We start from the raw sequence: 144,179 nt of genomic DNA, 5'->3' as shown, positions 1-144,179 counted from the left end.
AAACGAACTTTTGATGCGTTGAATACTTGTTAATGTTGTTAGTAAGTGTTTAGATGCAATGTATGCTTAATTACCTTCGAAACGGCATATCGTATGTGTAAATTGGATTCCCGAATCATAAAATACGTTTTACGAACTTGAAACTTTGAAAATGGACTTTTAATGATCACTTGATGAGTTTTCGGCTATTATAAATGATGTTTTTGTTTGGTGAAACATGTTTAGTTGTGTTCCTTGTCAAAAGAGCTTTCCAACGGTATAAGATACGTCTTCTAGTTGTTTACGGTTTGAGTTTTGCGTTTGTTTGAAAATTGACCAAGTCTTGAACAAGTGAAACAGGCCTGGGACCAGGCCACGGCCATTGTCGCGGCGCGACAGGCCTGGCCGCGGCGCGGCATAAGCCGTGCCCAGCTTCTGTCTCCAATGTCCGTTTCACGTGAAATGTTTGCCATGTTTTAGACTTCCAATTCGCATGCAACTTGTTCTAACATGCTTATATACGAATAACTAGCATAGAAAATTTGTCCGAGACCCGACCCGAACATGTTGACTTTTTCGTTGACTTTGACCCGACCAAGTTTGACTTTTTGTCAAACTTAATCAATTAATTATGCAATCTTCCTAACATGCTTTTATACTTGTATCTTGCATGAAACTTGACAATTTGCTTCACATGCTACATAATCGAGTCGTGTCGAGCCATAGGACTAATTGAACAACTTTGACCCTTCGTGACTACCGTTATTGATACAACCTATTTGTTTAGGTCGAGACTAGCGTTGTTCTTTACGCACGTTACTTGTTGAAGTACTTATTTACTCTTGCAATCAAAGGTGAGATCATAGTCCCACTTTTACTCTTTTTGAACTTATATTTGGGATGAGAAAACATAAACGATTCTTTTGAACTAAGTGAACACAAGAACGGGAAAACAAACATTCTACATACGAGTTTAGAACAAAAATCCTCAATTCGATTATCATTAGTTACACTTGCCGGGTGTAAGCGAGAACTTATGTTATATGGCCATATGGGTTGACAACCCTCATCCTTGACGGTTCGCTACCGTCTACGGATGAAATATATTTTCGAGAATCAGTGTTTGTTCTAGCACTAAGTGATGGGGTATACAATGGAAGGAATGTTAAGCTTTGATAATTGGGTGCTCGTGAAACAAACTTTTGGAATGTATTACTATTATTTCATTGATGCAAATCTTGTGGTTCACTTGTACTTACTTACTTAAACCTATGATTTCACCAACGTTTTCGTTGACAGATTTCTATGTTTTTCTCAGGTCTTGCACGATATGTGAAACATGCTTCCGCTTACTATTTGATACTTGCATCCGATGTCGAGTATACATGCATTTCATGGAGCGTCTTTTGACTTTACTTTAAACCGTGTCGCCTAGATTTCAATCGTATCTATAACGTTGTAACTTAACTTTTGGTTGAACAATTCTTGTAAACTTTGAAACAATCTTTATTTTGAAATGAAGGCTACATATTTTGGTCAAACGTTATCTTAAAGACTTATAATCAGGTAATGGGACCCACGTAGCCGACGCCGTCACTTGACGATTTGTCGGGGTCGCTACAGACTTGGCAGCCATCTAGTCTGCGTGGCGCTTGGCTAGGAGAAAACCAATTCCCTTCGCCTGCCGTTAATGTCTAGCCTTGTAACCAAACAGGCTTCTGCCGCACGGGGGCTAGAGGACACCCCTTAAGTAGGCAGGAACCGCATACAAAACGAAATAAACAATAAAAGTATGCGCGAGTAAATATTCAATTGGCATTAATAATGATTACAACCGCGACACATCCAAACGGACGGAAAATACATAGAAAAAATAATGTGCTAAAATAAATTGGAGTGATCAGGTCCATCCAGCTACATATAACATTTTTTCAGCAATGTTGCGTGCCAAGTGCGTTTCACAGGTTTTTCATCTAATGTCTCGAGATGGTATGCCCCGGTGTTGCTTGCTTTTGCTACCCTATACAGACCTTTCCAGCGGGGGCCCAATTTCCTAGTATCCTCCGTATAACTTGCGTCATTCTGACGCCAAACTAAGTCCCCGTACTTATAAGAGCGCGAACGCACACGTTGATTGTAATACTTTGCAATTTTCTGCTTGTTATTGGCTTCGTTTACCGTCGCAGAGAGTCTGCGTTCCTCAAGCAGATTAAGATTTTCCCGCAAAGCTTCTGAGTTATTTTGTTCGTCAAAATTCTGTATGCGGAACGTTGGTACCCCAACTTCTGCGAGCACAACAGCTTCTGATCCATAGACCAAACTGAACGGAGTCTCACCAGTGCTTGCTTTGGGCGTTGTTCTATGCGCCCACAAAACCTTTGGCAGTTCGTCCACCCAACCAACTCTACCATGGCCCAACCTAGCTTTGATTCCAGCCACTATGTCCCGGTTGGTGACTTCGCACTGGCCGTTCGCCTGCGGATGCGCAATGGATGTAAAAGTTTGCTTAATATTAAGCTCCGCGCACCAGCTGCGGAAAGGATCTCCCGCAAATTGCGTACCATTATCACTAACAATTTCGTTTGGTATACCGAATCGACAAACTATGTCTTCCCATACAAAATTACGCACCCTTTTTCCTGATATTGTCGCCAGCGGTCGTGCTTCAACCCATTTCGTGAAATAGTCGATTGCAACAATCAAGAATTTGATGTTTCCTGTGTGTGCAGAGTATGCGTAAGATACTGACGTAAATAGCATACGGTATAAAATAAAAATATTACCTCGGCCTTTTGGAAATGGTCCGACTATGTCAATTGCCCATTTGTAGAATGGCCACGGTGAGGAGACCGGTATCATAGGATGCGCAGGTGCCCTGCTGATGGGTGCATGTATTTGGCAAGATTCACATTGCTTAACTATTCGCGCGGTATCCGCGTACATAGTGGGACAATAATAACCTAGCAGCATAATTTTTGACACAATAGACCTGTGCCCCGAATGAAGAGTGCATGCACCTTCATGCACCTCGCGTATAACTTCCTCCGCCTCTTTCGGGCCAATACACCTTAAGTGCGGCCCTAAATAATTTTTCCGATATAGGACATCACCCTCAAGGGCATATAGTGGTGCCTTGGTGCGGACCTTCTTCGCATCAACGGAGTCCGCAGGTGATGTGCCGTCTCGCAGGAAAGCAATAATGGGTGTCATCCATGTTGAGCTGGATTCCTCGACAGGTGCTACCAAAGGCATCATAACGATGGATTTTGCATGCAGTTCTTCTATAAGAACTTTCTTCCCCAGATGATCAAAAGCCAAAGCGGCCAATTTGCTAAGCGCATCCGCTTTCTTATTTTGCCCCCGCATGTGACGATCGCTCCAAATCCATATGGACGAACACGTCATTCATCGATTTCATTGCGAGGTATTTGACCTCTATATGATACGTTTTGTAAACATTGCATTCTTTTAAAAAGGCACACCATAAATGAATATTTAAATCAAAGGTTTTCGACATCTGATGATTTCTACATATAGACAATCACCGTAAATAATAGTTTACAATAATACTTCCGTTGACAATGCAGTCAAAATAAGATCCATGGTGATGATTTGGTGAATGCAACGTTTCCTTGAAAAATATGTCATGTAAGATTCCATGCACATAGCTTGTCTAACACATAAGCAAACAGCGGAAGACTTTTAGGAAACCTGAGAATAAACATGCTAACAAGTGTCAACACAAAGGTTGGTGAGTTCATAGTTTTATAGTTTCATATAATCTGTATATAAAGGTGGATCACAAGATTTCAGTTGTTTCATCCAGAAACGTTTATCAAAATATTCTACAAGATTGAGCACCCTGGTAACTAAACTTAACGTATATATAATTTATACCCTTTGTATAATCATCTTAATAATACACGTAAACCAACGTGTACGCTTATCAAATAGCATACGTCCATTAAAAGGCTAGTGCTCTAGCTCGGACGGGGATATCAAGCCCTATGGATCCATATACTACTACTCGCGCCCACCAGTTCTTATAACTGGCAGTTACTAGTTACCAAAGCTAAGGGATTTTCGGTTCAAACTCAGTGTAGAATTTAGTATGTACTTGTATCCATTGCATTTAAAATAAAGCGCATGTATTCTCAGCCCAAAAATATATATTACAAAAGCAATTAAAAAAGGAGCAAATGAAACTCACCTTAGCAGCATATAAAGTCGTTCACCAAAATGTGATCGAAACTCGGATTACCAAATAACCGTAAATCTCAACCTAGAGAACATATGTTGGTCAATAAATGTCTAACAAGCTAATTCTGGTCATAGTGTATCACAATCCTAATGCTCGAGATCGACATACAAAAGTTATCCAAAGTCGTTTCAAAAAGTCAATTTTGACAATAGTTCAACAAAACGAGATGTACCTTATATAAGGATTCATTTACTCGGTTGGTAATATTCAAAAATCCAATTTATCAATCTTACAAACAAGTTGTTTAAATATTAATTGCAGATTCAAAAGCAATTCCAATTAACGTCAATCATAATTCAGTTGACCATATCTTTTAATTCGTTCATCGAAATTACGCGACTTCTAAATGAAAAGTTATTGATTTTTCGCCAGCTTTCCAAAAACATGTATATCATATACCTTTTACCAGTAATATATGTATTTAATTCGTGATTCATTATAAACTATTTAACGACGAAATTTAGCATACAAGCATGCATAAACATATATACTCGAGCACTAGACATGGATACATAATTAATATATAAAAGATAAGATATGAATGCTCACGTATCAATATTATGATTCAATATTGCAGAAAAGTACGTAGACGCAACAGAGATGATAAACACTAGGTTTGACTTGCGAATATTACCCATGAACATTACCCATAACCTCCATAGTTATAACCCATAATTTTCTTAGCTTTATCCCGCTCGAAAACCCATTTCAAAAGTGACCCGCTCATGGCTTCGTCGTAATATTTTATGTATATTCTAATAATAATAATAATATTAATAATAATAATATTAATCTTAATAATAATAATAATAATAATAATAATAATAATAATAATAATAATAATAATTTTTGTTACTAATAATATTAATAATAAAATAATTAATAATAATTACGGAGTAATGATAGATGGATATTGTAACGACCCTGGAATTTCCAACATTTATTTATTAATAATTACTATTATTAATACGCGTGTTTAAACGAATGTACGTTATTACATTTACATGTTGCCATGATTGCCCGTACTTGACTTTTAAGGGCCCGAAACGTCTTTGTGACACCCGGAACTTTCACGAATAATATTTTTAGATATTATTTACATTCATGATTAAATTTATTAATCATTTTAATTAACTAAGGCTATTAGTTAGTTACTTGGGCTTTAATTGGTTTAACTTCTGATTTATTTGAACTTGGGCTTTGTTAGTGTAATGGACTCATGTTATTGGACTTCCAAGCCCACCCTACACTACTAGTGGACTTAGTTAGCCCATGTCTTCAAGTGTAAGTATTACTTGAACCTTAACTAGTTAGTTTGGAAGACATGAAGAATCTAGTTACCATAATCCCCATGCATAACCATTCTTTATCCAACTTTTGAAGCTTTACTTGCAAGTGACCACAAAACTAATCCTTCCCCCCCATATTTCTGCTGTAAGACCGTGGCCCTTGGCCATGAGAGGGAGTTTAAATTTTTTTTTTTCATTCACTTATTACTTACACTCTTCACTAGTTCCATTTTACTTCACACACATTCATCAAACTTACTCTCTTTTCTCTCTTTTTCTCTAAAAGATAGTAAGTAACTTGAAGCTCTTTCTCTTCTTCTTTTCTTGTTAAAAACCAAACCAACAACCCTTAATCATCATCATCATTTGTTGTTCTTTGTTGTTAATGTTACTTGTCTTGTTAATTGTTATTATTTACTTACATGTTTCAAGAATCTAACTTTCTAGTTTGATTCATCTTTTATCTTGTTTTAACAAGAACAATCAAGAACTAAACTCTCTAGTTTAGGTTCTACATATAATGTTTCAAAGATTATAAAGTTCTTGTGTTGATTAAAGACATACTTGTAAGTCATGGAAGTAAACTTAAAGTTTACTTTGCTTAAAGATCAACTTTGGTTGAATCTTTAAAAGTATGAACAACCATGAATCTTTTCTTGTTTATTTAAGTTTAATTCCTCAATTTATGCACTTTAATTTCATGTAGTTAGTTTATATGGTCAAGTACTACAAGTTAGTCTTGATCTCATATCTCTTGAACAAATTAAGTTAACTTTGAAAGTTCAAGAACACACAAATAAGTTTTCTTTAAATATAACTTTGGATCTAGACTTTTGAGTCTTGGATCTTCAAGATCAAACTAAGAACTATGTTCTACTACTTATGATCTTGATTAGTTAGTTTACTTTTAAGTTTGTAACTTGTTATTAGCTTTAAAGTCCATGTATGTGTTAGATCTAAGACTTTGATGCAACTTTGGTTCATCAAACTTCATACAACTCTTAAGTGAGTTGTGCTTCATGTCTTAGACTTGCACATGGGTTATGATGGTAAAGACTTGGTTAAGATGATGTAGATACATCAATGAGTTGTACACTTGAAGTTATATGCATCAAGGATGAGAACCATGATGAACATCAAGCACCAAGACCACCGGAACCCTTTTTAAACTCACTGTTCTGTCCAAAACCTACTGACCTGATGCTTCTGGAACAGACCAGTAGACCTGGACTGTTCTAACCTTGATTTTTAGATAGAACTTTTCGAGTAGATAACTTTTCATATAGGACTCGTCTTAATCCGAGTTACGGTTTAGGATTTATGGCCCTCCGATCGTTACTATGTCCTTTAACGTTGTGCAGAAATTTCTGACCTACTCGCACTTAGACCGTCGCCACGGTCAAACCAAGACGAGTTTGCTTCTGTAAATTTTACCACACTTAAGGGACTCATAGACGGAGCCATGGCCACTGGTCTCACCTTAATTCAGTAAGGGTAGAGGCCGTGGTGACTGACTGAAGTCAGACTTTGTTAAAAACTACTTTCATAAACGAAACTTACTTTACGCCTTTTGTTTGGTGATAAATGATGATGACCCGTAAGACCTTAATTACATACTTTTAAACCTATTAAGACGATTTACTGACTTAGTACTATTTGACTTAGGTTGAGGACTTCGGACCATTTACTTGCACACCTTTCCCGACTACTACTTTACCGCTACATATCATTGTGAGTTATAGCATTCCCTTTTTACTTTAACTTATTTTGGGAACTGAGAATACATGCAGATTTTATGTTTTACATACTAGGCACGAGTACTTAAACTTTATATATGTGTGGGTTATATAACGGCAGAAACATTCCCTTTAGCTCGGTAACGTTTAATCATTGGTTTATGAACCGGTGAACGCGAATCTTAGATATGGATCCATAGGGTTTGACATCCCCACTCGGGCTAGTCGCGCTAGCAGTCAACGAGTGTTTAATACTTCGTAAACATACGCACTCGCCAAGTGTACTTTCAGGGGGTATTTTAAACGTTAAGTTAGTTACCAAGTGCCCACGGTTAACATATACTTTATCATACTGTTTTGAAACGCTCTTTGTAGCACTGAAATCTCGTGGCCTACCTTACATACTGTTATACTTAAACTATAGCTCACCAACCGTTGTATTGACGTTTTTAAGCATGTATTTCTCAGGTGCTTGAGGTTGCTTCCGTTGTGTACTAGTCGTGCTGTAGAACCCGCTGCTTAGAGTTATCCACGCATGAACTACTTTACTTTGCATTTAAACATTCGTACTTTTGAACTATGACATGTAACGACCATTGTGGTCACATACACTTATTATTTGCTTCTACTTAGTGAAGCATGCTTTTGAAATGTAAAAAATTTGATGTCGGTTATAACATCACCTTTTTATCATGAATGCAACTTCTTTAATTACAGCATATAGTACTTAACCTTGTAATGATCCTGTTGTTGATGATTCGTACACGATGGTTTTGTACGGGGCATCACATTTGGTATCAGAGCATTGGTTGTAGGGAATTAGGTTGCATTAGTGAGTCTAAGACCGACCCGAGTAGGATTCACTAATAGGACTAATCTACAACTTGCTAGTTTACTTGTTTTCGCTGAATTTACTGCATGCTACTGCTTACTTTTTCCGCTATATGCCGTATGCTACTACATGATTTCACCACTGCATGATGCTACTTGCTTTCGATTGCATGCTACCTTCATACGAATTACTGTTATTGCCATGCTAGTTACCGTTATACATGATTTAAACTGTTGGCCTATTATTTGCTTGCTTTATGACATACTGACATGGAAAATTTATTTTTCCTTGTTCAGATGTCGGATGTTCCACCTGCTGGCATTTCGGGCAGTACAGACTCAGACCCCGTCGCCATACCTACTGCTACACCTGCTGCTGCTACTGCCGATACACCGGCCCCGACACCCACTAGTGATCCCGGCGCTTCCACTTCCGGAGATGGTACTAGTGCACCTGCCCCAGTGTCCGCTCCCGGACCCTCGAGGTCACAGCCCCGCATTGGTGGTATTGAGATCCCCGCAGAGTTCGGGGAAGGGCCGTTTCGTAACCACATGCGCACGCCTTGCCGACGCACTCCCGACAGACGTTTAGTCGTGATTCCGCCAGGCAGACACAGACAGATGTTGGCCGCCTTCGGACGCTTCGGATTACCAGCTCAGCCACCAGTGTCACCACCACACGATTCAGATGACTCATCATCCGCCGATTCTTCATCATCAGACGACTCCAGCGATGATGAGGATCCTGCTGATAGACCTATTCAGGCACCCTCCACCCCGCCGAAGAAGCGGTACCATTTCGACGGCACCGTCATTCCAGGGGTGAATAGAGGTCGTGCTTTTACTGACGCTTTTGGCCATCGTCGTAGGGTTACTGCTCGTAAACGAGTTGTGCCATACCCTGCCGACCCACAGATACGTAAGGTTCCCCGTTACGTATTGACTATTCCTGGAACCGTACCACCTAGATTTAGATACGGACCGCTTACATCTAGAGACGTACCGTCTACATCCGGAGCCGGACCATCTACATCAGCACCATCGGCACCACCCGCACCACCCGCCCCACCTGCACCGCCTGCCCCACCAGCTCCCTCTAACGAGGAACTGATGAGGGAGATTGAGACTCTTCGAGCTCGAGTCACTGAGCTCGAGGAGCAGTTCACCCACCTTCACCGTAGGACTTTGTATTTAGATTTCATGATGTAATCTAGTTATAGTTTCATGTATTTCATATGTATTGTACGAACTTATTCAGATGTATGAAACTTATTATTATTAATGAATGAAACTTTGCGTTATTTAATTCTTGCACGATGTTCTATTTACATTGCTGTACGATGATTCTGTGGTATTTGTACCTAGATGCATTATTTAATAACATGTGATCTTTTGATTCCATGTTGGTCACTATATACTGTATTATTACTACTTGCATACTGGATTTTGACTTGAGTCAAAATTTTTGTTTAGAATACCATGGCTAACGGAAGAACCACACCTACCGCCGCCCAGATTGAGGACATGATCAGCGAACGGGTCGCTGCAGCCCTAGCAGAAAGAAATCTCCAAGCTCCACCACCACCACCACCAGTTATCCCACCCGTTCGAAATGGGTGTACATACAAGGAATTCCAGAGCTGCAAACCGCATAACTTCAGCGGCACCGAGGGACCAGTTGGTCTCACCAGATGGTTCGAAAAACTTGAATCAGTATTCCGAGTTAGCAACTGTTCGGAGGACAATAAGACGAAGTTTGCATCTTGCACGCTATCTGACGGCGCGCTAACGTGGTGGAACACGTTAGCTCAAGCGAAAGGTATCGATGAGGCGTATGCTACGCCATGGGAGGAATTCGCTATGATTGATGAGTATTGTCCAAGAACCGAAATTCAGAAGATGGAAATTGAATTCATGCAGTTGAAGGCCGTAGGGAACGACCTTAACAGTTATAATCGTAGGTTTTTGGAGTTAGCATTAATGTGTCCGACCATGGTCACCCCCGAATTCAAGCTCATGGAGAAATACTTCTCGGGACTTCCTAAGTCCATCAAAGGAAATGTCACCTCATCCAAACCACCGAATGTTCCCGAAGCAATGCGCATGGCGCATACTCTCATGAATCAGATCCTTATTGATGAGCCGGAGAAGGATAAGTTTGAAGCTGGTAGTAGCGAAAAGAGGAAATGGGATAACAACCACAACAACCACAACAACAATAACAACAACAGGGGTAGAAACTATGATCAAAACCCGGCGAAGCGACATGAAGGGTTCAGGCAAAACAACAACAACCCCAACCCCAACAACAACAACTCCAACCCGAACTACAAAGGCACGCTACCACAATGCAAGAGGTGCTACAAGCACCACACCGGGTATTGTAATGCTGTTTGTGAGAAGTGCAAGAAGAGCGGGCACATCGGTAGAGACTGCAAGACTACCACGATGACAGGGAGGCCGAACACCAACGGGCCGAAAAAGTGTTACGAATGCGGGCAGACGGGCCATTTCAGAAACGAGTGCCCGAACAAACGAAAGGATGGCGGACCACCGCGTGCTAGAGCTTTTAATGTTAATGCAAGGGATGCACGCAATAACCCTGACTTGGTGACAGGTATATTCAAAATCAACAATCTTTTAGCTTCTGTCTTGTTTGATACTGGTGCGGATAGAAGTTATGTATGTAGACATTTTTGCGATAAGATTAATTGGTCATTAGTCCCGTTAAAAGAAAGTATGCTTGTCGAGGTCGCCAATGGAAAACTTGAAAAGGTTGACCATATTAGTCGTGGAGCTATTATCAACATAGCTGGTGCAGATTTCGAAATTGATTTGATACCTATCAAACTGGGAAGTTTTGACGTGATCGTCGGTATGGATTGGTTGAGCAAGATAAAGGCCGATGTTATTTGTGGAGATAAAGCACTTCGCATACCACAAGGAGATGGCGAACCACTGGTTATCTATGGAGAGAGATGTACCTCGAAGTTGAACCTCATTAGTTGCGTGAAAGTGCAAAAGATTATGAAGAAGGGACGCTTTGCTGTCCTAGCACATGTGAAAGCGGTAGAAACTAAGGTGAAGAGCGTGAACGACGTTCGAATTGTGAACGAATTTCCCGATGTCTTCCTAGAGGAATTGCCTGGATTACCACCGCCGAGAGCCGTAGAATTTTAGATTGATTTAGTGCCAGGAGCTGCACCTGTAGCTCGCGCACCTTATAGACTCGCACCTTCCGAGATGCAAGAATTACAGAGTCAACTACAAGAGCTGTTAGATCGAGGGTTTATCCAACCAAGTTTCTCGCCTTGGGGCGCACCTGTTCTGTTTGTGAAGAAGAAGGATGGATCCTTTCGTATGTGTATCAACTACCGTGAGCTCAACAAATTGACAATCAAGAATCGGTATCCTCTTCCGCGAATTGATGATCTTTTTGATCAACTACAAGGATCGAGCGTTTATTCAAAGATCGATTTCCGATCCGGCTATCACCAGTTGAGGGTGAAGGAAAGTGACGTGATGAAGACTGCATTCAGAACCCGTTATGGTCATTATGAGTTCCTCGTGATGCCATTCGGTTTGACAAATGCACCTGCCGTGTTCATGGACCTCATGAATCGTGTCTGCAAGCCTTACTTGGACAAGTTTGTTATCGTCTTCATAGATGATATCCTCATCTACTCTAAGAGCGAAGAAGAACATGAGCAACACCTCCGATTAGTGCTTGAACTCTTAAGACAAGAGCAACTTTACGCCAAATTCTCCAAGTGTGAATTTTGGTTGAAGGAAGTACAATTTTTGGATCATGTTGTAAGCGACCAGGGTATCAAAGTTGATCCCGCCAAGATTGAAGCCATCAGCAAGTGGGAGACCCCCACTACTCCGACGCATATTCGCCAATTCCTAGGTCTCGCCGGTTACTATCGAAGATTCATCGAAGGATTTTCTCTGATTGCGCGTCCTTTGACCGCGCTGACTCACAAGGGCAAGAAGTTCATTTGGGAACCCGCACACGAATCAGCATTCCAAACTTTGAAGAAGAAGTTAACCACCGCACCTATCCTATCACTTCCTGAAGGCAGTGACGACTTTGTTGTTTATTATGATGCATCGAAGAGTGGTTTTGGTTGTGTACTGATGCAACGATCAAAGGTTATTGCCTATGCCTCCCGCCAATTGAAGATTCACGAGCGGAACTACACTACACATGATCTTGAACTTGGAGCCGTTGTCTTTGCACTCAAATTGTGGAGACATTATTTGTATGGAACTAAGAGCACTATCTTCACCGACCACTAGAGTCTCCAGCACATCTTTGATCAGAAGCAACTGAATATGAGACAGCGTCGATGGATCGAGACGCTCAACGACTACGATTGTGAACTCCGTTATCACCCTGGCAAGGCCAATGTTGTAGCTGACGCTTTAAGCCGAAAGGAGAGGACAGCACCTCTTCGTGTTAGGGCTCTGAACATCACCATCCATTCGAACCTCAACAGCCAGATCAGAGTAGCCCAAGTTGAGGCTCTCAAGGAGGAGAACATATCTCACGAACATTTGAACATACTTGTCTCTCGATTCGAGGTTAGGGAGTCTGGACTCCGATGTTATGCCGGAAGAATTTGGGTACCTCTTTATGGAGATCTACGGAACCTGATACTTGATGAAGCACACAAATCGAGATATTCGATTCACCCCGGTGCGGGTAAGATGTACCACGACCTTAAAGAACAGTATTGGTGGCCGAATCTTAAGAAGGACGTTGCGACTTATGTTGGTAAATGTTTGACTTGCTCGAAGGTTAAAGCCGAGCATCAGAGACCTTCTAGTTTACTTCAGCAACCGGAAATCCCACAATGGAAGTGGGAAAGGATCACAATGGATTTCATTACTAAGCTGCCGAAGACGGTGGGCGGATACGATACCATTTGGGTTATTGTTGACCGCCTCACCAAATCTGCACACTTCCTAGCGATGAAGGAAACTGATACAATGGAAAGACTTGCTCAGTTATACATCAAAGAGGTTGTATCTCGTCATGGTGTACCTTTATCGATCATCTCCGATCGCGATCCCCGTTTTGCTTCTAGATTTTGGCGTTCTTTGCAAGAAGCCATGGGAACTCGTCTCGACGTGAGTACTGCTTATCATCCTCAGACTGACGGGCAAAGCGAACGAACGATTCAGACCTTGGAGGACATGCTGCGTGCATGTGTCATTGATTTTGGAAAGGCCTGGGAAAGACATTTGCCACTCGCCGAATTCTCGTACAACAACAGTTATCAATCAAGCATTAATGCTGCACCTTTTGAAGCATTGTATGGCCGTAAGTGCCGATCTTCTATTTGTTGGGCCGAAGTAGGCGAAAAGCAAATCACCGGACCCGAGGTAGTCCACGAAACGACGGAGAAGATTGCTCAGATTCAAGCTAGACTTAAGACTGCCCGTGATCGCCAAAAGAGTTATGCCGATCTTAAACGTAAGGACTTTGAATTCAACGTTGGTGACCGTGTAATGTTGAAGGTTGCACCTTGGAAGAGTGTGATTCGCTTTGGAAAACTTGGAAAGTTAAACCCACGATACATTGGTCCTTTTGAGATCTTGGAACGTGTTGGACCCGTTGCTTACCGATTAGATCTACCAGCACAATTGAGCTCAGTTCATCCTACCTTCCATGTATCGAACTTGAAGAAGTGTCTTGCTGCACCTGAACTTATCATACCATTGGAAGAACTTACTATTGACGACAAACTCCACTTTGTGGAAGAACCAGTTGAGATTATGGATCGTGAGATCAAAACTTTGAAACGCAACAAGATTCCGATTGTACGGGTACGATGGAATGCCAAACGAGGACCTGAGTTTACTTGGGAACGAGAGGATCAAATGATGCGAAAGTATCCTCACCTTTTCCCAACTCCTCCATCTACCTCAGCTTAAATTTCGGGACAAAATTTTCTTTAACAGGTGGGTAATGTAATGACCCTGGAATTTCCAACATTTATTTATTAATAATTACTATTATTAATACGCGTGTTTAAACGAATGTACGTTATTACATTTACATGTTGCCAAGATTGCCCGTACTTGACTTTTAAGGGCCCGAAACGTCTTTGTGACACCCGGAACTTTCACGAATAATATTTTTAGATATTATTTACATTCATGATTAAATTTATTAATCATTTTAATTAACTAAGGCTATTAGTTAGTTACTTGGGCTTTAATTGGTTTAACTTGTGATTTATTTGAACTTGGGCTTTGTTAGTGTAATGGACTCATGTTATTGGACTTCCAAGCCCACCCTACACTACTAGTGGACTTAGTTAGCCCATGTCTTCAAGTGTAAGTATTACTTGAACCTTAACTAGTTAGTTTGGAAGACATGAAGAATCTAGTTACCATAATCCCCATGCATAACCATTCTTTATCCAACTTTTGAAGCTTTACTTGCAAGTGACCACAAAACTAATCTTTCCCCCCCATATTTCTGCTGTAAAACCGTGGCCCTTGGCCATGAGAGGGAGTTTAAATTTTTTTTTTTTCATTCACTTATTACTTACACTCTTCACTAGTTCCATTTTACTTCACACACATTCATCAAACTTACTCTCTTTTCTCTCTTTTTCTCTAAAAGATAGTAAGTAACTTGAAGCTCTTTCTCTTCTTCTTTTCTTGTTAAAAACCAAACCAACAACCCTTAATCATCATCATCATTTGTTGTTCTTTGTTGTTAATGTTACTTGTCTTGTTAATTGTTATTATTTACTTACATGTTTCAAGAATCTAACTTTCTAGTTTGATTCATCTTTTATCTTGTTTTAACAAGAACAATCAAGAACTAAACTCTCTAGTTTAGGTTCTACATATAATGTTTCAAAGATTATAAAGTTCTTGTGTTGATTAAAGACATACTTGTAAGTCATGGAAGTAAACTTAAAGTTTACTTTGCTTAAAGATCAACTTTGGTTGAATCTTTAAAAGTATGAACAACCATGAATCTTTTCTTGTTTATTTAAGTTTAATTCCTCAATTTATGCACTTTAATTTCATGTAGTTAGTTTATATGGTCAAGTACTACAAGTTAGTCTTGATCTCATATCTCTTGAACAAATTAAGTTAACTTTGAAAGTTCAAGAACACACAAATAAGTTTTCTTTAAATATAACTTTGGATCTAGACTTTTGAGTCTTGGATCTTCAAGATCAAACTAAGAACTATGTTCTACTACTTATGATCTTGATTAGTTAGTTTACTTTTAAGTTTGTAACTTGTTATTAGCTTTAAAGTCCATGTATGTGTTAGATCTAAGACTTTGATGCAACTTTGGTTCATCAAACTTCATACAACTCTTAAGTGAGTTGTGCTTCATGTCTTAGACTTGCACATGGGTTATGATGGTCAAGACTTGGTTAAGATGATGTAGATACATCAATGAGTTGTACACTTGAAGTTATATGCATCAAGGATGAGAACCATGATGAACATCAAGCACCAAGACCACCGGAACCCTTTTTAAACTCACTGTTCTGTCCAAAACCTACTGACCTGATGCTTCTGGAACAGAACAGTAGACCTGGGCTGTTCTAACCTTGATTTTTAGATAGAACTTTTCGAGTAGATAACTTTTCATATAGGACTCGTCTTAATCCGAGTTACGGTTTAGGATTTATGGCCCTCCGATCGTTACTATGTCCTTTTACGTTGTGCAGAAATTTCTGACCTACTCGCACTTAGACCGTCGCCACGGTCAAACCAAGACGAGTTTGCTTCTGTAAATTTTACCACACTTAAGGGACTCATATACGGAGCCATGGCCACTGGTCTCACCTTAATTCAGTAAGGGTAGAGGCCGTGGTGACTGACTGAAGTCAGACTTTGTTAAAAACTACTTTCATAAACGAAACTTACTTTACGCCTTTTGTTTGGTGATAAATGATGATGACCCTTAAGACCTTAATTACATACTTTTAAACCTATTAAGACGATTTACTGACTTAGTACTATTTGACTTAGGTTGAGGACTTCGGACCATTTACTTGCACACCTTTCCCGACTACTACTTTACCGCTACATATCATTGTGAGTTATAGCATTCCCTTTTTACTTTAACTTATTTTGGGAACTGAGAATACATGCGGATTTTATGTTTTACATACTAGGCACGAGTACTTAAACTTTATATATGTGTGGGTTATATAACGGCAGAAACATTCCCTTTAGCTCGGTAACGTTTAATCATTGGTTTATGAACCGGTGAACGCGAATCTTAGATATGGATCCATAGGGTTTGACATCCCCACTCGGGCTAGTCGCGCTAGCAGTCAACGAGTGTTTAATACTTCGTAAACATACGCACTCGCCAAGTGTACTTTCAGGGGGTATTTTAAACGTTAAGTTAGTTACCAAGTGCCCACGGTTAACATATACTTTATCATACTGTTTTGAAACGCTCTTTGTAGCACTGAAATCTCGTGGCCTACCTTACATACTGTTATACTTAAACTATAGCTCACCAACCATTGTATTGACGTTTTTAAGCATGTATTTCTCATGTGCTTGAGGTTGCTTCCGCTGTGTACTAGTCGTGCTGTAGAACCCGCTGCTTAGAGTTGTCCACGCATGAACTACTTTACTTTGCATTCAAACATTTGTACTTTTGAACTATGACTTGTAACGACCATTGTGGTCACATACACTTATTATTTGCTTCTACTTAGTGAAGCATGCTTTTGAAATGTAAAACATTTGATGTCGGTTATAACATCACCTTTTTATCATGAATGCAACTTCTTTAATTACAGCATATAGTACTTAACCTTGTAATGATCCTGTTGTTGATGATTCGTACACGATGGTTTTGTACGGGGCATCACAGATATGATATGTGTGTGTTTGAGTCCAGTCGATCGAGCTTTAAATAATGTGTCCTGATTTCTTACCCCATGCGATTGCATGGGGTTCCTTCTTTATTTTCATGCAATCGCATGAAGAAGTTCCCCAGCTGTTATCCATTTCCAATTCATGTCGACACATGATTAATATATATTAATTATAAATAATTATTTAATCTATATAATTAATTATATGTTATATTATATTTACGCTCATGGTACAAATATAATTTTTGTTCAAATGACTCGTACGTTGTCACTCGACTCATGTACCACTTTCAGTTTTTCGAGCGCACTTTCGTACGTTTAGAAAACTAGCCTTTTACGTTACGCGACGTGTACCCTTGTTAATAATTTGACTTAATCATCAATAATTTATCTTATAAAAATGTAACTTATATAATTTGAGTGTTATGGTCATTTGCTTCTATAAATCAGTGGCTTGTTGTTCGTCAAAATATATTATTTTAAATCAGGAAGTTTTATGACTAAGTTAATATTATATTTTTGTAAAATATATATATATATATATATATATATATATATATATATATATATATATATATATATATATATATATATATATATATATATACGTATATTTTCTAATCCAATTATAATGGTTCGTGAATCGTCAGGGTTTGGTCAAGGTTAAATGAATGTATGAATACAGTTTACACTTCTTGGGATTCAACTTAACAAACTTTGCTTATCGTGTCGGAATAATATAACGATAAAGTTTAAATTTGGTCAGAAATTTCCGGGTTGTCACACCGCATTACGTGGGAGATTTGAAAAGCTTCAAACTGGTCAGCGAGGTTATTAACAATCGATCAATATTGCTGCATGGCAATGTCGTGTGCTTCAAAGTCCCCGCTGACTTGACTACATACTAGGTTTGAATCCACATAAGCGTGCAGAATTTTAACATTCAATTTATGCGTAATACGCATACACGCTAACAGAGCCTCGTATTCTGCTTCGTTGTTCGTAACAACAAAATTAAACCGTAGCGCATATGTATGCTGTTCGCCATCTGGACCAGTTAAAATTACACCCGCACCCGCTCCAGCTGCGCTGCAGGCACCATCGGTGTATAACTCCCATGGTGACATAGCTGGTGCAGGCGTATATTGATGTTCTGCAGATGCCTCGACATCCGCAGGTAACTCTGCTAGGTAATCCGCAAGTATTTGACCCTTAACCGCGCTGCGTGAAGAAAAATTTATTTCATGTTCTCCTAACTCAACTGCCCATTTAGCCATTCGGCCAGAAATCTCAGGATTGTATAACACCTGAAAGAAAAATGATTGCGTTAGTCAATGCGGTAACCCCGGACATTGCCGCAAATTAGGCATGTACCAACCTGTTTGATCGGTTGATCAGTTAGAACCACTATTGGATGTGCTTGAAAGTACCGGCGCAAACGCCACGCCGTGTGGACTAGCGCATATACTAGCTTTTCTATTGGTGAATAGTTTACTTCGCTTGATGTCAGCGTCTTGCTTACGAAGTAGACCGGCATTTGCGTCTGAGAAAACCTCAGCGTTATATTTCTGCGCAATAAATAATGCATGTAAATAAAAGTGGATTACCTTTCCGCGATCCGCGATAAGGACCGAGCTGATAGCCTCTTTCGATGCCGCAAGATACAGCGTAAGCGTTTCTCCTGATACTGGCGCGGTGAGTGTTGTTAATTCAGCCAGCACCTTCTTCATCTCCTGAAAGGCTGATTCTGCTTCCTGAGTCCACACGAAGTCTTTTTTCTTTAAACAATTCTTCAAAGTATTGAAGAATGGCAATTGTCGCTCTGCGACCTTCGACAAAAACCGCGTGATTACCGCAAGCTTCCCAGTTAGACTCTGCACGTCTTTCTTTGTCTTTGGAGATGGTAAACTATCAATGGCTTCAATCTTTTTGGGATTTGCCTTGATTCCCCGCGCTGTCACCACATGACCTAGAAACTTGCCTTCCTCCTCCCCAAAACTACATTTGAGCGGGTTAAGCTTCGTGTTTATCCTGCGTAAAGACGCAAACATTTCTAGGATGTCCACGAGCATTTCTTCTTCAGTGTTACTCTTAATTACCAGGTCGTCAACGTACGCTTCAAGATTCCTACCAATTTGGTGTTTGAACGCCGCATCAATTACGCGCTGATAGGTTGCACCTGCGTTTTTTAATCCGAAGGGCATCTTCGTATAACAATAAATACCTTGCGGCGTATGGAAAGCAGTCTTGTCCTCATCTTCCGCAGCCATTAAGATTTAGTGATAACCCTTGTACGCGTCTAGAAAATACTTGTACCGGAACCCTGACAGTGATTCCACCTTCCAATCTATTTCCGGGAGAGGGTAGTTGTCCTTAGGACACGCTTTATTAATGTCTTTAAAATCAACACACATCCGCAAATTACCATCAGCCTTTTTGACTAACACGGGATTAGCAACCCATGTCTGATACCGCACCTCCCGCAGGATGTTTGCTTTAACAAGATTATCTACTTCTGCGCATAGCCAATCACTGCGCTCAAGAGCCATATGCCGCTTCTTTTGTCTAACGGGCGTGAGTGATGGGTTAATATTCAATTTATGTTCCGCAATGTCTCGCGGTACCCCGGTCATGTCTGATTCACGCCACGCAAAAACATCTGCGTTAGCGGTCAATATTCCGTGCAATTTGGCCTTTGTTTCGGCTGACAAGCCTACGCCGATTTTAATCCGCTTATCGGGATGTAAACGGTTTGCCGTGACCGTACTGCTTGCGAGTTGTTCTCCTACGCTGGGAATGTTTACAGGCACAACTGAACCACACAACTCGGTTGTTTGATGTGAAGCAATTGTGGCAACCCCTCCCTTCGTAGGAAACTTTATTAAACCATGCACCACCGACGGTATAATGTTAAAACGTCGTATGAAATTTCTCCCGAGCAACGCGTTGTATCGCGAAGTTGAACAAACCACGTAAAAGTCAACTAACTCGTGTCTAACCAATTACGGATTCTTGTCATCCGCGAGTTCTATTATTAGCTCTATCCGGCCTAGCGGCCATGAGCTTTCCCCGGAGAACCCAGATAACGTAATATCAGACTGGCGTAGCTGCGTTTTAACTTCTGCAGGGAGGAAACGATAGCAATGCTCTTACATAATGTCCACGCCACTCCCGGTGTCAATATGCATTCGTTTAACTTGTACTCTGCAAGTAGGGATGCGACACTTGATGATAATGGGCTCGTTAACTGTGTCGATTGATATTACAGGAGGAAACGTGATTGGGAGAAGTTCCCAGTCATGGTGATCATTGTACTTTCTCCGCTGACTAACTTTCTCTGCGTCGACCATATTAATGGTTAAGTCGGCGTTTTTTGTTTTATTGACTTTTTGCCATGCGAAAGTTTTTGCCTTCGACCCTTCTTCTGCGGATTTTCCCTTTTCCTTCTTAGGTGGTTTCAGGTGATCCAATTTACCTGCGCGTAGTGCCTCGAGCACTCGTTCCATCAAGTTTTTGCATCGATTAGTGTCATGCCCGTAATCGTCATGGAATTCACAATACTTTGTTTTATCCCGCTTACGAATTCTGTAAGCGGAGTTGGAACCGCAAAGGTTGCGCACACTGGTTCGGTTGCCAAAATTTCTTTTGGCGTTTTAGACAAACTTTTAAGCAGCGCATAGTTCTGATTATTGATGCCGCGCTGATTATTGTTTCGATAATTGCCACTTGATTTTCCTTTATCATTCCTGATAGGACCACCTCTAGGATACCTTCCGCGAGAGTTGTTGCCACGATTTTGATCACGCGAACGATCATCATCGTCTTTCCTCTCATTGCGTGAACTAGCTGTTGGAATATCATTATCTTCACCACTCCGCATATAGTCACGGCATTCATTAAGCGCTTCCGCATAAGTTGTTGGGACCGTATGGCGCAGACGCCTTACCAGTGTTGGATGACGTTCTGATTTTATACCATGTATGAGTCCGGAAATCTGTTGCTCTGGCTTGAGATCTGGTATGCGCAGACACTCATTAATATATCTTGTGAGAAATTCACCCAAAGATTCCTCGGATTTCTGCACAATGTCATGACATTCAATATGAGTGCGTTTGCGTGGCCTCTGATTCTGATATTGCAGCAAGAATTTCGTCCGCAGGTCCATAAACCCGGCTATACTACCCGCCGGCAGCTTATTAAACCATTCACGAGCAATATCCTGCAGTGTCATTGGAAATATCTGACACGCAACCGGATCCACCCAACCTTGAGTGCGCATTGCGCATTCAAAACGCTGTAAGAAGTCATCTGGATCAGTTAAGCCATTGTAAGTACCCAACGTATGAGGTATCTTTGGCGCAGTTGGAAACGGATATGCAGTTATATGCGGAGGAAACTTATCGAAAGTAGTTGGTAGCTCAAAAGGTGGTTTAACAGGGTTACCTTTGAGCCCTGCGAAGAAACTCCTCATCATATCCTGAACAAAATCAGGTTGTGAAAATAGGTGGATCATGTCAGGAGGTGCCACCTGCATAAATTGGCTTGCGAGGTTTACCTGCCCCTGAATATTTTGCCAAGGCTGTCCTGGCGTCTGCGGATACAACCAAGGCTGATTTGAAAAAGAAGGCAGGCTTGCCGACGCAGAGTATACGGGTATCTGAAAAGGTGTCGAAACCTGTGGCGCAGATGCCTGCGAGACCTGAGGATATGCCGCTATAAGCCCAACCGTATGCGCAGTGCTTTGCTGTTCTGCGGTTATCGGCATCCAATGAGAATTGGCATCCGGAATGACACCAAACCCCCAACTATTAAGTAATGCCTGCGCATCCGCAGGAGTCAAAAACTGCGAAATTGGACGCGGTGGTTGCCAAGGTTGCAACGGTGTAAACGATGAATTCTGCTGAACACTCTGCGTCTGCAGAGGGATTGAAACCGTGGTACTATAAATAGGTACCTGGCCGCAGCATACTATGTGCGGGCCTACTGTTTCACCGCTAGTGCCTACCAAGATGACCCTTGGATCCACTGCAGAAAAATCCAACCGCGTGGTGGTAACTGGCGAGTTTGCCCTTGGCGGTGTAATCCCATCTGGATATATCGGCTTATACCTCTGAAAAGGCTCGCCGGATACAGGTGGAAGATATGGCGCGTATCCCGCCCCCATAGTCATAGCCTGCGTATGCTGACTGCCTGATGGTGTGTTCTGATTATCCGTTTGAGTACGTTCCGACGAGTCCCCGGAAGTCATGATACTGTTAAAAGAAAAAATTCAAAAAATTTCGTGAACAATAAGCCTTATAATTCAAAACCTTTTAAAAGAGAAAGCAATTAAACAGTCTTGAACTAATTCGACTCTCAATGAAAGCACCACTTGATCATGCATATTTTACCACGGGGTTTAATATGCCTGCTCAACACGTTAGAAGGGTGGGGTTTAAGGATCTTAGAACGAGGCTCTCCGGTCCGGCTACCGTGAATAACCCTGGCCGACATGATGATGTCGGCGGGGTGGCCAAGTGATTACGTCCACCTTTTAATGACGATCGTCGATTAAAAGGCCCCAAATAAGGTCGTAGGTGCTAGTTAATCAAGAAACTAACCTGTTAACCTTGAGAAGATGCTAGATGATATTGTTACGTAAGACGTGTAGCGGATGATGGTTACGTAACGTGATGATGTTTAGAATGATAGTTAGGGTTTGTATATATAGGCAAACCCTAATTCTAGAACCATCCGAGATAATGGCAATCCTTTCCATAACAAACTCCCCCGAATCACGGATGTAATTATGGAAAAGATATTCACTTGATAGCCAAGTAATCGCTATTCCGGGAACAAAGGCATTAGATACGAATCCGCATACCGCATAACGCACATGAGCACACGCATACGCACCCTAGAGGGTGCCCGCATAGATATGGGGTGCGCATGCGGATTGCGGTATCATTAGGAAGTTTTTTTATTCAGATGTGTAATGAGTTAAAAAGGGCTGATCAAAGCAACAATTGAAAAGGCAATCAGAGTATATTTCTACGGGCCGACCTATGTAGGGGCAGAGGGGGCGTCCGCTCCCAGTAAATTTTCAATTTTTAGTGCAAATTTTTTTGGTTTTTTGATTTTGGCCCCAGTGGAATTCCCCCCCCCCCCACCCAAACACTTCATATTTTGCCCTAAGATATTCATATTTTGCTTCAAAACTTTCGTATTTTGTCCAGAAATTTTAAAATTTTGCTCAAAAAACTTTATATTTTGCCTCAAAATCTTCGTGCTTTGCCAAAAAAAAAATCCCTACATTTTAAAAAAAAATTTCGCCCCCGATGAAAAAGTTCTGGGTCCGTCACTGTTTCTACAGATATAAGATTTGGTGCTATTAAGGCTTGTAAATAGCTGCTAACGAAATTTGAAATAAATTTGATGAATGGATGTAAGCCCTCTTAAGTCTGAACATCAGAGAGAACTAGTTCGACGACAAAAGATGGAAGCAATGATAGCCGTAATGGTTTTTGGAGATTCACAAATAATCCTAAATGGGCTGAAATTAGCAATTTTACTTTAGTACCGTCTGGGCAATCGAAGCCCAAAGTATGAAATAAGGGTCTAAAGCCCAATACTTGGCCCTTTCTTGAGAATGGCCAGTCATTTTGAATACGAGGAATACAAGTAATCGGAAAATTTATCAAAATGCCCTCAAATCACAAGTGTTAAGCAAAATGTTTTTAAAAAAATTGTAGTTGCAAAAATACCCTATGATCACGCATCACACACCACGCATGATGCGTCTAACTTGGAGCGTGATATGTGTTTACGAGATAATGACCGAGACGTATTTTTGCTCGCAAACACGCACCACGGTACGTGGTGCATGGTGCTTCGTGCATGGTATTTGGTGCTTGTTGGGGAAAAACTTTGGATAACCGTATCTTTTGACCTTCAATTTTAATGTTTTCGTTGATTTTGACTCTTTAACATAATTTGACCGCTCATAAATTTCTATAGAACATTCTAATTTGTGATTCGTTAAATATATCACCAATCTTGACTAAAAAAGTACACGATAGCCCTCAAACAATTTGAGTAAATGTCACATTTCGCAAATCGAACATTTTGTAAGTTAATAAAAAAACGCAGGTACATATCATGTCTAATTTCAAAATTATTTTTGTCACTTTAGAAGCACTCCAACGGATAGAGACAGGTAATATGGTTTTTACTTAATGAGCCTGACACTGCTAACGTGTAATTCTCGAACCTTGGAAATTGGGCTTAAGCGTGTTAGAGCTAATGTTGGGCCTTACATGACATCTACATGACTTGTGTAGTTGTGTACACACTGTCGTGTGTGTGGTGCTTACGTGTTAGTACATACTTATATCTTTTTCTATATAGCGAGCACTGGTTAGCGATGTCAACAAGCTTTTTCTTTTGTGCGTGAAGATGTCTGAGTCCGCTCATATGTTATATTTTATAATGTATATCGTCTAAGATAAGCTTCATTAACCATTCTCGATTAACTTTAGGTCGATGATGCCTGAAAATTGTATGCATCATATACTTCACATTATTCAGTTTTTAAATGTATATTGTGTTGGAGATAAACGGCTAATGGATACATACCAAGGTTGAAAAAGACACGAGACGAGATTGAGACGGTGGGGACCTTAGAGGGTTGATACGGGCGTTGACTTTTAAATATATAACTATAAATATATATAAACATATATCTATGTACATATTTTTACAGTTAAAAACTTTCGTTGACTAATTTGTACCTATAATCGTTATATTGTTAATTTATTACAAGAAAATTAAACTAAAATACGACAATTTTGACTAATGACCGACTTTATGCAACTTTTGATCGATAGTCCCCAATTTGCACTTTTGTACTTTTGAAAGAGACAGTCGAGACGGAGTCGGGATGGGCTACTCACCAAACCACTGTAACGATGCCGAACGGGGTCATTTTGCAACCGTGGTGCAAGCCAAAGTCCCACATCGGATATGAGAAGAAACAAATGTAGGTTTATAAGCATAGGGGAACCTCCCTCTACTACAAATTAGTTTTTAACATGATTCTTGAATAATTGAGGTGCATACAAAATATTAGAAAGAAGTAAAGATTGTTTGGATATAAAATAGGAATGACATAAACCATTAATTGGCATACGATTACCATTACTGACAAATATAAATTTAGGATGGCTCGAATGAACATTAGACATGAGTTTACCTTGTGACCCTATCATGTGAGATGAAGCCCCAGTGTTCATGTATCAATTATTATCTTCAGAATGGTTCAAGCTCATAGCATACATAGCCGATTCTATGTCAGTAGGTGTCGTGTGTTGGGTTGGATATGCATACGATGGGTTTTGTGGTCTTGGGCCTAAGAGGCTAGGTTGTCCACTGTTGGAAAAATTCTTGGGCCATAACGATGTTGGGTAAGGACATGTGCCGAGGCCACTGATTCTACTGCCAGGTCCATGACCCATATGACCAATTATTATGTGGAGTGTACGGCCCATTTGTGCAACTGTGACCATTGTTGTTGTTCCCAGAAAATAGAATTACGACCTCTGCCTCTGCCATATCCACCACGACCCTTATAGTTACCACGATTAGAATTTTTGCCATGATTGTACTGTCCGGTGCCACGAGATGACGATTTTGATTGAAAGAAGGTTTCGAATTGCTTGAAGTATTAGCAGTCGAAACGAGTGTTGTATTAGAAACAGTGGCGGCAACTGCGGTTTGTTTATCTTTTTGAGTCTCTTCAAGCATAAGTTTGGATTGAACTTCATAAAAACTTGGAAGAGGCTCCATATGATTGATGTGGGAAGCGATGTGTTCGCATCATTCATTCAAACCTGTCACAAGTTGCAAGACCAAATGATCGTCTTCAACTTTAGGGCCAACATTAGACAATTAATCAGCAATGAGCTTTAGTTCTTGACAGTAGGCGGACATATTTGGGAAATCATCCAGTTTTATGTTAGTGAATTGGTGACGAGAATGAACAGCACGGGTGTGGCGGTTATCATGGTACATATTTTTTAACCGATTCCAAATAGCTATGTTTTTCTGCATGACAGTAGAAAGAAGCTCGCCTAAGATCGTGTCATCGATCCATTGTAGGACTATGGCATCAAGTCGATCCCAATTTTCTTGCGATGGAGGTGCTACAGAAGAAGTGACCGATGTATCAGACGAAGCGGCAGAAGGGTAGCAGGTACAATATGATCAATAACTAAGAACACACGCAATGAATCTTAAATAACTCGGCCCATGATTCTGTTAAATTTGATATAAAATAATTGATCTTTGTATTGATTTCAGAATTGATACAAATTGAATTGAATATTTTACATTTGCAAAGTGTGGTTTTATATATAAAACCTCTAACAGCTATTTCCTAAAGAAGTAAGGCTTTATTGTTACTTTTGGAACCACTTTTCTTTAAAAGGAAAAAGGCTGTTTGTATCCGTTGAAACCAGGATCCATTTGCTGTCTTGTGATCTTCTTAAAAGGGAAAGGATGAAGTTGACTTCTGATCCCAAAAGTCAAAGTTACCCAAATATGGTAACTTTGTGTTGTTGCTGTTATTATTGCTAAATTCTAACACTCCCCCTCAAGTTGAATAGTGGGGTTTCCAATATTCAACTTGCCAAGAACTTCGCTGAAAAGTCTTCCATTGACAGATTTGGTGAGGATGTCGGCCAGCTGATCTTCGGATCTAATTGAAGGAAGGAAAATGATTTCACCATCTAGCTTCTCTCTGATAAAGTGTCGATCGATTTCAACATGTTTAGTTCGGTCATGTTGAACGGGGTTCTCTGAAATGGCAATGGCTGCTTCATTGTCGCATAGGATCTGAATAGCTTCTTTTGGAGGGAATCCTATTTCTGTCAAGAGTTTTCGAATCCATAAAGCTTCCACCACTCCCTTTGCGATTCCTCTAAATTCTGATTCAGCACTTGATAGGGAAACGACCTTTTGTTTCTTACTTTTCCATGCTACTAAGTTTCCTCCAACTATTGTGAAAAAACCTGAAATTGACCGTCTATCTCCTTTTTCTCCAGCCCAGCTTGCATCCGTATACACTTGTGCTTCAAGGTGCCCATTTTTTTTTTAATATAACTCCATTGCCTGCTGTTTTCTTTAAGTATCTGATGATCCTCATTACAGCTTCCATATGGTGAACCTGTGGTTGATGCATAAATTGGCTCACAACTCCTACTGCATGTGCTATATCTGGTCGGGTATGAGCAAGGTAGATGAGTTTTCCCACCATCCTTTGATATTGCCCCTTATCAGCAAGTTCGCCCTCATCTTCCATTTACAGCTTTTGATTTGGAATCATAGGAGTATCCGCAGGTTTGCAATCGATCATACCTGTTTCTGCAAGAAAATCAAGAACGTATTTCTTTTGACAAATAAATATTCCCTGTTGGGATCGTAATACCTCAATCCCCAAAAAATATTTAAGCCTGCCCAAGTCTTTCATTTCAAATTCTTTAAATAAGTTCATTTTTAAGTTAGAAATTTCTTCTTTATCATTTCCTGTTATTATCATATCATCAACATAAATGATTAAGCATGTAATTAAATTTCCTTTTCGTTTAAAAAAGAGAGTATGATCCGAGTTACTTTATTTAAAATCATATTTTTTCATGAATAAAGTAAATCTCCCAAACCAAGCCCGTGGGGATTGTTTTAACCCATATAAAGATTTCTTAAGTCGACAAGTTTCCCCGTTTTTGAAGTTTCTGGAGAATCCTGGGGGAGCTTCCATATAGACTTCTTCTTTTAATTCACCATGTAGAAAGGCATTCTTCACATCAAATTGGTGAAGAGGCCATTCTTCATTTGCAGCAACTGAGAAAAGAACCCTGATGGTATCAATCTTTGCAACTGGTGAGAAAGTCTCGGAATAATCTATTCCATATGTTTGAGTATATCCCTTGGCAACAAGACGAGCTTTATATCTTTCAACGGTTCCATCTGGTTTGCGTTTTATTGTAAATACCCATCGAGATCCAACGGGTTTCTTTTCTTGAGGAATAACACATTTTTCCCATGTATCATTTTTCTTAAGTGCTTCTATTTCTTCCTCCATTGCTTTTTTCCATTTTTTCAGATTTCATAGCCTGGTCAACAGTTGATGGGATTTCTTCAGAATATAATGCTGAATTGAATTTTTGAGCCTCACTTGATAGGTTTCCTTATGCAATATTAGCCATAGGATACCTTGACCTTTTAGCTTCTTGTTCTGGAGAGTATCTTTTTGGCGGTATACCTCTGTTGATTCTCTGAGGTAAGACATATATTTCTGTGGTTTCATTTTCATTTGCGATATCGGAAGTTGTGTTGTTTTGTTCCTCTTGAACTGGATGTTCATTGTTTGAGGAGATTTCCGTGGATTCAGAATCTTGTGGCATAGTATTTGGTGACTCGGGACTTGAGTTTGGTGAATTGGGACATGGGTTTGGTGAATCGGGACTTGAGTTTGGTGAATTGGGACATGGGTTTGGTGAATCGGGACTTGGGTTTGGTGAATCGAGACTTGGGTTTGGTGAATCGGGACTTGGGTTTGGTGAATCGAGACTTGGGTTTGGTGAATCGGGACTTAGGTTTGGTGAATCGGGACTTGGGTTCGGTGTTGATGTTTGGATATTGTCGGGTCTAGGTATCCATTGTACCCAACTTAGAGTGTCATTATCCTCTTTCTCCCCCTCACTCGTGAGTTGGGTATGATAGAAATATTCTGTTTCGAGAAAGTCACAATTCAGGGTAGTGTAGACATGACGTTTCTTTGGACTATAGCACCGATACCCTTTTTGGTTGATACCATAACCAACCATCACACACTTTTCCGCACATGGATCAAGTTTGGTGCGCTCACCTTTTGAGATGTGAACAAAGACGGAACACCCAAATATGCGAGGTTCAATGCTAAATGAGGTCGGAAGAGGATGAAATTGGGAAAGAGTGTCTTTAGGAGTTTTTGTGCCTAAAACTTTAGTAGGTAATCGGTTGATAAGATAGGTAGCGGAAGCAAGAGCTTCGGGCCAAAAACTTTTCGGAACTTTGGATTCAATTAATAAAGCTCTTGTCATTTCTAAAAGTATTCGATTTTTACGCTCGGCTATGCCATTTTGTTCGGGAGTATGAGCACACGAGGTTTGATGAATAATCCCATTATTTTCGCAAAAAAGTTTCATTGATGAGTTTACAAACTCACCACCATTATCGGATCTTAACATTTGTATATTTTTATTAAATTGGGTTTGTACCATTTTATAAAAGTGAGAAAAATTTTCAAAAACTTCTGATTTGTGAGTTAAAAAATAAATCCAAGTCATTCGGGTATGATCGTCAATAAATAAGACAAAGTATCGAAAAATTTTTCCCCCAATAACCGGTGCAGGACCCCATACATCTGAATGAATTAGAGCAAAGGGTACATCTTTCCTGGTAGTACTAGGTTTAAAAGTATTTCGGTGACTTTTAGCCAAAATACAAGTTTCACAATTTAAAGTAACGTTGGTTGGAAAAAGACTAGGAAATAAAGATTGTAAGTATCCGGCAGATGGGTGACCCAACCTCCTATGCCATAACCAAGCTTCCCTCGTAGGTGTTCCGTGAGCAAGCATCACGGTACCTTGTTGGGTTACTTCGTCCACATAATACAACCCACCCCGTTCGGTTCCACGTCCAAGAATTGCCCCAGTCCTAATGTCTTGAAGGATACAAAAGGTGGGGTGTAACAGAACAGAACAATTTAGTTCTTTTGTAACCTGGCTAATGGATAATAGTTTATGAGACAGGGACGGAATATATAAACAATTAGACAGTTTCAAATTTGGAGTAATTTCAATTCTCCCACCCCCTTTAACTTGTACAATCCCTCCATTAGCCGTTTGAATTTTATTAACACGGGGTTGTGATTCGGAGCAAAAATCAGATTTTTCAAAAGTCATTGTATGGGTAGCACCGCAGTCAAAGATCCATTCGTTATTTTTTGTTTTATTTGAAACAATATTAGCTTTTCCGATAAAACGAGTATTATTTAAATTTTCATTTTTCTCAAAAAAAAAGGGTTTTGGGCCTGTCTATTATTCACAACTTGTTGTTGGGCTTTAATAACACAACATGGTTGTTGGGCTTTACTAACACAACATGGTTGTTGGGCCTGTTTATTATCCCATTTATTACCCATTTCCCTTTTTAGCACAACCTGTATCCTTTTATCAGATACAATCGTATCTGTAACAATTTTAGGGTTCTTTCTCTTATCTTTAACAGGTGATTTAGATCCAAAACAAGGATCTATTTTTTCTTGTTCGATTGTCTCTCCAAGACATTGAAATCGGTTATGATTCTGCTCTAAATCCGATCGATTGTGGTTCGGGTTCCCCTTTTTCACTTCAATCGATGGTTTATTAAGGTTTGAGTGTTTTTCAGTCATCCTTTCGGGTGGAATCTGCATAAACCTGGGATTGAATTTCGGGTTTGAGGGAGTTTTCCTCACCCATTCGATTGATGGTTTATATGATGAATTAGGGTTTGAGGGTTTAACCCTCACCCATTTGGTCATTTTTTGCAGTAAACAAGAGATTGGAGGTAGAGTTCTACCTCTTGTGGTGCCGTTGCAGGTAGCCGTAAGGTTGCCGCCGGCCGCCGCTATTGTTGTTGTAACCTTGCTCACCCTTCTGCTTCGTTTCCGGTTGCTCCACCATTCAGGATAACCAATTAGCTTGAAGCATTGAATTATTGTGTGTTGTGACACACCACAATAAACACAACTCAGCTCTTGTGGTGGTCGATGGTGGTTTGCAGTGATTTTGTCTGTTTTGGGAATGGATGTAGGTGATTGCTCTTTTAATGGCTGACATAGAGCACCCAGGTAACTTTGTTTAATCTTTGGTATGCTCAAATCGTTGTAGCTTGTCTGATTAATTAAGCTACCGTCATTATTTGACATGGCAGCTAATTTTAGTGAGCTACCGTCAATTCTAGACATGGCAGCTTGAAACAAAAAATTCCTGGTAAATGATTGAAGCTGAAAAACGGATGTAATGATCCCTCGATCTACACCGTTAGCTCTGATACCATGTTAAATTTGATATAAAATAATTGATCTTTGTATTGATTTCCGAATTGATACAAATTGAATTGAATATTTTACATTTGCAAAGTGTGGTTTTATATATAAAACCTCTAACAGCTATTTCCTAAAGAAGTAAGGCTTTATTGTTACTTTTGGAACCACTTTTCTTTAAAAGGAAAAAGGCTGTTTGTATCCGTTGAAACCAGGATCCATTTGCTGTCTTGTGATCTTCTTAAAAGGGAAAGGATGAAGTTGACTTCTGATCCCAAAAGTCAAAGTTACCCAAATATGGTAACTTTGTGTTGTTGCTGTTATTATTGCTGAATTCTAACAGATTCGTATCTGCCTTTTCAATCTCTAGCATAATCGGAATGAAGTTTCGAATATTGTTGACGGTGATTACGGGGTGAAGCCAACTGGTGTCAGCCATGATGATTTGTGGGATGAGTGTATTGTAGAATGAAGAAAGGAAATAATAGAAGCATGTGATGTGAAGAAAAGAATATTATACTCGTGATATCATGAAGGAATATGATTGTGTTTCATTTCATTAACCATGGTCTTATATATACAAATCCTAACAAATCAATCCTTTATTTTAGAAATTGGTTATATACTACGAAGTATCATCTATGACAATATTAACGATATACATAATATTAACAATATAAACAAAATATTCAGTTATTATTAGACTACTATGAAATTCATGAGCTTATATGTATGTCATGTTGTTGGGTTGAATCGATCTAATAAGCGGTATCAGAGCTTCAATTGTAGCTCAAATGTGTGGACGGCGAATAGTGGCGCACTCGAAATGAAGAAGACACACGGGTATAATCATTGAGATAGCATAAGTTCAAACCAAAATTATTATGGGAAACTCTCCCTAGAACTTTAGATTTTAACAAGCAAGTGGCCAGCCGCTCGTTGCGGTGGCCACCTTGAAAGGCATTTATGTTCAGTTGGCATAATTGTGCGTTATATACCATCTGTAACTATCTATGTATATGCTTGCTACATATGTGTTACAACATGATGTGTGAGCTATAAAATTTGAGAGCTTTCGAGGAGTACAAATATGAAACATCTGTCAAAAGGTGACCTTTCTTTCTCTTACTACAAAATACCAACAAAAAGTCAAAAGTATAGGTTAGTTTGTAAAACGCAGCTGCCGTCATGCTCTATAAAACCATCTATTGAGTATCACTAATCAATAAAACTACAATTCTAATAAAATCAATAAATAGTAAATTGAAGACAAACAAACATGCAAACCCGTACATCGGTTTGTTGTTGTTGTTGTTGGTGAGTAAATTGACCAAATTTTTATTTTTGCTTATGATAAAACATTGCAAACCCGTACATCGGTTTGTTAAAAATGTATGTTATTAGTTAATTGAGACTTCAAAAAAAATACCTTTTTATCAGCTGAGACCTTAAAATCTGAAAGAAGTTAAACTTATAAGTAACTCCGTGCATATTTATTGATAAAAGTCTAAATGATACTGTAAAAGTTTTTCGTACATTTTTAAAAGTCTAAAAATGAATAGACTTTTCGAATTTAATAGACGTAAAACTTTTATCAAGTGAATATGTGAACTTAGATATGATTTATAGCCTAGTCGCCTAACTTGACTACACTTACATCACAATAATATGAAACAAAGAAAAACAAATTCTAACCTTTGGATACCACTGTGTTATTCGGTATAGTTCATATAGGCTAATACTGCATGTTTGTTTGTCTCCAATTTTCTTGAATATTCCAGTCAACTCCTGCTGTGAACCCACAATTTAGACTAATATCAGAAGTAACAGAGTGTAACAAATATAAATTTCCAAACACTCACTTGTGAATAGGTCGCCGCATAATTTTATGACCAGCAGAAGTAGCTGATATTGAAGCTAAACTGGTGCTGGCATCTAATTCTTTCATATTTGAAAATGGATGTTAACCTGATGCCATAAATCAAAAAATTTGGGGCAGCTTTTCTAAAGTACTCTACTACTTTTGTAAGAAAAAAAAAAGGATAAATGTTAGCCTCTAGATCGATAACCATATATGGTTCAACAACCACAACACAGTAGATATTGCAAACAACAAAAGCGTGCAAAAACCCACAACAATATAACAGTGATCAAGGTGAATTGATTATTAAAACAACACACAAAACTGAGTAGTCGATTTAATTGTTTTTAAGCTCTAAAGATCACATACCAATCCATACTTAAACGTATCTATTTGCCATATCCCATGACTGTAATTGCCACATTTAACACCCGTTTTTCGAAAAGTCACTTGGGACGTCTCACGTAGTCCTAAGGTATGTAATTTAATCTTTAAAACGCTTCTACATAGTTGTATATGACTTAAAATGATTGGAAATTGAGTTTAGGGTGCAAACTGGTAAACTGTCGCGTCTGAAACGACTTTATCGCGTTTTGAGTTGTCGCGTAGCGCGACATACATGCTTGGAACGCGACGGCTTGAAAATCCCATCCCTGACCAAATTATTGCGTTTCAGTCGGGTCTGTCGCGTTTTGGGCATCGCGTAACGCGATGCTTAGTCGCGGATCGCGACATATGTCGCTGTTTGACTATTTTAACCCGATTTAAATGGTATCTTTTGGGGTGTTTTGGTCTTTTCACTATGAGGTCGGTTTTGAGAGTCTAAAAACTGATTCAACCTCATCCTATCCTCATTTATCATTTCTTCAACTACCCAAATTAAATCTAGAGAGAGAATTGAGGTTTTAGTGAGAGAGAGCTCACTTGGAGAAGAAGGAGACCAAATCTCGCCCGAGTCCAAGTATTAAAGTTATTCCCTACGTCTCTAGCTACGTGTTGATAGTGTTGGTAAGTCTTAACTCTGTGTTTTGAGTTTAATTTGAGTTATGGCTAGGGTTTTGTCATTTAAGACTTGTAAGACCCATTTGGGGGTTAAATGGGCGAATTTGGGTTAAGTTGTTGTAAGAAAACCCTAAGGTGTGGTAATCTAGGGTTTGGTCTTGTAATTTGGTGTTTAAAGTGTAATTGTGATGATAGATCAGTGATACATTCATGTGTTAGTGAAAGTTTTGTAAATGGGTGCAAGTTTGGCCAAATTATAAGTTTTGATGACAAAATGGATCAAATGGGTAATTGTTGACCTAATTGGGCAAGTTGGTTATGAAATGACCTAAGTTTGTGTTAGTTGGTGTGGTTAGACCTTAATCACTAACTTTTAGTGATTTATGATGAGTCTTGGCCTCGAATGAGCGGTTTTAGTGTAAATGGGCCATTTAATGCTTTTGAGTCATCAATGCACTAGTGAGGGTAGTTGGTAAATAGTCCAACTTGTTATGTGTATTAATTGGGCATTAATTGTACTAGGTGACTTGCTTTAAAGGTTGCAAGTTTATTGTTGGAATCTCACAAAGACGACAAGGTGAGTGGAATACTTATGTATGTATGTATATGATTTATGTTCCCGTGTAAATTGTGTACATAGCCATTTTGTGCACATGGTTGTGAGTAATGGCCGTTATTAAGTGATGCCATAGCCGTTTTGGAACACTTTGGGGGAATACCATAGCCGTTTTGGGATACCTCGGGGTTAGCATACCATAGCCGTTTTGGGAGCTAATTGAATAACCGGTTCTTACTCACACGTGATCAAGTGATGCCACAGCCATTTTGGAATACTTGGGGGTGATGCCATAGCCGTTTTGGAACACCTCGGGGGTTATCATACCATAGCCGTTTTTGGGAGCTAACGGTTGTTATGAACATCGATGACTTGTTCGCGAGGTCATTCCCTTACGATTATTGGTTAACCATGGTTTATACTTGTTGATGTGTAACAACCCAACCCGTTATCCAACCGACAACGCTTAATTTTTTTTTTTTTTATTCAAATCTGGCCAGTTCAGCATTCGGCGCGGCGCGCCCCACTTTGGAGCGGCGCTCCAAAGTGGTCTGTCCACTCTTTCCCTTTTTTGACAAAAAGATCGTCCACTTCCGGGCACTTTTAAACGAAACGGTTTTCACAACACGATAAAGTAAGTAAACCTAACACGTTTTCATAATAAAACAAGTTTTACAACTTCGGGCCCACATCGACCTAATTTACAACAAGTGACCATTTCGACCCATTTTAGTTTAATACAAAACTTAGACCGAGCATGGCGATTGGGGATACGCTACCCAATCCTAATCAATCCAAAGCACGTCCTCTAAAGCAACCTACACAATCCAATGGTTCTCACGATTACCCGAGCCATCACCTCCACGCGAATCTATAAAAATGTAAACAACGAGAGGGTAAGCTATGAAAGCTTAGTGAATGCAATAATTATACACATACATATATAATATACCTACTTGCAAACACTTACTCACATACCGCATACATGCTAGCAACACTGATAGTGTTCCAAATGAACATATATTTAGTAGCAATATCGTTCCAATATGTAAAGTTTTTAAATGTAATTTCCTTATTTTTAGTTGTAATAGTTAAATAAATAAGTGCGAAGGCGAAAGACGCAAATCGCTCGAAAATGAAGATTTAAAGACAAAAACGAAGATTTGAAAGACCAAAACGTCCAAAAAGCTCAAATGTACAAGATACGATTCAAAAAGTTCAATTTATTGATGAAGAACGTCTAAAAATGACAAGAGTACAAGTTACAAAACGCAAAGTACACGATATAAAATTGTACGAAAGGACGTTCGAAAATCCGGAACCGGGACATGAGTCAACTCTCAACGCTCGACGCAACGGTGTAAAAATTACGAGTCAACTATGCACAAGAATAAAATATAATATTTAAATAATTCATAATAAGAATAATATTAAATAATAAAAAGTTGTTAATTGAGCATAGTTCAGGGGTCATAAGTGAAAATTTCAATTTATCATTTGCCTATAAAAGGCCATCTAAATCGATGATTTAGATACACCTTTTTCCAATCTTCTTTCTTTCTTATGTAATTTATATTTATATTTATAATATTAAGTTTAATTTAAGATTAATAATAATTGGGTTATTGTAAGAAATGTTTTACGGGTTTTAAAGTAGGAACTCTGTCCGTGTAACGCTACGCGATTAATAATCACTGTAAGTTATGTTCTTCCTTTTTAAATTAATGTCTCGTAACTAAGTTATTATTATGCTTATTTAAGCCGAAGTAATCGTGATGTTTGACTAAATATTAAGACGGGGTTATTGGATTTTGTACCATAATTAAGGTTTGGGCAAAAGACCGACACTTGTGAAAATTGGACTATTGACTATTAATAGATGGGGGTATTGTCTAATTGAGTGACAACTCATTGGAGTCTGTCGAACCTATCTTCAAATTAATTATCCTAATAATTAATAATGATTATGGTTGTCCTATTTAGTGACGTTCATATGGAATCTATTATAATCATTTAATTAATTATTCGGGTTGGGTAATTGATTATTCAAACTGATCAAGTGGGTAAATTAATATTCATATCTAATCAAAACAGGGGTAGATTACATACAGTGATAACTGGTGTAATTGTTGACAGAAGTGATAACTGCGTCACAGTTTAAATCCTTAATTAGTTGGAATATTTGACTTCGGGTATAAGGGTAATTTGACGAGGACACTCGCACTTTATATTTATGACCGATGGACTATTATGGATAAAAACCAGATAGGTATCAAATAAATCATGACAAAGGACAATTAACCCGAGTAACAATTAATTAAAATCAAAACGTTAAACATCATGATTACGGAAGTTTAAATAAGCATAATTGTTTTATTGTATTTTTCATCGCACTTTTATTTTCTGTTATTTTATTTTCTGTCATTTTATTTATCGCAATTTATTTTACGCACTTTAATTTTTGTCATTTATTTTTACGCTTAAAATCGACAAACCGGTCATTAAACGGTAAAACCCCCTTTTATAATAATATTACTACTTATATAATTATATATATTTTGTATAAATATAGTTGTTAAAAATATAGTAAGTATCACCAACTCCCTGTGGAACGAACCGGACTTACTAAAAACTACACTACTCTACGATTAGGTACACTGCCTATAGTGTTGTAGCAATGTTTAGGTATATCCCACTCTATAAATAAATAAATAACTTGTGTAAAATTGTAGCATATTTAATAGTATTTCGCACTAAAAATAATACTATTTTGTATACACCCCATTTTGTATTAAAAATAATAGTATATTTCGTACCCCCACGCTACCACATCAAGTTTTTGGCGCCGCTGCCGGGGAGCGCTAAAACGCTATATTTTTAATTATAATAATATTGAAATAAAATATAATAATATAATAATATTGAAATAGAATATAATAATATAATAATATTGAAATAGAATATAATAATATAATAATATTTTAGAATCTAAAGTTTTAAAAAGTCGTATTTATTAAATACTTCAGGGGTATATTATGTAACTTGTAATTAATAATTTCTATCATGTCGCTTTCATGTGAATAGTAAATTAATTAATTTTTTTTTATTTACTATTCATGAATAGTAAATGAATTAAAAAAAAAAGTTTTGAAAAAAAATAATAATTATAAAAAAATTATTAATTTGTAAAAAAAAAAATCGTTTTTTTAAAAAAAAAAAAAAAAAATTTGTAAAAAAAAAAAATTCGTTTTTTTTTAAAAAAAAAAGTTAAAAAAAAAAAAAAATTTTAAAATAATAAATAATAATTTTTTTTTTTAAGTTTTATTACCTTTAGATTTTTAGACTATAGTTACAATTTTTAGTATTAAGTTTAGTTTTGCCATAGTTATTTTTATTTCTAGAATTTTTAGGTTTGCCGTAAAATCTCTTAAGTGCTTATTCCTTAGACTAAGATTTATGTGCTTTAGAATTTTGCGACGCCATTTTTCGCGCTATTTTCTTATTTTTATTTTTCGACGCGTTTACCTATGTATCAATTACAATTCCAATTAGTGATCTCCATTTGTAGCTTTAATTTTAAGATAGTGATCGTTATAAGGTTGGATTAACCGCGTGTTTACAAACCACTCTTCGTCTTTTTCATTTTTCGACACTTTTCGACGCGCACTCTTTTTCTCTCTTATTTCTCGCCATTATAGTTTTTAGGACTTAGATTTTTTTTTCTACTTCTTCTCTAAATTTCTTAAAATTACGAAAATTTATTTTAAGTGGTTAAATTGATAGACATCAAAATTTTCTGGTTCGTAGTAATAGTTGGATTTGTACGTCGACCGGGTTATTGGAGCCAAACAGTACTCAATTATATTGAGACCAAACGAATCCTGCCCCTCTGCTGCATCTTTTGGCTATTCGAAACGTGGGCAAAATCAGAAAAGTCTATTGATTGGATAAATTATATAATTTTTCTTTCCTTTTTAAAAACTAATAGGATATTCAGTGAATGCACCGAGCAAGACGTTCACCACCTTTTGTACGTTCACCACCTGTAACTAGATCAAGACATTTAGCAAATATAACCGCCGTTGATTTTTCTTTAGAATCGTCATCCAGTCGACCAAGTACTTCAGTTCAAATTTCCGATAATCCATTTTTTGAACCCAACCTCACAATTGAGAATCCAGAGAATATTCAGGAACGGTTCGTAGATCCTGAACCACTAAACTTTCCTCCGGAGCCACCAATCATTCAAACAGAGATTGTTGAGGAACGAACCATTAAATCAGAATCATCTAGTGATACCGATTCAACGAATTCAATTATGGAAGTAACGGAACCTTTAAGTATGGAAGACCGAATGAGAGCTAAACGCACTGGCCAAGGTCACGCAATTACTCATCCAAACGTTAATGCACCAGATTATGAAATCAAAGGACAAATTCTACATATGGTGACTAATCAATGCCAATTCAGTGGTGCGCCGAATGAAGATCGAAACGAACATCTTCGTACCTTTAATAGGATCTGTACGCTATTCAAAATCCGAGAAGTAGAAGACGAACAAATCTATCTCATGTTGTTTCCCTGGACTTTAAAGGGAGAAGCCAAAGATTGGTTAGAATCGTTACCTGAAGGGGCGATTGACACATGGGATGTTTTAGTTGAAAAATTTCTTAAACAATTCTTTCCGGCATCCAAAGTCGTGAGACTTCAAGGAGAAATTGTTACGTTCGCGCAAAAGCCAAATGAAACATTATATGAGGCGTGGACAAGATTCGGAAGGATGTTGAGAGGATGTCCTCAACACGGTTTAGACACTTATCAAATAGTACAAATATTCTACCAAGGTGTCAACGTTGCTACACGGAAAGACATCGACATAACAGCTGGTGGTTCAATTATGAAGAAAACCGCAACTGAAGCTTACAAAATTATTGATAACACAGCCTCCCACTCTCATGAGTGGCATCAAGAAAAAGATATTTTTCGTTCATCTAAAGCGGCTAGAGCCGATTCTAGCCATGACTTTGATTCCGTTTCCGCAAAAATAGATGCTTTCGAAAGACGAATGGAAAAGATAAATAAAGATATTCACGCAATACGAATCAGTTGTGAGCAATGCGGTGGACCACACTTAACGAAAGATTGTCACATTGAACCAACGATGGAACAACGAGAGAATGTTTCCTATATGAACCAAAGGCCGGGAAATAATTATCAAAATAATTATCAACCGCCAAAGCTGAACTTCAATCGAAATCAAAACATTCTTTACAATCCAAATGGACCCAACAATAACTCGTATAACCAACAAGGTTCGAATAACCAACCAACTCAAAACAACACTTTCAATCAACAAAGACCTAACTTGTATAAACCACCACAACAAATCGAAGAGAAAAAGCCAAATCTAGAAGAAATGATAGCAAAGCTAATGGAATCTCAAACACAATTTATTACATCTCAAACCCAAACGAATGAGAGGTTTGATCAGTCATTAAGAACTCAACAAGCTTCCATTTTGAATCTAGAAAAACACGTAGGTACTCTTGCTAGCATGATGAGTGAGAGGGAACAAGGAAAGCTACCGAGTAATACTGAAGTAAACCCTCGGAATGAGAATGTTAATATGGTGTCAACAAATTCTGTAAAACCAGCACCAGAAGATGGGAAGATTTTAGATGTGAGTAACAATGAAGAAGTTACACCACCACCACCACCACCCGAGTATGTAAAGCCAGTGGTGGCACCATACAGACCACCTATCCTGTTTCCAAGAAAAGGAGTTGAGTATGAGCAAGTGATAGGTAATAAAGATTGTGATACCTCTGGAAAGAAGAAGAAGAAAAAGAATAAGAAAGTACAAGAAACAAAAACCGTAAAGATAAACCCGGTGAATACAGTTCCACCAAAACCTCCACCTAGAGTAGGTGATCCGGGTGAATTTATTGTTCCTTGTCTACTTAGTGATTGTGTTATGTATGATGCACTAGCAGATTTAGGTGCAAGTGTGAGTGTTATGCCTCTTTCATTATATAAGAGATTAGGTGTAGGTGAGTTAAGTCCAACGGATATGAGTGTTCGACTCTTTGATCAAACCATTAAGCACCCAGTTGGAATTGCTGACAACCTACCCGTTCAAGTAGGTAATTTAACCTTTCTAGTCGAATTTATTGTCATTGACATAGAAGAGGACCCAAACGTTCCTCTAATTTTAGGTCGACCATTCTTTGCGTCCACCGGGGCGTTATTTGATGTAGGAAATGGAAGAATGACACTTAAAAGTGGTGACAAATCAATCACCTTTATGATTCGAAAGTCTAAATCTCCACCAACCAAAACCATTGAACCAATAAAAACGATTGGTAATAACCATGTTGTTTTACCAACTCCAGCGGTAGTGCTAAACAATAATGAAACGCCTAAGTGTGGGGAAAATGAAGTAACACCTAATGATGACTTGATAATAAAGAACCCCGTTGTTGATACGAAATTAGATGACCCCGTTATTAACAGTTCAATGAAGAAACTTTTTAAACGGGTTATTGATGCTAAAAGTAAGGGGAACTTTAAGTTATGTAACCGATTAGTATCCAATCTGTCGCCTAAAGAAAAGGCGAAACTAGTTGAAATTGTGGATATTACGGGAGAAGCTAGTCAATGGCTTAAAGAAAAAGTCACAGATATGCAAGTTGATTATGGACCAAGAGAAATTGACGATGAAGTTAATCACAATTTCGACACCACAGCTACCTAAGTGTGGGGAGATTCAAGTGTTCTACAAAGAAAATGATGTCTAGAGTTAGTTGTTCTGTTCTCGTGTAGTTCCGAGAATGGAATCCGATTGGTCTTTTCCGCTAGCAGACACTAAAGAACTAGTTTTCTCCCTCCATTCTGATTTTTTTTTGTTTTATAGGTTTTATATAAAATTAATATGCTTTTCAAATTTAAGTTTTTGTGTGATTTTAAAAAAAAAAATTTACTTTATTTCATTAAGTTTAAAAAAATTGATTTCTAAAATTCATCGTGAGTTGAAGACTAGGTCGTTGAGCCGAAATTCCTTTACCCGAGGGCGGGACGACAAATTTTGTTATCATTATTTTTAATTTTATTGATTTAAAGTATGCCAAAAAAAATATTAAATATTATAAATTTTTGAAAGTAGGGTAATATACCAAACTTCAAAAATATGTATATGTATGTTTGTATTTTATTATGTACAAAACAGGGTAAAACAATGTACTTTCAAAGACTGTCATTAAGTTCAGCAAAAACTACTAATTTTGACAACAAGACGCAAAATAATAAATGTGATATAATAGATGAAGGAATGAACGATGAGGCGAGCCATCTATCATTCGACGAGCTTTGTAATTACAAACTGGGTATTTTTAATCACTTTCCTACACTAATCACCCTCATGAATTTATAATTATAGTCTGATTTCATGCAAATGAGGGCATTGCATGATCTCAAGTGTGGGGAAGGGTTATAAATTCTCTCGGGTTTATACTTGGCTTATTTTCTAAATATTATGAAAATTTTAAAATTTTTTAACTAAATGAATTCAAAGTCATGTTTATACATATTTATGAACGATAAAACTAGGTGTTAATGCCGAAATTATCGTTACCTCGGAAAGGACATAAATTGAGAAACACCCTAAAACGATTGAATTCATTTAAAATGGAATAAAGGAGAATAAAAAAAGCAAAGAAAGAAACTAAGTGTGGGGAGAATGTACCAAGTTATTCAATTAAAAACTATCTATCACATGTTTCTGTAAAGTTATTGCAGGTACTTTTGTTTTGGACGATTTTAATCAGTTTTACCCGATTTACTGTAAGAAAGATGGATCTACACGATGAATCAATTCCATCATTAAAAGGAAGTAAAGTCTTCCGAAAAAGAAACGCGCTTCTTGATTTAGGTCATGAAGTTGTCGTCTAGACCAGCTGTAGGTTGACGAAAAATCTAGAAAAGTCATCTCTAAAATCAGCAGGAAATCCACGGACCTCAGCATCAAACAGGGTCGCCATGTGGTCAGATTTATCCTAACCATGAGAAGGATTTATCTCGTACAATGGGGGGGCACCGTGCAAATTAGCTTGATAAGACTAATGAATCAGATCCCCAGAAAGGATAATCTCCTTAAAGATTAAAAATCAGCTTTTAAGACTGATATTACTCAATCCTAGAGATTGACCTTAAAGATTGAGAATTCAAACTCATGGAATTCAATGATATCTAAACTCGAGCTTGAACGAGAAAATATTTTGATCAAAATTGCAAACCGATTTGTTTTCTGAAAATCCATTTTCAATGCGTTCATTACAATTGAACGTAAAATCCTAGGAATTCACCTGGAATTCATTAGGTCACCTGAACCAAATCGGGTGTCAACCGTAAGAACGGTGGTTGCATAGCATGGTCGGAGACAGGACCTTGTGCCAGACCGAAAAATCATAGGATGATCTTTACTATCGCTCCTACCAAGGATAGTTCTAGCATCCGACACGTTAAAAGACCATAATCATCTGCATGTCACGGGACATTGCCTTAACAGTTTCTTGTTCATCGCTTTCCTTTACAACCGGACGGTAGTTTGCCGAAAGGTAATATACGGAACAAGTAAACTGGATGTGTGCTTTCCGATACCGGGATAGCAGTGGATTACACGAACCTAAATGTTTTTAGCCAAAATATTGATCCACAAATATATTTTGCAACACCAATGGTGGATCAAATCAGAAAACTTATCTAGGGTAAAAGCTAGATTGAATTTTCAAAAGATCAAATGTTTTCATAAAGATCCTATTTCCTAAAGGATCTAAATTTTTATAGTCATGTGGGACTGTAAACCGCCTTTCAAATGTGCACTTTGCTTTGGAAACCGAAAGTAAATCGGCTATTTGATTGCAAGTGTCGTTGACCTAAACCCAAGGCAACTGTGGATGACACACCCACCTTTAACCATCATTACTGTCATTGTTTATACCGCTATATCAAAATCACTGATGTACAAAATGTGATGAATAAAAAAGTGATTCATGTATGTTTTTATTTCAAGTTCTGTATTGCTTGAGGACAAGCAACGCTCAAGTGTGGGGATATTTGATAGTGTTCCAAATGAACATATATTTAGTAGCAATATCGTTCCAATATGTAAAGTTTTTAAATGTAATTTCCTTATTTTTAGTTGTAATAGTTAAATAAATAAGTGCGAAGACGAAAGACGCAAATCGCTCGAAAATGAAGATTTAAAGACAAAAACGAAGATTTGAAAGACCAAAACGTCCAAAAAGCTCAAATGTACAAGATACAATTCAAAAGGTTCAATTTATTGATGAAGAACGTCTAAAAATGACAAGAGTACAAGTTACAAAACGCAAAGTACACGATATAAAATTGTACGAAAGGACGTTCGAAAATCCGGAACCGGGACATGAGTCAACTCTCAACGCTCGACGCAACGGTGTAAAAATTACGAGTCAACTATGCACAAGAATAAAATATAATATTTAAATAATTCATAATAAGAATAATATTAAATAATAAAAAGTTGTTAATTGAGCATATTTCAGGGGTCATAAGTGAAAATTTCAATTTATCATTTGCCTATAAAAGGCCATCTAAATCGATGATTTAGATACACCTTTTTCCAATCTTCTTTCTTTCTTATGTAATTTATATTTATATTTATAATATTAAGTTTAATTTAAGATTAATAATAATTGGGTTATTGTAAGAAATGTTTTACGGGTTTTAAAGTAGGAACTCTGTCCGTGTAACGCTACGCGATTAATAATCACTGTAAGTTATGTTCTTCCTTTTTAAATTAATGTCTCGTAACTAAGTTATTATTATGCTTATTTAAGCCGAAGTAATCGTGATGTTTGACTAAATATTAAGACGGGGTTATTGGATTTTGTACCATAATTAAGGTTTGGGCAAAAGACCGACACTTGTGAAAATTGGACTATTGACTATTAATAGATGGGGGGTATTGTCTAATTGAGTGACAACTCATTGGAGTCTGTCGAACCTATCTTCAAATTAATTATACTAATAATTAATAATGATTATGGTTGTCCTATTTAGTGACGTTCATATGGAATCTATTATAATCATTTAATTAATTATTCGGGTTGGGTAATTGATTATTCAAACTGATCAAGTGGGTAAATTAATATTCATATCTAATCAAAACAGGGGTAGATTACATACAGTGATAACTGGTGTAATTGTTGACAGAAGTGATAACTGCGTCACAGTTTAAATCCTTAATTAGTTGGAATATTTGACTTCGGGTATAAGGGTAATTTGACGAGGACACTCGCACTTTATATTTATGACCGATGGACTATTATGGATAAAAACCAGATAGGTATCAAATAAACCATGACAAAGGACAATTAACCCGAGTAACAATTAATTAAAATCAAAACGTTAAACATCATGATTACGGAAGTTTAAATAAGCATAATTGTTTTATTGTATTTTTCATCGCACTTTTATTTTCTGTCATTTTATTTTCTGTCATTTTATTTATCGCAATTTATTTTACGCACTTTAATTTTTGTCATTTATTTTTACGCTTAAAATCGACAAACCGGTCATTAAACGGTAAAACCCCCTTTTATAATAATATTACTACTTATATAATTATATATATTTTGTATAAATATAGTTGTTAAAAATATAGTAAGTATCACCAGCTCCCTGTGGAACGAACCGGACTTACTAAAAACTACACTACTCTACGATTAGGTACACTGCCTATAGTGTTGTAGCAAGGTTTAGGTATATCCCACTCTATAAATAAATAAATAACTTGTGTAAAATTGTAGCATATTTAATAGTATTTCGCACTAAAAATAATACTATTTTGTATACACCCCATTTTGTATTAAAAATAATAGTATATTTCGTACCCCCACGCTACCACATCAAACACAAATAGCTTATCATCACAAATACAAAGCTATAAACCTCCAATACCACAAGCTAGCACAACAATAGCATATATATAACCCGAACAATATAATATGCTACACTACAACACAATAACCATGGTTAACCAATAACACAAGGGAATGATACTTCGAATTTCCCATCGGTGTTCGTAACAACCGTTAGTGTACAACGAAATATATCACTAACCCCTAGGCGACACGGACAACGAAATATCCGTTCAAGCAATCGTTAGTGTACAACGAAATATATCACTAACTCTTGGGCAACTAATGAGGTTCAACTTCGAGGTACATCTCTCTCCGTAGATGATCAGTGGCTCACCGTCTCCTTGTGGTATGCGAAGAGCTTTATCTCCACAGATAATATCGGCCCTTATCTTGCTCAACCAATCCATACCAACGATCACGTCAAAACTTCCCAGTTTGATAGGTATCAAATCAATTTCGAAATCTGCACCAGCTATGTTGATAATAGCTCCTCGACTGATATGGTCAACTTTCTCAAGTTTTCCATTGGCGACCTCGACAAGCATACTCTCTTTTAACGGGACTAATGACCAATTAATCTTATCGCAAAAATGTCTACATACATAACTTCTATCCGCACCAGTATCAAACAAGACAGAAGCTAAAAGATTGTTGATTTTGAATATACCTGTCACCAAGTCGGGGTTTTCGCGTGCGTCCCTTGCATTAACATTGAAAGCTCTAGCGCGCGGTGGTCCGCCATCTTTTCGCTTATTTGGACACGCATTTCTGAAATGGCCCGTTTGTCCTCATTCGTAACACTTCCTTGGCCCTGTGGGGTTCGGCTTCCCATTCAAAGTGGTGACCTTGCAGTCTTTTTCAACATGCCCAGACCGTTGGCACTTCTCGCAGACAACATTGCAATACCCAGTGTGGTGTTTGTAACACCTCTTGCATTGAGGTAGGGTTCCCTTGTAGTTCGGGTTTGAGTTTGTGTTTGGATTGGGGTTGGGGTTTCCACCGTTGTTGTTTCCTCTAAAACCCTAATGTCATTTTGCCGGGTTCTGTTCATAGTTCCTTCCCCTGTTGTTGTTGCTGTTGTTGTGGTTATCCCATTTGCGCTTCTCACTAGTACCCGCTTCAGACTTAGTTTTCTCCGGTTCATCGATGGTTATTTGATTCATCAAAGTATGTGCCATGTGCATCGCTTCGGGAACATTCGGTGGTTTGGACGAGGTAACATTACCCTTGATGGACTTAGGGAGTCCCCAAAAGTATCTCTCCATACGCTTGAATTCTGGGGTGACCATTGTCGGACACATCAGGGCTAGTTCCAAAAATCTCCTGTTGTAACCATCAAGGTCGTTCCCACCGGCCTTTAACTGCATGAGTTCCATTTCCATCTTTTGAATTTCAGTTCTCGGACAATACTCCTCAATCATGGCACACTTAAATTCCTCCCATGACGTAGCATACGCCTCATCAATGCCTTGTGCCTGTGCCATTGTGTTCCACCACGTGAGCGCGCCGTCAGACAGCGTGCAAGAAGCAAATTTGGTTTTGTAATCCTCCGAACAGTTGCTAACTCGGAATACTGATTCAAGTTTCTCGAACCATCTGGTGAGACCAACCGGTCCCTCAGTGCCGCTGAAGTTATGTGGTTTACAGCTCTGGAATTCCTTGTAAGTACACCCATTTCGAACGGGTTGAATAACCGGTGGTGGTGGCGGTGGCGGTGGAGCTTGGGGTTGCATTTTCGCAATGGCTGGCTCTACACGTTCTTGGATCATCTCTTCAATTTGAGCAGCAGTAGGTGTGGATCGACCGTTAGCCATGGTGTTCTATACAAACATTTTGACTCAAGTCAAAATCCAGCATTCAATATATAATAATATAGTATATAACAACCAACATGTAAAAAGCACAACACATGTTAATTAAGTAACGCAAGTTGATACAAGTACCGCAAAACACCATACAGTAACGTAAATAGAACACTTGTGCAAAAAGTAACATCACAAAGTTTCCATTCATTAATAATAAGTTTCATACATCATGATAGATTCGTACAATACATAAGTGAAATACGAAACTACAACTAGATTACATAACGAAATCTAAATACAAAAGTCCTACGGTGAAGGTGGGTGTAGGATGTCTAAAACCTGAGCCAACTGCTCCTCGAGTGCAGTAACCCGAGCTCGGAGGATTCCCACCTCCCTTGTCAATTCCTCGACAGTGGGAGATGGTGGGGCAGGTGGTGCTGGTTGAAATGTCCCGTTCTTATTGATTAAAAACGTTCCATATTAATTGATTTCGTTGCGAGGTTTTGACCTCTATATGAGACGTTTTTCAAAGACTGCATTCATTTTTAAAACAAACCATAACCTTTATTTCATAAATAAAGGTTTAAAAAGCTTTACGTAGATTATCAAATAATGATAATCTAAAATATCCTGTTTACACACGACCATTACATAATGGTTTACAATACAAATATGTTACATCGAAATCAGTTTCTTGAATGCAGTTTTTACACAATATCATACAAACATGGACTCCAAATCTTGTCCTTATTTTAGTATGCAACAGCGGAAGCTCTTAATATTCACCTGAGAATAAACATGCTTTAAACATCAACAAAAATGTTGGTGAGTTATAGGTTTAACCTATATATAACAAATCGTAACAATAGACCACAAGATTTCATATTTCAATACACATCCCATACATAGAGATAAAAATCATTCATATGGTGAACACCTGGTAACCGACATTAACAAGATGCATATATAAGAATATCCCCATCATTCCGGGACACCCTTCGGATATGATATAAATTTCGAAGTACTAAAGCATCCGGTACTTTGGATGGGGTTTGTTAGGCCCAATAGATCTATCTTTAGGATTCGCGTCAATTAGGGTGTCTGTTCCCTAATTCTTAGATTACCAGACTTAATAAAAAGGGGCATATTCGATTTCGATAATTCAACCATAGAATGTAGTTTCACGTACTTGTGTCTATTTTGTAAATCATTTATAAAACCTGCATGTATTCTCATCCCAAAAATATTAGATTTTAAAAATGGGACTATAACTCACTTTCACAGATTTTTACTTCGTCGGGAAGTAAGACTTGGCCACTGTTGATTCACGAACCTATAACAATATATACATATATATTAAAGTATGTTCAAAATATATTTACAACACTTTTAATATATTTTGATGTTTTAAGTTTATTAAGTCAGCTGTCCTCGTTAGTAACCTATAACTAGTTGTCCACAGTTAGATGTACAGAAATAAATCGATAAATATTATCTTGAATCAATCCACGACCCAGTGTATACGTATCTCAGTATTGATCACAACTCAAACTATATATATTTTGGAATCAACCTCAACCCTGTATAGCTAACTCCAACATTCACATATAGAGTGTCTATGGTTGTTCCGAAATATATATAGATGTGTCGACATGATAGTTCGAAACATTTTATACGTGTCTATGGTATCTCAAGATTACATAATATACAATACAAGTTGATTAAGTTATGGTTGGAATAGATTTGTTACCAATTTTCACGTAGCTAAAATGAGAAAAATTATCCAATCTTGTTTTACCCATAACTTCTTCATTTTAAATCCGTTTTGAGTGAATCAAATTGCTATGATTTCATATTGAACTCTATTTTATGAATCTAAACAGAAAAAGTATAGGTTTATAGTCGGAAAAATAAGTTACAAGTCGTTTTTGTAAAGGTAGTCATTTCAGTCGAAAGAACGACGTCTAGATGACCATTTTAGAAAACATACTTCCACTTTGAGTTTAACCATAATTTTTGGATATAGTTTCATGTTCATAATAAAAATCATTTTCTCAGAATAACAACTTTTAAATCAAAGTTTATCATAGTTTTTAATTAACTAACCCAAAACAGCCCGCGGTGTTACTACGACGGCGTAAATCCGGTTTTACGGTGTTTTTCGTGTTTCCAGGTTTTAAATCATTAAGTTAGCATATCATATAGATATAGAACATGTGTTTAGTTGATTTTAAAAGTCAAGTTAGAAGGATTAACTTTTGTTTGCGAACAAGTTTAGAATTAACTAAACTATGTTCTAGTGATTACAAGTTTAAACCTTCGAATAAGATAGCTTTATATGTATGAATCGAATGATGTTATGAACATCATTACTACCTTAATTTCCTTGGATAAACCTACTGGAAAAGAGAAAAATGGATCTAGCTTCAATGGATCCTTGGATGGCTCGAAGTTCTTGAAGCAGAATCATGACACGAAAACAAGTTCAAGTAAGATCATCACTTGAAATAAGATTGTTATAGTTATAGAAATTGAACCAAAGTTTGAATATTATTATTACCTTGTATTAGAATGATAACCTACTGTAAGAAACAAAGATTTCTTGAGGTTGGATGATCACCTTACAAGATTGGAAGTGAGCTAGCAAACTTGAAAGTATTCTTGATTTTATGAAACTAGAACTTTTGGAATTTATGAAGAACACTTAGAACTTGAAGATAGAACTTGAGAGAGATCAATTAGATGAAGAAAATTGAAGAATGAAAGTGTTTGTAGGTGTTTTTGGTCGTTGGTGTATGGATTAGATATAAAGGATATGTAATTTTGTTTTCATGTAAATAAGTCATGAATGATTACTCATATTTTTGTAATTTTATGAGATATTTCATGCTAGTTGCCAAATGATGGTTCCCACATGTGTTAGGTGACTCACATGGGCTGCTAAGAGCTGATCATTGGAGTGTATATACCAATAGTACATACATCTAAAAGCTGTGTATTGTACGAGTACGAATACGGGTGCATACGAGTAGAATTGTTGATGAAACTGAACGAGGATGTAATTGTAAGCATTTTTGTTAAGTAGAAGTATTTTGATAAGTGTATTGAAGTCTTTCAAAAGTGTATAAATACATATTAAAACACTACATGTATATACATTTTAACTGAGTCGTTAAGTCATCGTTAGTCGTTACATGTAAGTGTTGTTTTGAAACCTTTAGGTTAACGATCTTGTTAAATGTTGTTAACCCAATGTTTATAATATCAAATGAGATTTTAAATTATTATATTATCATGATATTATCATGTATGAATATCTCTTAATATGATATATATACATTAAATGTCTTTACAACGATAATCGTTACATATATGTCTCGTTTAAAAATCATTAAGTTAGTAGTCTTGTTTTTACATATGTAGTTCATTGTTAATATACTTTATGATATGTTTTCTTATCATAGTATCATGTTAACTATATATATATATATATATATCCATATATATGTCATCATATAGTTTTTACAAGTTTTAACGTTCGTGAATCACCGATCAACTTGGGTGGTCAATTGTCTATATGAAACATATTTCAATTAATCAAGTCTTAACAAGTTTGATTGCTTAACATGTTGGAAACATTTAATCATGTAAATATCAATCTCAATTAATATATATAAACATGGAAAAGTTAGGGTCACTACAGTACCTACCCGTTAAATAAATTTCGTCCCGAAATTTTAAGCTGTTGAAGGTGTTGAAGAATCTTCTGAAAATAGATGCGGGTATTTCTTCTTCATCTGATCTTCATGCTCCCAGGTGAACTCGGGTCCTCTACGAGCATTCCATCGAACCTTAACAATTGGTATCTTGTTTTGCTTAAGTCTTTTAACCTCACGATCCATTATTTCGACGGGTTCTTCGATGAATTGAAGTTTTTCGTTGATTTGGATTTCATCTAATGGAATAGTGAGATCTTCTTTAGCAAAACATTTCTTTAAATTCGAGACGTGGAAAGTGTTATGTACAGCCGCGAGTTGTTGAGGTAACTCTAGTCGGTAAGCTACTGGTCCGACACGATCAATAATCTTGAATGGTCCAATATACCTTGGATTTAATTTCCCTCGTTTACCAAATCGAACAACGCCTTTCCAAGGTGCAACTTTAAGCATGACCATCTCTCCAATTTCAAATTCTATATCTTTTCTTTTAATGTCAGCGTAGCTCTTTTGTCGACTTTGGGCGGTTTTCAACCGTTGTTGAATTTGGATGATCTTCTCGGTAGTTTCTTGTATAATCTCCGGACCCGTAATCTGTCTCTCCCCCACTTCACTCCAACAAATCGGAGACCTGCACTTTCTACCATAAAGTGCTTCAAACGGCGCCATCTCAATGCTTGAATGGTAGCTGTTGTTGTAGGAAAATTCTGCTAACGGTAGATGTCGATCCCAACTGTTTCCGAAATCAATAACACATGCTCGTAGCATGTCTTCAAGCGTTTGTATCGTCCTTTCGCTCTGCCCATCAGTTTGTGGATGATAGGCAGTACTCATGTCTAGACGAGTTCCTAATGCTTGCTGTAATGTCTGCCAGAATCTTGAAATAAATCTGCCATCCCTATCAGAGATAATAGAGATTGGTATTCCATGTCTGGAGACGACTTCCTTCAAATACAGTCGTGCTAACTTCTCCATCTTGTCATCTTCTCTTATTGGTAGAAAGTGTGCTGATTTGGTGAGACGATCAACTATTACCCAAATAGTATCAAAACCACTTGCAGTCCTTGGCAATTTAGTGATGAAATCCATGGTAATGTTTTCCCATTTCCATTCCGGGATTTCGGGTTGTTGAAGTAGACCTGATGGTTTCTGATGCTCAGCTTTGACCTTAGAACACGTCAAACATTCTCCTACGTATTTAGCAACATCGGCTTTCATACCCGGCCACCAAAAATGTTTCTTGAGATCCTTGTACATCTTCCCCGTTCCAGGATGTATTGAGTATCTGGTTTTATGAGCTTCTCTAAGTACCATTTCTCTCATATCTCCAAATTTTGGTACCCAAATCCTTTCAGCCCTATACCGGGTTCCGTCTTCCCAAATATTAAGATGCTTCTCCGATCCTTTGGGTATTTCATCCTTTAAATTTCCCTCTTTTAAAACTCCTTGTTGCGCCTCCTTTATTTGAGTAGTAAGGTTATTATGAATCATTATATTCATAGATTTTACTCGAATGGGTTCTCTGTCCTTCCTGCTCAAGGTATCGGCTACCACATTTGCCTTCCCCGGGTGGTAACGAATCTCAAAGTCGTAATCATTCAATAATTCAATCCACCTACGCTGCCTCATATTCAGTTGTTTCTGATTAAATATGTGTTGAAGACTTTTGTGGTCGGTATATATAATACTTTTGACCCCATATAAGTAGTGCCTCCAAGTCTTTAATGCAAAAACAACCGCGCCTAATTCTAAATCATGCGTCGTATAATTTTGTTCGTGAATCTTCAATTGTCTAGACGCATAAGCAATCACCTTCGTTCGTTGCATTAATACACAACCAAGACCTTGCTTTGATGCGTCACAATAAATCACAAAATCATCATTCCCTTCAGGCAATGACAATATCGGTGCCGTAGTTAGCTTTTTATTCAATAACTGAAACGCTTTCTCTTGTTCATCATTCCATTCAAATTTCTTCCCTTTATGCGTTAATGCAGTCAAGGGTTTTGCTATTCTGGAAAAGTCTTGGATGAACCTTCTGTAGTAACCAGCTAGTCCTAAAAACTAGCGTATGTGTTTCGGAGTTTTCGGGGTTTCCCACTTTTCAACAGTTTCTATCTTTGCCGGATCCACCTTAATACCTTCTTTGTTCACTATGTGACCGAGGAATTGAACTTCTTCCAACCAAAATGCACACTTTGAAAACTTAGCGTACAATTCTTCCTTCCTCAATACTTCTAACACCTTTCTCAAATGTTCACCGTGTTCTTGGTCATTCTTTGAGTAAATAAGTATGTCATCAATGAAAACAATGACAAACTTGTCAAGGTATGGTCCACACACTCGGTTCATAAGGTCCATGAACACAGCTGGTGCATTAGTTAAACCAAACGGCATGACCATAAACTCGTAATGACCGTAACGTGTTCTGAAAGCAGTCTTTGGAATATCATCTTCTTTCACCCGCATTTGATGATACCCGGAACGTAAGTCAATCTTTGAATAAACAGACGAGCCTTGTAGTTGATCAAATAAGTCGTCGATTCTCGGTAGTGGATAGCGGTTCTTGATGGTAAGTTTGTTCAATTCTCGGTAGTCGATACACAACCTGAATGTACCATCTTTCTTCTTGACAAACAAAACAGGAGCTCCCCACGGTGATGTGCTTGGTCGAATGAAACCACGCTCTAAAAGTTCTTGTAATTGGCTTTGCAGTTCTTTCATCTCGCTGGGTGCGAGTCTGTAAGGAGCACGAGCTATTGGTGCAGCTCCTGGTACAAGATCTATTTGAAATTCAACGGATCGATGTGGGGGTAATCCCGGTAATTCTTTCGGAAATACATCAGGAAATTCTTTTGCGACGGGAACATCATTGATGCTCTTTTCTTCAGTTTGTACTTTCTCGACGTGTGCTAGAACAGCATAGCAACCTTTTCTTATTAGTTTTTGTGCCTTCAAATTACTAATAAGATGTAGCTTCGTGTTGCCCTTTTCTCCGTACACCATTAAGGGTTTTCCTTTTTCTCGTATAATGCGAATTGCATTTTTGTAACAAACGATCTCCGCTTTCACTTCTTTCAACCAGTCCATACCGATTATCACATCAAAACTCCCTAACTCTACTGGTATCAAATCAATCTTAAATGTTTCGCTAACCAGTTTAATTTCTCGATTCCGACATATATTATCTGCTGAAATTAATTTACCATTTGCTAATTCGAGTAAAAATTTACTATCCAAAGGCGTCAATGGACAACTTAATTTAACACAAAAATCTCTACTCATATAGCTTCTATCCGCACCCGAATCAAATAAAACGTAAGCAGATTTATTGTCAATAAGAAACGTACCCGTAAAAAGCTCCGGGTCTTCCTGTGCCTCTACCGCATTAATATTGAAAACTCTTCCACGGCCTTGTCCATTCGTGTTCTCCTGGTTCGGGCAATTTCTAATAATGTGGCCTGGTTTTCCACATTTATAACAAACTACATTGGCATAACTTGCTCCGAGACTACTTGCTCCGCCATTACTCGTTCCGACACCATTTGTTCCTTTCGTTCTATTGACCCCTGGTCCGTAGACCTCACACTTCGCCGCGCTATGACCATTTCTTTTACACTTGTTGCAAAATTTGGTGCAGAACCCCGAGTGATTCTTTTCACACCTTTGGCATAGCTGCTTCTGATTGTTATTGTTGTTGCGGTTATTATTATTGTTGGGATGATTGTTGTAGTTGCTGTTGTTGTTGTTGTTGTTGTTGTTGGGCCGTTTGTTGTAGTTGCGATTGATGTTGCGATTGTTGGGATAATTGTTGCGATTATTGTTGTAATTGCTGTTGTTATTGTATTGGTGATTCTTATCACCGTTTTCCTCCCACTTTCTTTTGACTTGCTTCACATTGGCCTCTTCAGCAGTGTGTTCTTTAATTCTTTCTTCAATCTGGTTCACTAGTTTGTGAGCCATTCTACATGCCTGTTGTATGGAGGCGGGCTCGTGTGAACTTATATCTTCTTGGATTCTTTCCGGTAATCCTTTCACAAACTCGTCGATCTTCTCTTCCTCATCTTCGAATGCTCCCGGACACAATAGGCACAATTCTGTGAATCGTCTTTCGTACGTGGTAATATCAAATCCTTGGGTTCGTAACCCTCTAAGTTCTGTCTTGAGCTTATTGACCTCGGTTCTGGGATGGTACTTCTCGTTCATCAAGTGCTTGAATGCTGACCACGGTAGTGCGTACGCATCATCTTGTCCCACTTGCTCTAGATAGGTATTCCACCATGTTAACGCAGAACCTGTGAAGGTATGCGTAGCGTACTTCACTTTGTCCTCTTCAGTACACTTACTTATGGCAAACACCGATTCAACCTTCTCGGTCCACCGTTTCAATCCGATCGGTCCTTCGGTTCCATCAAATTCCAAAGGTTTGCAGGCAGTGAATTCTTTGTAGGTGCATCCTACACGATTTCCTGTACTGCTAGATCCAAGGTTATTGTTGGTATGTAGCGCAGCCTGTACTGCGGCTATGTTTGAAGCTAGAAAAGTACGGAATTCCTCTTCATTCATATTCACGGTGTGTCGAGTAGTCGGTGCCATTTCCTTCAAAATAGTTAAATGGAACAAGTTAATCATACAGAATATTAAGAGTAGTTAATAGTATTTCGTAGCATAATATGAACTCATTTATAAAAGCTTTTTCTTCATATTAGCGTTTTATAAGTTTAAATTCGGGTAGTACCTACCCGTTAAGTTCATACTTAGTAGCTAATATACAATTCAACTACTACAATTCTATATGAAAAACTGATTATAATAATATTTCGCGTTCAAACTTTTATACAATATTTTACAAACTTACAATACCGCTTATTTTACATAAAGCATGAAATATAGCACACAATAACTTTGATACAAGATAGTTGTGAAGATAATTCTAGCTAGTACACAAGTCGTTCAGCAAAGGCAATAAAGACACGTAATTCATACGTCCAGAAACAAGTCATGCATTCTGGTTTTACTAGGACTACTTCCCATCCTTGGTCTTGTGCAACATAACCGTTATGGCCGTTGATAAGACAGCGTGTTGTAACGTCGTCAAAGGGACGAGGGTTACGTAATGTCCAACAGTCCCGTAATAATCTAAAAACCTCATTTCTTACCCCAATTACCGACTCCGTCACTTGTGGAAACGTTTTGTTTAATAGTTGTAGCCCGATGTTCTTATTCTCACTTTGGTGAGAAGCGAACATTACTAATCCGTAAGCATAACATGCTTCTTTATGCTGCATGTTAGCCGCTTTTTCTAAATCACGAAGTCCAATATTCGGATATATTGAGTCAAAATAATTTCTTAACCCGTTGCGTAAAATAGCATTTGGGTTCCCCGCAATATATGCGTCAAAGTAAACACATCGTAACTTATAGGTTTCCCAATGTGATATCCCCCATCTTTCAAATGAAAGTCTCTTATAAACCAAGACATTCTTGGAACGTTCTTCGAATGTCTTACAAACTGATCTCGCCTTAAATAGTTGTGCCGAAGAATTCTGGCCGACTCTAGACAAGATTTCATCAATCATGTCTCCGGGTAGGTCTCTTAAAATATTGGGTTGTCTATCCATTTTGTGTTTTTAAACTGTAAAATAGACAAGAGTTAGTTTCATAAAAAAATACTTATTAATACAAGCAATTTTTACATATATCATAAAGCATAAGAACACTATATTACATATATTACACCACACGAATACAACTATCTTATTCCGACTCGTTCGTTACTTCTTCTTCGGTTTTGGTTCGTTTTGCCAAGTTTCTAGGGATATATGATGTTCCCCTAATACGAGCCGTCGTTGTCCACATTGGTTTAGAAAAACCTGGTGGTTTAGAGGTTCCCGGGTCATTGTTACAACTTAAGGACTTCGGGGGTTGACGATACATATAAAGTTCATCGGGGTTGGAATTAGATTTCTCTATTTTTATGCCCTTTCCCTTATTATTTTCTTTTGCCTTTTTAAATTCAGTTGGGGTAATTTCTATAACATCATCGGAATTCTCGTCGGAATCCGATTCATCGGAGAATTGGTAATCCTCCCAATATTTTGCTTCCTTGGCGGAAACACCATTGACCATAATTAACCTTGGTCGGTTGGTTGAGGATTCTCTTTTACTTAACCGTTTTATTATTTCCCCCACCGGTTCTATTTCTTCTTCCGGTTCCGATTCTTCTTCCGGTTCCGATTCTTCTTCCGGTTCCGACTCTTCTTCCGGTTCCTCTTCGGGAACTTGTGAATCAGTCCACGAATCATTCCAATTTACATTTGACTCTTCATTATTATTAGGTGAGTCAATGGGACTTGTTCTAGAGGTAGACATCTATCACATAATATCAAACACGTTAAGAGATTAATATATCACATAATATTCATATGTTAAAAATATATAGTTTCCAACAAAAATGTTAAGCAATCATTTTTAAAGAAAACACGGTCGAAGTCCAGACTCACTAATGCATCCTAAAAAACTCGATAAGACACACTAATGCAAATTTTCTGGTTCTCTAAGACCAACGCTCGGATACCAACTGAAATGTCCCGTTCTTATTGATTAAAAACGTTCCATATTAATTGATTTCGTTGCGAGGTTTTGACCTCTATATGAGACGTTTTTCAAAGACTGCATTCATTTTTAAAACAAACCATAACCTTTATTTCATAAATAAAGGTTTAAAAAGCGTTACGTAGATTATCAAATAATGATAATCTAAAATATCCTGTTTACACACGACCATTACATAATGGTTTACAATACAAATATGTTACATCGAAATCAGTTTCTTGAATGCAGTTTTTACACAATATCATACAAACATGGACTCCAAATCTTGTCCTTATTTTAGTATGCAACAGCGGAAGCTCTTAATATTCACCTGAGAATAAACATGCTTTAAACATCAACAAAAATGTTGGTGAGTTATAGGTTTAACCTATATATAACAAATCGTAACAATAGACCACAAGATTTCATATTTCAATACACATCCCATACATAGAGATAAAAATCATTCATATGGTGAACACCTGGTAACCGACATTAACAAGATGCATATATAAGAATATCCCCATCATTCCGGGACACCCTTCGGATATGATATAAATTTCGAAGTACTAAAGCATCCGGTACTTTGGATGGGGTTTGTTAGGCCCAATAGATCTATCTTTAGGATTCGCGTCAATTAGGGTGTCTGTTCCCTAATTCTTAGATTACCAGACTTAATAAAAAGGGGCATATTCGATTTCGATAATTCAACCATAGAATGTAGTTTCACGTACTTGTGTCTATTTTGTAAATCATTTATAAAACCTGCATGTATTCTCATCCCAAAAATATTAGATTTTAAAAATGGGACTATAACTCACTTTCACAGATTTTTACTTCGTCGGGAAGTAAGACTTGGCCACTGTTGATTCACGAACCTATAACAATATATACATATATATTAAAGTATGTTCAAAATATATTTACAACACTTTTAATATATTTTGATGTTTTAAGTTTATTAAGTCAGCTGTCCTCGTTAGTAACCTATAACTAGTTGTCCACAGTTAGATGTACAGAAATAAATCGATAAATATTATCTTGAATCAATCCACGACCCAGTGTATACGTATCTCAGTATTGATCACAACTCAAACTATATATATTTTGGAATCAACCTCAACCCTGTATAGCTAACTCCAACATTCACATATAGAGTGTCTATGGTTGTTCCGAAATATATATAGATGTGTCGACATGATAGGTCGAAACATTTTATACGTGTCTATGGTATCTCAAGATTACATAATATACAATACAAGTTGATTAAGTTATGGTTGGAATAGATTTGTTACCAATTTTCACGTAGCTAAAATGAGAAAAATTATCCAATCTTGTTTTACCCATAACTTCTTCATTTTAAATCCGTTTTGAGTGAATCAAATTGCTATGATTTCATATTGAACTCTATTTTATGAATCTAAACAGAAAAAGTATAGGTTTATAGTCGGAAAAATAAGTTACAAGTCGTTTTTGTAAAGGTAGTCATTTCAGTCGAAAGAACGACGTCTAGATGACCATTTTAGAAAACATACTTCCACTTTGAGTTTAACCATAATTTTTGGATATAGTTTCATGTTCATAATAAAAATCATTTTCTCAGAATAACAACTTTTAAATCAAAGTTTATCATAGTTTTTAATTAACTAACCCAAAACAGCCCGCGGTGTTACTACGACGGCGTAAATCCGGTTTTACGGTGTTTTTCGTGTTTCCAGGTTTTAAATCATTAAGTTAGCATATCATATAGATATAGAACATGTGTTTAGTTGATTTTAAAAGTCAAGTTAGAAGGATTAACTTTTGTTTGCGAACAAGTTTAGAATTAACTAAACTATGTTCTAGTGATTACAAGTTTAAACCTTCGAATAAGATAGCTTTATATGTATGAATCGAATGATGTTATGAACATCATTACTACCTTAATTTCCTTGGATAAACCTACTGGAAAAGAGAAAAATGGATCTAGCTTCAATGGATCCTTGGATGGCTCGAAGTTCTTGAAGCAGAATCATGACACGAAAACAAGTTCAAGTAAGATCATCACTTGAAATAAGATTGTTATAGTTATAGAAATTGAACCAAAGTTTGAATATTATTATTACCTTGTATTAGAATGATAACCTACTGTAAGAAACAAAGATTTCTTGAGGTTGGATGATCACCTTACAAGATTGGAAGTGAGCTAGCAAACTTGAAAGTATTCTTGATTTTATGAAACTAGAACTTTTGGAATTTATGAAGAACACTTAGAACTTGAAGATAGAACTTGAGAGAGATCAATTAGATGAAGAAAATTGAAGAATGAAAGTGTTTGTAGGTGTTTTTGGTCGTTGGTGTATGGATTAGATATAAAGGATATGTAATTTTGTTTTCATGTAAATAAGTCATGAATGATTACTCATATTTTTGTAATTTTATGAGATATTTCATGCTAGTTGCCAAATGATGGTTCCCACATGTGTTAGGTGACTCACATGGGCTGCTAAGAGCTGATCATTGGAGTGTATATACCAATAGTACATACATCTAAAAGCTGTGTATTGTACGAGTACGAATACGGGTGCATACGAGTAGAATTGTTGATGAAACTGAACGAGGATGTAATTGTAAGCATTTTTGTTAAGTAGAAGTATTTTGATAAGTGTATTGAAGTCTTTCAAAAGTGTATAAATACATATTAAAACACTACATGTATATACATTTTAACTGAGTCGTTAAGTCATCGTTAGTCGTTACATGTAAGTGTTGTTTTGAAACCTTTAGGTTAACGATCTTGTTAAATGTTGTTAACCCAATGTTTATAATATCAAATGAGATTTTAAATTATTATATTATCATGATATTATCATGTATGAATATCTCTTAATATGATATATATACATTAAATGTCTTTACAACGATAATCGTTACATATATGTCTCGTTTAAAAATCATTAAGTTAGTAGTCTTGTTTTTACATATGTAGTTCATTGTTAATATACTTTATGATATGTTTTCTTATCATAGTATCATGTTAACTATATATATATATATATATCCATATATATGTCATCATATAGTTTTTACAAGTTTTAACGTTCGTGAATCACCGATCAACTTGGGTGGTCAATTGTCTATATGAAACATATTTCAATTAATCAAGTCTTAACAAGTTTGATTGCTTAACATGTTGGAAACATTTAATCATGTAAATATCAATCTCAATTAATATATATAAACATGGAAAAGTTAGGGTCACTACACTGGTGGTGCGGGTGGTGCAGGTGGTGCCGATGATACAGGTGGTGCAGACCTCACGAAACGAGGTGCAGACGTTCCGACTCCAGAAATAGTCAGTACGTAACGGGGAACCTTACGTATCTGTGGGTCGGCAGGGTACGGCACAAGCCGCTTACGAGCAGTAACCCTACGACGTCGACCAAACGCATCAGTGAAAGCTCGTCCTCCGTTGATCTCCGGAATGATGGTACCGTCGAAGCGATACCGCTTCTTCGGCGGGGTGGAGGGTGGCTGAATAGGTACATCAGCAGGGTCCTCATCATCACTAGAGTCGTCTGAGGAGGTGTCGTCGGATGAAGCATCAGTGGATGACGGGTCGTCCGAATCCTGTGGTGGTGGCACTGGTGGCTGAACTAGCAGTCCGTGGGCGGCCATCATCTGTCTGTATCTGCCTGGCGGAATCGGCACTAAACGTCCATTAGGAGTGCGTCGGCACGGCATGCGCATATGGTTACGGAATGGCCCTTCCCCGAACTTCGCGGGAATCACAACACCACCGATGCGGGGCTGTGGCTCCGAGGGTCCGGGAGCAGATGGAGCTGGAATCTCCGTAGGGTCCACGTGTCCATCAATAGTAGCCACTGGTGCAGGCGCCTGGCTGCTAGTCCCGGAAGATGAAGCGCCGGGGTCACTCGTGGGTAGCGGGATCGGTGTGTCGGTAGCAGTAGCAGGTGGGGTGGCTGACAAGTCTGGACTGCCCAAAACGATAGCAGGTGGAGTATCCGACATCTGAACAAGGAAAAATAAATTTTTCCATGTCAGTAAGTCATAAAGCAAGCACGTATTAGGCCAACAGTTTAAATCATGTATAACAATAAGTAGCATGGCAATAATAACGAATCGTACAGAAGTAGCATGCAATCGAAAGCAAGTGATATCATACAGTAGTGAAATCATGGAATAGCATACGGCATGTAGCAGTAAAAGTAAGCAGCAGCATGCAGTAAGTTCAGCGAAAACAAGTAAACTAGCAAGTTGTAGATTAGTCCTATTAGTGAATCCTACTCGGGTCGGTCTTAGACTCACTAATGCAACCTAATTCCCTACAACCAATGCTCTGATACCAAATGTGATGCCCCGTACAAAACCATCGTGTACGAATCATCAACAACAGGATCATTACAAGGTTAAGTACTACATGCTGTAATAAAAGAAGTTGCATTCACGATAAAAAGGCGACGTCATAATCGACATCAAATGTTTTACACCAACAGTATGCTTCTACGAATAGAAAGCATGAATAAATGTATGTGACCCTTAGGTCGTTACAAAACATAGTTTCAAATGTATTAAAGTTTGAATGCAAGATAAACAGTTCATGCGGTGATAACACTAGAGCAGCGGGTGTCTACGGCAAAACTAGCACGACAGCGGAAGCAAATAACCTTAAGCACCTGAGAAAAACATGCTTAAAAACGTCAACACAAAGGTTGGTGAGCTATAGTTTAAGTATAACAATATGTAAGGTAGGCCACGAGATTTCAGTGCTACAAAGAGCGTTTCAAAACAGTATGATAAAGTATATGTTAACCGTGGGCACTTGGTAACTAACTTAACGTTTATACCCCCTGAAAGTACACTTGGCAAGTGCGTATGTTTACGAAGTATTAAACACTCATTAAATGCTAGCGCTACTAGCCCGAGTGGGGATGTCAAACCCTATGGATCCATATCTAATATTCGCGTTCACCGGTTCAAAAACCAATGACTAAACGTTACCGAGCTAAAGGGAATGTTTCTGCCGTTATATAACCCACACATATATAAACTTTAAGTACTCGTGCCTAGTATGTAAAACATAAAATACGCATGTATTCTCAGTTCCCAAAATAAGTTAAAGTAAAAAGGGAATGCTATAACTCACAACGATAAAGTAGCGGTAAAGTATGACTCGGAAAGTAAGCAAGTAATGAAGGTTGTCCAAACGGGTCCTCAACCTAAGTCAAATAGTACTAAGTCAGTAAATCGTCCGAATAGGTTTAAAAGTATGTAAATAAGGTCTTAAGGGTCATCATCATTCATCATCAAACAAAAGGTGTAAAGTAAGTTTCGTTTATGAAAGTAGTTTAAAACAAAGGCTGACTTCGATCAGTCACCACGGCCTCTACCATTACTGAATTAAGGTGAGACCAGTGGTCATGGCTCCGTATATGAGTCCTTTAAGTGTGGTAAAATTTACAGAAGCAAACTCGTCTTCGTTTGACCGTGGCGACGGTCTAAGTGCGAGTAGGTCAGAAATTTCTGCACAACGTTAAAAGGACATAGTGACGATCGGAGGGCCATAAATCCTAAACCGTAACTCGGATTAAGACGAGTCCTATATGAAAAATTATCTAATCGAAAAGATCTATCTGAAAATCAAGGTTATAGTAGCCCAGGTGTACTGGTCTGTTACAGAAGCCAGAAAATAGTAGGCAGAAGACAGTAAACAGAAAAATAATGGGTTCCGGTGAGTTTGGTGCTTGATGTTCATCATGGTTCTCATCCTTGATGCCTATAGCTTCAAGTGTACAACTCATTGATGTGTTTACATCATCTTTACCATGGTTTGACCATCATAACCCAAGTGTAAGTCTAAGACATGAAGCACAACTCAATTAAGTGTTGCAAGTGTTTTGATGAACCAAAGTTACATCAAAGTCTTAGATTTAACACAAATATGAAATATAAAAGTAGTATTGAACTATAAACTTGAAAGTAAACTAACTAATCAAGATCTTAAGATGTGGAACATAGTTCTTAGTTAGATCTTGAAGATCCAAGACCCAAAAGTCTAGATCTAAAGTTATTAAGTTAAATCTAACACAAGTGTATGAAGTTATAACTAAAGAGTTACACTCCTATGTTCTTGAACTTTTTAAAGTTAACTTTTGTTCAAGATAAATGGGATCAAAGTTAACTAGTAACATTTGACCAACAAACATGAAATCAAAGTGCATAATATAAAGAAGTAAACTAAGTAAACAAGTTAATAAGTCATGGTTGTTCACACTTTAAAGATTCAAACCAAAGTTTGATCTTTAAGAAAGTAAACTTGAAGTTTACTTCATGAATCACAAGTATGCTTTACAACCATGAACTTACAATCTTTGAAACAACATATGTAGAACATAAACTAGTAGGTTTAGTTCTTGTGTGTTCTTGTAATTACAAGATAAAATGAAGAATGAAACTAAAGAGTTTGATTCTTGAAAACTAGTAAGTAAATAATAACAAGTAACAAAGTAACAACAACTAACAACTACAAACAATTAACAACAAAGAACAAAGATGATGATGATTTAAGGTGTACATAATTCGGTTTTTAAGACAAAGAAAAGGAAGGAGAGTTGTTCATAACACTTACAAGAAAGAAAGAAAAATGAGAGAAAATATGAAGCAAGTATGTGTGTGTTTTGGAATGAGAGAAAACAAGTGATGAAGTGATAAGCAAAAATGAAACAAAACACTCCATATGGAGCCTTAGGCCTACGGTTTTCAGCAGAAAAATGGAGGGATGGAAGAGTTCCTTGGTCACTTGCATGTAAAGGTCATAAAAGTTGGATATAAGATGTGTTTGCACGGGGATTACATGGTAACTAGATTTCTTATGTAAATAACTAACTAGTTACATTTTAAAATGATACTTACATGTCTTAGTGGGCTAGTTAATCCATAAAAGAGGTAGGGTGGGCTTATAAGGTCCAATAATACTAAAGAAAGCCCAAGTTCAAGTGATTAACAAATTAAGTCCAACAAAAGCCCAAGTAATTAACCAACAACCTTAGTTAATTAAAATGATTAATAAACTTAATCATGAATGTAAATAATACTTGAAAATATTATTCGTGTAAGTCTCGGGCGTCACAAAGAGGTTTCGGGCAATTAAAGTCAAGTACGTTTAGTCATGGCAACATGTAAATGTAATAACATACATTTGTTTAATCACACGTATTAATAATAATAATTATTAATAAATAAACGTTGGAAAATCCAGGGTCGTTACAGGAATGGTACTTCGAATTTCCCATCGGTGTTCGTAACAACCGTTAGTGTACAACGAAATATATCACTAACCCCTAGGCGACACGGACAACGAAATATCCGTTCAAGCAATCGTTAGTGTACAACGAAATATATCACTAACTCTTGGGCAATTTGGACAACGAAATATCCATCGTTAGTGTACAACGAAATATATCACTAACTCTTGGTGGTATAGACACGTATACCCGGCCCCATCCCCCGCCCTACAAATAGATACATTATATACACACATGTATAATCATTCCACTCACCTCGTGAACTCGAGCATTACAAACCATGCGCGAAATCCCCACCACACGCGATCGAGCAAGATTTTACCTATAATACACATATAGGTATACACATAATCAACATACAACCTCATTTGGACTCTCGACCCGCCCGAATGAATAACAAGTGTAAAATATACCCTTTTGCACTTTTAACGCTACCCGAAGGTTCAAAACTAACGAGACTAGTTTTCGCGTTCTCGAAATACTCAAATATGTCAACTTTAACCTTTAAACGCATACTAGCTCGTATTTTACACAAAACTCATTCCATGGTTGACCAAGTTTGACTTTATTGCTAAAACACCAAATTTTAACCTAAAATCACTTCTCGCGAGTAATTACATCAAAAGCATCATTTAATCACTTAACAAAAGCGTTTAACATCCAATTAATCCAAATTAGTGTCATCCTCAATTTTGACCCAATTCAAATTGCTCATTTTGACCAAAGTCATAAAACGCTCCAAAATCACTAACGACTAGTGATTATATTTTCAAGACAACCACTAACACTTAAATCAAGTATTTACCTACTTGATTTACAAAAACTTGACTTAAAACTTAATTTAACACCGAATCAAGCTTACTTGTCCCGAAATATCCATTTGACCCGTTTTGACCTAAATTAGGGTTTACACCCAAAAACCAAGTCAACACAAGTGTTCTAACGTTTAACCAACACACGCAAGACCCAAACTCATAATTTCATCACTCGAAACCCTAAGTCACCCATTTAGGCTTACTTACTTGAATCTTACCCAAAACCCCCAAATTTCACAATAAAATGGGTTTATAACACTAACTAACACAAACCCTAACTCAAACAATAATCTTAACAATGAAATTCGGATTAGGGTTTACCTCAAGCACCAAAACGAGCTCTAGTAGCTAGAAACACCAAGGAGAACCAAAAGCCGCTTCCAATTTGGGCGAAAATCACCATCTTCATCATCCATTCAAGCTTCCTCTCTCTAGAACTCACTCTCTCTCTCTAAGATAAGATGGGAGTGTTGTGTGGATGTCAAAATGATCCAAAAGTGGATCTAAAACTGATATTAAAGCCACAAATCCGTCCATAAGTGAAAGGACCAAAGTACCCCTCATTTACCCTTTAAAAAAAGCTGAAAATTGCATCAGACGGGATCGGAGCGCCGCTCCAAAGGGTGGAGCGTCGCTCCAACCTTCAGGTCAGTTTTCAGTAACTTGTTTTGGCCATAACTTTTTGACCGTAGCTCCGTTTTCGATGAATCAAATATCGTTGGAAACGTAATAAGATTTTCTTTCCAATGGTAAGGCTTTGAAACATCAACTCAAACTTTATTTGGGGTCGAAAAGGTACGTACACACCTTGTGACTCAAACAACGTCCAGTTTTCCTTCGACGTTCGAGCAAGCAACACGTACATGCTTCGTACACTTCATACACGCATCGTACACCATAATTACATTATGTAGAATAAATATTGGGTCTTACATGACGTTTAGCATTTCATTATTATTATGATTATTAATTATTATGCTATTGATATTGCTAGTTGTACGTTTTGATGATACTAGCTTTTGTTACGAGATGATATGCGATTATATGCGTTGTATGATGTTGCGGATGCGAGTAGGTAAGTTGTATATGCATGTATATATTTATTCTACTCACTAAGCTTTAGCTTACCCTCTCGTTGTTTAACGCCTTGAATCGAGTAAAATTTTTTTTTTTTTTTTTTTGAAAAACAAGGTTACTGCCTGGACAAGGCTTATGCCGCGGCGCGGCCAGCCTTGTCGCGGCGCGACAATACACAGGAAAATTTATACTTCTTAGCCTTGCTTCTGTTCCCAACATCAGTTATATGCCGCGGCGCGGAGCCCTTGGCCGCGGCGCGACATAACACTAATCCGGGGGCTGATCTGCAACATTTCACTTAAACCAAACTTTTTCACTTTTCATCATACTCAAACATATTTAAAACTGCATAATTCATACACAAACATCAGAAATCAGTTTCTAACATCGTGAACCATCTATAAACAACATTTAGACAACAAAACGTGTTTTCATGAATCAAAACCATCATTTGGTCCCAAGTTCAACAATAACAAACATGACTCATTCAAAGCCCTTGGCGTTTAATAAGCGGTAACCGTAGAGCGTGATTACAAAAAGGGACTTGCAATACCACTTACGCTATGCCAATGCTCCTCTAGCGCTTTACACGGGCTCCTTACCTTCACGATGGACCTTAGCACCTAAAACATAAAACATCATAGGGGTAAGCTTTTGCACTTAGTGAGTTATAGGAAAGTAATAAAACACAAAACACAAAACATGTGGGCATAAATCATAACACTTATCCTTCAACCCATAGGTTGCTTGCATACATTCGGATCCAATTCATTCATACCATAGACATGACTTACTAGGCCGAACCTAGTAATCATGCCTAAGCTAACCATAGACATACTAAATATGCCTAAGCTATCATCATCTCATACATAGACACTTAATGTGTCTAAGCTAACACAAACCATAGGCAAGATTACTAGCAATGTAATAACCTTGCCTAAGCTAAACATCAACCATAGATACAACTATTAGGTTAACCCAATAGTTCTATCTAAGCTACATAATGAAATGTCCCGTTCTTATTGATTAAAAACGTTCCATATTAATTGATTTCGTTGCGAGGTTTTGACCTCTATATGAGACGTTTTTCAAAGACTGCATTCATTTTTAAACAAACCATAACCTTTATTTCATCAATAAAGGTTTAAAAAGCTTTACGTAGATTATCAAATAATGATAATCTAAAATATCCTGTTTACACACGACCATTACATAATGGTTTACAATACAAATATGTTACAACAAAATAAGTTTCTTGAATGCAGTTTTTACACAATATCATACAAGCATGGACTCCAAATCTTGTCCTTATTTAAGTATGCGACAGCGGAAGCTCTTAATAATCACCTGAGAATAAACATGCTTAAAACGTCAACAAAAATGTTGGTGAGTTATAGGTTTAACCTATATATATCAAATCGTAACAATAGACCACAAGATTTCATATTTCAATACACATCCCATACATAGAGATAAAAATCATTCATATGGTGAACACCTGGTAACCGACAATAACAAGATGCATATATAAGAATATCCCCATCATTCCGGGACACCCTTCGGATATGATATAAATTTCGAAGTACTAAAGCATCCGGTACTTTGGATGGGGTTTGTTAGGCCCAATAGATCTATCTTTAGGATTCGCGTCAATTAGGGTGTCTGTTCCCTAATTCTTAGATTACCAGACTTAATAAAAAGGGGCATATTCGATTTCGATAATTCAACCATAGAATGTAGTTTCACGTACTTGTGTCTATTTTGTAAATCATTTATAAAACCTGCATGTATTCTCATCCCAAAAATATTAGATTTTAAAAGTGGGACTATAACTCACTTTCACAGATTTTTACTTCGTCGGGAAGTAAGACTTGGCCACTGGTTGATTCACGAACCTATAACAATATATACATATATATCAAAGTATGTTCAAAATATATTTACAACACTTTTAATATATTTTGATGTTTTAAGTTTATTAAGTCAGCTGTCCTCGTTAGTAACCTACAACTAGTTGTCCACAGTTAGATGTACAGAAATAAATCGATAAATATTATCTTGAATCAATCCACGACCCAGTGTATACGTATCTCAGTATTGATCACAACTCAAACTATATATATTTTGGAATCAACCTCAACCCTGTATAGCTAACTCCAACATTCACATATAGAGTGTCTATGGTTGTTCCGAAATATATATAGATGTGTCGACATGATAGGTCGAAACATTGTATACGTGTCTATGGTATCTCAAGATTACATAATATATAATACAAGTTGATTAAGTTATGGTTGGAATAGATTTGTTACCAATTTTCACGTAGCTAAAATGAGAAAAATTATCCAATCTTGTTTTACCCATAACTTCTTCATTTTAAATCCGTTTTGAGTGAATCAAATTGCTATGGTTTCATATTGAACTCTATTTTATGAATCTAAACAAAAAAAGTATAGGTTTCTAGTCGGAAAAATAAGTTACAAGTCGTTTTTGTAAAGGTAGTCATTTCAGTCGAAAGAACGACGTCTAGATGACCATTTTAGAAAACATACTTCCACTTTGAGTTTAACCATAATTTTTGGATATAGTTTCATGTTCATAATAAAAATCATTTTCTCAGAATAACAACTTTTAAATCAAAGTTTATCATAGTTTTTAATTAACTAACCCAAAACAGCCCGCGGTGTTACTACGACGGCGTAAATCCGGTTTTACGGTGTTTTTCGTGTTTCCAGGTTTTAAATCATTAAGTTAGCATATCATATAGATATAGAACATGTGTTTAATTGATTTTAAAAGTCAAGTTAGAAGGATTAACTTTTGTTTGCGAACAAGTTTAGAATTAACTAAACTATGTTCTAGTGATTACAAGTTTAAACCTTCGAATAAGATAGCTTTATATGTATGAATCGAATGATGTTATGAACATCATTACTACCTTAAGTTCCTTGGATGAACCTACTGGAAAAGAGAAAAATGGATCTAGCTTCAATGGATCCTTGGATGGCTCAAAGTTCTTGAAGCAAAATCATGACACGAAAACAAGTTCAAGTAAGATCATCACTTGAAATAAGATTGTTATAGTTATAGAAATTGAACCAAAGTTTGAATATGATTATTACCTTGTATTAGAATGATAACCTACTGTAAGAAAAAAAGATTTCTTGAGGTTGGATGATCACCTTACAAGATTGGAAGTGAGCTAGCAAACTTGAAAGTATTCTTGATTTTATGAAACTAGAACTTTTGGAATTTATGAAGAACACTTAGAACTTGAAGATAGAACTTGAGAGAGTTCAATTAGATGAAGAAAATTGAAGAATGAAAGTGTTTGTAGGTGTTTTTGGTCGTTGGTGTATGGATTAGATATAAAGGATATGTAATTTTGTTTTCATGTAAATAAGTCATGAATGATTACTCATATTTTTGTAATCTTATGAGATATTTCATGCTAGTTGCCAAATGATGGTTCCCACATGTGTTAGGTGACTCACATGGGCTGCTAAGAGCTGATCATTGGAGTGTATATACCAATAGTACATACATCTAAAAGCTGTGTATTGTACGAGTACGAATACGGGTGCATACGAGTAGAATTGTTGATGAAACTGAACGAGGATGTAATTGTAAGCATTTTTGTTAAGTAGAAGTATTTTGATAAGTGTATTGAAGTCTTTCAAAAGTGTATAAATACATATTAAAACACTACATGTATATACATTTTAACTGAGTCGTTAAGTCATCGTTAGTCGTTACATGTAAGTGTTGTTTTGAAACCTTTAGGTTAACGATCTTGTTAAATGTTGTTAACCCAATGTTTATAATATCAAATGAGATTTTAAATTATTATATTATCATGATATTATCATGTATGAATATCTCTTAATATGATATATATACATTAAATGTCTTTACAACGATAATCGTTACATATATGTCTCGTTTAAAAATCATTAAGTTAGTAGTCTTGTTTTTACATATGTAGTTCATTGTTAATATACTTTATGATATGTTTTCTTATCATAGTATCATGTTAACTATATATATATATCCATATATATGTCATCATATAGTTTTTACAAGTTTTAACGTTCGTGAATCACCGATCAACTTGGGTGGTCAATTGTCTATATGAAACATATTTCAATTAATCAAGTCTTAACAAGTTTGATTGCTTAACATGTTGGAAACATTTAATCATGTAAACATCAATCTCAATTAATATATATAAACATGGAAAAGTTCGGGTCACTACAGTACCTACCCGTTAAATAAATTTCGTCCCGAAATTTTAAGCTGTTGAAGGTGTTGACGAATCTTCTGGAAATAGATGTGGGTATTTCTTCTTCATCTGATCTTCACGCTCCCAGGTGAACTCGGGTCCTCTACGAGCATTCCATCGAACCTTAACAATTGGTATCTTGTTTTGCTTAAGTCTTTTAACCTCACGATCCATTATTTCGACGGGTTCTTCGATGAATTGGAGTTTTTCGTTGATTTGGATTTCATCTAACGGAATAGTGAGATCTTCTTTAGCAAAACATTTCTTCAAATTCGAGACGTGGAAAGTGTTATGTACAGTCGCGAGTTGTTGAGGTAACTCAAGTCGGTAAGCTACTGGTCCGACACGATCAATAATCTTGAATGGTCCAATATACCTTGGATTTAATTTCCCTCGTTTACCAAATCGAACAACGCCTTTCCAAGGTGAAACTTTAAGCATGACCATCTCTCCAATTTCAAATTCTATATCTTTTCTTTTAATGTCAGCGTAGCTCTTTTGTCGACTTTGGGCGGTTTTCAACCGTTGTTGAATTTGGATGATCTTCTCGGTAGTTTCTTGTATAATCTCCGGACCCGTAATCTGTCTATCCCCCACCTCACTCCAACAAATCGGAGACCTGCACTTTCTACCATAAAGTGCTTCAAACGGCGCCATCTCAATGCTTGAATGGTAGCTGTTGTTGTAGGAAAATTCTGCTAACGGTAGATGTCGATCCCAACTGTTTCCGAAATCAATAACACATGCTCGTAGCATGTCTTCAAGCGTTTGTATCGTCCTTTCGCTCTGCCCATCAGTTTGTGGATGATAGGCAGTACTCATGTCTAGACGAGTTCCTAATGCTTGCTGTAATGTCTGCCAGAATCTTGAAATAAATCTGCCATCCCTATCAGAGATAATAGAGATTGGTATTTCATGTCTGGAGACGACTTCCTTCAAATACAGTCGTGCTAACTTCTCCATCTTGTCATCTTCTCTTATTGGTAGGAAGTGTGCTGATTTGGTGAGACGATCAACTATTACCCAAATAGTATCAAAACCACTTGCAGTCCTTGGCAATTTAGTGATGAAATCCATGGTAATGTTTTCCCATTTCCATTCCGGGATTTCGGGTTGTTGAAGTAGACCTGATGGTTTCTGATGCTCAGCTTTGACCTTAGAACACGTCAAACATTCTCCTACGTATTTAGCAACATCGGCTTTCATACCCGGCCACCAAAAATGTTTCTTGAGATCCTTGTACATCTTCCCCGTTCCAGGATGTATTGAGTATCTGGTTTTATGAGCTTCTCTAAGTACCATTTCTCTCATATCTCCAAATTTTGGTACCCAAATCCTTTCAGCCCTATACCGGGTTCCGTCTTCCCGAATATTAAGATGCTTCTCCGATCCTTTGGGTATTTCATCCTTTAAATTTCCCTCTTTTAAAACTCCTTGTTGCGCCTCCTTTATTTGAGTAGTAATGTTATTATGAATCATTATATTCATAGATTTTACTCGAATGGGTTCTCTATCCTTCCTGCTCAAGGCATCGGCTACCACATTTGCCTTCCCCGGGTGGTAACGAATCTCAAAATCGTAATCATTCAATAATTCAATCCACCTACGCTGCCTCATATTCAGTTGTTTCTGATTAAATATGTGTTGAAGACTTTTGTGGTCGGTATATATAATACTTTTGACCCCATATAAGTAGTGCCTCCAAGTCTTTAATGCAAAAACAACCGCGCCTAATTCCAAATCATGCGTCGTATAATTTTGTTCGTGAATCTTCAATTGTCTAGACGCATAAGCAATCACCTTCGTTCGTTGCATTAATACACAACCGAGACCTTGCTTTGATGCGTCACAATAAATCACAAAATCATCATTCCCTTCAGGCAATGACAATATAGGTGCCGTAGTTAGCTTTTTCTTCAATAACTGAAACGCTTTCTCTTGTTCATCATTCCATTCAAATTTCTTCCCTTTATGCGTTAATGCAGTCAAGGGTTTTGCTATTCTGGAAAAGTCTTGGATGAACCTTCTGTAGTAACCAGCTAGTCCTAAAAACTAGCGTATGTGTTTCGGAGTTTTCGGGGTTTCCCACTTTTCAACAGTTTCTATCTTTGCCGGATCCACCTTAATACCTTCTTTGTTCACTATGTGACCGAGGAATTGAACTTCTTCCAACCAAAATGCACACTTTGAAAACTTAGCGTACAATTCTTCCTTCCTCAATACTTCTAACACCTTTCTCAAATGTTCACCGTGTTCTTGGTCATTCTTTGAGTAAATAAGTATGTCATCAATGAAAACAATGACAAACTTGTCAAGGTATGGTCCACACACTCGGTTCATAAGGTCCATGAACACAGCTGGTGCATTAGTTAAACCAAACGGCATGACCATAAACTCGTAATGACCGTAACGTGTTCTGAAAGCAGTCTTTGGAATATCATCTTCTTTCACCCGCATTTGATGATACCCGGAACGTAAGTCAATCTTTGAATAAACAGACGAGCCTTGTAGTTGATCAAATAAGTCGTCGATTCTCGGTAGTGGGTAGCGGTTCTTGATGGTAAGTTTGTTCAACTCTCGGTAGTCGATACACAACCTGAATGTACCATCTTTCTTCTTGACAAACAAAACAGGAGCTCCCCACGGTGATGTGCTTGGTCGAATGAAACCACGCTCTAAAAGTTCTTGTAATTGGCTTTGCAGTTCTTTCATCTCGCTGGGTGCGAGTCTGTAAGGAGCACGAGCTATTGGTGCAGCTCCTGGTACAAGATCTATTTGAAATTCAACGGATCGATGTGGGGGTAATCCCGGTAATTCTTTCGGAAATACATCGGGAAATTCTTTTGCAATGGGAACATCATTGATGCTCTTTTCTTCAGTTTGTACTTTCTCGACGTGTGCTAGAACAGCATAGCAACCTTTTCTTATTAGTTTTTGTGCCTTCAAATTACTAATAAGATGTAGCTTCGTGTTGCCCTTTTCTCCGTACACCATTAAGGGTTTTCCTTTTTCTCGTATAATGCGAATTGCATTTTTGTAACAAACGATCTCCGCTTTCACTTCTTTCAACCAGTCCATACCGATTATCACATCAAAACTCCCTAACTCTACTGGTATCAAATCAATCTTAAATGTTTCGCTAACCAGTTTAATTTCTCGATTCCGACATATATTATCTGCTGAAATTAATTTACCATTTGCTAATTCGAGTAAAAATTTACTATCCAAAGGCGTCAATGGACAACTTAATTTAGCACAAAAATCTCTACTCATATAGCTTCTATCCGCACCCGAATCAAATAAAACGTAAGCAGATTTATTGTCAATAAGAAACGTACCCGTAACAAGCTCCGGGTCTTCCTGTGCCTCTACCGCATTAATATTGAAAACTCTTCCACGGCCTTGTCCATTCGTGTTCTCCTGGTTCGGGCAATTTCTAATAATGTGGCCTGGTTTTCCACATTTATAACAAACTACATTGGCATAACTTGCTCCGACACTACTTGCTCCGCCATTACTCGTTCCGACCCCATTTGTTCCTTTCGTTCTATTAACCCCTGGTCCGTAGACCTCACACTTCGCCGCGCTATGACCATTTCTTTTACACTTGTTGCAAAATTTGGTGCAGAACCCCGAGTGATTCTTTTCACACCTTTGGCATAGTTGCTTCTGATTGTTGTTGTTGTTGCGGTTATTATTGTTGTTGGGATGATTGTTGTAGTTGCTGTTGTTGTTGTTGTTGTTGTTGTTGTTGTTGGGCCGTTTGTTGTAGTTGCGATTGATGTTGCGATTGTTGGAATAATTGTTGCGATTATTGTTGTAATTGCTGTTGTTGTTGTATTGGTGATTCTTATCACCGTTTTCCTCCCACTTTCTTTTGACTTGCTTCACATTGGCCTCTTCAGCAGTCTGTTCTTTAATTCTTTCTTCAATCTGGTTCACTAGTTTGTGAGCCATTCTACATGCCTGTTGTATGGAGGCGGGCTCGTGTGAACTTATATCTTCTTGGATTCTTTCCGGTAATCCTTTCACAAACGCGTCGATCTTCTCTTCCTCATCTTCGAATGCTCCCGGACACAATAGGCACAATTCTGTGAATCGTCTTTCGTACGTGGTAATATCAAATCCTTGGGTTCGTAACCCTCTAAGTTCTGTCTTGAGCTTATTGACCTCGGTTCTGGGACGGTACTTCTCGTTCATCAAGTGCTTGAATGCTGACCACGGTAGTGCGTACGCATCATCTTGTCCCACTTGCTCTAGATAGGTATTCCACCATGTTAACGCAGAACCTGTGAAGGTATGCGTAGCGTACTTCACTTTGTCCTCTTCAGTACACTTACTTATGGCAAACACCGATTCAACCTTCTCGGTCCACCGTTTCAATCCGATCGGTCCTTCGGTTCCATCAAATTCCAAAGGTTTGCAGGCAGTGAATTCTTTGTAGGTGCATCCTACACGATTTCCTGTACTGCCAGATCCAAGGTTATTGTTGGTATGTAGCGCAGCCTGTACTGCGGCTATGTTTGAAGCTAGAAAAGTACGGAATTCCTCTTCATTCATATTCACAGTGTGTCGAGTAGTCGGTGCCATTTCCTTCAAAATAGTCAAATGGAACAAGTTAATCATACAGAATATTAAGAGTAGTTAATAGTATTTCGTAGCATAATATGAACTCATTTATAAAAGCTTTTTCTTCATATTAGCGTTTTATAAGTTTAAATTCGGGTAGTACCTACCCGTTAAGTTCATACTTAGTAGCTAATATACAATTCAACTACTACAATTCTATATGAAAAACTGATTATAATAATATTTCGCGTTCAAACTTTTATACAATATTTTACAAACTTACAATACCGCTTATTTTACATAAAGCATGAAATATAGCACACAATAACTTTGATACAAGATAGTTGTGAAGACAATTCTAGCTAGTACACAAGTCGTTCAGCAAAGACAATAAAGACACGTAATTCATACGTCCAGAAACAAGTCATGCATTCTGGTTTTACTAGGACTACTTCCCATCCTTGGTCTTGTGCAACATAACCGTTATGGCCGTTGATAAGACAGCGTGTTGTAACGTCATCAAAGGGACGAGGGTTACGTAATGTCCAACAGTCCCGTAATAATCTAAAAACCTCATTTCTTACCCCAATTACCGACTTCGTCACTTGTGGAAACGTTTTGTTTAATAGTTGTAGCCCGATGTTCTTGTTCTCACTTTGGTGAGAAGCGAACATTACTAATCCGTAAGCATAACATGCTTCTTTATGTTGCATGTTAGCCGCTTTTTCTAAATCACGAAGTCCAATATTCGGATATATTGAGTCAAAATAATTTCTTAACCCGTTGCGTAAAATAGCATTTGGGTTCCCCGCAATATATGCGTCAAAGTAAACACATCGTAACTTATGGGTTTCCCAATGTGATATCCCCCATCTTTCAAACGAAAGTCTCTTATAAACCAAGACATTCTTGGAACGTTCTTCGAATGTCTTACAAACTGATCTCGCCTTAAATAGTTGTGCCGAAGAATTCTGGCCGACTCTAGACAAGATTTCATCAATCATGTCTCCAGGTAGGTCTCTTAAAATATTGGGTTGTCTATCCATTTTGTGTTTTTAAACTGTAAAATAGACAAGAGTTAGATTCATAAAAAAATACTTATTAATACAAGCAATTTTTACATATATCATAAAGCATAAGAACACTATATTACATATATTACACCACACGAATACAACTATCTTATTCCGACTCGCTCGTTTCTTCTTCTTCGGTTTTGGTTCGTTTTGCCAAGTTTCTAGGGATATATGATGTTCCCCTAATACGAGCCGTCGTTGTCCACATTGGTTTAGAAAAACCTGGTGGTTTAGAGGTTCCCGGGTCATTGTTACAACTTAAGGACTTCGGGGGTTGACGATACATATAAAGTTCATCGGGGTTGGAATTAGATTTCTCTATTTTTATGCCCTTTCCCTTATTATTTTCTTTTGCCTTTTTAAATTCAGTTGGGGTAATTTCTATAACATCATCGGAATTCTCGTCGGAATCCGATTCATCGGAGAATTGGTAATCCTCCCAATATTTTGCTTCCTTGGCGGAAACACCATTGACCATAATTAACTTTGGTCGGTTGGTTGAGGATTTTCTTTTACTTAACCGTTTTATTATTTCCCCCACCGGTTCTATTTCTTCATCCGGTTCCGATTCTTCTTCCGGTTCCGACTCTTCTTCCGGTTCCTCTTCGGGAACTTGTGAATCAGTCCACAAATCATTCCAATTTACATTTGACTCTTCATTATTATTAGGTGAGTCAATGGGACTTGTTCTAGAGGTAGACATCTATCACATAATATCAAACACGTTAAGAGATTAATATATCACATAATATTCATATGTTAAAAATATATAGTTTCCAACAAAAATGTTAAGCAATCATTTTTAAAGAAAACACGGTCGAAGTCCAGACTCACTAATGCATCCTAACAAACTCGATAAGACACACTAATGCAAATTTTCTGGTTCTCTAAGACCAACGCTCGGATACCAACTGAAATGTCCCGTTCTTATTGATTAAAAACGTTCCATATTAATTGATTTCGTTGCGAGGTTTTGACCTCTATATGAGACGTTTTTCAAAGACTGCATTCATTTTTAAACAAACCATAACCTTTATTTCATCAATAAAGGTTTAAAAAGCTTTACGTAGATTATCAAATAATGATAATCTAAAATATCCTGTTTACACACGACCATTACATAATGGTTTACAATACAAATATGTTACAACAAAATAAGTTTCTTGAATGCAGTTTTTACACAATATCATACAAGCATGGACTCCAAATCTTGTCCTTATTTAAGTATGCGACAGCGGAAGCTCTTAATAATCACCTGAGAATAAACATGCTTAAAACGTCAACAAAAATGTTGGTGAGTTATAGGTTTAACCTATATATATCAAATCGTAACAATAGACCACAAGATTTCATATTTCAATACACATCCCATACATAGAGATAAAAATCATTCATATGGTGAACACCTGGTAACCGACAATAACAAGATGCATATATAAGAATATCCCCATCATTCCGGGACACCCTTCGGATATGATATAAATTTCGAAGTACTAAAGCATCCGGTACTTTGGATGGGGTTTGTTAGGCCCAATAGATCTATCTTTAGGATTCGCGTCAATTAGGGTGTCTGTTCCCTAATTCTTAGATTACCAGACTTAATAAAAAGGGGCATATTCGATTTCGATAATTCAACCATAGAATGTAGTTTCACGTACTTGTGTCTATTTTGTAAATCATTTATAAAACCTGCATGTATTCTCATCCCAAAAATATTAGATTTTAAAAGTGGGACTATAACTCACTTTCACAGATTTTTACTTCGTCGGGAAGTAAGACTTGGCCACTGGTTGATTCACGAACCTATAACAATATATACATATATATCAAAGTATGTTCAAAATATATTTACAACACTTTTAATATATTTTGATGTTTTAAGTTTATTAAGTCAGCTGTCCTCGTTAGTAACCTACAACTAGTTGTCCACAGTTAGATGTACAGAAATAAATCGATAAATATTATCTTGAATCAATCCACGACCCAGTGTATACGTATCTCAGTATTGATCACAACTCAAACTATATATATTTTGGAATCAACCTCAACCCTGTATAGCTAACTCCAACATTCACATATAGAGTGTCTATGGTTGTTCCGAAATATATATAGATGTGTCGACATGATAGGTCGAAACATTGTATACGTGTCTATGGTATCTCAAGATTACATAATATATAATACAAGTTGATTAAGTTATGGTTGGAATAGATTTGTTACCAATTTTCACGTAGCTAAAATGAGAAAAATTATCCAATCTTGTTTTACCCATAACTTCTTCATTTTAAATCCGTTTTGAGTGAATCAAATTGCTATGGTTTCATATTGAACTCTATTTTATGAATCTAAACAAAAAAAGTATAGGTTTCTAGTCGGAAAAATAAGTTACAAGTCGTTTTTGTAAAGGTAGTCATTTCAGTCGAAAGAACGACGTCTAGATGACCATTTTAGAAAACATACTTCCACTTTGAGTTTAACCATAATTTTTGGATATAGTTTCATGTTCATAATAAAAATCATTTTCTCAGAATAACAACTTTTAAATCAAAGTTTATCATAGTTTTTAATTAACTAACCCAAAACAGCCCGCGGTGTTACTACGACGGCGTAAATCCGGTTTTACGGTGTTTTTCGTGTTTCCAGGTTTTAAATCATTAAGTTAGCATATCATATAGATATAGAACATGTGTTTAATTGATTTTAAAAGTCAAGTTAGAAGGATTAACTTTTGTTTGCGAACAAGTTTAGAATTAACTAAACTATGTTCTAGTGATTACAAGTTTAAACCTTCGAATAAGATAGCTTTATATGTATGAATCGAATGATGTTATGAACATCATTACTACCTTAAGTTCCTTGGATGAACCTACTGGAAAAGAGAAAAATGGATCTAGCTTCAATGGATCCTTGGATGGCTCAAAGTTCTTGAAGCAAAATCATGACACGAAAACAAGTTCAAGTAAGATCATCACTTGAAATAAGATTGTTATAGTTATAGAAATTGAACCAAAGTTTGAATATGATTATTACCTTGTATTAGAATGATAACCTACTGTAAGAAAAAAAGATTTCTTGAGGTTGGATGATCACCTTACAAGATTGGAAGTGAGCTAGCAAACTTGAAAGTATTCTTGATTTTATGAAACTAGAACTTTTGGAATTTATGAAGAACACTTAGAACTTGAAGATAGAACTTGAGAGAGTTCAATTAGATGAAGAAAATTGAAGAATGAAAGTGTTTGTAGGTGTTTTTGGTCGTTGGTGTATGGATTAGATATAAAGGATATGTAATTTTGTTTTCATGTAAATAAGTCATGAATGATTACTCATATTTTTGTAATCTTATGAGATATTTCATGCTAGTTGCCAAATGATGGTTCCCACATGTGTTAGGTGACTCACATGGGCTGCTAAGAGCTGATCATTGGAGTGTATATACCAATAGTACATACATCTAAAAGCTGTGTATTGTACGAGTACGAATACGGGTGCATACGAGTAGAATTGTTGATGAAACTGAACGAGGATGTAATTGTAAGCATTTTTGTTAAGTAGAAGTATTTTGATAAGTGTATTGAAGTCTTTCAAAAGTGTATAAATACATATTAAAACACTACATGTATATACATTTTAACTGAGTCGTTAAGTCATCGTTAGTCGTTACATGTAAGTGTTGTTTTGAAACCTTTAGGTTAACGATCTTGTTAAATGTTGTTAACCCAATGTTTATAATATCAAATGAGATTTTAAATTATTATATTATCATGATATTATCATGTATGAATATCTCTTAATATGATATATATATACATTAAATGTCTTTACAACGATAATCGTTACATATATGTCTCGTTTAAAAATCATTAAGTTAGTAGTCTTGTTTTTACATATGTAGTTCATTGTTAATATACTTTATGATATGTTTTCTTATCATAGTATCATGTTAACTATATATATATATCCATATATATGTCATCATATAGTTTTTACAAGTTTTAACGTTCGTGAATCACCGATCAACTTGGGTGGCCAATTGTCTATATGAAACATATTTCAATTAATCAAGTCTTAACAAGTTTGATTGCTTAACATGTTGGAAACATTTAATCATGTAAACATCAATCTCAATTAATATATATAAACATGGAAAAGTTCGGGTCACTACACATAACTAGTGCACTTAGTCGTTTCTCTCTTGCACGGATGCAATCCGAGAACACTAAGCCACTCTTGACCCGCCCATATTACCCCCTATGAACTCACCTTGCTTAATTGAATTTCCTTGATCACTTGTAACCTCTTTTCCTTGATTAGCACCTATACATGAGCTAATCTCATTAATCATCACTCAATCGAAAATCACAACTTTCATGTATTAATACACTATCATATACTTTCACATTTACTTAACCCCCTAATCACAACATACATACATTCTAGCCTTGATCTCATCTTTTCTAAAACAAGAATATTACCAATTAAACTTCATAACTTTAATCAAGTACATTTACTAGTTCATTTCTTAGCAATACATGCAACTTTTCCTTTAATCCTTTCATTATTTAAGAAATGTGCATACAATCCAATTTCATTACTAACACCCTTAAATTATCAAATAATCAATTTCTATAACCTTCAACAATAACCATAGTTCATACATGAACATCCTTCATCACAATTTCTAGCTAGAACACATAAACTTCTCATTGAGACATTTTAACAAACACTTGGTGTGCATGACTAGAAATCTAACTAGAACATCATCAATCTCACCATAATCATGCCATAAATCTATAATGCAAGTTCATACATGTAATTACTTCCAAAATCATCAACAATTCCATTCTAATTTATTCAAATGTGCACAATTTAACAAATAGCAACTTTCTTAAGCATAATCTCATCATTAACACACAATACAAGCAATACCTAGACACAAAATCCATACCTTGTCTTTTAGAGTTTAAGAACCCTAATTGTGCACCAAAAGAGTGAAATTGGAAGATTAAAGCTTGCTAGAGTGATTAAGGTGTGTTAGATTTCACTAAATTCAAGCTTGCATGAGTTTAATTTCATCAATTGGTGATCTCCTTCTTCTTCCTCCTCCAAGTCGACACACACACATACAACCAGGAGGTTTCTTTATTTTTTTGTGAATAAATTCAATTTCCAGCATTTCTAATTTCTTTTATTTAATATAACTTTGGTCTATTAGCAATTTCAACCCTCCCCATCACATCTATAGTTAGGGAAGTCCTTAATTCTAACTTTGCACCATTAGTCCTTCTTAACTTAACCAATAAACTTAACTTTTATCCATTTAACATAAAACAACCTTTACCATATAATTTCTTAGCAATTAAAATTTACATAAAATAATACTTTAAATATTTGGGATGTTACAACTCTCCCCCTCTTGGATCGTTCGCGTCCTCGCGAACCACTCTTGATGCAATGACGGATAATACTTCATGAGCCATTCTTCGGGTTCCCATGTACATTTTACCTTCAATAATATTACCGACTTATTCCTCAAGTGCTTAACCTTTTGATCCATAATTTTTATCGGCTTTTCCGCATACCTTAACTTATTATCGACCTCAATTTCATTCAAAGGAACATAAGTTGATTCATCCGCCAAACACTTTCTCAATTGTGACACGTGAAACGTGTCGTGAATATTACTCAATTCATCGGGTAAAGCCAAACGGTAGGCTACCTTCCCAACTTTCGCCACTATCTCAAATGGTCCCACGAACCTTGGACCCAATTTTCCCCTCTTTCTAAAACGAATGATGCCTTTCCATGGAGAAACTTTTAACATCACTTTATCACCTACTTGAAATTCTATCGGTTTTCTCCTTTTATCAACATAAGACTTTTGTCGATCTTGTGCCGCCTTTATTCTTTCACGAATTTGGTCAATCATCTCGGTGGTTTGTTGTACTATTTCCGTGCTTCCTAATTCCCGTTGACCTACTTCGCCCCAACAAATCGGGGTTCTACACCTCCTTCCATACAACATCTCATATGGTGCCATTCCAATTGTAGAGTGATAACTATTGTTGTATGAAAATTCAACTAATGGTAAATGAGCATCCCAACTACCACCAAAATCGATAACACATGCTCTTAACATATCCTCGAGAGTTTGTATAGTCCGCTCACTTTGACCATCCGTTTGCGGGTGAAACGCGGTACTTACATGTAACTTAGTACCCATTTCCTCTTGAAACTTTCTCCAATATCGCGATGTAAATCGGGTGTCTCGATCCGAAACAATAGAAACCGGCACTCCATGCCTTGCAACAACTTCTTTCATATATAACTTTGACATTGCTTCCGACGACGAAGCTTCTCTTATTGCCAAAAATAATGCACTCTTAGTCAATCTATCAACAATAACCCAAATTGCATCGTGTTGTCTAGGGGTCTTAGGCAACTTAGTCACTAAATCCATCGTAATATGCTCCCATTTCCACACCGGTACCTCTAAAGGTTGCAGTTTACCGTAGGGCATTTGATGATCGGCTTTCACTTGAAGACAAGTAAGACACTTGTGCACATACTTAACTATATCCCTCTTCATTCCCGGCCACCAATAGTCTTTCCTTAAATCTCTATACATTTTCGTAGCACCGGGGTGAATCGAATACTTAGACTTGTGAGCTAAGTCAAGGAGCTCACTTCTAACATCACTTTGCAAAGGTACCCAAATTCTCCCATATCTAAGCCTTAAACCACGAGAATCTACCACAAAATCGTCAACTTGCCCCTTGATTCTTTCTTTTCTCACGTTTTCGGGCGATAATGCTTCACCTTGTGCAACACGAATATCATCAAATATTTGAGGTGATATTACCATAGCCAAGCTTGTTATCTTAATCGGTTGATGACTTGACTTCCTACTAAGAGCATCCGCTACTACATTCGCTTTTCCGGGGTGATATAAGATCTCACAATCATAATCTTTCACCAAATCGAGACCTCTCCTTTGCCTATCGTTCAAATCCCTTTGATCAAACAAATACTTTAAGTTCTTATGATCGGTATAAATGGAAAACTTAACACCATAAAGATAATGACGCCAAATCTTTAGAGCAAAAACCACGGCCGTCAATTCTAAATCATGCGTAGGATAGCGTTTCTCGTGTTCCTTCAATTGTCGGGAAGCATAAGCTATGACCTTCCCATTTTGCATCAATACACACCCTAAGCCTTTCTTAGAAGCATCACAATAAACCGTCATGTTCTCATTCCCTTCCGGTAAAACCAATATGGGAGCTTGAACGAGCTTCTCCTTAAGGAGTTGAAACGCTTGTTCTTGCTTTTCTTCCCATCTCCATGGCACACTTTTACGAGTCAACTTGGTGAGTGGGGTGGCTATTCTAGAAAAATCTTGTATAAATCGCCGATAATACCCCGCTAAACCTAGAAAACTCCTAACCTCGGTAGGATTCGTAGGTGGTTCCCATCTCATAATTGCCTCTATCTTCACCGGATCAACACAAATACCCTTCTTGTTAATGACATGGCCCAAAAATTGAACTTCACGAAGCCAAAACTCGCACTTAGAGAACTTAGCAAACAATCTTTCTCTTCTTAAAGTCTCTAATACTTGTCTTAAATGTACCGTATGTTCCTATTCACTCTTAGAATATACCAAAATGTCATCAATGAACCCAATTACAAACCTATCAAGCATCGGTCGACAAACTCTATTCATCAAATCCATAAACGCGGCCGGAGCATTTGTTAATCCAAACGGCATAACCACAAACTCATAATGACCATACCTTGTTCGAAAAGCCGTTTTAGGGACATCTTCTTCCCTCACCTTCAATTGATGGTAACCCGACCTTAAATCTATCTTTGAAAAGAAACTAGCACCTTGTAGTTGATCAAACAAATCGTCTATCCTTGGCAACGGGTACTTGTTCTTAATAGTGACTTTATTCAATTCTCGATAATCAATACACATTCTCATAGTTCCATCCTTCTTTTTCACAAATAAAACCGGAGCTCCCCAAGGTGAACTACTAGGACGTATAAAACCTTTATCTATCAAATCTTGTAATTGAGTCATCATTTCTCTCATTTCCGACGGGGCTAATCGATAGGGAGCTTTGGCAATTGGCGTGGCCCCGGGTATCAAATCTATTCTAAACTCTACCTCTCGCTCGGGAGGTACACCGGGCAATTCACTTGGATACACATCCGGAAACTCGTTAACTATTGGTACATCATCTAATTCAACAACCTTTTTCGAATCATCAACAACATGTGCCAAAAACGCACAACACCCATGAGACAAAAATCTTTTAGCCTTAGCATATGTGCATATAGGAATTGCACGCCTAGCTCGTTCCCCATAAATCCATATAACTTTTCCACTTGGTGATTGAACTAACACTATTTTCTTACGACACAAAATTATCCCCTCATTGTCATCTAGCCAATCCATGCCCACAATTACTTGAAATTCCCCCATTTGCATGGGTATTAAATCAATGACAAACTTTTCATCATCCAAAATAATTTCACACCCCTTAATGATACTATACACCATCACGGTCTTATTATCCGCTATTTCAACCTCTAATGGGTGTTCTAACATACTTGGGGTCATATTAAAATGCTTACAAAAAGAATATGATACAAACGACCGCGTAGCACCGGAATCAAACAAAACATGCGCAGGTAAAGAGTTTACAATAAAGGTACCTGACACCACATTTTGGGACTCCTTCGCTTCGAGTGCGGTAATCTGATGAGCTCGGGCCCTTGGTCGGCTATCACTAGTCTTCGGTTCCGTCTTAACCTCTTTCTTAACACTACCACTAGCTAAATCCTTCTTGTATTCCGGACATTCGGCTTGAAAGTGACCTTTCTCAAAACAATAATAACATTGCTTACCTTTCTTAGGACATTCGGCGGCCCTATGTCCCGGCTTTCCACAAGAGTAACAATCGGAGGTACCCGCTTTACATTCACCCGTATGATTTTTACCACATCTAGTACACAACTTGGCTTCTTTCCCACCGCTCTTACCCGACACAAAACCCCCTTTTGACTTGTGCGGGGATTCGGAACCAAACTTACCCTTCTTCGGACTAACATTATGCATCGCCTTAGAGTCTTGATCTAACTTCCGTTTAAACGCCGCCTTCTTCCTAAGTTCATGCTCTCTAACAAGTGCTCTATTCATCATCTCGGCTAAGGTCTTATAAGTGCTCTTGTCGATAAATTCACTTATCTCGGGATTTAACTTTTCATGATAATGATCCATCATCAACTTGGGACTTGACACGAAGTCCGGACAAAAACGAGACTTGTCATTGAACTCAGCATTAAACTCGGTCACCGACTTACTTCCATGCTCTATATTCATAAACTCGGATTTCAACCTACTAACCTCGGCGGGCGGAGCAAATTGAGTCATAAACATTTCACGGAATTTGTCCCATGAGAAACTTGTAGCCACGTCTCGCCCATGAGACTTAACTATAAAATTCCACCACTCATAACCACTACCCTTCATTTGATGTGCCGCGTAAATTACCTTTAAATGCTCGGGGCATTCACATAACATAAAAGTTTCTTCAATTTCGTCTATCCACCTTTGACTAACGATTGGGTCAACCTTACCATGAAACTCGGGGGGATGGCAATTTGCAAAGTTCTTATATTCAAAACGATCATCCTTTCTTTTAGGGGCTTCTACCTCTTCTTGCCTTACCCCACTTCCCCCTTCACCTCTTAAGGTAGGGTTATTGGCAACAAAAGTCTTTAACTTCTCATCTAATTGATCATTGATCAACGTCTTGATCTTTTCTAACAAGGTTGGGGTATAACGTATCAAGGCTTGCCCTATTTGCCCCGAAATGTCATTTGGCATGTTAACTTCTTCCGATTCGTTTTGAGAGTCTTCTATAGACTCCGTGGATGGGGTGCGGACGTACTCATCATCCTCATCTTGACCTCGGTTTGGCGATACAATAGCCATTCTGAAAATTACATTCAACCCATTAGTTCAAATACCGGTAACACCATTATTCATCAAAACCAAACAATCCGAAAGAATTCCTAACTCGATTCACCATGACCATAGTAGACGTCCATGTGTACTAAAATGAAGTAATAGCAATGGCCTGTTGTTATTACACCATTTCATTACACATCTAGTCTACCACGACATCATGGCTAGCGAGTATCAAACTCCTTACATAAACCAATTCGTAATCTTATTCATTATACTATGGGTCTTGTCAATGACTCTACCCTATGGAGCATGGCACAACTATACGACTTTAACACTTATGCAAGTCCTAAACCGCTTATCCTTTCGCAACAATGGTTTAAGCCTAGATAATCCCTATCGTGGGTTATCCAAGTCCCTTAAACCACAGCTCTGATACCAACTTTTAACGCCTTGAATCGAGTAAAATTTTTTTTTTTTTTTTTTGAAAAACAAGGTTACTGCCTAGACAAGGCTTATGCCGCGGCGCGGCCAGCCTTGTCGCGGCGCGACAATACACAGGAAAATTTATACTTCTTAGCCTTGCTTCTGTTCCCAACATCAGTTATATGCCGCGGCGCGGAGCCCTTGGCCGCGGCGCGACATAACACTAATCCGGGGGCTGATCTGCAACATTTCACTTAAACCAAACTTTTTCACTTTTCATCATACTCAAACATATTTAAAACTGCATAATTCATACACAAACATCAGAAATCAGTTTCTAACATCGTGAACCATCTATAAACAACATTTAGACAACAAAACGTGTTTTCATGAATCAAAACCATCATTTGGTCCCAAGTTCAACAATAACAAACATGACTCATTCAAAGCCCTTGGCGTTTAATAAGCGGTAACCGTAGAGCGTGATTACAAAAAGGGACTTGCAATACCACTTACGCTATGCCAATGCTCCTCTAGCGCTTTACACGGGCTCCTTACCTTCACGATGGACCTTAGCACCTAAAACATAAAACATCATAGGGGTAAGCTTTTGCACTTAGTGAGTTATAGGAAAGTAATAAAACACAAAACACAAAACATGTGGGCATAAATCATAACACTTATCCTTCAACCCATAGGTTGCTTGCATACATTCGGATCCAATTCATTCATACCATAGACATGACTTACTAGGCCGAACCTAGTAATCATGCCTAAGCTAACCATAGACATACTAAATATGCCTAAGCTATCATCATCTCATACATAGACACTTAATGTGTCTAAGCTAACACAAACCATAGGCAAGATTACTAGCAATGTAATAACCTTGCCTAAGCTAAACATCAACCATAGATACAACTATTAGGTTAACCCAATAGTTCTATCTAAGCTACATAACTAGTGCACTTAGTCGTTTCTCTCTTGCACGGATGCAATCCGAGAACACTAAGCCACTCTTGACCCGCCCATATTACCCCCTATGAACTCACCTTGCTTAATTGAATTTCCTTGATCACTTGTAACCTCTTTTCCTTGATTAGCACCTATACATGAGCTAATCTCATTAATCATCACTCAATCGAAAATCACAACTTTCATGTATTAATACACTATCATATACTTTCACATTTACTTAACCCCCTAATCACAACATACATACATTCTAGCCTTGATCTCATCTTTTCTAAAACAAGAATATTACCAATTAAACTTCATAACTTTAATCAAGTACATTTACTAGTTCATTTCTTAGCAATACATGCAACTTTTCCTTTAATCCTTTCATTATTTAAGAAATGTGCATACAATCCAATTTCATTACTAACACCCTTAAATTATCAAATAATCAATTTCTATAACCTTCAACAATAACCATAGTTCATACATGAACATCCTTCATCACAATTTCTAGCTAGAACACATAAACTTCTCATTGAGACATTTTAACAAACACTTGGTGTGCATGACTAGAAATCTAACTAGAACATCATCAATCTCACCATAATCATGCCATAAATCTATAATGCAAGTTCATACATGTAATTACTTCCAAAATCATCAACAATTCCATTCTAATTTATTCAAATGTGCACAATTTAACAAATAGCAACTTTCTTAAGCATAATCTCATCATTAACACACAATACAAGCAATACCTAGACACAAAATCCATACCTTGTCTTTTAGAGTTTAAGAACCCTAATTGTGCACCAAAAGAGTGAAATTGGAAGATTAAAGCTTGCTAGAGTGATTAAGGTGTGTTAGATTTCACTAAATTCAAGCTTGCATGAGTTTAATTTCATCAATTGGTGATCTCCTTCTTCTTCCTCCTCCAAGTCGACACACACACATACAACCAGGAGGTTTCTTTATTTTTTTGTGAATAAATTCAATTTCCAGCATTTCTAATTTCTTTTATTTAATATAACTTTGGTCTATTAGCAATTTCAACCCTCCCCATCACATCTATAGTTAGGGAAGTCCTTAATTCTAACTTTGCACCATTAGTCCTTCTTAACTTAACCAATAAACTTAACTTTTATCCATTTAACATAAAACAACCTTTACCATATAATTTCTTAGCAATTAAAATTTACATAAAATAATACCTTAAATATTTGGGATGTTACACGTTGTTTATATTTTTAGATGCGGGCGCGAATCGTGGCAAGGGTAAAGTTGTAGACTAGGCTTTTCCTCTTTAGTGCCTAGTGGATGCTTTTGGAAGTTCGACCTTATGTTTGGGTAGTTTAACCCCAAACTCATGCTCTAGTGATGTTTGGAACTTAAACTAATTGGTCGAAACTTATATTTTTGGGAATTGTAAAATGGGTCATCGAACCCGGATGTTGATGTAAACTTTTAATTAAGCGTATGCGCCATTTGAAACATGCAGCAATTAATTATGATTGATGATTGATGTGCATAACATGTTATACTTTTAAAAAAAAAATATATATATATATATATATATATATATATATATATATATATATATATATATATATATATATATATATATATATATATATGTACATTTTTATTGATATAACGGGTTGGGTCGTTACACCATATAGTCTTGGAAAGACAATCAAGGACTATCCTAAAAATAGAGAACACCACCTTGATCAGCATACCTGATACCTTGTTATTTAAAGCTACCAATCTAAAACAAACAACACCAAAAAGATGTCCAACAAACAAACTTGCAATAATGTAGGCAACAAAACCAAGTACACATGAGATAGAATTCAAAAGGAGTTTAATGCTCAAAGACATTAATAACAAATAAAAACGTTACCCTAATATATGGAGAACAGCAGTCGCGAGCATTAAATGGGAATTTAATTTTGCACAAAACCTAAAAAATTGCAAAAAAGAATGGAACATTAGCATCTTTAAACATACACTAACCTCACCATAACATATTTCACAACTTTCAAACAACTCAAGTATTAACAACAGGTAATGCATTAATAAAAATGTCTGTAAATAATAAACCAACTCTATTTTTCTAATATACACAACAATCAGATGAACTATTAATAAAACTCATAGAGATTCAGCAAATAAGCTGTCAAAGTGGGAGTCATTCCAACTACTAAAAATAGAGAATAAATCCAGTGATTCTTTAAAATGAATCAAATGATATATACAACCAACATGGACCCAAAATGCAGCCAAAATCAGGTGCGCGAATTACATCAGAAATCAACACCATCAAAGGCGCTGATGGAGGATTCCAGTAAAAAAAATACATCAGAACATACAGCAGACCTGAAAACATAAATAATACCCACCCAAAAAACAAACTACGACTGTTAACACCAACATTACGACAAAAAGTCGTCATCCTGATAGTACAACTACTCACACTTTTTCTTTATTGTAAAGTGTGTTGATGAAGGTGGATGATGTATGGTCTACGAATAAGGATTGTATTTTAGAAAGGGAACTCAGTAACACACAAATGAAGCATAAGAAGAAAGCCAACGTATCATGTTAGTGCTTAAACGACTCCTTAGTAAAATGTATAAAAATTTGTAGCAATCATTTATGCGTCCATACAAAATAAAAAATGTCAACTTTGCACAACATAACAGACCTCGTCATACATGAGATCCGTTTACATTGACAAAATTTAATTTCGGTTGTTTAATTGCATTGTATCCAATATCAAAGTAAAAAGATTCTTACGTAATTAGCATTAGAAGTTTGGAAATTCATCAAATAATTTCTCATAGGTCTAAATGCAAAATTATTGGTTAAATAACACGATCGATTTACAGTCGTTAATATAATACTGTTAACCATTCCAAACAAACACCATCAACAATAATTGATAGTGACAATACATATGTACCTACTTCAATGATGTTAAAATTTTGGAAAAAAGAACCTCCTAAAACCAAAATTTGTTACAGAGCTCGATGAAAGCTATATTATTAAACAAAACAAAATAAATACAGGGAATAAATTATCACAAAGAAAGATAAGAAAATGTACCTTAAAAAGTTGAAATTGTATAATCAAGTGGTAGATCATTATCTTCATCGTATGGGAAACCATGTTATCCTTCCGTCAAGCACACAAAGGGTAGCAAAAAATCACTAAACTTCAAATTAAGATTCAAAATTGTTAGGCATGACTAATATCTTCCTACTCTTAGAATGTCAAAACTGAACAACCATAGTGACAATCCAAAACTTAACACAAAACCCAATAAATCAATGACTTCAAACAAAATTATATACTTACAAACCTGTGGTGGTGGTGACGACGGTGGTGGTTACGACGATGGTGTTTACAACGGTGGCGGTTGGGTCGGTGAATGTTCAACCACCATGGCCGTCGTTCTGGCGGTTACGGCGGTTGTCTACAACCGCTGCTGTGCTGCAAAAAATACAACGGTGTAACTCCATTAAAGCTTACAAATTATGTTAGGTAAATTGCATTTGAAGCTTGACCAGTCACCGTTTGTGAACTTGGATCGCTAAATTCGCTGGGAAGTTAGTGATGCAAGTCGATGTTGTGACCTGCATATGGTAGGGTTGTGAGAGAGATGTCGAGATGGATGAGAGGAAAAATCGCCAGAGAGAGCTGGAGAAATTAAGATAAGTGAATAGAGAAGGAATGGCTGAGTGGTGATAAATAATCCCTCCGTCTCATTCCAATAGTCCACAGACAAAAAACACGCAGTTTTAGAAAATTCTACTAACTTCATTTCTCCACCAATGAAATATCTTCTCTCTAGATCCACTAATGAAATATCTTCTTTCCTTTCTATTTATGGAAGTGGACTATCAGAATGGGACAGCCCAAAATAAAATACTGCCCTATTGGAATGAGACGGAGGTAGTATCTGATAAGGTAAAAGACCAAAATACCCTTAGAATGTCACTGTTGATGAACAGTGTAAAAAAATTTGCTCAATTGTAATAAGTATATATAGTATATAACTAGAAATAGTTCGGACCGCACGTTGCGGCGGTTGCATTTGAAAATACGTTGTTTGGTATGTATTTATTATATCAGACGATATTTATGTATAAAATGACTACGTATTTATGAAAGTAACGTTCTTTTTACCGATTCTTTCTCTTCTTTATTTATATCAAAACCAAATGATGACACCATGATAAATTCTAGTGTTTTCTTTAACTCTCCATGAAAAAAATAAATATACCTAATGGTACGCGCGTTGTGTTGGAACATTTTTAGCGCCTTTTATGAAACTAATTTTGAGCGAGAACTAAGAAAAAAATTGTGGAAAAAAGGAAAGAAATGGGGCAGGAGGACTCGAACTCAAGTTTTTTTCACTACAAACTAATGAATTTACCACTTCCTCTAGCTAACCACTTAATATAATTCGTTGATTTTGCTTATTATATATATATATATATATATATATATATATATATATATATATATATATATATATATATATATATATATATAATGTATCTAAAATGTTATCCTTAAAACAAACACCGTTTCGAATATAATTAGTTGCGTTGTATTCGCAAAATTATTTCGAGTTGAACGGTGATGACCGGAAAAACTAACTCGCGGCGAAAAAAGAGATAAATCCCGTTACAAATTTGGGTGAGTTTTATTTATTGATTGTATATTAAATTAGCAAGTTGCACTTTAACCCCCTAAAGTTACTCTTAATACACTCTTTTTACCCCTAAATAATTACAACATTTATCCTTCAAATTTGTTTCACTTTACCTTTTTCTTCCTTGATAAAAACCACATGTTCAAGCATGCAAAACTACCAAAAATTTGATTACATTTCCTTTTTCTTCCTTGGTAAAAATGAAATGTTCTGCAAAACTACCAAAAATTTGGTAACATTTAGTAGATATGTAAATAAATGTAAATGTAAATGTAAATAAATATAATAATACTATATTTGTTCTATCATAAGACATAGGGGATATCATTTATTTTATTGTATCATAAATCATTAGTTTTTAACACATACTTTCAATTTTGATCAGTAACTAGAGATAGGTGGTCTTTCTGGAACTAATGAACTATACATAGTTTTCTGTAAGGATAGAAATCAAATATCAACTTACACCACCGCTTGAATCAAGTGCACGTGGCAGTCTCTACGCAATACTCTGACCACCGTTTTCATTTTTAAATATCATCATCATCCATCGTTTATACAGTACACTTCTTAAACTTCATCATTACAAAACACACAAACAGTATAATATAAGTCAAGTAATACATACACTACTAAACTAAATAAACACCACTATTAAGCATGGATTTAGTAAACGGATTCTTGAATCTTGTTGCACCACCTTTCACCTTCTTCACAATCTTACTCTTTCTCCCTCCTTGGCTCTTTATTAAATTCTTCCTTGGCATCCTTCGTTCTGTTTTCTCCGAACATATCTCCGGCAAAGTCGTCCTTATCACCGGCGCCTCTTCCGGCATCGGCGAGGTATCTAACTACCTACCTACTAATTAATCATTATTGTTTTATTGACTGTCACTAAATTGATCGAGTTTAATTTCGTACATGCAGCATCTGGCGTACGAATACGCTAGTCGAGGTGCGCGTTTGGCGCTTTCTGCTCGGAGAGAGGAAAAGCTCCGAGAAGTTGCTGATCGGTGCCGGCATATCGGGTCGCCGGAGGTTATTGTCATCCGTGCTGACGTGTCCAACGCTCATGACTGTAAACGGATGGTTGATCAAACCGTTCATCATTTCAATCGATGTATATATATAACAGCTATTCTATATTTTCCAATTTAAGTGTAATTAAAGTACTAGTACATATTTTGGTGATATATAATTGTGTTTGTTTGCGTGTATGCAGTGGATCATTTGGTGAATAATGCAGGAATTTCACAAGTTTGTATGTTGGAAGATGCCGAAGATATCACCAATTTACGACCGGTTATGGTAAACAGCGTGACTTTTATCTTAAATTGATAAGTTTTTTTTAGCAGAAATTTGATTTTAGTGAATTTCTAAGCTTATGGTTGTAGAAGACCCCGAGCTGGATTAGTTTCCGACCAGTGTTTAACTAGCAGATCTATTTGGTCAAAGTTGTCAAAAGTCGGTCAAAATGTCTGGCTAGCAGATTTATTAGGTCACAAGTTGTCAAAAGTCGGTGAAAAATTGAATACAATTGAAGTCGAAGTTCCCGCATCTAGCCCCATCTAGTCTCCCACTTGGTTAATTTATTCTGTCAAAATTTTCAAGAGTCCAATTTAGTCGTAGGTCAAAAATCGGTCGAAGCACGTCGAAGCACTTCAAATACAATTACAATCGAAGTCGAAGTTCCCACATACGAGACGTGTCTCTCACTATATTTGGTTAAAAATGTCAAAAAGTCCAAAGTGTTAGGTCAAAATCGTTTAAAGTAGGTCGAATACAATTGAAATCTAAGTTCCCGCATACTAGTTTCCGACCGAATAGTCCTGACTAGCGTCCGACTTAGCGGATTTATTCGGTCAAAGTTGTTAAAAGTCCAACTTACTCGTAGGTCAGATATCGGACCTATCGGTCGAAGTAGGTCAAACTCAAAGTAAATTAAAAAATCTGTAAAATAAGTCAAATTCAAAGTTCCCACTCCCTAGTTTCCGCAGGGGCGAGTCTAGTAGTGGACCCCACTATTTAGAATTTTTTTTTACAATGTATCATTCATTTTTTACATGAGGTAAACAACCACCGATGTACCTTTCAAATATAATTATCTTTTAACAAAATTTGAGAGTTTCCATTCTAAAGTTTACATTCTAAATTCGCCATTGAGTTTCCGCTACGGCCAATTAGTCTAACCGGTTAGGACCCACCATTACCGTCTAGAGACTATTCAGCTTTAAATTGTGCATAATAGTACATTTTCTTTTTCTTAAAATTATTATAAACCCAATTTTACAGGTTTGTTTTTTTTTGACAGGATATAAACTTTTGGGGTTCAGTTTACACTACAAAATATGCGGCTCCACATCTCAGAAACTGCGGTGGTAGGATCATCGCGCTATCGTCTGCAGCTTCCTGGATCCCTCTTCCTAGAATGAGCCTCTATAACGTAAGCTCTTATACTCAAAATATCGATTGCTGGTACAAATGTGTTATAATGGTGAAATTTTTGTGATTATAGGCAAGCAAAGCAGCACTAGCACAGTTTTATGAAACTATGAGGGTCGAATTCGGGTCAGACGTGAAGATAACAATCGTGACACCAGGATTCATCGAGTCTGAACTTACTCAAGGCAAATTCCTTTCCCATGAAGGCAAAACGATAGTTGATTATGACGCTCGAGATGTAAGCTAATTAAAGCTTCTTCATTTAATATATACTACTCGTTCTGTCCTAATTTATTGTTCAGTATATTATTTTGGGATGTACCAAATTAATTTTAGTGATGTGACAGTCTTTTTTTTAAAACTATGTGTTTTTTGACTTGCGGACGGAGGGGGAGTATTTGTCAAGTACACTTCTTTTTAACGTATTGAGCAAGTTTTAATGATTTAATATATAGATGCAAGTGAACTTGTCTCCGGTTGAGAAAGTTGAAAGTTGTGCGAGGGCGATAGTAAAACAAGCGATAAGAGGTGATCGTTATGTGACGGAACCATCGTGGATGAAAATGAGTTACATGTGGAAAGTGATGTGGCCTGAAGCGGTTGAATGGGTGAACAGGTTGATGTGTATGACGACAGTTGGTGGAGAGTCTCGACACGATACTTTTGGGAAGAAGATTATGGATATTGCTGGAGCTCAGAGCATTCTGTACCCAACTAGCATTCAGTCGTCTGAGATGAAAATGGAGTAGCGATGCTAATCATGTGTGGGTCCTGTTATATAGTTTCCGTATAGTTGTTTTTTATGCGGTTCTGCGTGTATAAATAAAAAACCAGTATATGCTTGTTTATGTCTATTATAAATGTGTGTTGTTATGGACTCGTGGATGTTTATTGATGAATATTTCTGTCTACCGTGCTTTACTTAGGTTATAGATGAACTTCTTTATGTGAGAATTGTGTTAACAGAAGTAACGAGTGCATAAATTTAACATGAATCCAAATAAATTTCAAGGTTTATTTCTCTCTTATATTTCTTCGGCGATATTTAAAAACATATATCCAACTCAAATTTGTATGTGATGTATTAAAATAACAGTCTATAATGAAAACGTCTTCTCGCCCCACATTAGATGCAGAAACAAAAAGGTGAACAAAAATGTACCGTAGAAAATAAGGTTCCCAAGATCGCCTCACATTAGATGCAGAAACAAGAAGGTGAAAAAAAATGGACACCACTAATATGACATCATATATCTTTTAAATCTATAGTATTTTTTTTTTTAAATCATAAAAGACACTACTAAATTATACAATGGACCTCATATATTTGTCGAATTTATAATTTTTTAAAGATAACTATGTACTAAAATAGCATTCTAATATAATTACTACTGAAAAAAGTTTCAAGGCCCCATTAAATTATAATTTGAAAAAAGTTTCAAGGCCCCATTAAATTATAATTCTAGACAAGATACGTGATTCCAACTATCTAACAAATTGCTTACAAATAAATTGATGCTCCTACATATTCTAAATTTTCATTCTCATCATAATACAAATTAAACAATCAGATAATTAGATGTGCCAAATAAAACAACTAATCTAATCTAAAGTCTAAAGTACATTTCAATCTAGAGTATAATCTCTACTTGGGACTTTCCAATGGAATGATCCCTCCATCTACTTAGCCCAATATCAATGGCCTTGTGAACAACATCCATTCGCTTTGTTAACAGCGATTCTTCCACCTCCATCATCTGAGTCGACTCGTTTTCCATTATCGCCTCTACCTCTCTCAACAGTTCCATCTTATATTGCAACTTCTTTAACTATTTTATATTTAAAAAAAAAAACACCATCCATGTCATTACAATACAGATGGAGTGGTAATTTTACTTGAAAATGAGCTGGCAGTTTTCTTGAAGATAACAGTCAATTTATAATTAATTGGAATTGGAATTATCTAAATCTAATGACAGCCCCTAGCGCCGTCACTAAGATTATATTGTATGCATAATTTGTACTACATTAAAGTAGTGGATGGGGTAGTTATTAAAAGTTAGTGGGCAGTTACCATTAGTGTACAATTAATCAATGCGTGTCCGAAGATATTATGGGCAGGCCCTTACGATTGTCATTAGAAAAGTCATTTTTTAATTTCAGTTATCACATACGTTGATGAATTGCCTCACGATGCTCTCATCTTGCCTCTTCATCTTCCATCGCCGGTAACCTCACAGGCAACCTGCAACCTTTTTTTCTCATCAATCGTTTACGTTTTTAGCATTAGATTTAGATTCCCTTCTTCTTTTTTAATTATTTGCAAACATGCCCAACATCACCCTATCTCCTTTCACACCCATATCACAGAATAACCAGCAACAATCGAAACCCTTCATCCCCAATAATAACCACAACATCTCATACAGACCGATCAATGAAGGCGTGTGGGTTAAGGTGGACGGAAAAAAGCAACATTCATCGGCCAAAAACCCTAACCCTAATGCCCAAAACCTGCACCACGATGTTCCACATCACAGCCGTCACCCCTCCAATCCTAATCCTAATTTTCCTAGACTAAACACATCGTCACATCAGATTTACAATAACTTTAAACACCGGGAAACATCCGTCAATCTCATTAAACGTTTTGGAAACCCTAGCTATGTTTCAACAAACCCTAACACAAAACATATCACTGAACCGATCCATAAGTCCAGAATAACCTCTTACCTATTCCATAACTTCCCCGATAATTGGTGTTCCTTTGATTTTTGGGACATATTCAAAAAATACGGCAATATCCATGAGGTTTACATTCCTAAGAAGACTTTAAAAAGTGGTAGAAAATTCGGTTTCGTTAGATTCCTTGATGTCCCTGAATTTCACAAAGATTCACTTGCAAGGAGACTCAATCTTATCGTGGCCGGTGACTACATGCTTAAGGTGTACAAAGCCCGTGATATCGATGTCAAGAAACCTGATGTACAACATAAGGCAACGAATGCATCCCCTGGTAACAATACTCCTGTTCCCTCCTATTCTAAAGTTGATGATAGAAAATTCAATGATGTGATACTCAACAGGCAGGCTACGAACAATCAAATTCCATCGATTAAGGTAAACTCTAACGCCGAACTTATTCAAATCCTTGGTCAAGCCGTCATTGCTAAAGTAAAAGATCTTGAATATTTAGAGTACTTTAGCGAAATATGTGAAAGCGAGAACCTTAGTGGCTTTACAATCAAATACTTAGGTGGACATGATATAATGCTTATATTCGATGAATCCGATCCTGCCCTTGATTTGATTAACAACTCGAAACACCCACTATGAAAATGGCTTGAGGATATTAACCCATGGGACCCCGAGATATACAAAACTTCTGGTAGAATAGCTTATATTAACATTCTTGGGGTTCCTATTACTTGTTGGTTGAAAACCACCTTCATCGATATTGCAAAAAATTGGGGTGATGTTATTGAAACGATTAATTGCTCGATCACTAACGAGAATAATCAAGACTTATCGCACGGTTCGGTTATTGTCAAAACTAATAACTTCTCACCGATAAATGGTCAAGCTATTATTAATCCAGGCGACATCAACCAAACTACGGTTTATATCACAGAAGTTCAAAACTTTTCAATGTTTAATTTATATGGGGATATCGATGATTCTTCAAACTGGGATGATGAAAGTCTTTCGGATGATCAAATCTCAGATGAAGAGTCCCATTTGGACTGTGATAATCTTGTTGATGGAATAAATGTTATGAACTATTATGCAAGCAACCACAACTCTGAACGATCACATACCATCACTCCACCTGAAAACCACACCACATCCACCTCCTCCAAACGCATGGATACCATACAACTCCAAAATAAAGACGACAACCTGTCTCAAAATCCACCTATCACCTCGAATCCCATCATTTCTGACGACACCATAAACACACCCACACACAACATACCGGACACTACAACCGAACCTATAGTGGACGAGCCACCCCCCATTCCCAACTTTCCTGTCCACGAACCCTATCCCAACAATCCTAGTACATCAGTTAATGAATTGACCTCTCCTAAGACCATGAACACTCCACAGACCACTAATGTCGAGCCCACCCCAACTACCCAACCACTACGGACTGAAGTTTCACCTAGGCGCAATAATCTATCAGTTAATGTCGAGCCCACCCAATCTACCCAACCCCTACGGAATGAAGATTCACCTGGGCCCAATAATTTATCTTCTGATCACCCCGTTTCCAAACAGAACACAAGAGATGGTGTATTTTGTGACATCTTGGAACCTAATCACGAGCCAGATAGCTCCCAGAATACTAAAGATGACCTAATTGACACCTCTAAACCACTTGAAACTCCCAAACCGAACTCCCCGATTAATTTTATGCCCGCTCCAAATGTCACACAACAAACCAACTCCGATCCATTCGATTTAGATGCATTACTCTTTACCGGTAACGTTATTGCTAAAAAGAAAAAAAAATTTCATAACGTTACCAATCCTATCCCTAACCCAAAAAATACGTCACACACATTCAAAAGGGTCAGAAGAGAAGACACTTCCAAATCCTCGTATGACGATTCCCTCATCCCTGATAAAACAAGACAAAGATCCAACATGCTATATATTAAACACCTTGCGAGAAGCGGTCAAAAACTTAGAATCTCACACTTGGCTAAACGTTGTAAATCATCATCTACTATCGGTGGTAACTCGTCACTTTATTCTAGAGGACCTAACAATGATAGGACGCGGGCCAAAATTAATAATAATACAGGTTCCTCTAATAGCAGCAGTTTGGACACAAATGAATTCGGAAAGTGTATCGGGATCCGTCGCAACATCCAATGATTTCATCCTCCGTTGCATCGTTAATTGTAAGTTTTCTCATGAGTACGATCTCTTTAAACATTCGGGGTATTGGGCAAACGGGTAAAATAAGTTGGCTTAAACGTATTTGTAATATCGAAAAACCTACGATTTTAGGACTCCAAGAAACCAAATGTGGACAAACACGTGACAACACCATTGAATCCTTCTGGGGTAATTCTGATTTTAAATTCGTCCAAAAGGATTCGGTTGGTGCATCCGGTGGTATCATAACTATTTGGGACACTAATATCTTCTCATTCAAATACGCTATCGAGGGTGAATTCTTCTTAGCAATATGCGGATCATGGCGGGATATGATTCTGAAATTGCTTTCGTTAACGTATATGGTCCTCATTCCATCTCGAAAAAACAAAGACTCTGGTCCGAGCTTTCATCTCTAACTAATTCCCTCAACATCCCTCTCATCTTCTTTGGCGATTTCAATGAAGTCAGAAACAAAACAGAACGTATGAACACTGAATTTAACCAACACTGGGCAGATAACTTTAATAACTCAGGCTTAATTGATCTCCCTCTAGGTGGTAAAAGATTTACAAGAATATGTGAAAAAACAATGAAGTTTAGTAAACTCGATCGATTTCTTGTCTCCGATGGTATATTTTCAATCTGGCCTAACATATCCTCCAAAACTTTAGATCGTGGCCTTTCTGATCATTGTCCCATCATCCTAAGAAACATTCTCTTCGACTCCGGTCCTAAACCTATACGGGTGTTTGACACATGGCTCGATCTTAAAGATGCCGATACCGTCATTGAAAGGGCTTGGTCGATCCCGATAACCGGTAATAGACCTGATTGCATTTTCCGTAATAAGCTAAAAAATGTTAAAATGGAACTTAAAAAACATAGTAATCACCTTGTTAACATAGACTCACAAATCCGCGAGCATCTAACCGAATGCAATAATCTGGAACATACCGTTGAAAACAGACCATTATCTGAACTAGAAAAACAAAAATGGATTGAAGAAAAAATGCAATATATGGCTAAAGAAAAAAAGAAAACTATTATGCTTAAACAAAAATCAAGAATTAAATGGGCACTTGAGGGAGACGAAAATTCAAAATATTTCCACAATTATATCAAACGACGAACAAGTAAAAATAATATTCACGGTTTGTCATTAAACGGATCATGGTCCGAAGATCCTTCCTTAATAAAACAAGAAGCATACTCATATTTTAACAACCTCTTCCAATCCAAACATCTCCGTGAGGAATGTCCATTCGATAACGTTTCACATCTCGAATATATTACTTCGTTGGACAATCAGATCTTAGAGTCTAAATTTAGTGAAAAAGAAATATGGGAAGCTATTAATAATTGTGATTCTTCCAAAGCACCTGGCCCGGACGGTTTCAATATAAAATTCTTTAAAAAACACTGGGAACTAATCAAAAACGACCTCATTAAATCCCTCGATTGGTTCTGGTCCAACTCTGAAATATCCAAAGGATGTAATGCTTCCTTCTTCACCTTGATCCCGAAAAAATCTAATCCTATCGGTCTAAACGAATACAGACCAATATGTCTTATAGGTAGTTACTACAAAATCCTCACCAAAATACTATCCAATCGCCTTGCCAAAGTCATTCACAAAGTCATAGGTTCCGAACAAACCGCTTTCCTCAAAGGCCGCAACATCCTGGACAGTGTCCTAATTGCCAATGAAGTAATTGATGAATTAAAACGGAAAAAACAAAAAGGTCTAATCTTCAAAGTTGACTTCGAAAAGGCATTTGACTGCATCGAATGGGATTTTCTATTTAAAACCATGCAACACATAGGCTTTGGTTCAAAATGGATTAGCCTTATTCGAGCATGTCTTTCTTCTTCTTCTATTTCCATTTTAATCAACGGCTCACCCACCAGAGAATTTATCCCCGAAAGGGGAATTCGACAGGGTGATCCCATATCGCCGTTTCTTTTCATCATCGTCGCCGAAGGTCTTAACATACTTGTCAAAAGAGCATTATCCAATGGTCACCTGCAAGGTTTAAAAATTGGCCATGACAATCTCGTCATCACACACCTACAATACGCGGATGATACAATCTTTTTTGGTGAGTGGAATAAAAGAAATGCCAAATACATCTCCAAAATCCTAAAATGTTTTGAAAACATATCAGGCCTCAAAGTCAATTTTCGCAAAAGTAAACTTTATGGTATTGGAACATCCACCATCGAAACCGAACAAATGGCCAGCTATATTAACTGTTCTGCGGGTTCTACCCCGTTCTCCTATCTCGGTCTCCCTATTGGTGTACCCACCTCACATGCATCCTCTTGGCAGCCAATCATAGAAAAATTCGACAAAAGATTATCGGATTGGGCTGCCAAATCTATCTCCTTCGGGGGTCGTCTTACGATCATCAAATCCATCTTAAGTAGTATCCCATTATACTACTTCTCACTATTCCATGCACCCGCCGCTATCCTTAAGGTTCTTGAATCTAAAAGACGGAAATTCTTCTTGGGGGGGGGGGGGGGGGGGGGGGGGGGGGGGGTTCTTCAAATGATAATAAAATTAACTGGATTAAATGGGATCAAATAATTTTGCCATATGAAAATGGACGTCTAAACGTGGGGTCCCTCTTTGCTAAAAACATTTCACTACTATGCAAATGGTGGTGGCGCTTTAAAAACGAACATAATGCTCTCTGGGTTAAAATCATAAAAAGTAATTACGGGTCGGGGGGGGGGGGGGGGGGGGGTGGGGTGGGGGGTTGGGGTTGGGGTTGGATACTAATGTTTCATGCAGGAATATTTCAGGTCGCACTATTTGGAAAGAGATCATTAAAGCCGGGAAAGTCGCAGACAAACTAGGCACCTTCTTTACATCTTCGATTTCAAAACGTATCGAAAACGGCACATCGATTAGTTTCTGGCACGACATATGGATCGGATCTGAAAGGCTCAAAACACTATTTCATAGATTATTCATGTTGGAATCTCATAAAGACGCAACTGTTGCCGACAGAATTTTAAATGTCAACTCGATTTCAATCGGAAATTGGGAGTGGTCCCGTTCACCTGGTGGTCGGGCATTAGATGAACTTACGGAACTCAATAATCTAATTTCATCCGTAAGTATTACGGATCGCCCTGACTCATGGAAATTCTCCCTTGACACATCCGGCACCTTCACTACATCGTCATTATCGAAGTTAATTAACAACCTAAAATATGGCATCCACTCTCGAAACATACTACTACCCCGCAACAAATTCATCCCACAAAAGGTTTTCATATTCTCATGGAGAGTCATCCAACTAAAAATCCCGGTTAGAAGTGAACTAGATAAAAAAGGAATTGATCTACACACCATCTTATGTCCCTTATGCGACCACCATATCGAAACCATTGATCACGTTTTAGTTAATTGTCATCATGCGTCTTCAATTTGGACACAACTGCTCGACTGGTGGAACCAAAATAACACAACAATCTCTAGTATCAACGATGTCATCATCTCCGACCAAGGATTTTCACATAACTCCATTGGATCTTCCTTATGGCAAGCTACCAAATGGATTGCGTGTTATATAATATGGAAACATAGAAACTTAAAAGTCTTCTCAAGTAAAGTGTGGAATCCCGCCATGATTATCTCCGAGATACAATCTCAAACCTTTAGTTGGATCTCAACCCGTTCTCGGAAGAAAAAATCTATCGATTGGCATCAATGGCTCCTTAACCCTTCCTTTTATGTGGCATCGCCTCCAAATCGCATGGGTATCGGTTAACATGACATTACATAAATCGGGTAGTGCTCGCAGTCCCTTCTTAGCTTATGTGGGTTAGATTAAAAGAGATGGATGTTTGGCAACTTTGTCGCCGCTTGATCGGTACTGTTGTCTTCTCCTTCCCTGCTTGTTTTTTCAAGTTCGTTCCCGCCTAACGTTAAGTTGGCTTCGTCGCTCCCGATCTTTAATTCACTATTGTTTATAATCCATAATCCAATTTCTCTGAATGTTCCGATAATTCTCTTTCATTGTATAGATGTGTGTAGGGATTTGTAATATTATATTCCAGATTATAATAAAAATACTTTTTGCTTTTCAAAAAAAAAAAAATTTCAGTTATCATAAACTAAAATATTTTAGTAAAAAGATGGATTTGGAGTTCTCATTAAACCAATGGTATATGTTTCTTAAAAACTGAGTTAGAATGTCAGCTGATGTGATAATACAAAATATAAATAATTTCTAGCTCACCTGTGTGTTAAGTATGGTCGACACCAAACGTTCAACTTCTATATCTTCTTGCATTGCTAATAGCTTGGCTTGCGCAGCAGCAGCACCAAGGGCTGTTGCACTTGTAGCGCTCATCCGTAAAGGTAAAGGCATTACACCCTTCTCTGTTAAAATTTAAAAAACAGTTGATTCAAGTTCCTTGTACAATAGATGATGGATTAAAAGCAGGGGCGGAACATTTAAGGGACAAAAGGGGGTATCCGCCCCGACCACGATTTCGGGGAAAAAAAAATTTTACACTAAAAAAAAAAAAATTTACGAAAAAATAAGGTTTTTTTTAGTGTTTGCCCCCCTTCGATTAGTTTCTTACCCCCTTTAATTAGTTTCGCCCCCTCTCGAGTCGGGGTCAAGTTCCGCCACTGATTAAAAGGTACAAATCGACAAGCATATATGGATATACCTGATTCATTAGGCCGTGTCTCCATCTCTGATTCATTGCCTTGAGCAATCCTAAAAAAAAAAAAAATATATAAATAACTATTTTTTCCAACCATAAGGTAAAACATGCAAGGAAAAAATATCTCGATAGATAACCTCTCAGACTCGTTGACATTTTTTTCTTCACTATCAAATATTTCCTTTGGAATTTCATTTTCGTCACATAACGCTGTAACGGCAGCTTCTGCTGCAGAAGCTACGACATGTGGACCAACCACAGTAGAGATGCGAGCAACCTAACACAAGTAAGAGATAAACGAAAGTTTAATGAGTAATTGATCACATCAATTTATATTATATTATTGAACATTACAATATCCACAATCAAATTCATTATTAATCACAACAATGCATACCTGTTGCATCAATGAATTACCGATATTTGGAAGTGGTTTCGAGTGATCGCTCTTGGGCGGACAATGGTCCTCCAAATTTCCATCCTGCTGATTCTGATTCTGATTCTTATGCTCAATAATTTGACTATCATTTTCTCTTATCTCTTCATCAACGACTAAAGACGGTGTTACTTTTTCATCTCCATTGTCTATCTGCAAAGAAATTAAATCATTCGGTCGAGGAAATAAACGTGAAAGAGAACTAATAAAAAAGTTAAAAGCATAACGTATTAACCTGCTCCACTTTTGAGTTGCTGGAATCTGATATTGGCGCAATGCATATTCTCTTTGGAGGGGGGCCTTCAATATCAGTATCGGCATCATCATTCTGTTGACTTTTTCTTTCAACGTCAATATGTTGACTTCCGTTATCTTTAGTGACTTGTGGTGCCAGAGGGCCTCCTTTAACTCGACTATGGTTTTTTACGATGGTGTCCCGCTTTCTACATATCATATATGTGGGTCCTAACATAAGTTGTCCAAAGGCTAACTGTATAAGTTTTGAAATACAATCAAGTTTACTCTTAGTTTTAACAGTTTGAGCTACAAGATCCCAGTCATCTCCATGTTTCAATACAGATTCGAGAAGAAGCAATGTTTCTGCTTCGGTCCACGCAGCAGCACGATTCGCATTGTGCGGAGAGTCATCGACAAATTTATAATCCTCAATGGATTTGTTCTTTCCATATGATCCAGCTTTATAGCACTTGATACAAATTATGGAACTCACATCCTGATACAGATAAATCAAATAAGAAAATGTATGACAAATTAACTACACTAAAGTTAACAAGTAATTTGGCTACATCAAGTCTAAGTAAGTGTTTGTTTTTTAAGATGTTTTTGTCTAAAGATCTGTGGACCATGTCTGAAAAGAAGATGTGGTCTAAAGGTCTGTATGTTGAATACTGAAGACGGTTTGTTTTTATGTCTGCAAAATAACCTGTTTGCAGCACTTATAAGCAGATAAGCACATTTCTAATTCTGCGAGTTTGCAGACGGAATAAGACATTATTTTATCCTATGTCTTTAGAAAAACAAACAGTCTGCAGTAAAAACATTTGCGCAACATAAGACATAATAAGATCTGCAGACTGAAAAACATACGACACCTAACTTTTACATGTAACTTCCTGTCATATGATTAAAAAAACGATCAATTGTCTTTCTAGCAAATGAAAATAACCTTAAGTAAAAACATAACTTCTATCAGAATAGTAAGCTTAGATACATTGCATTGTAATTTGGCCTAAAATTCACCAAAGTCATAAACTTACATACATTGATTTGAAGATTACCTTAACATACTTGTAATGACCAGCCTCACATTGCTCCTTGCAATTTCCACACACCAACTCAATCCACTCCTGATAAACATCCGAATGAGACGAAAGTGGCGGCATCTTAAAATCACTCCCATTCATTTTACATCCATTCTTCAAACTCACACTATCTGGTATCGTAACCACCTTCAACGAATTCGGAATCGAAACAACCCGAACACCATAAGGCGGTCCATCCTCAACCTTAACCTTCCACTTCATTTCATCATCAACCACCTCACCATCGCAAATCACCGACGAATCAACACCGAAATTAATCAATCCTGATTTTTCGAGGAACTTAAACACCTTAAGAAGATAATTAACATCACCGACTAACCATTTCCTAGCTTCGGAAAACGTTAACCTTCTAGAAGGATCTTCTCTGTACTTCGAAATTATAAAATCTCGATACTCTTTGTAAACCCTAGGGTTTCTAGTGAACGAATTGCCGTAGAAAAACTCTTTTAGTGAAGTTTTTTCAATTTCGTGAATGTTATCCCATGAAAACCAGCCTATAGATACAGAAAAAAATATATAAATGTATAAATTTAGAAAGCTAGGGTTAGGGTTTGGTTTTAAAAAGGGGAAATGACTTACCGGCGGTGGCGGGGATGGTGTAGAGTTCGAATTGGCAGCGATGATCGTCGGCGGGAACGTATGGTTTTAAAAATTGGTGGTTTGAAGTATTCTCCATCTGGTTAATGGATTTTGCAGCGAGTGAGTTTATAAAATAACTGAGTTAGTAGCCCGAGTTGATTATAAGTTACGAGTGGTGACTATGGTTTGGTTTACATTGGCTTGGGTTGTCCACTTGTTGTCCCATTCCTTTAATAATAATATACATAAACGGAGTATTTATTTATTTTTTTTTTTTTTTTCACTTTTCGTCGTTCGATGACTCGCCACCTAGGAGTTTTCAATTAGGTATTTGATCATTTGATTACTTAAAAAACTATCAGATGAAACACAAACCAGGTGCAACTTAAAAAGTTGAGAAAGGCAAAAAACAAAGAAGTTGGAGCATAAAGCTGAGATAGAAGCGTTTGGTGAATTTATCAAAGACGCTTGAGTGTTTTTAACTGTTGTAGGCAGTTGTCCTTTTGGTCTTTACATGGGTCTTAATCTTCTAAGTCGTTAGGTATATTGGTCTTCTTCTTGTTAGGCTTTTGATTTTTTGGTTGGTTTTGTGTTCAGTTTACTTGGGTTTTTTTGTTTGTATGTTTGTAGGAGATTTCATTTTTGTGATGAGCCTTCTTTTGTTATAAAAGTTTTCTAGTTTTTTCGCCAAATAAAAATATCAAATGAAACACAATGATTTAATAATCACGTATTGAGAATAAAACACAATGATTTAATAATCACATTTTGATGCAATATGAGATGACCTGCTTTTTTATTTTCACCTTGACTAACAATTGTAATAATTAAGGTATTACGTTTGATTCTCAAACACTATTAATTAATTATTTATGTTTTATTTATTGGCAGAGGAGGTGTTGATTTATATTCATTTATTACTTACAAAAATGGGTTTATTTGGAATTGATTACTACTATTATTTTTTCATGTAATGTGTCAAACATAAAAAGCCACTTGTCATGAATTGAACCAAAAACTAATGTTAATGCTTAAAACCTCCTAAACCCATTTGTGTCCTCAATCATCATAGTATTATGGAAATGATATGAATTTTGTAACCATATGTTGCTTAGATTTTGTTTTTTGGTTCAGTAAAGACCCCCCATTCATAATTTACATACATCAGCTAGACTTGTCTTCTCCCATGTTTTCTTTATTCTTTTATTTATTTATTTAATTTATTTATTTTTATTTTCTTTTATTCTTGTCATTGTTGTAGTACATTGCAGATGATTTCCATGTACCCATGGAAAGATTTGAAGCGGCAGCTCCTTAAGGTACTTTGATGTACAAACTTTTATACTTTTATTATTATTTGGTCTTGAGCATGAGTTTCTAACTTCGTAGGATATTAGTAGAAGGTATAAAACTCCACTACTATTGAATATATGTTATATAACACACGTCCATAAATTCTGTACTAACTATTTTGCTTTAAAAAATTGAATTGTATACTGTTATCATTGTAGGTTACAATTAGGCCAGTTGGATAATAGGTCAAAATACAAAATGGGTCCAGGAGGAGAAGTGGTAAGGTTCTAATGTGGGAGGCAATGAGTAGGTATTTGGACCGCTTTAAATCAAGATTGACCTTTTATTTTCTAGCTAAATGTTTTTGTTACGGAGATAAAAACGTAAATCATATTCAACCCGTTTGGCCGTTTATATAGAGTCTTCATGCATCTTTTCACTAAAACTGAAAATTTCAGCTGCTAATGCATTAGGTGTGCTCTGTTGTTCATTTGATATATTTAGCATTGAACAATTTGATATATTTAGCATTGAACAATATACTAAATATACATTGATCATACACAATGGTGGTGTATAGAGTGCCATGGTGTAGAGTTGATTGATCGAAACTCAATGTAGATAATAAACTTGAACCGTTTAAAAAGATATCCAAATCTGAAATATCTCAATCAGTTTCTTATCTTTGCTGACTTGATGATCGGGCTAGCTAGGTAAGTATTGTTACTCTTAACATGACTTGCAGTCATATGGTAGTCAATGGGTACTTTGTTGCACAATTACTGTGTGTACTTACTAAGCTAAGTGAAATTACTTGGTTATGAAATTAAGTTTCCTTATTACTATTACAATTAACCCTCGTGAAGATAAAAAATGATTTTGAAACAAGGAGCAAAGCGTATCTGACAACTCGTATACGAAAACTTTACCAAAAAAAAAAACTCGTATACGAAAAATGCTCCCAAAAACCACTTTTTCAACCACCATCCCACCACCAACATCCACCATATCACCAACTAAACTTTCTATCAACACACCTTTTCCCTTCCTAAAATTTGTCACTGAACCTAAACATTCAAATAAAAAACCCAACACAATCCAACAACACTTCTTTAAACCTGCAAAAATCTATAACCAACTTTTTCAAACCAATTAGCTCATCACCTCACCCAAACAATAACACCACACTGTCACCCAAATCATATGTCGAAGCTCTCAATAGGGACGGATGCAAAGGCAAATCTTCAAACACCCACAACCTCCCAACCCAGAATATATCCACAATTTTTCTTGGTAACATATCAAGTAAAATGAACCCAACCTTCATCACAAACGCCTTCAAGCGTTATGGATGGATTTAAGACATTTCTTGGATCAAAGATATAAGATTTGCTTTTGTCAAATACGCGAATCATGAGGAAGCGTTGGAAGCTATATACCGGATGAATAGTCGATCTTTGCTAGGGAAGAAAATACATGTTAGTTTCGCAAAAAAGGAAACAAAAGTCAACAACCACTAAGTCTCCAGAATGCCATTTAACTATAAGCAAAGAAATAATAGCAACTACTTTCACTTCGTAATAATAGATGAGTTGCTATTGACAATTAACACAAAAAGAAAATACGTACAACCTTTACCGCCTCGCTTCTAGCCGAGTGGTATTCCCTTACCTTGTGTTTGGGGCTGGGGTGGGGGTCTAGTGGCGGAACTTGAAAAATATATGTTATACGTGAGACATTTACTCAATTATGATAAAAGCTATATATAAATATATTTATAAATATTGATATAAACAAGCTAAACCATTTCTATTATATTTTGGTAAAAAACGAAATTAATGAGGAAGATTGTATAGATAAATTTATTGATGAAGATTGTACACTTAAAGAACAATTTTTATACGTAAATAAGTTACCATTATTAGATTGTTAACAAAAACTTGGTAAGTTATATTCCTAATACAATTCCGATTTTGGGTTTTGGTAAAACAAAACCCTAGATTTTTACAGTAGGTTTAAGCAGCTTTTGAGCTGGAGGAAGAAGGCGGGGTGTAGCAGCTTTCAGGCAGGGTTTTGTCTGATGTCGTGGTGGTTGAGGTAGGGCAGATGAAGTAGGGTGGTTTTTTGTTTTTTTGAGGGAAAAAAGAATTAAGAAAGGTCCTGGAAGGTGAGGGTTTTAAGAAGAGGCTGAATGTCGTTTTAGGGGTTTTGATAAAGCAAACGACACATGTTTAGGTTGGGATTGTGGTTTTTTGTTTTTTTTTGAGGGAAAAAAAATTAAGAAAGGTCCTGGAAGGTGAGGGTTTTAAGAAGAGGCTGAATGTCGTTTTAGGGGTTTTGATAAAGCAAACGACACATGTTTAGGTTGGGATTAGCATATAAGGGTAATTAATATATTTATATTTAATATATCAAAAATAAAGATAAAGATAAAAAGAAACCAGTGTGTATTGAAAGTGCGTGCAACAACAATACTCAATCTCACGAATGTAAGGGATGGGGTTCCGAAAGTGCGTGCATATGTGGCAAATGATCGTGAATGTGTATAATTCTTCTTTGGGTGATGCTGACAACTTGTCTTTCAAAAGGAAAAAAAAAAGGTAGAAACATTAATTACAGATTAAAGAGGTTGAAATGTTAGAACGAGCAATATTACACTTAAGCAAAACACCCATGAATATTGTTGTAAAATGACAAAGATAACCACTTTGCTGCGTGATAAAAGGCAAAGATACCCTTAAGCAATTAAATATTGCTTTGAACAGTAATAGTATAAGCTCTATTGATATAATTATAAAGTAGCTCCATATATATTCACAATGTCAGCTAGCAGAGGAAGTTGGTTTATTTACAAACAAATATATATACTTTAAAGCAAAGAATTAGCTTCAGTATCACTCCGTTTATTTAAAGCAGCAACATAAAGGATCTATCAAGGAATAGATCCAATCCAGATTCAAGTAGAGAAACATAAAGGATCTGTCAAGGAAGAGATCCAAGCCAGATTCAAGTAGAGATAAGTGCAGAACTACAAGCAACACAAATATAAATCAAGCAACATAAATAAAGTAGCTCCATATATATATATATATATATATATATATATATATATATATATATATATATATATATATATATATATATTTACAGCACGCACCTAGCATAGAAACAAATATCTATCAAACAGCACAAAAAGATCAAGATTCAAGTTTGCAGTATGGATATATTATGAACTGGACCGGACCTACAACTTTAATCTTGAAATTTCAACCAACAATATCAAAGTATGCAAGGTGTTAACAAAAGCTTAGAGTGTCTTACAATAATAATCATCACGTAGCAACATGAATCAAGTATCAAATAATAACGGGATTTCATCAGTTTAAAATAGCAACATAAATTATATAATTTCGACACATCACGTAGCCCGGAAAATGCTCCCGAATTAATTGAAAGATTTCGGGATTGCTTAGTTCAGCATATATAATCCCGGGTCAACTCGTCCTTGATGTCGTCTTAACCTTTCGGCTATTTCATATTTGTGCTCAACAAAATTCCTCATTAAGCGAGAGAAACGAGTAACTGACGACGTATCGTAAATGTTGGGGTTGTTAATTAGCCGCAAAATGTCACTCCAAGGTCACTGTTGCCATGTTGGGACTTTCCTTTACTTTTATCAACAAACTTGTAACACGTATTAAACTATAATATCGCATTCTGATCATGATCATTCTGCTTTTAACATTAGGATGCATGTAGTTACTTGGAAGTTTTGTGTTGAGTTTCATTAAGAATTATAGAATATATTCGTCAAACTAAAACCCTATATGATCTAACAATTTCATACCTCTTTGGCGTGCATTAGATATAATTTCATATTTCAACAATGAAATATGTGTGTATATATAAACACATCAAATACCTATTAGTTAGATCTGGATATAGCATTTTCCTAATGAGATTTTTAATCGCAGCTAAACCATCATCTATCATATCCAACTATGTAAAATAAATATTTGACACTATGGTGTCAAATTTTTAATTTCATTAGCTATCAAGTTACATCACATTATTTTTATTTACAGTTTTTTTCATATGTTTTAGTGATTGCAATTTTTTCGTACTCAGTAAAAAAAAATTAAGCGGGGGTTTTTCAGGTTGAAATTGACATCGATTCAATTGGGGAAGTTTCGGAGATTTAAAAGTTCGTTCCACCTTTCTCCTGAAAAAATATTTGTTGAAAAAGAGTTATTCACTATATGGAAGCATGCTTACCACATAACAGGTGATGGATTGGAATTGTAGTTTACTCATTACAAGGCAGAATTTGCTTTGTTTATAAGGGAATGCAATGTCCAAGACGAATTTGGAAGGATTTAAAGAGTTGGGTGTTCACTTGGAAGTTGATTTTTTTCCAAAAGATGCAATGGGTGATTACATATTGCATGAGAGAGTACTATCCAATACTATGGTAAAAAGTGGAAAATGTGACGGATACAAGGTGATTGTCAAGATCATCAAGAAGAAAAAACATTTCTCTCAAACACGAAACCATTTGGAACATCACGAATGCATGTGTCAACACTATACCACCACTACTTGGACTATCGTATAGTTTGGCTTTTCGATCCTATAACTCAAATTTACCATGTATATGAGAATTCCTCGAAAACCAGATTCAAAGTCAAAGCCAGAAAACTGGATTAAAAATACTCGTATATGGATACATATGATGAAGTAAGATGTACATTATATAGTATTATATATATATATATATATATATATATTATCATTATTATTTTATAAGAAAAAGATTAAGATAAAGATGTTTAATCTTTCTTTTTGTAATTGTAGGTCTATGGTGGAGACATTCTCGAGTATGCATCAACGTGCATATTTCCATTGTAATCTACACTACAATCACATATTCATTATGGCTGCTACTATAAAATCGCATATTTGAATTGGTGGGTTAGAGTAGTTGAATCTTGGCCATTCAAAGGAACACTGACTATGGTGACATTGATTCACAAGGTAAAATTGTATTGTACTATTAGGTGATGAAACCATTATATTATATATGGACTTTGGAGAAACTCTATGTACGTTACATGTTTTTATAACCTTTTCGATATCAAAATAATCTGACAGTGAACTTGAATTATTAGGAGTGAAAAAATAAATTTATACAAAATAGTACATTGGTAGCTGAAGACTAATCACTATAAGCATTCTAAGCCTAGTTAGCGACTAATCAAATAATAATCTGGTGATAATCTAATAGGATTAGTTAGGGACTAATCAATCGTTAATAATCTTCGATTAATTATGGCTAATATTTACATCAATCGTTAATAAACTTCAATTAATTATGGCTAATATTTACTAAGTAAATATAAATATATCTTTATGTCTTTAACCGACTAAATCTAACTTTCGATTTTTTATTTATTTTAACCGTTTGATCGGCAACTTTCGATCAACTAGGCCTAGTGAAGAACTACTACAAAGTCCCAACTAATTGAAAACATGATGTGATATATAAAAGTAAAAGTTTAACGTAACATGAATTTGAATAATGTCATGTATCTTGATAGCTACTCAATTTAAAAATTTGACATTATGGCTGTATTCTCGAGATTTATTTAGGATGGAAATGAGAGGAGATTGATAGATTAAAAAATAACAGCGATTCTCGAGTTTTAAATTTCAGCGGAAATGAGAGGAGAGGAGATGATTAGGAAGGATAGTACCTTTAGATTTTGTCACCAAAACTCTCCGCCCATATTTGGACGGAATGGGAAGGATAGTAAAACACTCTCATCCCCTCTCTTCTCCTCTCTTTCCCGCTAAAAGAAAGACTCGAGAATACAACCTATAGTTTGAATTATTTATTTTATATTGTTGGATATGATAGAGGATGGTTTAGCTGCGATTAAGGATCTCATTAGAAAAATGCTACATCTAGATCAAACTAATAGGTATTTGATATATACATATATATAATACAAAGCATATATATTTTTCATTGTTGAAAGATGAAATTCTATTTTATGCAGACTAAAAATGGATGAAATTGTTGATCATATAAGGTTCTGATTTGACGAAGACATTCTACAATTCTTAATGAAACTCAACTCAAAACTCCCATACAAACATCCTAATGTAAAACAGAGTGATCAGAATGCTGGACTTTGATATATGTTACAAGTTTGTTGATGTAAGGCAAAGTCCCAACATGGGAATAAGGGCCTTGGATTGACATTTTGCGGCTAATTAACAACCCCAAGAGTTACGATACGTCGTCGGTTACTAGTTTCTCTCGCCTATTGAGGAATTTTGTTGAGCACAAATATGAAATAGCCGAAAGGTTAAGACGACATCAAGGAACAGTTGACCCGGAATTAAAATATGCTGAACTAAACAATCCCGAAATCTTTCAACTAATTCGGGAGCATTTCCCGAGCCTGTTCTTAGACGTTTACAATGCTGTGACTAAGAAGATTAGTGTAAGCAGGCCGTTTAAAGATAGTAATGAAAAGTTATAAATCGTAATGAGATGTGTTGAAATTACATAATTATATTGCTATTTTAAACTGATGAAATCCCCGTTATTATTTACATTTGATACTTGATTTATGTTGCTATGTGATGATTATTATTGTAAGATAGTTTAAGCTTTTGGTAACACTTTTACATACTTTGATATTGTTGGTTGAAAGTTCAAGATTAAAGAATTTATGGACGTGCGCGCGCGCGCGCACACACACACACCCACCCACACCCACACCCACACCCACACCCACACCCACACCCACACACACACACACACACACACACACACACACACACACACACACACACACACACACACACACACACATATATATATATATATATATATATAAAAGCAAGCAAACAGCATAATGATTAAAACCTGGATATGATTTCGGAAGAAAATGTTTGAGAATTAACTTCTAAGTGTGCAATGTGACTGTTGTTGTTGCCATTATCATTAGCAGCAGCAACATATGTTTCAAGCACCTTCAAATGTGTGTAGCATCCCGGTACCCCAAAGAGGAAAAGATCAACAGCCACGTTGTTTGGTTAAACATCTCTCCACGCCACTCCGCTCCGTAAGAACTGATTTGATCATCTAGAGGACTGACAAGCAAAAGCAAACATAAATTATACATAAAAACTAGTAGCAGGGTGAAACATTTAAGCATAACCAAGATACTAAATATACATACCCTGCAATAAAGAAAAGTATCCTTCTCTGGTAACTTGGTTCTCTAAGCGGATAAAATAACAAACAAACATTAATCACTTGAGAAAAGTTCACATCACCTTGAAGCTGGAAAATAACCTGAGAAACAAGGTGAAATTGATTAAATAATGATCCTACTCAAATAGAATTGTTGATATATTATAATTATTATATAAAAACAAATAGTAAGAAGTTAACATCTTTTTAGGCAATCCAGGATTTATCAAGTTTACAAGTAGGAGAAATCACGAGACGAGCATATTTACTACTGATAGTCATTATGCCTATCTTGTTCTTCGGATTAGACTGCAACAAAACAATTGCAACATTTAATGATATGTCAACAGCACAATGAGCTGTTAACCAAAATCAAAATTATTCATTTCATAATAATAAAAATAAATAAATAAATCACATTAATAAAAAAAGACCTTGAGTTTAGCTGTGCAATAAAGTTGAATACAATCAATTTGAAGCTTTAATCCATAAGGATTTAAACTCCCCACATATTCAGAAGTGTCCATAGAGATCATAAGACCACTCTCAACGGTCGGCCGTTGAGAGTTTTCACCAACGGCGTCGATATTAGCACGGCCGCCGTTGGTCCGCCGTTGGTGACCGCCCTTCAATTTTTCACTCGATGATCGAACCAAGGACGGGAAAAAGCTGCGAATTTTGCATGTTAACGTTTGGAATTTGAATGTTGAGTTTAAATTTTGAATGTTTGCATGTTAACGTATACATTACAGTAACAATTTAATCTCTATATATATACCCATGAACTGATATGCGTGTATACACACACTTCCAGTTTCATATACACACACTGCATACACACACAACAATTTTATTCAGTTTCAGTTTGATAAACTCGATCATGGCACGTTTAACTTGTTCGATGGATGTTTGGCACGGGGGGTTGTTGAGCGGAGACTGGAAGGTTTATGAAAACGGGCAGTGTAAATCGATCGAGAATCTCGATATCACTTACTGGGACACGGGCCGTTTGTTCGACTACATACGCGAACACGTCGACTTTGAGGCCTCGGATTTCGCGTACCTTGATCCCGAGACCGATAAGTTCGAGTTCCTCACGACCGAGCTAGAATGGGAAAGAATTGTCGGGCGAGCCAAACTCAAATGCAACCGAATCGAGTTGTATTGTATTGGTATTTGGGACCGACAATTTTGCCGTCGTCCTCAGCCTAACTACCCGCACACCAACGAGAGGTACGTGAGTGACGATACGATCGGCTCATATTAAACACGTTTAATGTCTTTTTTTTAATAATGCGTGTAGTTTTTTTTTTAGGAATTTCTAATGTTTTTTTTGTATTTTTAGGAATTATTAATGTTTTTTTTTTATTTTTAGGAATTTGTAATGGTTTTATTTTTATTTTTAGGAATTTGTAATGTTTTGTTTTTTATTTTTAGGAATTTGTAATATTGTTTTTATTAATTAATAAAAGTTTAATTTGTAGGAATTTTAATTTTATATATAAGTTATTATATAAATTTAAGAAAAAAAATAAAAATTATGATGATGACGGCCGTCATGGATGTTAGTAATTTAGTGATGGGAAGGAGGTGCTGATGTGGCGCTGATGTGGCAGTCAGTAATTCCATGACAGACCGTCATGGTTGAGAGTGGTCTAATAGTCTCCTACAAAATCAACCAACCAACTTTGATTAGATAAATCGATCGATAGATACAAACAAAGCAATAATTAAAAAGATAGAAACAAAGAAATCGATAGATACGAACAGTCTCCTACAATATCAACCATTAGATAAATCGACGATCGACGATAGATACAAATACAAAGAATTAATTAGAAATAAAAAAAGATAGAAACAAAGAAGAAAACGATACCTCAGCCACAATGGTTTTGAATTGGGAACGAAGATGGGATCGAATTGTAAACACTAGACGACGAGTAAATGGGAAAACTTGGCTTCTTATTACCCCTTTATAATCTTACGAACAGTAGTAACAGTACAACTCTTGAAGTACCTACTACAACTTTTAATGCACTTATAGCACAACTTTGGTGCACACCTGTTGGTACCACTTTTAATGCACTTGGTACAAATTCTAAATGCACTTGAAACACACCAAACAACACTACCAACCGTCAGGGCCAGCTTCCACTGGAAGCCAACTACGCCAATAATCACCACCGGCAAACACCGTTAGAACGTAGAACTGGCCATAAACAGAAGTGGTTTACAACTTAGAATGAGTGATAAAAACACATGTACATAATATTAAGACAGATCGGTCAAAGTTATGCAACCATCAAACATGTTTAACAACCAATTTTAACTAACCACTTATATCTCAAGAAAAGACCCTCGATAGGTGAACATACAGGCCCATCATCAGTAAAAACGGTCTGGACCGATCGCCGAATAAAACACGTACGGAGAGAGCTCACAACCCACAATCGGAATACCGGACGGACGGTGTAATCTCACCACGCTCAGCATGATTCTTTAATCACAACAACAACTTCTTCTATCAACATATTTACCGGTAACTCGGCCAACTTGGCCACGACTCGGTCAGTGATTCGGTCAGCCACTCAGTCAGTAAAAGAAAAAGATTGAAGATAGAGGAGAGTATGTTAGGCTAGGAATCGAAGATGGAGGTAGTAGGAAGTAATAATGTTGTACCTTGCAGATGGAGACATGGAGTCGTTGCACTAATAGAAGAAACGGATGGAGGAGCGGCGTTAAAAAAAGTAGCTGCCCTAATTGACGACCGGTGCCCTAGCATATGGTACTTTATTATATTTCAATATAAGTCCCTTTAGTTTAATAAAAACGTACTTCTCATTCTACAAAATTAAGTACTACGTACTAAGTAAGGATTTCATCGGGTCGGGTTTGGGTCAGGTTCAAACCCACACTATCCGGTAACGTAACCAGCTTCAACGAATTTGGAATCGAAACAATCCTAACACCATGAGGCGGTCCAACCTCAACCTTAACCTTCCACCTCCCTTCATCATCAACCACCTCACCATCGCAAATCACCGACGAATCAACACCGAAATTAATCAATCCTGATTTTTCGAGAAACTTAAACACTTTAAGAAGATAATTAACGTCACCGACTAATGATTTCCTAACTTCGAAAAACGTTAACCTTCTAGAAGGATCTTCTCTATACTTGGAAATGATAAAATCTCGATACTCTTTGTAAGTCCTATGGTTTCTAGTGAACGAATTACCGTCGAAAAACTCTTTTGCTGAAGTTTTTTCAATTTCGTGAATGTTATCCCATGAAAACCAACCTATACATACAGAAAAAATGTGAAAATACATAAATTGAGAAAGCTAGGGCTCGGGTTTGGTTTTAAAAAGGGGAAATGACTTACCGGCAGTTGCGGTGATTGTGTAGAGTTCGAATTGGCATCGATGATCATCGGCGGGAACGTATGGTTTTAAAAATTGGTTGTATGAAATCTTCTCCATCTGGTGATTGGATTTTGTAGCGATTGAGTTTATAAAAATAACTAAATTAGTCGCCCGAGTTGATTTTAAGTTACAACTTCGTAGGGATGGCAATGGATATGGACGATCTAAATGGATATGAATACGGATATGGATGAACTGAAATTGATATGGATATTGATATGGATGAAAAGTTCTATCCATGGATGAACCCGCTTTCACCCGAAATAACTAAATATATACATTTATCACTCGGATTAATATCATTTATGTAGTGATATTTCATTCATTATATTCATCTATCTTTATATTTAATATATTATATAACAGACAAAAACAATGAATAGTAACTATTATCATTTTCGTCCTTTCACTTTTTTTTATTATTATTTTAACTAAATTTCATTATACCAACAAAGCCCTCAACACTTTTTTCAAATATTCAAATCGACCCTCCAATGTCAAATAACTATTTTTATAAAAAAATCTTAAATAAACTCCACCCAAATAAACTCCACCCAATACCAAACGGAAAAGTGGGTAAGGGATCACAGGCTGAAACGAGCCGTACACACCCACCTTTGACCAAATTAGGGTTTAAAATTGGTAAAGTAGACATGATGAAAAATAAAAAGGTTAAGAAATAAGTGATAGAGGAGTGAAATTGGATAGTTGAGAGGTGAATAAAAGGAACTGAAAGAAGAAGAGAAAAGAAGAAGGAAAGAGTGGTGTTGGTGGTAGAGATGGTTTACGGTGGTGAAATTGGCTACGCCGGCAAGATGGCGTTAGTCACACATCCTCAGGTTGAGAGCGTTTAAATTTTGAGTGTTTTTAAAAAAATATAATTATATGTAGTGGTTTCTTAAAACTTAATGAAAAAAGGGTTTGAATTTGTCCATAGGGTAAACCCCTTCCCTACTTCCCTACTTCCCTACTACTCCGTAATACTTAAAAGAAACCCTTAAATACATTATAGTTCACTCAAAGACTTCATTCTTTCTTTTTTGGACATCATCAAAGACTTCATCTTAGCCCTTACTCCGTATTTCAGTACTTGTGATTAGCCCCTTTAATCCACACCGTTAATTAACCTACAATCTACTTATGACTCCATAATCACTTTGTCATGAGATCAATTACCCTGATTACCCTTCTCTCAGTTCACTAATGAATTGTACGGCTTCTGTCAATTCAATAATAACGTACAGCTTCAAGGCTTCATAATCGACATCGACATTCTTTTAAAAAAAAAAAAAAAAGCTAAATCGTTTCAGGGCTAAGATGAAGATATTCAATCACAATAAACAGAACGATCGAATGGAAGATTTTAATCGATCTAATCCTTAATCGATCGAGATTAAAGGGGAGGAAAATCTTCATACATCGACATTTCAGTCATGCAGTGGCGGAACAGGATTTTTTTTTCACCGTAGCCGAAAAAAATATTAAAAGCATAGCAATTTTTTGTGGGCAAAATACGGATGCTTTTGGTGAAGGCTTTGGGACAAAATTTGTAGACTTTTAGAAAGAAAAAAAATCCATTGGTAGCAAAATGAAAAAAAAAACAAAACTTTTGCATTTAAAATTAAAAATCCACTTGGGGCATCCCCTCCCCCTTACTACTTTCGCCACTGCAGTCAAGTGAAATCGAGTGTTTAATCAATATAATCCCTTAATCGATCCAGATATTACTCTGTAAGATCTTCATACGATTTAATCCCTTAATCAATTTCATTTAACTATATATGTCTATGTGTTTATTTATTTTTATACACTTAAAATTTAAATCTGTATCAATCAATCATGTTAAATGTTAATAGTATGTGTTTTTCAGTCATCAAACATGCTGGTTTATTCAGGTTTGAATTGTTGTTATTCTGCTTTACTGTTTTTTGCATTCATCCTGAACAAACATGATAAGACTATATTAAGGTTTAGGTTTCTTAAATATGAAGGTCTAATTTTTTTCTGTTCGGTCTATCTCACCAACTTTTTAATGCAGGCCTTGCTTTTTGCTTTTTGCTTTTTATAAGTTGGCTCAACACTGCAACAAGCTGAGAAATATGTTGTTAAATGTGAGGTCTCACACGTACTTCCCTTTAGATGTTTTTATTTATTGGCAGAGGTGTTGATTTTTATTCATTTATTACTTATGAAAATGGGTTTATTTGGAATTTATTTCTAGTGTATTATTTTTTATGTAATGTGTCAAACATAAAAAGCCTCTTGCCATAAATTGAACCAAAAACCTCCTAAACCCATTTGCGACCTCAATCATCATAGTATTATGGATGGAAATAATATGAATTTTGTAACCATATATTGCTTAGATTTTGTTTTTTGGTTCAGTCACGGGCTCAAATAGTTCATGACTCGTCTTTAGGTTTAAGTAATTATTAGATGGGACTCGATGGGATTTGTTCATCTATTTGGTGGGGGCTCAATGACCTGAGAGCATGGATACTTTTGCCAAATGGTTTTCTATTGTGGTTAAGGATAAGATTCATAGACCATTGCATTTGTTCATGCTTATGAAATCAATGTTTTTCTATATATATTATCACTACGATATCAAAATTATGCAATATATTACGATTATGAAATTAACCTTTTCCAAAATAAGTATTTGGCAGAACGTACTCTGCGAGTTTGTGCCACCATAGCAAGTACTTGGGCGAACCTACTCTGCAAGTTCGACCCATTTATATAGACCAACTGAGAATGCCACTTTTTAGTGGTCACCCAGTAAAATTCCATCAGCTTATTAGACCACTCGTAACAGCCCTCGGCAACGGCGTTGCCGGCTGAGTTGGACACCGGAAACCGCCGTAACAAGGCGTTTCCGGGCGGCGTTTTCGAGGCGTTGGGGGACTTCCAACGGGTGAGGAAACGTGTGTTGAAGTCACGTGGCGTTTTGTGATTCGTTGGTCCATCCAACCGTTGAAAATGCAACGGCTATAAAAAAAAAAAAAAAAAATTTACCTTTTTTTTTTATTATATAAACACTACAATACCAAACCTCAAATACATACACACAATATTCTACAAAACATCTCATAAACACTCTAATCTTCTTACAAATTTATCAAAATGTCTAACACTCCAAACACACCAATCACTCCACGAAACCAAGATCACGAAGAACCCGCAACACCACTCTCCAATACCCGTCCGTTTTCTAATCTTTTGGCGTTCGGGCGTGCTAACCAACCCGGAATCGCAAACCAACCAATACTCACGCCAAGTCCACAACAATACGCTCATGTAACTCGAAATTTGTTCGGGTTAAATCAACAACAACAACAACAACCCTTGCCACCACTAACGTTAGAACAACAACAACAATGGGCATTTTTTCACCAACAACAAATGTTTCAAAACCAACAACAATTGTTTCCAAACCAACAACAAATGTTGCAATCGCAACAACAACAAATGTTCCAAACGCAATCTCAAGCGCAACAATCTCAATCGCAATCTCAATCTCAATCTCAATCGGAAGAACCACAACGACGGGTAGCTCGAAAACACTCAAGAAAGGGCAAAGGTATATTATTTTATATATATATATATATATATATATATATATATATATATATATATATATATATATATATATATATATATATTTGATATGTATTATAATTAGTATATAATTATATATATACCTACTGTTGCTATATTTATATATATATTTACATTTATATTTAATATGTATTTAATTATAAGTAATATATAATTATTTTAACCTACTATTACATACATATTATAAATATATTTATTTAATATACTAATACGTAATACAATTTGTATATATTGTAGGTAAAGAGGTAGAAGAACCGACAAAAAAGAACGCGAGGGGATGGTCACAAAAGGAGCTTTTATGGTTAGCCGAGTGTTTTTGTGATACCTCGGAAAATCCTATAGTTGGGAAATCATAAAAACGGGGTAGTTTTTGGGGAAGGGCGATGGAAAAGTTCAATAACAACGAATTTAGATGGGTACGAAACGAAGATTCAATGTCTTCAAAGTGACGTGATTTAAACAAATCGTGTAGCGAGTTTTTGCCAATTTATCAAGACATCAAGGATCATTGGCGTAGTGGGGCAAATGACGATGATGTTTACCAAAACGCGTTGCAAGCTTACTATGATCGATACACCAAAAACTTTATTAACAAGGACGCCTTTTTTTCTTGAAAGAACATCCGAAGTGGATCATTCCAAATGATCCGGTTGCTAGAGCTCAAGCTCAAGGTGAAGGTGAAACACGGTATCGTGTGGATATGACGGGTATTGGTGAAAGTCAAGGAGACCCGGTTAGCCTCTCGCAAGACTTTGAGGCGGAGTTGCTTGGGGACATTCCGATGCCGCGTCCAATGGTACGAAATAAAGCAAAGAAAGCTCAAAAAAATTCGCAATCTTCGGACGCTGGGGGTCTTCTCGGGGTAGAAGTTCGAATTCGTCAAGGATAGACTCGTTTATGGACAAGTGGGAACATGTGGCGGAAGGGAAGACGAGTGCGATATCCAACTTCAACAAGTTTTGCACTATGCAAACCGCACTCACACAAGTTGATTTGTTGGGGAGATCTTCGGGTACGATGGAAGATCCGGATGACGTGATTCGTCTTGAAAATCTAATAAAATATGTTCGAGACATGATGAAAGACGACATGAACATCGACTCTAACACCCGAGAATAGATTCTATTTATGTTGTTCCGTATTTTTTTTATGAATTAAATTTATGTTTCTAGGACTTTTAAGTATGTAATTTTTTTTTAAGTAATGGTATGTCTAGGACTTTTAATTATTTACATAAAAAGAAAATTAAAATGCCACATCAGCATTCCACTACCAATACACAAACTCACAACACCAACTTTCAACACCACCACTACTCCACTCTCTCCCACAACACATCCTAATCATCAAAAAAACCCACAACACCACCCCACAACACACCCAACCATTACAAATGGTCTTAGAGCTACATAAGTGGAAAAGGTACGTTGACAATACTAGATTGATTGGTGAATACCCTCCTAAAGAGGTTGCCAATGTATTTTTAGAATTTGTTTGATATTATTTTTATTATTTACTTAAATTAATTTAATCAAATTTGAGTTTAGTTGGATGGTAATGCATGGATTGCAATGACGATAATAGATAGACGATATATAGATGGTGGTGTGCAATACAAAGCAAATTTCAGGCCAAACATGAGTATTGTTGTTTAAGCGTTGCAGCCGTTGTTGAACAACGCTCGTCCTGGACCCCAAATATGAGCATTGTTGTTGAACTGGGCCTCATCTATTGCTTAATTGTTTAGCAAATGTTTATGTTTGTTGTCGGCAGATACACATTCTTTTGTTTGACCTTTGTATGGGAAAATATATATAAAATACTTTAATTTTATAATTGGTGATTTGTGGTCGTAAATAGTGATGTGATTTAGGTGTAACTAGATTCGGAATCCCGCGCGTTGCTGCGGTTCTCAATGTTTTTGTCATAACGTTTTTGCAACGTGTTTTGACAAAACATTTGTTGTACGCATTTAGCGTTGATTATTTACTCATTTATCCCCACTATAAATTTATAGACATTTATTTTTATTATGTTTTTGAGAGCAAAATATATGAAAAATGAAAGGATTTATACTCCGTAATATTGCAGTATTTTTTTGATTAAAAAAAGTTGGAAGGTCAACAATTACTTTACTACTTTGTCTTACCCCTTTACTCTCGATTAATCGAATAGGTGGTTTCGGTCGTGAGATAAAAAATTAGTTTTCCAACCCGATATCATATTTCGCTACGGGATGATTTTGATCGGTTAACGATAAGTTAATTATACGTAAAAGAAAAACGGTTACCGGTAATATTAACATACTCTAAAGTTTATATAGAGTATAATATAAGAATAAGAATTTAATTTAATTGATGTTCGAAATATAAATCTTTACAATTTTATGTAGGTTCAATGTTTTGTGTAACACATATTGAAGCTAAAAAAAAGAATTTAAAGTGGTAATGTTTATAACTTAGAGGTTCAGTTTGTCATTTTCATCGTAAATGGGGGTGTAAATAAAAAAAAATAAAGTAAAATGGGTTGATTTCATCCACATATCCATCATACCCTATCTTTAGTACTCCGTATTCTCTCATTTAACAGCTTATTATCCTCTCCACCGATCTTCTCCAATTTTCCATTCTCATTTTCACTACCATTATAATATCTTACACTAAAATCATATAAAAAAAATCAAGAAAAATTATATCAATGGTTGCGGTTGACTCGGTGGTTTCCAGTAGTTCCGACCACCTGAACTCGATTTAGTTTTTGGGTTTTTCTAACACCACACTCTCAATAGAGTTGTACTATTTGTATGGTTAGTTGTACCGTGTGCATATTTAGTTGTAATATATATGTGAATAGTACAATGTAGGTAAGAAAAAAATTATTATTTTTGATATTTTTTTTACAATAGTAAGGTGTTGGCCGACGGTGAAGGTCGATGGCGGCGTCGGCTGTTGTGATCGTAACTGTTGCCGGAAGTAGCTTTCCACCGCCACTCTCGTGGTGTGTTGGGCTATTGTAATTGTTCTCCTACAGGAGGTCCAGCGCTTGACATTTATCAGAGCCACGGTCGTGAAAAACCCGACTCAAAAACTTGACTTTTCAGGTATGTGTTTTTTCTAACCACTACCAAACCGTCCTATGTTCAGATTTGTTTATTGATCGGTTGATTTTTAGATTTGTTTTTGTTCCTTTAATATATATGTCTATCGTTCCCCCCCCCCCTCCTTAAATCAGACAATTGGGTGGACTCGCGAGGTATTTGATATGCTGGGTGTCTTTTAAGTTTTCAGGTATGTTATATATTTCATCAAACACTAAATTGCCCTTTGTTCCGGAAGTTTGTCTCATGTGTGGATCTGGATGTTTTTTCTTTAGATCAGATTTGATGGTGGTTGAAAGTTGTGGACGGTGGCGGTCGTAGCCGGCCGTGAAATCGGCGGTGGTAGGTGGCAGTGCATGGTAGTGTAAAGTGGCTGATGGTGGCGGTTGCAGGTGGTTGGTGGACATGGAATACTGGTGTAGATGGAAAAGAGACCCAAAAATTAATAAGTTCATGGTTTTTTTTTTCTTTTTTTTTTTAATATATGTAAAAAGACGAATATTAACTGGTGGTCGTTGTATAAAATCAGAAGATTAAATAAATTATCTCAAAAAAAAAAAAAACTACTGTAACTACAGTGCGCTACAGTGTTTTTGGGGTATGTGGCGGGTTATGTTTGGAGAGTGTTGTCCATATTTAGTATATAGTATAGTATAATGAAACTCTTTGTACTGCAGAAACAAGTTAAATTGCTATCTGGGAATGTGTTGTCATTGTGAGATGAATACTTACTGTTTTGTGTCCCTACAAGATTTCAGAAACCGACATGTGATTTCAGAAACCGACATGTTTATACTAGCATATGTGGACATAATGAGCGAAATTGCAAGAAAAATATACTTGCACACTCTTGTATGGTGGGCAAAGGCGATTCTACGTAGAATGCTACGTGGTTACGTGATGATCAATCCCTAATTAATGATGTTACTTAATTACGGATTGAGTGCAATAAGATTATGATGGAGGATGGAGTGTTTGGTGATTATTTTGGGCCCCGATGATCGTCTTTCACTTTAACTATCAAGTGATCAACCACCCCGACCCGGTCTTGATTGTTAATTAGCATAATTCACCTTTGCGCGATGTAAAAATCCCTTGGGCAAGGTCACAAGTGGAAATTACAAAGGCTTAGGCAAAATGGCAAAGAATCAACAACCTATAAATGAGAGGCCAAGCTCCCTATTTATAGTATTCGAGATATCCGCGGTCTGCGAATTACTTAAATATCCGCGAAAACTCAGCGGATTAAACCGCAGTCCTTTATTTGTGCGGAAACATAGCTGTTATACTTATTTTCAGCGAACACTTCATATTTTTGCATTATAATTCGCGTAATTCTGCTTTAGGCTTTTAGCAAATAAAATATACATATAGAATGCTATATATATGATCAAGTCCCCTCAGTTTATTATGATACATTTCGCGAAGCAAATGTATCATGATAAACTCTAAAAATAAAGAAGTGCTCCTTCAAAATTTTCGCAGTTAATATTTTATAATTTTCACCAACCATTTATTACCGTTGATTTTATTACGTTTAACGCATAGGCACAACGGTAACTTTCGCAATTCTGTCAAATCGATACGCTGTAACGGCTAGATAATTACCGTTTACTCGTTGCAGTAATTTTACCCGTTTAAATGTAATCATTACCTTTTCAACTTGCTCGCCCTAATTCCAATTATAAATAGCTGGATAACCCGCATAAAAACTTTACGCTTTCTCTCTCAATTACGCATTCAATCATATTCATCTGATCATACTCGTTCCTTGCAATTAATCAATTCAACCTCTAATTTCTTCAATTCAACATCCGTTTTATTTTTCTTACAACAAATGGCATCCTCTTCTTCTATGCATACACCTGGAGGCTTCGTTTCCTATATGACGGAAGCGAAACTCCACACCCTACAGGAGTGGTACCCCCCACTTGCACAGTTTGTTCCTACCGCACCTGTAACAGAACAACGAGCCGACACCCCCCCCCCCCCCTAAGGGGATGATTTCTGTTTACGAGGCTGCCATGTCTCAGGGCAACCTACGATTCCCGCTTACTCAATTCTTCCGCAGTGTTTGTGAGTATTACAAGATTGCGATGGCACAGCTTCACCCAAACGCAATTAATAAAATTGTGTTGTTTGAGATGTTTTGCAATGCCAACAACAAACAACCGCTGCTAAACGTGTTTCGCACGTGCAATAGCCTGGTGCTATACGATGTGGGATGGTTTTCATTTCGCAGCAAACTTGGCACAATGACATCGCCAAAAGACTCAATTGGCAACTGGCGCAGTTCTTTCTTTTACATTAACGACACCGCCTATGTGGATAGCGATATACCACGAAGATGGTGTACAGAACTTGATCCCACTCTCAATGAGAAACTTATACTTGATGATCTTGAGAATGACATTCTCAATACATTCAAGAATGCGGGTCTAATTCTGCGAGCATATTCGAATGTACCTCTGTACATTGGCGGGGTCTCAATTCAATGGCCATGGAGCGATTATGACGCTCTTTTGGTCGACCGGGCAAATAATGGTATTTCGCTTATATTTTTCTCAATGTATTAATATAATACACTTATGCTTATTCGTCGCATAACCTTATACAATTGATTGTCACAGTGATTACTCTTGACCTAATCATGAGGTCGACAGATATTAGCAGGATCAGTCCTGCTCGTCGCTTAAAAAATGGCGACGGCGAGATTGTTCCTATTGATGAGCCAATCATCAATACATGCTTTATTTCTGGTGGGGAAGACCGCGGTAAGCGAAAAGTTGCGGAAGGTGCCCCCACTCCTCGCAAAAGACGACTGCGTTCTCTTTCTGAACGAGAAGCGAGTAAGTGCTTATGTATTCGCAGTATTTATTTATTATGCGTGCATTATTTTCGTATAAGCTTGCTATATTTGCTTATCTGTTTATAGTTGTCCTTTCAGATTCATCCGCTGAAGCGACACCGCTCTACAATATCACTGGGAGCATCCCCACAGATATTCTAGAAGAGCCTGGTCATGAAAATTTATCTCTTCCTTCTGACGCAGAAGCATCTAATCGAGAGGAAGAAGGAGAAGATGATGCGGAAGAAACCGCAGCAGCAGAACAGGCCAATCAACTATACCGCAAGCTTTACAAATTTGTTCCTAAGGATTCAAAAGAGCAATATCGCAATCTTCTATCATATCCCAAAGCTGCAAGACAGCGACTACATAATTGCTACAATGCAATTTGTCTAACTGTAGACAGCATGGAGCGTTTCACCGAGATGTCGGATGAATATGATAATGTAGTGAAGATTGCCAACGCTAACGAGAGAAAAGCGCAAATGGCTGAGGCGCGGCTTAAAAAGGCTATGGAGGAGAACGCCAGACTCAAAATGAGGGCGGAAAGTGCAGAAAAAGAATTCGCACAGCTGGTCAAATATCTACCAGAATTCGCGGATAAAGTGATGGATTCCAATCCAGTCACTGAAAAATTTTAGGCGTATGCCCAAGCATCAAAACTTGCCACTCGCTGTGAATGGTATGATCTGTTGTGCCAGCTTGGCAATCTTTCTCAACCCCTCCCTTCAGACATGGCGAATGAAATTTGTGCCACTGACGATGCTCAAGAAGCGCTTTCAAGAGCGAAGAAGGAAGTTGAAAAGGTCCGCATACCTGCCCTGGAGGAATTCAGCCAGCGCGAGGGCATTACCTTCGCAGACATTAAAGCGTTGGAGCTTTAGATTTGTCTTAGCTAGTGTTCATATGTATATTTCGCAATCTGAATTGCGTTTTTTTTGTAATGATCCGCGCTGTTTACGGGCTTAATATTACTATCATATTTACATTTCGCAGTTGCAACGTTTTTATTTATATAGCGCTTTACGTTATCATATATTCATAATTCAGACTTGCCCTTTGCAATTTCCGCATTCGCTATTGTGCACATAACAAACGCGTACTTTATGCGAAACAACCTTTTAATCATTATGAATCTTCTAAGTCCGACAAATCGATCCTTAGGCGAATTTAGCATTGCGAAGTATCTAAGTATTGGCAAGATCAAACACTTAGGAAATTTTATCCTTTCGCAACATTTTCAAGTCAACATAAGTGGGCAATTCCATCACTTGGTGTTTAGCATATTATTTCGCAATACATAGTTGCATTATTACAACCTTTAAGCAGGCCATGTTTAACGAAGAACATGCCATGTTACTTAAAGCATCCGCGGAGCAAACATTAACTTAGTGCAATAAAAGATAAGTAATTGCATTCTGCGAAATAATCACTACGCGTGGCCACACATAGTGTTTTCGCTTTGTAAAGAAACAACTACTAACACTGAAATTAATTTTGCTTTATTCATTACTTTTTCGCGGTACAAAGTTCTAAAAATAAACGCGACATATTATGCATTAATGCCATTTGCCTTAGCATCTTATTACAACTTTTTTCTGTAAATTTTCGCACTATTCTGAGTGAACTGAATGTCCTTAAATACCCATATTAGCATTTGCCATAATCATAGCGCAGAATCATATTGAATCGCGACTGATTTCGCATTATGTATAGATTCAACAAAGCTTGGCGTCTCAGCGACTCATCGCGATCATCGACTAATTCCATTTGCAATTTCAACTGGCCAACAGGCCAAGTTGACTCTCCTGAAAATCCGGCAAGTGAAACCGCAGTAGGTTTCATCAAAGCCTGAATGTTCGCGGGCAGCTTGCTAAAACATTGTTCGTACATGGTTACGTGATGATCAATCCCTAATTAATGATGTTACTTAATTACGGATTGAGTGCAATAAGATTATGATGGAGGATGGAGTGTTTGGTGATTATTTTGGGCCCCGATGATCGTCTTTCACTTTAACTATCAAGTGATCAACCACCCCGACCCGGTCTTGATTGTTAATTAGCATAATTCACCTTTGCGCGATGTAAAAATCCCTTGGGCAAGGTTACAAGTGGAAATTACAAAGGCTTAGGCAAAATGGCAGAGAATCAACAACCTATAAATGAGAGGCCAAGCTCCCTATTTATAGTATTCGAGATATACGCGGTCTGCGAATTACTTAACTATCCGCGGAAACTCAGCGGATTAAACCGCAGTCCTTTATTTGTGCGGAAACATAGCTGTTATACTTATTTTCAGCGAACACTTCATATCTTTGCATTATAATTCGCGTAATTCTGCTTTAGGCTTTTAGCAAATAAAATATACATATACAATGCTATGTATATGATCACGTGACACCAATAGTTTGAAATTCTTTTTTTTTTAAACGGCCAAAGAATATATTATATAAATAAAACGATCCCTAGCAAGACGCTAAGGGAAATTATAAGGGCATAGACAACCATGAGTTCTAATTTGAAATGAATTTCTTTTTTACAAAATACTATTTAGATTGAATAGAACATTACAAAATTAAATGATAGGACCTGTATATATTTTAAAATTACATGGTTTTTGAAGGTAAACGGCCACTCTTTGGCATTTTTTTACATAAACATCACTCAAATTACACCGAACCCCGTTGAGTTTCGACACTCTTTAGCATTTTTTTACATAAATATCACTCAAATTACACAGAACCCCGTTGAGTATCGATGCTAGAATCGTCACTGATGGTGGGTGTCTTCTTTTTCTTTTTCTTTTTTTGACAGCGATTGGGATCACCCGAGGGAGACTAAACCACCCGTTGCGATCATCTCCCGTTTCGACTATGCCGATGCTGCGATAATAACCTCGCCCCCATCGCTGCCCGGGAGAAAACCTTGAAACCGATCCAAAGGTACGGCCAAGTAAAACCTCCTCCCCTTTACCCCCCAAACGATATGGGAAAAGTATCATGGGCGGATACTTCATGGCAGGGATGAAATTGTGTTTTTTAATATGTAGCCAACGGGAGTCGAACTCCTGACCTCACTAAAGGAGGCAGGCCACCAACCGCTGGACCACATCACAACTTCTGGTGGGTGTCTTCTTGCTTTAATATTAATTTTAATTTTAATTGATTAATGCCTTTAAAAGTAATCAAGGTTAGGGTGCTTTTGTTTGCCTCTTAATGGAATGGTTCAGCACTGAATGCTGAACCGTTCAGCTATCAGTGCGTTTGTTTCTGACCTCTGAATGACATATCGTGCTGAATGGTTCAGAATTTAGCTCTGAACCATTTAGAGATGAAACACTCTCTTAACCATTAAGAGCTCAAATTATCTATAATATTCTCCCCAGATCATATCCAGATCACCTAACTAATAAGTATATTGAATTTTTTATTCATATCACACGTTAATAAGGTAGTTTTAGTCAGTTCATATCGTTCATTCTAAATGATTATCAAACAGCTTATTTTCATTCAGAGCAAACCTTATTCAGAGGCTCTGAACCATTCAGATTCTGAATCATTCAGCACTAAATCATTCAGTTTTATCAAACGCACCCTTAGTTTAATATTGCTCTATCTGAATGAGGTGATATATATTCATCCAAAAAGACAAATTTAGGCACTTGTATTTAAGAAAATTATCACGTAAATTGTCAAATATCTATCAAGCAACATAAATAAAGTATCTCCATATATATTCACAATGTCACCTAGCAGAGAAAGTAACAAATACATCTACCTTAAAGCAAAGAATTAGCTTCAGTATCAATCAGTATAAAGCAGCAACATAAAAAGATCTATCAAGGAAAAGATCCAAGCTATAGATTCAAGTAGAGAAAATTGAAGAAGTGGAACTACAAGCAGCAACACAATATATGATTTAATCAAGAGGGAATCACTTTTTTGAGGGGAAGTGGAGGGAAGTAAAAAAATTTCGTTTTTTTTTTTTTTTGAAATTTTTGTTTCCAGGCATCAAAATCGCATTAAAATATGAAGATTTAAAAAAGACAGTTCAAGATGAATATTATTATTTTGGCGGAAAAACGCTCGGAGAAATAAATGATACTCCCTCCGTCTCATTCCAAATAGTCCAGTTTTGACTTTTAAGGTCTTTTTTCCTCAACTTTGACCTAGAATAACTTTATATGTGTTGTATATTATTTGATGAAAATTATACCAATGAAAATACATTTAAACGTTAATTCATTCATGTAAGTTTCATTGAATAATATATAACACAAACAAAAATATTTTGAGTCAAAAGTTTAATACAAAAGACTTTGAAAAATAAAAGTGGACTATTGGAATGAGACAGAGGGATTAACATTCAATGCAATGAATGTTTTGCTTCTGAGTTTGTTTTTCAGGGTTTAAAAATTAGAGTTTAGGGTTTAGATTGAATTTATAACACGAACGGGGTTTACGGTTTTGGGTTTAGGGACTAAACCCAAAACCCTAAACTCTAAGCCCTAAACTCTAAATCGGGCTAGATCTTGAAAAAAACGCTCGAAGAATAACATTACGCATGCTTCATGTTATCAGTTTTTTCTTCGAGCGTTTTCCTGCCAAAATAACAACATTTATCAAAAAGTGTCTTTTTTAAATGTTCTATTTTCGTGTGCACTTAATGTTGGAAAGAAAATTTCGAAAAAAAATGAAAAAATAAATTTTACTTGCATCTTCCCCTCAAAAAAGTGGTTCCCTATCGATTATGACCTACAAATTTAATCTTGAAATTTCAACCAACAAAATCAAATATGCAAGGTGTTACCAAAAGCTTAGATTGTCTTACATAAATAATCATCACGTAGCAAAATGAATCAAGTATCAACTATAAATAATAACGGGATTACATCAGTTTAAAATAGCAACATAAATATATAATTTCGACACATCTTACGATTAACTTTAACTTTTCATCTCTTTCTTTAAACGGCCTGCAATCAAGTATCAAATATAAATAATAACGGGATTTCATCAGTTTAAAATACCAACATAAATATAATTTCGACACATCTTACGATTAACTTTAACTTTTCATCTCTTTCTTTAAACGTCCTGTCTGCACTAATCTCCTTAGTCACAGCATTGTAAACGTCTAAGAACATGCCCGGGAAATGCTCCCAAATTAGTTGAAAGATTTTGGTGTTGCACTGTTGCTTTGTTCAGCATATTTTAATCCCCGGGTCAACTGGTCTTTGTTGTCGTATTTTAACCTTTCGACTATTTCATATGTGTACTCAACAAAATTCCTCATTAGGCGAGAGAAGCTAGTAACTGACGACGTATCGTAACTGTTGGGGTTTTTAATTACCCAATGTCAATCCAAGGCCCCTGTTACCATGTTGAAACTTTGCCTTTACTTTTATCAACAAACTTGTAACGCGCATTAAAGTCTTACCGCATTCTGATAATTATGTTTTACATTAGGATGCATGTAGTTCTTTGGAAGCTTTGTGTTGAGTTTCAGTAAGAATTGTAGAATGTCTTCGTCAAACCAAGCCTTATATGATCAACAATCTCTTCCATCTTTGGCCAACATAAAATAGAATTTCTCAAATACCTCTTAGTTTGATCTAGATGTAGCATTTTCCTAATAAAATCTTAAATCTCAGCTAAACATTATCTATCTTATCCACATTCTTCAAACAGTTAACATACACACATCCTCACTCTCATGAAACTCATCCGTGTCCACCAGAGAAACACCCGGCCAAGACGGTAAACGTTGAAGCCGAAAAACATAAAAACTTCATTAGAAGAGACTTGTGGACTTAGCCAAACCTTTTCATTCATATCTATTTCTTTAAAGAAAATACATAGTTATAACAATAACGAACTTAAAATCTTGCTAGAATATGTTTACTCAACTTCTATCATATACGAGGTATACATATACGAGTATTTATAATCCAATTTTCTGTTTTTGACTTTGGATTTGGCTTTTGAGGAATTCATATATATGTAGGTAAATCTGAACTATAGGATCGAAAAGCCAAATTATACGACCCTGTTTTTTTTTTTCCTATATGACACTTTGAGTACAGGTGAACAAAAAAACCGGATCCGAAAAAAATCCGAAAAAAAATCCGAAACCGGATCTTGTCAGATCCGGATCCTGTCAGAACCGGATCCGGTTCCTGGATCCGATCCGGATCCGACCGGATCTAGCCGTTGCCCCAGAACCGGATAAATACCGGATTTTATCCGGATTTTTGAAAACCGGATAAAAACCGGATTTTTTTTTTTTTTTTTTTTTTTTTTTTTTGCTGTTCGAAAATCAAAAAAAAACTAGCCGTTTGGAGCGTTTTTTTTGCAGTTTTTTGAACTTTTTTGACCATTTTACCCCTTCAAGTGTAGTATAAATAGATGGTATTGGGTTTTGGTTGAAAACACACCATCTAATTCTCTCTATTCTCTCTAAATCTCAAAAAACTCTATAATTACACTATAATTACTCACTAAACTCTACTTACTAATCCTATAATGGATAACTCACAAGCATCCGCTTCCGATGCCGCTTCCGTTGCCCAATCTTCACAACGTTATACCAACAACGATGTTCGTACGATCAAAAATACGAGTCGTAAAGGCGACGTTTGGGCTAATTTCGACTTGTGCGTGATGACCGATAATCAAGAAAAAGCTCGTTGCAAGAGATGTGGTAAGTTCCTAGGTGTTTCGGGTAACTCTACTTTAAGAAAACATCTTGCAAAAAGTTGTTCGGGGGCCGCTCAAGACCCGACACAACCTACACTTGGTCGGGATGGTTCGATTTTTGTATACGATCAAGAAGCTCTTCGTCAAGATTTGGCAAGGTTTGTCATTCAACAAGGGCTTCCTTTCAACCACTTCGACAATCCAAAGCTTACGGAGCTAATTCGCAACCGACTACAACCGCGATATGACAATGTAAGTCGTACTACTCTTAGACGTGACGCTTTTAAATTATGGAAAAAAGCTAAAAATGATATAATTGAAGGTTTTCGAACATATAAACATAAAGTTTCTATAACTTGTGATGTTTGGACCGCACCACACGGAACGGCAAATTCTTATTTAGCCGTTACCGCTCATTGGTTCCATCCCGATTCGTGGTTATTAATGAAACGGACTATCGCTTTTAAATTATTTGCTTATCCGCATAATGGTAATAATTTAAGAAAAATTATACAAGACACTTTGACTGAATATAATTTAATCGATAAAGTTTTTACTGTTTCGCTAGATAATGCTTCTAATAATACTAGTGCCATGGATATGTTAAAAATACGAATGCAACCGGTTTTAAATGGTGCGTTTATACATACACGTTGTGTTGCTCATATTATAAACTTGGCCGTTCAAGATTGTTTAACTTATTGTAGTTCGTTAAAAGATAAATTTAGAAAATTATTAGTAACGATATATCGTACGAGCAACGAACGACATAAAAACTATAAAAATTTTGTTAAAAATTGTAATGGCACTTGGTTAGGTCCTTATTTTGATAATAATACTAGGTGGAATTCTACTTGTCTTATGTTTGAAAATATATTACGACAAAAAGAAACTTTAATCGGTTTTAATAATAGACTAATTAGAAAGGGATATTCCGAACCGATTGATAACGACGAATGGGATGACTTGGAAGCATTAACAAATTTTTTACAAGTTTTTAAAGAGGCAACGACAAAAGTTTCGGGTGTTTATTACCCAACTAGCTCACTAGTTTTACAACAACTTTATATAATGACGGAAAAAATTAACGAATTTGCGAACTCAAATAATCGTATTTTTAGACAAACCGTTTTTCACATAAGAAAAAAACTAAAAAAATATTTTGGAACAATACCCAAAGTTTTTTTATTTGCGGCCGCTGTTGACCCGAAAATCAATTTTAGTGGGGTGGAACTTTTGATGACAACAATATATCAAAATTTGGATTGTATTCATGGTCCCGAAGACGCCGAACCCAACTATATAAACAACCAAATATTCGCATTTAATGACACCTTTGAGCAATTATTTTCAATTTATGCAACAACTTATGGTCGACAATCAAACCCAATTGTTGACCAATTTGAGAGCGGATCATCTTCTCGAAGGGCCCGAGACCTTAATATTACTCTTTTTAACCAATTACGTGAAGACGCTTCAAAACGTGCCCGAACATCGGCACCCACAAGCGAGTTGGGAAATTACAAAATTGGAAACTTTGCACTAAACATGAATCCCGAACAATTTCACAACTTTGATGTTTTGGCTTGGTGGAAAACAAAAGAAGACACCTATCCAATATTATCCGCTATGGTTCGTGACTTATTAGCCGTTCAAGCCTCAACCGTAGCTTCCGAATCGGCTTTTTCTCTTAGCGGTCGAATTATTTCGGAAAGAAGGTCAAGACTTACCCCCCAAGCCGTGGAAGTATGCGTATGTTTGAAGGATTATTTGGACGGGGTAGATAGGATACAAGATCAAACGTCATTAGAATGTCCGTTAGATAATGACGTTGAAGATTTTATAGAGATGGAAGAAATAGAAGCGGGATTATCACCTTCATCAACCGAAGGAAATACCGAGACCGAAGTGGAGGAAGGTGAATATGACCCCATTAACATGGAAGAATATATTGCAAATTACCAACGAACATTTGCGGTTGATGACCCCGAATTTGAAGCAAGTGAAGACTATTTCGAACGACGAAGGCAAGACGAGTAGTCGAGTAATGTATAATGGGTGATGGCAATGCCGAAGCTCAATATACTTTGCTCGTAATACATTATCGGGTGATGGCCATGCCGAAGCTCGAATAATGTATTAACTTTTGTATACTTATAGTTGTAACTTGTATCGTTCAAATAAATGTATTGTTATTGTTATTTATATTATCTTTAGTGGTTAATCATTTGAATAAAAATGTTGTTGTATTATTTATAATTGTTGTAGCGTTATATATTTTGTTTATATTGATTATATTATTGTTGTTCAAAAGTTATAAAAATCGAACCGGTAAAAATATAACCAGTAAAAAACAAAATCCGACAAAGATCTTAGTCCGAAAAAAATCCGGTCGAGATCCGAAAAAAATCCGATTCCGAAAAAAAATCCGAAAAAAAACCGACCCCGAGAACCGGATCCGGAACCGGAACTGGATCCGGAAAAATCCAGATTTTTTTTGTCCGGTTTTTTTAAATCCGGATCCGGTTTTTGTGCACCTATGACTTTGAGTAGTGGTTGTACAGTGTTGACACATGCATTCGTGAATATTTTTTCTTGATGATCTTGATAGCCACCTTGTGTGCGTCACATTTTCCACTTTTTACCCTAGTATTGGATAGTACTCTTTGAATCCTTTAAAATTCGTCGATTGTTGGACAGTGCATTCCCTTTTAAACAAAGCAAATTCCGCCTTCTAATGAGCAAACCTCAATTCTCATCCATCACATGTTATGTGGTAAGTATGCTTCCATATAGTGAATAACTTTTTTTCAACAAATACTTTTTTCAGAAAAAGGTGCAACGAACTTTTAAAGCCCGGAACTTCTTGAATTGAATCGATGTCAATTTCAACCTGAAAAACCCCTAGCAAAATTAATTTTTTTTACAGAGTACGAACACATTGCAATCACATAAACATATCTCTGTTGTATGGTCGCCAACAAAGTAGTTAATGAAAAATCGACCTTAATCACTTATGACATCTAGATATAGTTTTGTTTCATCTTCTTTTGAATAGTATTCGGGATCATCTAATATTGTGATTTTTCTTAGACCAAAATACTTTGCAAGTATTGAAATTCACAAAATAGCACGTTTCATGATAATCGACCACTAAAACGGACGACATTGTTTTGTCCTCGAGAGATTGTAGTGTTGAGTATTTAGGGTACTAAATTAATAGAAAATGAAAACATTAATTTAATATTTAGGGTACATTCAGTGTCTACAACTTGTTTAAAAAGCTACTACCTAATAATTGTTCATTTAAAATCACATCTAATAGCCATCAAATGTTATAAAATATAGTTTACAGTGCATCAATTATTTTCTTTTCAACAAATGGTAACTGGATTTTATAGCATTGATGATAATTGTTAAAATGTTACTCGTATTTTAAGTGTACAATTATTAGGTAATGATTTTTTAAACAAGCTGTAAAAGCTAAATGTACCCTAAATTTTAAATTAATGTTTTCATTCTATTAATTTAGTACCCTAAACCATCAACACCACCATCTCTTGAAGACAAAACAATGTCGTCCGTTTTAGTTGTTGATTATCATGGAGCGTGCTATTTTGTGAATCTCAATACTCGTAAAGTATTTTGGTCAAAAAAATCACAAAATCAGATGAACCCGAATACTATTAAAAAAAAAAATATGAAACAAAATCATATCTAGATGTAATAAGTGATGAAGGTCAATTTTCCCTTCATTACTTTGATGGAGACCGTACAGCAGAGTTATATCAGTTATTTTTATTTTACAGTTTTTCATATGTTAATGTTATTGTAATGTGTCCGTGCTCTGTAGAAAAAATTAATTTCAGTGGGGTTCTTCAGGTTGAATATGACATCGATTCAATTCGCGAACGTTTCGGGTATTAAAAATTCGTTGCACATTCCTTCTGAAAAAATATTTGTTGAAAAAGAGTTATTCACTATATGGAAGCATACTTACCACATAACTGGTGATGAATGGGAATTGAGGTTTACTCATTACGAGGCGGAATTTGCTTTATTTAAAAGGGAATGCATTGTCCAACAATCGTCGAGTTTTAAAGGATTTAAAGAGTTATGTGTTCGTTTGGGAGTTGATCTTTTTCCAAAAGAAACAATGGGTGATTACATATTCCAAGAGAGAGTACTATCCAATATTGAGGTAAGAAGTGGAAAATGTAACTAGCACAAAGTGGCTGTCAAGATCATCAAGAAGAAAAAAACATTTCTCACTCCAACACAAGACCATTTAGAACATCACGAATGCATGTGTCAACACTGTACCACCACTACTTGAAGTGTCATATAGGAAAAGAACAAGGTTGTATAATTTGACTTTCCAATCCTATAACTTAGATTTACCCACATATATGTGAATTCCTCAAAAGCCAAATCCAAAGTCAAAAACAGAAAACTAGATTAAAAATACTCGTATATGTATACCTCGAGTGTTTAAAATCGATGTTCTAAAAAAAGTGATTATACGCTGGTGTGTTTGTATTATTAACAATTTGTAATCAACAATATGTAATAAAGCACGGATGATAGAAGTTCAAAGATGAAGCCAAGTAACAATATTCTAGCAAGGTAGTAGTTTATGTTTGTTTATTGTATAAGCCTATAACTATGTATTTTCTTTAAATAAATAGATATGAATGAAAAGGTTTAGCTAAGCCCATAAGTCTCTTCTAACAAAGTTTTTATGATTTTAGCCTTTGCCGGGCATTTCTCTGGTGACTCACAAGTAGTGGACACGTGTTTGATGAGTTTGATGAGAGTGAGATGTGTGTATGTTAACTGTTTGAAAGATGTGGATAAGATAAATGATGGTTTAGCTTAGATTAAAGATCTCATTAGGAAAATGTTACAGCCAAATCAAACTAAGAGGCATTTGATGTGCTATATATATAATATATATAATGCGTAGTATATGTATACTATATATGCATATATTTCATTGTTGAAATATGAATTTCCATTTTATGCAGGTCAAAGATGGACGAAATTGTTAATCATATAGAGTTCTAGTTTGACGAAGACATTCTAAACTCTTAATGAAATTCAACACAAAACTCCCAAGAAATTAAAGGCATCCTAATGTAAAACAGAATGATCAGAATGCGGTAAACTTTAATATGTGTTACAAGTTTGTTGATAAAAGTAAAGGCAAAGTCCCAACATGTCAACAAGGCCTTAAATTGACATTTTACGGCTAATTAACAACCCCAACAGTTACGATATGTCGTCATTTACTAGCTTCTCTCGCCTAATGAAGAATTTTGTTGAGCACAAATACGAAATAGCCGAAAGGTTAAGATGAGAACAATGACCAGTTAACCCGGGATTAAAATATGTTGAAATAAACAACACCGAAATCTTTCAACTAATTCGAGAGCATTTCACAGGCATGTTCTTAGACGTTTACAATGTTGTAACTAAGAAGATTAGTGCAGGCACGCCGTTCAAAGAAAGAGATGAAAAGTTATAGATCGTAAGGAGATGTGTCGAAATTATATATTTATGTTGCTATTCTAAACTGATGAAATCCCACTATTATTTATGTTTGATACTTGATTCATGTTGCTACGTGATGATTATTATTGTAAGACATTCTAAGCTTTTGGTAACACCTTGCATACTTTGATATTTGATATTGTTGGTTAAAATTTCAAGATTAAAGAATTTATGGATATGTGTACTAAAACACACACACACACATATATATATAAGCAAGCAAACAGTATAATGATTAAAACCTGATATGATTTCAGACGGGCGTGTTTAAGAATTAACCTCTAAGTGTGCAATGTGGTTGTTGCCATTATCATTAGCAGCAGCAACAAATGTTTCAAGCACCTTAAAATTAACATCTCGGTACCCCAAAGAGGAAAAGATCAACAGCCATACCGTTTGTTTTAAACATCTCTCCACGCCACTCCGCTCCGTAAGAACTGATTTGATCATCTAGAGGAATGACAGGCAAAAGCAAACATAGCATATATATATATATATATATATATATATATATATATATATATATATATATATATATATAGTGGTATGATCAAGAGGGAAGTAACCACTTGGGGGAAGCGGGGGGAAGCAAAAAAAAAACTTTGTTTTTTGAAAAAACTTTGTTCACGAACATTATATATTGGATGAAAATAAGAATATTTATAAAAGACACTTCGTGATGAATGTTATTATTTTGGCAGGAAAACGCTCGAAGAAGTAATATATAACAATTACCGTATTTTTCGAGCGTATGTTGAGGTTTTAGACATTAGGGTTTAGATATTAGGGTTTATAGGGTTTAGATATTAGGGTTTAGAAATTTAGGGTTTAGGGTTTAGATTTAGAGTTTAGATTTAGGGTTTAGATTGGGTTTTTAACACGAACGGCTTAGAGTTTAGGGTTTAGGGTTTGGTGTTTTGGATTTATGGAATAAACCCAAAACACCAAACCCTAAACCTTAAACTCTATATCGGGCTAAATTTTACTTCACAAAACATGAGAAAAAAAACGTTAACATTCTTCACGAACAATATTATCTTGAATGTTATTTTTGTCGATCGTTTTCCCGCCAAAATAATAACATTCATCACGAAGTGTCTTTTCTAAATGTTCTTATTTTCATCCAATCTATAGTGTTCGTGAACAAAGTTTTTTCAAAAAACGAAAAAAAAAAAAAAATTTTGCTTCCCCACTTCCCTCCGATTGGTTACTTCCCCATTGATCCATATATATATATATATATATATATATATATATATATATATATATATATATATATATATATATATATAACTAGTAGTAGGATGAAACATATAAGCATAACCAAGATACTAAATATACATACCCTGCAATAGAGAAAAGTATCCTCCTCTGGTTACTTGGTTTTTCAGGCGGATAAAATAACAAACAAACATCAATCCCCCATCACCCTGAAGCGGAAAATAACCTGAGAAACAAGGTGAAATTGATTAAATAATAATCTTACTACACTAGAATTGTTGATATATTATAATTATAATTATTATATTATTATTATTATTATATTATATAAAAACAAATAGTAAGAGGTTAACATCTTTTTAGGCAATCGAGGATTTTATGAAATTTTAGAGTAGAAGGAATCACGAGACGAGCATATTCACTACTCATAGTCATTATGACTATCTTGTTCTTCGAATTACACTGCACAAAACAATTCCAACATATGGTGATTTGTCAACAGCACAATGAGCTGTTAACCAAAATCAAATATATTCATTTCATAATACGTAGTAATACTGAGTAATAAATAAATAAATAAATAAATCTCAATAATAAAAAGGGCCCTTGTGATTAAAGTGCAATAGAGTCGAATACAATCAATTTGAAGCTTTAATCCATAAGGATTTAAACTCCCCACATATGCATAAGTGTCCATAGAGATCATAATAGTCTCCTACAAAATCAACTAACCTTGATTAGATAAATCGATTGATAGATACAAACAAAGCATTAATTAAAAAGATAGAAACAAAGAAATTGATAGATACAAACAGTCTCCTACAACATCAACCATTAGATAAATCGACGATTGGCAATAGATACAAATACAAAAAATTAATTAAAAAGATAGAAACAATGAAGAAAAAGATACCTCAGCCACCATGGTTTTGAATTGGGAATGAAATGAAATCAACGGGATTGGATTGTAAACCCTAGACGAAGAGTAATTGGGAAAACTTGGCTTCTTATTAACCCTTTTACCTAAAACCCAAAAAACATGATTAGTCACCCCCAAGGCCCTCAAATGGTTATTTTACCACTCTCTATCTTTCTTTATTTTTAAAACCAACCAACCACATCAAACAACACAGGCTCAACAAATATAAAAATACCAAAATACGCTCAATCTACTAATCCCACCATATTTGGTACAACTTACACAACATTCAGCACATCCAAAATCCAAAACAACCAACAACCCCAATATGGTCAATACAAAAACAAAAACAATAACAAATCTTCTGCAGCACTGTACTACCGGAAAAACGAGATCTGAAACAGAAATAACGACAACTGAAACAAGTACCTCGGAATCGCAGTTCTACCCTGATTTTCGGATATACTCCGTTCAACACAACCGGACACTGCCGTACACCATCATATGTGTCTAACGCCGTCCGGTTTAAAAAAGAAAACAAATAAGTTGCGGAAACCACAACTATGCACGCAAGTCAGATCTGCAAGCGGTTGTGTTTAGTTCGAGGCTATTTTGGCAGGAACTCAGTGGTATTGTGATGGTCAACGCCGGTAGACAGAGAGAAGAGAAAAAAAGGCGTCTGGCGGTTGCGTGGTAATCAGAGTTAAGATCTACTCAATTTGGCATCTGGCGATTGCATCGTGTTTGAACGCGGCGGCTTACGGTGATTTGCAGGGGCTGAAGGTCAATTTGTGAAGAGGATGAGGGAGTTGAGAATGGGATTTAGTTTTCTGAGATACGGAGCATACAAATACAAATGTTTATTTAGGGTGCGAGTTTTTAAGGTAAATAGATAGAAGATAAATATACGGGCCTATTAAGGGATACAAGGGTAAATAAATAGATGGGCTCAAAATAAATAGTAAATAGATAAATAAATAAGAGTTAATTATACAGTTGGTCCTTGTAGTTTACTCAAAATTATATCGGTAGTCCTTTTCTTTTTAAAGTTATACCAGTAGTCCTCG

The 144,179-nt window shown here is 36.5% G+C and overlaps 2 protein-coding genes and 2 long non-coding RNA genes across 5 annotated transcripts; 1 reads left to right on the top strand and 3 right to left on the bottom strand.

The window, feature by feature from the left end:
- The first annotated feature begins 93,448 nt into the window (after positions 1 to 93,448).
- LOC139867618 (11-beta-hydroxysteroid dehydrogenase A-like) lies at positions 93,449 to 96,013 on the top strand. Its single transcript, XM_071855983.1, has 6 exons — positions 93,449 to 93,631; positions 93,716 to 93,908; positions 94,011 to 94,096; positions 95,100 to 95,231; positions 95,304 to 95,468; positions 95,686 to 96,013. The coding sequence occupies exons 1-6, from the start codon at positions 93,449 to 93,451 to the stop codon at positions 95,977 to 95,979; spliced, it is 1,053 nt and encodes a 350-aa protein (XP_071712084.1). The 3' UTR covers positions 95,980 to 96,013.
- A 741-nt stretch (positions 96,014 to 96,754) lies between these two features.
- LOC139867643 (SWI/SNF complex subunit SWI3A-like) lies at positions 96,755 to 107,273 on the bottom strand. Its single transcript, XM_071856008.1, has 8 exons — positions 107,168 to 107,273; positions 106,544 to 107,082; positions 105,481 to 105,978; positions 105,207 to 105,398; positions 104,947 to 105,086; positions 104,813 to 104,862; positions 104,374 to 104,516; positions 96,755 to 97,059 (listed from the first exon to the last, which is right to left on the bottom strand). The coding sequence occupies exons 1-8, from the start codon at positions 107,262 to 107,264 to the stop codon at positions 96,862 to 96,864; spliced, it is 1,857 nt and encodes a 618-aa protein (XP_071712109.1). The 5' UTR covers positions 107,265 to 107,273; the 3' UTR covers positions 96,755 to 96,861.
- Positions 107,274 to 111,274: 4,001 nt separating this feature from the next.
- On the bottom strand, positions 111,275 to 117,783 carry LOC139866280 (uncharacterized). Its single transcript, XR_011765355.1, has 6 exons — positions 117,604 to 117,783; positions 116,162 to 117,393; positions 115,929 to 116,036; positions 115,714 to 115,829; positions 115,398 to 115,624; positions 111,275 to 111,488 (listed from the first exon to the last, which is right to left on the bottom strand). It is a non-coding gene; the product is annotated as an uncharacterized lncRNA (long non-coding RNA).
- Positions 117,784 to 132,386: 14,603 nt separating this feature from the next.
- LOC139866532 (uncharacterized) lies at positions 132,387 to 142,788 on the bottom strand. 2 transcript variants are annotated; one of them, XR_011765489.1, is made up of 4 exons: positions 142,547 to 142,788; positions 142,318 to 142,419; positions 141,215 to 141,422; positions 132,387 to 132,613 (listed from the first exon to the last, which is right to left on the bottom strand). It is a non-coding gene; the product is annotated as an uncharacterized lncRNA (long non-coding RNA). The 2 variants fall into 2 exon arrangements; XR_011765488.1 differs by lacking the exon at positions 132,387 to 132,613 and having other exon boundaries at positions 140,542 to 141,422.
- Positions 142,789 to 144,179: the final 1,391 nt, after the last annotated feature.

The sequence above is a fragment of the Rutidosis leptorrhynchoides genome, chromosome 9 (assembly GCF_046630445.1).
Source record: "Rutidosis leptorrhynchoides isolate AG116_Rl617_1_P2 chromosome 9, CSIRO_AGI_Rlap_v1, whole genome shotgun sequence".
In the NCBI taxonomy this organism is placed as follows: Eukaryota; Viridiplantae; Streptophyta; class Magnoliopsida; order Asterales; family Asteraceae; genus Rutidosis; species Rutidosis leptorrhynchoides.
This window is presented reverse-complemented; position numbering and strand designations above follow the sequence as displayed.

Bases quoted from the DNA above. Each gene is read 5' to 3' on its own strand.
- LOC139867643 (XM_071856008.1), bottom strand. From the start codon at position 107,264: ATGGAGAATACTTCAAACCACCAATTTTTAAAACCATACGTTCCCGCC. The intron at 104,517-104,812 runs GTATATCCATAT...AAATTTTAACAG, and splicing joins GACACGGCCTAATGAATCAG to AGAAGGGTGTAATGCCTTTA. The intron at 97,060-104,373 runs GTGAGCTAGAAA...AATATAAAATAG, and splicing joins CGACCATACTTAACACACAG to TTAAAGAAGTTGCAATATAA.
- LOC139867618 (XM_071855983.1), top strand. From the start codon at position 93,449: ATGGATTTAGTAAACGGATTCTTGAATCTTGTTGCACCACCTTTCACC. The intron at 93,909-94,010 runs GTATATATATAA...GCGTGTATGCAG, and splicing joins CGTTCATCATTTCAATCGAT to TGGATCATTTGGTGAATAAT. The intron at 94,097-95,099 runs GTAAACAGCGTG...TTTTTTTGACAG, and splicing joins CCAATTTACGACCGGTTATG to GATATAAACTTTTGGGGTTC.